The sequence below is a fragment of the Apus apus genome, chromosome 1 (assembly GCF_020740795.1).
Source record: "Apus apus isolate bApuApu2 chromosome 1, bApuApu2.pri.cur, whole genome shotgun sequence".
In the NCBI taxonomy this organism is placed as follows: domain Eukaryota; kingdom Metazoa; phylum Chordata; class Aves; order Apodiformes; family Apodidae; genus Apus; species Apus apus.
The window spans coordinates 110,378,894-110,505,894 of record NC_067282.1 but is presented as its reverse complement, the minus strand read 5'-3'; the positions used below and the strand labels follow the sequence as shown (position 1 = coordinate 110,505,894).

At 39.4% G+C, this 127,001-nt stretch overlaps 2 protein-coding genes across 9 annotated transcripts; both read right to left on the bottom strand.

Moving 5' to 3' along the window:
* Positions 1-717: 717 nt before the first annotated feature.
* Positions 718-29,619, bottom strand: BCLAF3 (BCLAF1 and THRAP3 family member 3). Of its 4 annotated transcripts, none has more exons than XM_051621986.1 (12): positions 29,460-29,619; positions 20,277-20,350; positions 17,670-18,248; positions 16,661-17,326; positions 14,131-14,309; positions 13,346-13,460; positions 13,083-13,146; positions 12,120-12,238; positions 10,080-10,194; positions 4,755-4,850; positions 2,825-2,980; positions 718-1,019 (listed from the first exon to the last, which is right to left on the bottom strand). In XM_051621986.1, exons 2-12 carry the CDS (start codon positions 20,318-20,320, stop codon positions 990-992), a joined length of 2,163 nt encoding a protein of 720 aa, XP_051477946.1. In that variant the 5' UTR covers positions 20,321-20,350; positions 29,460-29,619; the 3' UTR covers positions 718-989. The 4 variants fall into 4 exon arrangements, with proteins under 4 accessions (XP_051477946.1, XP_051477955.1, XP_051477942.1 ...); XM_051621995.1 differs by having other exon boundaries at positions 29,472-29,619; XM_051621982.1 differs by having other exon boundaries at positions 29,484-29,619.
* Positions 29,620-36,859: 7,240 nt separating this feature from the next.
* Positions 36,860-120,329, bottom strand: MAP7D2 (MAP7 domain containing 2). 5 transcript variants are annotated; one of them, XM_051626839.1, is made up of 18 exons: positions 120,081-120,329; positions 74,863-74,940; positions 71,451-71,614; positions 62,476-62,590; positions 61,453-61,551; positions 59,413-59,523; positions 57,987-58,109; positions 54,766-54,914; positions 53,573-53,700; positions 46,211-46,443; positions 45,712-45,838; positions 44,231-44,435; positions 43,975-44,079; positions 42,662-42,715; positions 41,922-42,000; positions 41,005-41,191; positions 39,083-39,356; positions 36,860-38,496 (listed from the first exon to the last, which is right to left on the bottom strand). In XM_051626839.1, the coding sequence occupies exons 1-17, from the start codon at positions 120,121-120,123 to the stop codon at positions 39,107-39,109; spliced, it is 2,250 nt and encodes a 749-aa protein (XP_051482799.1). In that variant the 5' UTR covers positions 120,124-120,329; the 3' UTR covers positions 36,860-38,496; positions 39,083-39,106. The 5 variants fall into 5 exon arrangements, with proteins under 5 accessions (XP_051482799.1, XP_051482817.1, XP_051482809.1 ...); XM_051626857.1 differs by lacking the exon at positions 57,987-58,109 and having other exon boundaries at positions 54,766-54,890; XM_051626849.1 differs by lacking the exon at positions 61,453-61,551.
* Positions 120,330-127,001: the final 6,672 nt, after the last annotated feature.

Genomic DNA, 127,001 nt, shown 5'->3' with positions numbered 1-127,001 from the left:
ATTTTAATTTTGCACACAACATAACAATATTGCAGTAAACTTCAGAGAATTACTGCAATTTTAAACAAAATTACAAGCTATCTGCATTTAAAGCAGTTTCATTTGTGAACAGTTTTGTTATAAGGCACACTAATAAAAACTTACTTTTTTTGTTTTTCTTGTAAGTAAGTACTTCAGGCCCAATTTCAGAATCCAGGAAATCACTAAGTCATTTATGATGAAAAAGATTAGAAAACATGTTGCTTGGTCAAGAGTGTCACACACCAAAAAATATGAGACAGAATAATTCTGAATACAGACCAACTAATCCTCTAACAAACCCAAGCATGCTTTCAGTGCAGTTATAAGCTACTGCTACAGTACATTACATACCTGCCTGTTACCATTCATTTTCATCATGTACTGAAAGTTGTCCCAACATTCTAACAATTTACAAATGTATATACACATCACAACTGTATTATTAAAGTAATAAAAAATACTGTTTTACAGAAATGACTGAACAGAGGTGTAAAATCTATTGCGCAACCTAAAAGGTCATTACTTGTAAAATCCTGAGCTAATGTGCTATTACCAAACAATTCAGGCACTTTTTTTTTTTTTTACTTTTTTTTATTACATAAGCAATAAACTTTCAACATATAAACTTCTGGGCATAACAACTCAAGTTCCATCTGTAACATCATGCTTAGAGAAAAAGTATTCAATAAATAAGACTCCCTTCAATTACTTCTTTACTTGAGACAGGTATGCAGAAGGAACTAAAGGTACATACTACAATGTTTAAATTGAATACTGTACTTTAAAAGCAATTATTAAAACTGTAAAAAAGTTCTGCAGCATTCCACTACTGAAAAATAAAGTTATTTTTAATCAAGAAAGTTACAGGGTTAGTTCCATTATTTTTAGGCTTGACAAAGTTGTCAAAAATTAACAGATGCTCCCTTTGCTGTGTTATCTCTGCTTCAACTTCAGGATCACAGCTCAGTTCAGGTTTCTGCTGCAATACTTAAATTTCCCTACAGAGAGAAAAAAAAAAAAGTTGTTACTGGAAAGAAAATAGCCTCCCAACTTTCCTAAGTACTGTACTATTATAACAAGTAACATACAATATTCTTTCAATTATGGATTGAAACTGCATGATTGTAGAGATGACACCATAATGGATGCATATGCATAATTATTTCAAAAAGGGTGAAATAAAAGATATTCAGACCACCTTAAAAAATCTCAATGACAAGTTTAATCACTAAAAGAGGCAAAATATGGAAAATACTAGAATCTGAGGAATAGTTTTGGTTTTTAAGAATTAGCCAACCAGCAATCAGTATGCTGACGAGAAAATGGCTATCATATTTATTCTTCAGGATTTATTCTACTTTAACTCAAAGATACTCAAGTTCCTAATCATAACAAAAAAAAAATAAATTAAAATAAATATGCAGACCTTATTGTGCTTCTCTAATTCAAAGAATAATTTCCAGCAGGCAGATTGGGTTATTCATGTTTTGTAGGTTCCAGACAAGAATATTGATATTTACTTATAGAAAAGCATTGAGAATTATTGGGGAAAAGCTCACTACAACAAAAATAGGGCACATTTATGCCCATTGTAGAAGGTCTTAATTTTTGGTAAAACTCCCTCACCATCTATTTTCTACTAATTTTCATTCAATTTAGCCTTCAGAGGTCATACTTCTCAGAGTCTATGCAAATGTTAAGGCATCCACCAGTATACTTCAATGACAAGTGACCAGTTTACCTTCTATAAAGTGTTTTGTTTTGGTTTTTGTTGGTGTTTGTTTTGTTTGGGTTGGGGGTTTTTTTGTGGTTTATTTATTTGTTTGTTTTGCATTTTTGGTGGTGGTTTTTGTGTGTTTCCTTTTTTTCCCCCCACTGGGCCTTTTTGGAAAACAGCCTTAAGAACCTAGGCTTCTGTGCTCTAAGAACCAAATTCTAATTCAACTACAAATACTTACACAAGTGTATTTATTTGTAGCTAGGTGGACACAATTACTAAGCAAACAAGAATTCACATAGGAATGCAGAACTGAAAGGGACTGTGTAGGTCATCTAATCCAATTCTCTGATGTCAGGAGTAACCTCATACTACTTTGATCATACTTGATCAATTCTAATAGAGGATTTAGAATGTTTTAACTACTGATCCTCATAAAAGCTGTAACATTTTGTATGGCTGACAAGTTGTTCTGCAGTTCTGAATTATCATCCCATACACACTGCAAATCAAAAGGTGTCATAAAACAGATGTGCCTAATTATTTCAGCTTGTGCTTATCAAGCCATTTTGCACAGACATTATAGTGTAGGATGCTTTACTCAGAACAGCACTTCAGTGTGTACTTTAAAGCACATGATTAATTAAGGTAACATAATGAACAGGAGAAACACAGAAAGGTAGTAAAAAAAAAAAATATATATATATATATTAATACCCTTCATGTTGATTTAAAACCATAGGCTAAGAGGACATCATATTTTTACAGAGAGGGCCACTTTCTTTTCCTATCATTAGGAAAAGATATAAACTGATCTCTAGGAGAGAACACCAAAACAGAGGTAACTGCCAGACCTCAGAGGCCACCTCTGATTTGAAATTACTCAAGAGGTTTCAGTAAGTTTCCATTAAATAAACATGGAGGAAAGAGGAGTGCAGGATCAAGTTTGCCAGTAAAGTACGAAGAACCAATAGTCCAGAAAATCCCATCCAAGTTATCCCATGGGGATTTAAAAAATTGGAATAGATCTTACAAATATTCGTATTTCATAAATGGCTTAGTAAAAAATAAGTTAAGCCAACTTACCTTTTCTTTTCTCAAAAATCCATCTCTGAATTTATTAGTGGTAAATCCCCTTACACCAACAGAACGTAACCGCTGGTACTTAGCCTGAATATATAAACCCTTCTGTACTAAGCCTGATATATAATGGGATTGCAAACGGCCATCTGCAAAGTTGCTCTGTATGGGTGGGGAAGGGAGAAAAACAAAAGCACAAAATGAGGGCACCAAAACTCAGTAGTTTATATTTACAGTTATACACATGTAAAACATACAGTACAGAACAACAGAAGTGTGCATTTCCAAGTGTAGAACCTCTTCCTTCATTTGCCATTTAATATTCCTAAGACCCCTAGCTACCAAGTGGCCCAAAGAACTGCTGTCTTGTGCTCACTGTTTAAAACATCTGAAGATCTTCTGCACAGAACAAAAGTAAGTGTATTGTGCAACAAAGATTTTTTTCAAGCTTTATTGAAAGTAAACCAGCATCAATCAAAAAGTTTAAGACAACACTTCACTATTGCTAAAAAATTCGGTGATGTCAAGCCTGCCGTCGGTGCACACAGTGAGCATAATAAGAGCTGTATTAAAAAGAAGTCAGTATTTGTATTTTTCCTATAGTGTTAAGATCTTATATTCTGAACATACATTCATTGCTCTATGCCTTTGACACCTTCAGACTGCAATGCTGTAAACTATCCTAGTGTAGGACCAGGAGCAGAGGCCACAGAGGTAACAAGATGAATAGCATTATAAATACACAGAAAGGATATAGCAAGCTCAACACTGACCACAGCTGTTAGAAGTTATAAAAAGGTTTTCATTCTTAAGCACTCAGACCTCCTGCAAAAATAGCAATAAAAATCTTCAGAGTAAGAAAACCCCCATTTATCATAATTGCTCATAGTTTCCTAGTACTGCCATTTTAATTTTTCCAACATGGTCCTGACAGAAAGCATTCCTGTATATATTACTCCTTTAAAAATAAAGGTTACCTCTCCTTGAAATTTAAACAATGGCTTTCCAGCTAAAGAAAAACAAACAAACAAACACAAAAAAACCACATCCTAACCACATACAATTCTTGTCATCTTTTTCAAACACCTTTAAAGGGTAGGAGAGAACATATATCATAGAAATAGACCTTTTTGAGCATGACCCAATTACTTTGGGGAAACCAGTCTCCTTTTGACAAAGTACCACTTCAAGAAAAATCACATGCTCTGCAGTTGCAGTAACTTTGGTATCGCTTTTTGCACTGTTATTTTCCACTCTGTGGCTGGTGAGCAGCTAAGAAAAGACTGTACAGAATAGAGGTTCCTTTATGCAAATGCAGAGTTTTTGTTATTTCCCAAGCCATTTCACCCACCTAGTATGTAGAAGATAACTCAGAAGCTGCCCCATAAGTCCTCCAGGGTTACTCTTATGGTGCTTGTATGCAGAAGACACATACAGAAAGCTATTAAATGCTAACCCTTTTATTGAAAAGCATCAGAGTCCAGGCACAATACAACTGTGAGTAAACTCTTTAAGCAGGTATATGCCTACCACAGGGAAAACAGAAGAAGAATACAATTCACATCTCTCAGTACAGGCTGGGAAACAGTACAGGCTTCCACATGCATCAGGTGAAGGAAAGAAAGTTGACCAGCTTGTTATTTGGATAGATGAGCTTTCCAGTCATTGTCTAACTTCTGTAATTCTCATTCTCACTTTGCAGTTAACTTGCTTATTTCAACTGCATAGATACAATACTGGACAACCCTGCTCAATTCACTGCCAGCACTTTTACCTACTAAAAGCTAAGCCTCCCATTACTTCAGTGGAAACAATGAAGCTATGATGACACTATTTTTCATGGCACTTAATACCTTAATAAATGTCTCCTGTTACAGAACTCAACAGGATCAAAACACTATTTTATGTAACACATCTGATAAAAACTGATCTGTACCTTAAAGTGTCTTCTGATGGGTCCTGCATTTTCAAGGTGTCCTCTAATGCATCTGTGAGGGTAAGTATTGCTTGATTTTGAAGAATAGTAAGAATTCTAGTAGGAAAACAGTGTTATTAGCTTAAGGGTACTAAACTGTTCAATAAAACACATAAAATTTCCAGGATATACTAATATTGCAGCTCTTTCAATCTTAGAGCATTTGACACAATGACACTGTTTGAATGAATAAGAGTAAAGGGAGCATAGGGCTCGGAGTCCAGCTGACTAAAGTGAAGGCAGAGCTCACAGAACCAGAAGAGAATACAGACCATCCCTACTGGAATATCACAAACTTGGAGATACTTAAGCAGGTAACAACCCAATTAAATTTCTCCACTGCTGCCCCCCCGGAACAGATGCCTCAATTTGCACACAAGTGTAATAGACAGGCTGCTGTAGGAGTCATCCCTTGAGTAAGGGCAACAAGATCAGACTCTGGACATCCCTGGGTAGCATATGGTCATCATAGGTTAGCATATTTTAGAGGAGACACATGCACTGTTACTGTACAGACCACCACAGCAACTAGACAACAAATGCATAGAACATTACATTAGTCCTTAGAAGATTCTACTTTTAACTCTGTATTATGGAGAGCATTTTGAAGATTAGTTGCCTGCCACAGAAACACATCTTATTTCAAAAGCAAGTGAAAGCCCTGGTTGCTTAAAATAGAGCACTCACTCTAGCCACTGTCCTACCTGTGTATTTTTGCCCCTTTTCAACTTTTTATGTGATAGCTACCTTGAGAGGATGTACACAGCTAGAATGTAATTCTTTTCCATCATTGCATACCATTATAAATATACACCAAAGCATATACTACATCATCAGAATGGACTTGATAACAAACTATTGACAATCAAATTATTTTTTTATCAGTCCATTCTTGAATAATTACAGAAGATTTACTGTTGAACTCTTTTTTTTAAAAGGAAATTTCACCAGCTTCAAATACATTTTCAAAAGAGCTGGAGAACTCTTATTAAATATTTCATAAATACTAGTATAATAATAAATGCAAATGCATGCTTTGCTGTTTACAGAATTTCTGTTCTCTAACAAGGTAACAAACCTTTCTAGTGGCATAAACACTTTATGATATGCTTTCTAACATTGGTACTAATGGGGGTAGACAGGATATAAACAGAATTATCTCAGTTAACTTTTAACTGGGATTTAAGCTAGCTAGCTTGTTTAATTATTATTATTCCCTAAAAGTCAACTATTTAGCTTCTTAAAATGCCTTGAGAAGAGGGGATTCAGCAGTGAACAAAAAGAGAGAAAGAATTTATGAAGCAAGATCAAAGTAACCAAAATGGCTTTTCCTAGAAGAAAAGGTATAAAAAATAAGTACAGAGCAGAAAAAGCATGTCAGGAACTTCCCAGCTCCCTTCTTAATTTACAAATATGAAGATACTCCATGAAATCAAATTAACTTTCTCCATACAACAGATACATCAATCAGGAACCTCCCTGTTGAAGTACACTCCTCCTGAAAGCTGAAAAAAAAAAACCCCACAATTTCCCATTACAGTTAAAAATAAACCTTTGGGAATCAAAATAAAGTTTGTCTCAACTCACTTTGGATACCCTCCTCACCATCCCCACCTCCCTTGAGATTCAAGCACATTAATGGAAACAGAAACATTAGAACTACTTAATGAAAAGATACAACAATCTAATCTTCAGGAATTTCATAAACAGTACTTATTTTAAAAAAAGGGGAAGTACAAATAGATGCTTCTTCTCATCTTCTACTCTTTATTTGTCAATAGAGTACAGGCTAGAAGGACATTTCTTACAACCAAAGCTAGATAAACGCTTGAACCTTCAAGGCACAAGTTCTTCTCAAGTTTAAGCTCAAGCTTCAGTTACCAAATATTAATATAAGAAACACCTCCCCATTTCAGTGGCCTGTTTTAAAAGGTGCTCATACCTTGCACCAAGAAGTTCATATTGGCTAATCATGGGATACCAGAAGTATGCCAACCAAGTCAAAGCCATTTCCGTGTTTAATTTTAACCCAAACGACTAATATCTTCCATTTAGCAAGAGAAAAAAAAAGTGGTATTGATATCACTTTTTGATAGTTTACTATAAGGACATTTTAAAATGACCAACACATTATCTCTTCTCACATTAGGCAACATCCTAGCATCAGATGCAGTCTACTGGTCAGACTTCCAGTTTTCAAGCAGCTACCTTTTACCAATGCTGATATACACAGCTCCTTAAGTGGCAGTCATAAAATCCACAATGAAATGTCACTAACAAAGACTAAAATGTGCTAATATTTACACAATACATTAATTTTTTTAAATCCTGTGTTATAATTTAAGATGCTGCTGTTTTACTGTCAAATACTGTTTTTAAAAGTTATTTTTGCTGTATTTTCCAAGTCTTGGCACTGTTATGCTTGTCATTTGAAACCTGGCTCTCTGATGTACTTTTTTCTCACTATTTACCTGTAAATAAGAGCAAACAAACCTGAGGAGTGTTGAAGGTTACAGGTTTTGTTTTGGATTTCCAAGGGTTTGCTTTTAAGATTACAGGTGGAACCTCTCCTCAATAGAAGTAATAATAGGTATCCGTTGCATACGTCTCCATGTGTTTAATACAATATGCTATTGCTACATCTCTTCTGCAGCATAAAACAGAACTGGAGAGCTCTTAAAAGGTGTGGTTGACCCAGCACCAACGCTCTGGTCCACCCATCAAACCACTTTTCAAATCCAATGCATTGTTCTCCAAACGCTGTGTTTTAGTCATAGTCCTTTATACTTTTCAAGGTGCCCAGCAGTGTTCACACCTGAATCAGACTATTCTGATACAAGTCTCTGAATGGCAAATTCCAAACATTTGTCCTCCCGCAGAAAGCAGCTACAAATGGCCTCTAACTTCATTAATTTTGTTTTCCCCTAAAGCTCCTTTCAACTCTACTAAAACCACATTTCCAAACAAAGTAGTAGTAAATATAGTCACACAGCCCTGAATTTATTACAGAAAACTTAATCAACACAGTAATTGTACATGTGGCTGAAATTACAGTTGGTTGCTTGGATGCCACTTCACTTTACCCTCACGACAAATACTAAAGCAGTGCTAGCAGCTTATATGTATGCTGATCAAGCCTGAGCTAACACCCACCAGGATAAGCTTCCCAATCACACCCAGTCCTGAGGAACTCCTTCAAGGAAAGGCATTTGAGCACTATACATTCTTACACAATACATCTATATGTCAAGGGAAGTGCCACACTGCTGGAGCTAACTTATTTGTACTGCCTCAGATAGGAGTTAGCTATATTAGTGATCTCTTTGCAGGAAAGATAACACTCTTTCTGAATTACTTTACCTGTTCAGCATTAGACATACTAGATAAACAGGAGCCTTAGACATACTAGATACACAGGAAACCAGACAAGGGGAGCAGAATAAGAATCAAAAGGCAAGAACAGAAACACAAAAACAGAAGAGATCCAATTAAGAAGTGCCAATTAACGTACTGCAGACAGATTTGTAAAATGTCTGCAAGCCCACTTAGCCAGCTGGCAAGCATCAATTCATTCTATTTTTACTGACAAATGTGGATGGCAAACTAAAGTATTTTATCTTCCCACTTGTCTGCAAACTGCTTCTGCGTGGCTGAGTTAATGAAGAGTCATTCTTTCTCTGCCTTGCATTTGTGACACCCATGCTTCCATAGCTACTGTTGTTCTGAATGGGTAACTCCTCACTACAGTGCAGCATCTTCTCAATACTGTATGTTTGTAATTCACTATTAGATACCAAAATGCAGTCTTCCTGAATCTTTAGCACATCTAACAACAACACAGTTTATTTCAAACTAACTCCCTTTTTTATTTGCAATGCCTATATTACTTAATGAGCAATTTCTACTCCTTTTTGGGGAGTTTAATCTTAGTCTTAAGTAATATTTTTCACCATTAAAAACTTGTGTTGTTTAACACTGAAAGATGCACTATTATGTATCTGCAAGGTGGCTACATTTCGGTGATGATCAGAACTTTGACTAATTAAAAGATACTTTTGATGGTCAGAAGTTTCACAGTCTGTTGAAACTCCATCCATAGGATATTAGTTACAATGTATAAAAAGTGACAATTTACATTAGTCTCCTCTTCATTTTGCACCCACCAGGAGGAAGAAAAAAAAGTATGTTTTAGAATTACACTGCACACACTATTAAAGCTTTTCTGGTGTCACCAGTTCGTCAAGTTAAACAAGCAGAAACATTTGGAAACAAGACTACATTTATTAAGAAAGCATTTTCAAAAGTGACAAATTTATTTCTACTGAGTCTAATGTAACTGTCTTTTGCATTTCACTATTAAAGTATATCACAGAAAGATAGCCTAAAGAAGAATAAGTGCCCAAACTAGCTTTGATAAGTGCCATATCAACACAGATAAGGTATTCCATTGTACAATATTCCATTCTCAGGAACATTCTTTCAAACATCTCTATTTCTGTGATTTGTTGCTCATTTTTAAAATAAGAGCATCCCAGAACTTTAACCATAATGAGGTAAAACACTTTCAGTAAAAATATCATTTTTTTTCTTAAGCTGTTCCACATTACCTCAGGTTACCTGCTCAATAACAAGGCTTTCTAATTTATAGTTCAGGTGGAACATAACTGAGTGGAAGAAATGCAGTATTATTTACAAATTTCTTTCACTGAGCTACAAGCAAGATAAGTTTTTATGTCATAAAGCCCTTTAATAAATTAATTTCAGTAAGTAATTTTGAACCTAAAATTTAGTTCAAAAGTCTAGTTTGACCTGTTCCTGCTATTCAGTAAGAGATCTAAAGTTGACCACCTTTTTTCAAAACTAGCTGAAAAAATGCTTTGATTTTATCCAAAATACCTACCTAAACTGGCTTTCTGAAACAACAAAGTCCTGGCCAGCTTGCTACAAAGTTATAAAAAACAGTAGCAAAGTTGATATGGAGTACTGCACAGGTGTGCAAAAGATTTTTTTTTGTATCAGCATTTGGCCATAAAAGTGGTTTTGGGTCACTTGCATGAATCTATGTGTCAACAAATATCTGAGAAAACATTCTTGCACTAGAACTGTGAATTTGAGTAGTTTTATTGTTGAGCAAAGTTGAAGATAATGAAGTTTCACTTGAAATGTAAAAGGCCAAGACATCACAGATGGTTAAGTTTACATCAGCACAGACAATGCAGCAAAAAAATAATTATAAATTTAATAACAACAAATAGCAGAAGCTACTAATTCTACATTTAGGCTTACCAGGTGAGGTTTCCCAATAAATTTCCTGAAAGGTGGCTTAAAGAACCTCATAGGCTTTTGGAAGCCATCAAGTTGAGAGTTTCGTACTTTTGAAAGACTGCAGCTTTGCTGGTTCCTGATGTGTATGTGTGAAAGAGAGAGAGCACACAATCAAAATCTAAAGCCATAGTATATATAAAGACCTTTGTTTAGCATCTGTATCACTTAGAAGGGCAAAGTGACGTTTATAAACTATTTTTTTCCTAGGACATTCAACAAAATACTAGTTCTCTGACTAAACTGAGGCCCAGGTTGCACAGAATTATACGGCAAGGTGTATTCTCTTATGCAGTATCTAATTCACAGAGATACTGAAATCCTTGCTATGCAGATCCTGTTTCCCTGGCTCACTCTCCCATGCCTGCACGGCTGGTCATTGCTGCCCTCCGCTGGTTGAAATGCTTTCTGCATTTCAGTAGCTGTTTTACAATCTTTAAAATTGTGCAGAACTTCCCATTTCATGAAATCCTAAATCCGACAGAAGTTCAGACAAATACCTAGGTGCTCCAGTTTAATTCTCAGCAAGCAGGGTGCTCTAGCTTTGTGCTTTTCTTGCTTGGTTTTTTGTCATTTTTTTTTTTTTCATTGTTGTTTTTAGTTTGGTTCGGGGTAGTGTGTTTTAGTTTGTTTGGTTTTGGTGTTTTGGTTTTTTACTGACCACATTGGTCATACAGATGTGCCAGTAAACCTCCAAGTAAAACATACACCATGAAAAGTCACCACCAGAAGTCAAAATTCATAGTTCACCAAACAAACAGAAACCACTTTCATATCTGCAAAATAAATTAGTAAGGTAAAAACAGAGAAACACTGGACTAGCTCTTAAGTATTGCCAGCATCCCAAATGTGAACTATGAAAAAACCCAATTTTGGGAAAATTCTACCAATTTTCTATACCATTACTGCCCTCAGCTCACGTTACATTGTCCACCAACTCTTACAGTGTAACCTCTCCTCACATCGAACTCCAGCACAGCTACACTTTCTAGAGAAGCTTTAGCTTCATGCTTTAAGCATCACACACAAAAGATAAGCAAGACAGTAACTGTGGAAGTGGCAAATACAAGCCTTCTCAGATTCATCAGGCCAAACATAGACTGAAGACATAGCCCCAGGTACATAAAAGGCTGTATGCAACAGTCTTGATATTTTTTAAATTTGTGTGTTTTTTTTTTCCAGTTGATAACTTTTTTTTTCTGTTTAAAGAATCTCAAATATAAGAAATATTTTTTTCTGCAGCTTCACAAGTCAGTTTTTCCAAGCATGTGTGCACAGCCATCATTTGCCATTATACACTGCTTTTAAAATGAACAAATAGCAGCATATTAAGAGCCATGTGCAACTCATGACTATAGTGTAGATCAACTTCATTACACTCTGGCAATTCTTTAATCAACGTTTCTTCTAACACCAATAAGTCCAGTCATCTCTCTTATCAACCAACCTCACAACATCAAAAGTAAAACAGGATGACTGAGGTTAGCAAACACCTCTGGGCCAAACACCTTTAACAAATGTGTTGGCAGAGTTCATAGCAGTAAAAAGCTATTACAAAAATCCCCAAGAACCAGAAAAAATCCCATTCTTTGTTGATATTCCACATATCATTACAAAACAATCAGGGAAAACCAACAATGTATTCATCCTAGAATGCTTTTATGAAATTACAAAATACCAAAAGAATGTTGTTATAGGGCACATCAAGGAGCTTAAAAACAGCTAAGCATCTTCGAATTAATTCTTCCCCTCTTCTCATTCAATGCTACAGTGAGCTTGCTTTTAATTTTTTCCCCACCACTGCTTAACCTCTTTCAAGGTTAGCACTCCATTCCAGAGTACTTTGCAATGTATGTCAGATGAATTTTAGTCCAAGTCAAACTTCCAAGGACAAACCATGGAAAAGAATCACAACAAATGTGAACATAACTGTAGAAGAGTCAAAAAATACGTGCATAAAACAACTACAGGCTTGGGCCAAAAATACTGCTACCTGCCAATTACCTTGGCATTACACCATCTACATGAAACACTCTCTCATCTTCATTCTTCAGTCTCTCTTTTCTTCTCCTTTCTATATCATGTCGTAGATCGTTTGGATCTTCCAACGCTCTCATAATGTTCTAGTTAAGAGGAAAGGTTAAAGTTAGCTAGTAATAACTGAACACTGACGTGATTCTGTCCTTCCAGGGCTGCACTGGGTATATAACCTTGTTAACATAGGTCAACTATCTGCACGTGGGACAGATGCACATCAACCCGAGGATCCAAAGTCCCAAACAGCAACAAAAGTAGTCCTAAGCAATTACCCCTTCTTGCACCATCTGCCTTTTTACAAGTTTCCAAATAACAGTGAACAGAGCACTGGAATTCTGCATGGAGTTACCAAGGCAAACACATTCACATATATTCCAGAAAATCTTAAAATGTTCTACTGTTCTTAAGTTGAACCTCCACATACCTGTACTAGAGAAAAAAAAAGGTAACTTAATCACAGTAAGCATAGCTTGAAAGGGGAAGACAGAAAATCTTTTGTCCCTGGATGAAAGCACAGGATGAAATAGCATACTGAGGAATTATGTAAATGTCAGGACATTATAAAATTGGGGTAGGAAAAAACATTAAGGCTTCTTCTAATCTCAGAGGGACAGTAAGTGCCATATGTCAGTCATCTAATTAGTATTTACATTATTTAAAAACAGATAGGGACATACAGATTCAAGCAGCAGGAATAACCACACTCCAGCAACTCTGGAGAACACACCTGTATTTACCTATCAGTGAACACAGTACACTTGTACTTGGGGTATCTATAAAAATGCTCAAGTGTGCATTTCTTTCAAAACAGTCAGAATAACTGATTGTCTTCAAAGCGTATAAAAATTACTTATAGCCAGGGGGAAATATTGTTTACATCCATATCATTTTAACTTACTGTTTGCCAAATAAATTAAGTAATCAAAATACCTGGGGAGATTCAGATGGCACAGTCCGTTTGTTCTGAAGTTCTGCTAGAGACATGTCAATCCTCCTGGAACACAAAATTCCGTAAACACAAGTGTCATCACTATGAAGAGCAAAAGTGTTACTGTTACTGATCAACTACATAATTCTTTACAGAGAATGGAAAGGCAGTTCAGAGCCAGTGAAAAAACACTGTGCATTGTATAGTCTACAGAAGATTAACAACCTTAATGAAAATAAATTAAGGCACAAAGCCTGTCAACTACCTGTGAATTTCTGGATCCAAGCGTATTTTAACTTCATTCATATTTGCAATCGGTTTGTCTTGAATTTTCGAGAACCGCTCATGTAGAGTTATGTCAGAAGATGTAAAATAATTTGCTGTGAACAGATATTAAATACAAGACTGTTTATTTGCAGTGACTGAAATGCAGTGGGAAATTGTATCTTTTAAATTACTAACACTTAAGGATACCAAGACAACTTCCAAGATTAATTTTCAAACTATTTCCACTTGCAGTTTAACATTCACAAATGAAAGATTAGGCCAGCCCAACTTAAACATCCTTCTTATTTAATAATATTAAGTTGAACAGAAAGTTAATTATTTGTTATCTCTATCATGGTACTACTCAAATGACTAGAACTTATAAATAAAGTTCAACACTGACAATGATGCACCAGTCTAAATAGTAATCTGAAAAGTTTAAATGAACTGTACATAACTAGGAAGTTGTGACTGCAGCAAAGCTCCTTTTTTCTTCTGTTTCCTAAAGAAGCAGGTTAGCCTTAAACACTAGCATTAAGTCCTTTCGACCTTTACACTCCACAATAATGCCTCTATTACAGACCGAGACCTTCTTACCATCATTCTCCAACCCACTATTTTAAATCCTCAACCTGCATTTTCCTTAAAACAAGACAAAATGAAGCCAAAGAACAAATGAACGCAAACACCTGAGACTTACAAGGAGAGCATATCTACTTAAGTAGATTTGGTTTTAATAATAACTACATAAACAAATACATATACTCCAAATACTACAGCCACCTTTAACTTGATGAATAATTGTGATTATTTCCTGAGTAAATTCTCTTGATGGGTCATTTTCAACATTTTGTGTTACAGATTCCATGTGCTCAAACACCGGATGAAAGTTTTCAGTTTTCCTGCCAACAGCAACGAGATCATGGGACATCTGTCTCTCTGTAGTATGACTAGAAGCAGTCCTAGAATAAAAAGTTGCAGATACTCACTTAAAAAAATTTCACTATATCCAAGAACTTCAAACAGACAAGTACAAAAAAAATAAATTAAGAAGCTCATTTTAGGAATAAATGTGTTTAAATGGAATCTCATTATGCTCTTTTTTTTTTTTTTTAACATAAAAAAAAACCTTGTAAGGCCCTAAGGAAGAAAAGCTAAAATAAAATACAGAGATATTACTACACTTTCAGAAATCCTTGTTTTGGTGAAATATGTAATATAAAGTTTGGGAATTTTAAACTTAATTTGTCCAGATTATCAAGTAATGGCAAATGAAGATCCTGATATACTTACATATTATAACTCAGGACAGCAATTACGTGTGTGTCTTTGTTTATAAAGAGCCCCCTGACAATTTTCAATAACAGTTTGCAGATGTCAAAATCTCACAGCATCTTTGGGAACTGAATCATCACTAGAGCCTAGTGAAACGGCTTTCCAGTGGCAGTGGCAGTGTGTGAACTTAAGAATGTGTTTAACATCTTTTTGTCAAATTTCACTCATTCTAAGTAAGCTGACACCCCAAATGATTGCATTGCTGCTTAAGAATTACTTTGACAAGGAAGCCAACACTTCAAAAATCCTGCTGGTCTTGTTGCAAGAAAAATGCAAACTGAGGACCTCAAGAGCCCATGTAAAAGCTTTTGGGATAAAACCTGCTACAGTGCGTTCTGCAAAGTGATTAAGAGCTTGCCAATCCTGAATTTAAAACATGCAAGACTGGAATTTCATATAAAATTTGTGTCAGAAATAGCCTCTAGCAGGCGCCAGAAGTCATCTATTTGTCCCGAGCAAACTGGAAATAAACCCATGCAAGCGGGAAACCAAACAATCTCCATTGTAGAGGATTTTAAGCTGCTACCAGGTTTATGAAGAAAGAAATTACTCTGCTGAGAAGAATACAAGTCAGGTGTGTTTGTTAAATGCCTAAAGAAGGCAGCACAAATATTCCCAGTCATCAGCTTCCACAAAATTAGTGTTCTCATCTTTAAAGAAAATAAAAGATTTACCACTTTTGGCTGCAGAAGCAAACCTTCCACACATGAAATTAGCTGTAATCAAGGCAGTAGTTTCTTCAGTCTGCAAATAATTACCACGTCCATTGTGCATGACTTTCAAAAACAGCAGTAAGAGGATACCAGATACAGGAATTATCCTGTGGGCTTGCAATAAAACCTAACAGTAAGTTATTTTCCTTACAGTATCCTTCAGGAAGAGGGGCCTGGGAGTGGACACAGATGCACAACTCCCCTTTTCTTTCCTCAATCTTTAATACTAGCCCCTTATGTACACACAGTAACTTATCTTTGTAACTCTCCACTGTATTACATGTTTCTGAAATACTGGAAAAAGAAAAAAAATATACAGATGTATACAAGAGGCAGAATACCTTTAAAATGAAGACTGATCACTTTGGAAAGGAAGGTAATCCCTTCAAAAAGGGATTACTGCCTTTATATTACACCCTTGCTCACAACAGCAAGGCAATAGTCCAGAAAAGTCTGCAAAAATATCTATACAAACCACGCTGCTTACTCTCTACCATGATGTATCCATCATCTAGATTTTCTACCACTTTTTTCCAATTCAGCCAGCATTGGAAATGCTAAAGGCAACCACAAATATTACACAAAAGATAGAAGCAGACTCCACTCCTTTTCAGTTCTGATACATCAACAGATTGCCATTTTACTTGTTACAACAAATAACATAACCCAGGGGTCTTTAATTTTTGACTGCTTTATTTAACTTGAATCCTTGAACATCTGAATGTGTGCCTGAGATTTATGTAATTTAAAGGTTATGTAGTTTTTAGCAGAAATGAGGGATGACTCAGTAAAAAAAATGCCATAATATTCCAGAAGAAAGCATAGGACTAGGCTTTTCTGGTTTTGTTTCTTTGCTCTGGAATAAAAGCAATACACTTACTTAAAAGCAACTTTAAATTACAGCTTCATATCAGGCCTGTCTGCTCTTTCGACTTCTTACTACATCTCCATGAAATAGACTAGGGGGCTTTTTTGTGGTTTTGTTTTGTTGGGGTTTTTTTCTGGTTTTTTGTTTGGTTTTGTTTTTGTTTTTTTGTTTTGTTTTTTGTGTGTGTGTGGGTTTTTTTGTGTAGTTTTTGTTTGTTTGTTTGTTTAATATAGGTAGGCTGTAAGTTTCTGGTCTGGGCAAATTAACCTTTTAAATTAAAATGAAAAGGTACAACCTTCATTTGTCACAGTTACCTCTTAAAGAAACTGTGCTTTCCTCCAATATTCATAAACTGTAAAGAGACAGGAAAAAAGAAAAGGTAATGGGAAACCAGTACCTGTACTTGGCCACCATTTTCTTCATATCCACTTTGATTGTGAGACACTCCCTCCTACAGTTGACATCTGACATTTTCCCATCTGAAACAGTATGACTTGAATCATGCTGACTATCGGAGGAATCTACTTTTTTCCCGATTTCCCCTTCTTTCCTTACTCTTTCCTGTAGTTTGTTTTTAAAAGCTCTCAGATCAACATCCATTTCAGAAGAGTTAACACAAGCATTGCAGCCCTTCTTTGAACTATATTTAACAGGTACTTCAACGTGCCCTTCTTCACTCCGTCTCGCTCTTCCACTCCTAAAGTAATCTAACTCTTTGCTATTCCAGGCACCCTTAGAAGAACAGTATTTCTGGTCTTCCTGCTTCACGTACTTCTGAGCTCTATCGTCTGGAAAAGGCTTTTCCCCGACCGGATGCCTGCGCCGTTTGTGACTATACTCATAGGCTATCTTTGCGACAGAACCCTCCGAGTACTCCCTTTCAGCCGATCGGTGGGACTGGGCATCCAGATTTCTTTGCTCCTCCTTTTCTTGGTAGGGTGGAAAAAAACGTTCTTGCTTCCACTTGGAATTTCTTGCTACTTCTCCACCATCATACCTCTCCATTTCTTTAGCCCTTTCAGACGTGTGCCCATATTCTCTGTAATCGTGATCTTCAGGATACCTGTGTTGACATAAAGCAATTTACACTTGCACTAGAGAAGAAAGTGAGAACTTATATGTGCAGAATGTTGAACAGCAGAATGCGTGGCAAGTTAACCCACAATCCCTCACGCCAAGGTACAGATGTGCAGGGGCTCTTAAGAGGGACACATTATCCTTTCATACTCTAGCCATCAATACGATTTACTTAAAAGACAATTACTTCACTACTACCAGTCGCCCATAATTAAACTACAAAGTGGCCAACGTGTTTCAAGGTGGGTATCTTCAACTATAATGAAAACAGACTTTCACTTGAGGCTTTACACCACAATACCCAGGTTTTAATTATTTTATTCCTATACCTCTTCTGTAAAGAGCTCCTTGCCGTAAATTCATCAGAAACTCTTCTGGGTGACTGACCATACTTCTCTTCATGTAATCTCTGGTGCCTCAAGTCATCTTCGTGCCATTTTCTTTCAAGTTTACAAGAAGCCCCTAATGGTCTATGAAAAGGTTTCATTCCTTTTTCATTTCCAGTGACTTTGTAATGCTCAAACATGTATCTGTCTTCCATTTTGTGTTGATAAAATGGACGATCATGCTCTTCATATGGTGTTTCCGAGTATTTTGGTGGTAACTGGCATCTCCTATTGTTTTCAGTTCTTTCAGATGTGTATGTTCTGTAGGGCTTATGACTGTAAATATCTTCCATAGGAATTCTCTTCAGGTTTGGTGAAGGCGATCTACGTTCATACACTCTCTGGTGGTTATTTCCATGCGGTGCAAACCTGGAATTGCTTTGTCCGTATTTTTCATCATCTGTTCTCCAAGGCACAGGCTTCTTTGGGTCCTTACGGAAGTTTTTATATTCACAGTCATAATTAATATGAGTATACCTTTGCCTGTGGTGCTCTGGACTCCTAAATGCTGGAGATAAGGACCTAAGGCAAAAATAAAATCCACTTTGAGTAGTCCCATAAAATTGAATCAACCACTTAATAAGAGCATCTACTCCCCAAGGAAGAACTGTTCAGAACACAATTCAAATCTACTGGTAAAAAAACATTAAAGATGAGATACTTAAGGTGTTAACTGCCTGGCTAGAGTACCACACTTACTTTTACTCTATTGAAAGTTTTCACAGTAAAAATACCCACTTGAAGTATTAGTAAGTCAATAATTCTTCTCTTTGCATTTTGAACTAATTTCATATATATGAGGTATTCACATCTTTGAAAACAACTGTTATACACATTTTCACAATCCTCAAGCATTCCCTAACTTTTTCAGTGCCAAAAGAAAAAAGGGGAAGTAAAAAAAAAAAGCATATAAACCAAAGCAAAACAAACAAACAAACAAAACAAAAAAAAACCCACCAAAAACTTTTCAGGTCTTCTTTGCATGCCAAAACAACCCCAAAACTGATTGAAAACCTTCTAAAATAGACTATATAAAATGGAAAACAAGTAGGCTTTTTCCTACTGAAAAGAAGAAGTTTCAGAAGGATGTTTTGGTCTTTTTGTATGATTATGCATAAATGCACATACATGTATACACATGCATACATATGCACTTCCACACTTCCTACAGCTTTTGCAATTAAAGCTTCAATTGATAAGATCCATTCAATTGCATCACTCAGCTTTGCATTTCCACCTATAGTTACAAAAATAAAAGCAACCTGTTAAAGAGTTCTTAGCCAAAATCTCCTTAAATTAAGAAAAAATAGCACAAGGCACTAGCCAGAACTTGAAAGTAGTCTCGGACACTTCCACTTGCATTAAAGTATTCTCTCAATATATTCTTCATTAAAAACAGCAAAGGAATAAGAGTTGAAAAAATTAAGGAAATCACTTCCTTTGTACACATATTGCAAATGTATGTTTTGGCATAACTATTTTCTCCCTTTCCGCAAAGAAGTTCAGACTCAGGACTACAGATTTTCATGAAACCATAATAGCTAACTTCCAACAGCACCTGCACTGCTGCTGCTGCTGCTGCTGCCGCCCCATATTGTTCTGGTTAAGGCTTGCATTTTAATGAGAACTGGGGCATTCCTCCCTGCCCTTCACCCAAAGGATGTTCACAACTATCAATCTGGTATAGAAGTAGATAAGATTTCTCTTTTTAAAAACAAACAAAAACCCCCACACTTTTTTTTTTGATCTAACAAACTCTCTGGGTCATCACAACTTAATTAGTCTTTTTAGAAAAGCAACCCAAAAGCATTTAAAAAGTAGTTTCATATTACACACTAATAGCCCTTGAGAACTTAGAATTCTAACCTCCTAGTTATAACACCTCAAGTTGGCACTGCAAGTCCTAAAAATTATGCAGCTAACTAACAAACTAAGAGCATGAAGCGACCTCCATGTTATTCTGGTGACATACATCAATGACACATGCTGCTAGGCTAGTGTCCAAAAAGAAGGTCACTGACTCCCATGTTTTCAGTTCACTTTATGCTACAAGGCATATCTAACTGTGCTAAAGATCCATTTGCAGATCAGCCCCAAAGGCTCAGAAAGCCTGAGATGTTCGAACTTAGCAGTATTTTTTTTAACAGTTGATCTGGCCCTCCCTGAAGACCAAGAAGCAAAAACAGTTACAGACATTCAGTGTACCAGGTGGTGCTTAAGTAAAAATAGCCTTAACTAGTTTGCTGCTTGACTTTTGTGTTTAAGGTAGCTCCAAGTCCCAAAACACGCAAGTGGAACAAGCTTCTTAGCAGACATCAAAACTTTAACATGTCCAGTTTAAAAGAAAAAAAAAATTGTAATAAAATTCCAAATTGGGAAAAAAAAATACCACAGGTGTTCAGTTTGGAAACCAAATTATAATTAATAACATGCACTTTACAAATTGTAATTGTGGATGCAGTTTATTTTATACAAGTTTTAAGTTCTAATTATAAATCCTCATATAGAGCTACATTTCACAACACAGGTATTCAGAACACAAACATTTACCTTGGTTTCCATCGTGGTGATCTTGATCTAGATCTTGTCATCATCTCTCAGGTGTTTATAATAGTTTCTTGAAGCTGTAAAAATGAAACAATTTACTAGTCTGATAACAGAATTGCATTACAAATTGCAACAGGGACAGTTGTTTTTAACAAGTGTAGTATCAGATGCTTCAAGGTTGATGTGAGGCATGTTTTTAGGCTATTTTACCTCTAATTCCCATTTTAAAGCCAGCAAATTTTTTTCCTAATTGCTGATCTTGGAACGCAGCTTATTTTCTTTATAAAGATTTAAATAATTGACCATTGCTCCCTTTTTCTGTCTATTTTGTAATGCTGTCTAATCATTCTATTTTTTAAATGTTAATCTCACAAACAAGCTGCAGCAACTGAAGAAAATGCAGTAATTCTCAGTATGTACCAAATGCTATAGATGATAGGGAGGGGAGAGAGAGCTCTAAAATCCAGTTTACAAAGAAAAATGTTTTTGAATTGAATTATATTCTGGACTTCACATATTCTGAACTTCAAATTTGTAATATACGCTGATATTTTTACACGGTTACAGACCTCCTGTAAGGTTAACTGGCTCCATCAAGTCTTAATTGCTTTATCACCACACACTTCATCCAAATAAAACCATCTACAAAAGATCGCTTTTCATTTTTATACTTAACTTGTTAATAAACTACTACCTAGACACACATTTAAATGTACAATGGATGCACTATGACAGGAAGCAGCTGTGGCCATCCCTTCTCACAAAAAGCTATGGAAGAATGAGAGAAATACCAGTGGAATCTCCCCTTCTTGTTCTCTTTGAGAAAAAGAAAACAAAAAAAAGAAAAAAAAACAACAACTAGAAACTTGGAAATCAAGTGAATAAAGGATATAAAAATTCACCAGTAATGTGACTAGTGAATAAGAATGGAATGATTATTCATTACTTAGGAAACATAAGGATTAAAGCCAAGTAAAATCAGGTAACTAGTTAAAAGTTCAAATTTGGACCACATACCCATGCCTACAGCTCCTAATTACCACAAGATGCTGTAAAGGCCAGAAATATAAATAGATAAAAAAAACAGATACATCAACAGCTCTGAAATTAATGAACAACCAGTCACTTCAACCTGGAAAAATACACCCAGGTCAATGTCACTCTAGACGTGCTCTGGTATTTTCTCTAATTATTTGCTCACAGACATTCATGGAGACATAAAACTAGTCTGGACTGGCCAAGTATGGCCTTTTTTACACTCCCAGTGCTCAAATAATTTTTTTAAGTAAATCTTTTATTTGTCCAACTAAAACTGAAAAGGGGAGAAAAAACAGCAAGCTGAAATGCACCTGGAAAAGTAGCTGTGAATCCACAAGCCTGATTCAGTGCTTCCTCCCCTCTCCCAATCACACTAATTGATCAAATAAAATATTAATCCTTGTTATATCTGATTTTTTGTATGATTAGCTCTTGGCTAAAACAGCAGTATTTTAGAGGAGAACGTACAACCAGTACATTCTGATGCCTACCACCACAGGTGGACGTTAGACATACCATCCACTACATTTCAGAGCAATTTTGGAAATGTTCACATCCTTCTCATTAAGCCGTTCCATAAGATAATCAGAGAACTGTCTGCAAGACATAGCCATAGCTTAGTCCTGGAGAAAAACTTCTTGAATTTATTTATTACTCTCATGGCAAACAGGAGATATTTGAGATTTATTTGCTCTGCAATGCATCTTTCCATGTAACAAGGCATGACATTTTAAGTGTTGCAAGGAACAGGGAAGCTAAGAAAAAAAAAGAAAAAAGAAAAGAAAAAAGAAAAAAGAAAAAAAGCCAAAACCAACTCCAAAGTATCCCAAAGATGACATATAGTATTTGTTCCCTGAACTTTGAAATCCAAAGGTAGCATTGCCTCTTAGATCCTAAAGGCATTTTTCTGAGGACTTGCATAGCATGAATTAACTTCAGGACCTTTGATTACTTGAAGATCACACTAGCCAAGTTAAATACAATGCTCCAATGCCAGTACTTATTATATTATCTCTTACAGAAAAGTAATATAGTGACCAAAGTATTTTCCTATTTCTCTCCTTTAACAACACACCTTACCAAACTGAACAGTATTCCGGAAACAAAAAAAACTACATCCCTGGCTAACACACTTCAAAAACAGGTACATGTTTCACAAATTTCCAATATTCACTACTACCGTCACTTCTCGTAAACTTAAAAAAAAAATTACAGTTTTATATGCCATTCAAATTCTTTCCATCATCCCTTCAGTTCTAACTTTATCTTTCATGTTCAAGAGAGTATGTAAACACGAAAAAGACAAAAGTACCATTGAAGCCCACCCAACCATCACACAGAACCTGATCTGCCGGGATCTCCCACCACAGACCGATCAAGCTAGAAACTGAACATACATAACTAGAGATTCCTTATTCTTTTGAGACTGGCTAAACAATCGTACTAAAAGCGTGAGAAAGACTGTGACAGCATGTTCTAGATCTTGCCTTAGGATAAAGAGGACTACTGTAATTTCCACTGAGGACACTCCTTTTGTTTAGTGGAAAGAAAGTGTTCATTTGTTTCAGTGCGCCTCCTGAACAGCAACCCACGCAATGTGATTTCCTCACAGGGAGATTCAAGATGCAATACACACTGTACAAAGGCAGCAGACACTTAAGCTCCATGAAGACCCACACTTGTAACACCAGAATCACAAGTAATCTATACTGAATTTGTAAGCACATCACTGGATTAAGGTTTAAATCATCTTACCTAGACCAGTAATACTGTTCTACACCAAAAGCAAGCTTTTCACAGGATGGTCCCAGGTAGCAACACTGTCTGTAGCAGAATTACCTGAATCAAGTGAAGGCCCTATGGTTCCCAAATTAGTCATCCAGATGCTTCTGAAAGACCAGGTGTGGGAAATGGTTCTTCTTCTTCCCCGCATAAGTCTCTGTGATGGATTCAGCTCGCAACACCAGGTCATGTTGGAGCAAGTGCCAGGACCTGCTATGCTCTGGGTTCTGAATTTCGCCAAGTCTTCCTGCTGTACTTTATGGGATACTTTCACTACGAAAACATTAAGAACTATTTTTTAAACTGGGAACATAACTAGGTTAATAGAATCTTAGAATCATAGTGGTTGGAAGGGATCTCTGAAGATCATTGAGTCCAACCCCCCTGCTGCAGCAGGAACACCCAGAGCAGATCAGACAGAAACCAGACATGTCTTGAAAGTTTCCAGAGAAGGAGACTCCACAACCACTCTGGGCAGCTTGTTCCAGTGCTCTGTCACTCTCACAGTAAAGAAGTTTTTCCTCATGTTGTGGTGGAACTTCCTGTGTTGTAACTTGGTGCCATTATCCCTCATCCTATCACAGGGCACCACTGAAAAGAGACCAGCCCATTCTTGAGATCTACCCTTCAGATATTTATAGACATTAATAAGGTCCCCTCTCAGTCTTCTTTCCTCAAGACTAAACAGCCCCAGGTTTCTTAGCCTTTCCTCATATGACAGATGTTCCAGTCCCTTAATCATCCTTGTAGTGCTCAGTTGGACTATTTCCAGTATATCCCTGTCCCTCTTGAACTGGGGAGGCCAGAACTGAACACAGTAGTCCAGATGTGGTCTTACTAGGGCAGAATAGAGGGGGAGGAGAACCTCCCCTGACCTGCTGGCCACACTGTTCTTAATGCATCCCAGGATACTTTTGGGTCTCTTGGCTGCTTGTGACACAACAATAAGTGACTCATTGGAGGAGTTGTCAGTAATTGTACTTAGTTCTTAAAGATTAATGACAACCCCACCTTTTCTTTTTCTTTACTTTTGGAATTGAAATCAGACAACTTCCCTCTCAGAAAAAATGGCCTCAAGCCTGCTGCCAGCGCTCCTTTGATTCCACCTTCAAGAGATCAGTGCTTTGACAAGTACAAAATTCTCACAGTATCTATCTACTACACACCTGAAAGTAGTATCTTGAGGCAAGTAACTATAAAATGACCAGAAATTGTACAGTTATATGCCAGCCTCAACACACGTCTTTCAGGAAAGCTCTAAATTTTTAACTGGTCTCCTAAACAGAGCAATCTTCAACCTTCTGTATTTTCCCCACAAGAAATCACAAATGACTGCTGTCATCTAGCTGAATGGAGGGGAACTGGAGCTCTTCTTAATGCAAACAGCCCCACATCATAAGCCCCAAACAAGTAAGACCTTGCTGACAGAGCAGAAGTAGTTAACTCTCCTGTAAACAGATCGTAAATAGGTGGACTGCTTTACATGCCTTTTGGGTGCCTTCTAGCATCTACAAAAAAGATGATGGAAGAAACCCTATGCAGAAAAGGCAAAGGTAGTGCTGCTTTTCAAGAAGGTGACAGGACATGTCATTCTGCATGCCTTTTAAGGGATTGCCCCAACTCTCAAGGGAAGTGCTAAGCAAGTTTTTCATATGTTGGGTCACACAGCAGACAGGAAGATTGACACTGCAAAATCTACCCAGCTCACTACTCTCTCACTCTGTCCAAGATGATAAGGAGCAGTTGCGAGCTTTTCTTTGTCTGTCTTCTAGATGAGGATCAACCAGAGGCTGCAAGAGGCATGCCAGAGCATGTATTGGTGCAGTATCTGCCAAGAAATCAGGATTTGAGTCTCAACATCAAAACAGTCAAGTATTGACAGAAATACAATCAAATTAAAAGCTCAGCTGCAGTCCCAACTCAAAAAACAAAAGTAAAGATCTTGAAGCCTGCAATACCGAAAGTAATTTATCCTACCCTTAAATGAAAAGTATAGAACTGGCAAGTTTTCTAGTAGGTAAGTTAAGATAGCTGATTCAAAGGCTGTCCCATACAGCTCTCACCCCAGCTATTGCCCAAGCAGGACACAAGCCTGGCATGTTCTTGCTCATTCAGCTTCCAGGCAAATCTTATCACCTCCAACACAAAATGCCCAGGGAAAAGCAAAAGAACAGAGAAAGCCCCAGCAAACCAGCCTGAATACTTCTTAACTGCACCAGGACGTCACATCTCCATTAGCCAATGCTTCCCAGACTGGCTTGGGTACCATCACCACAGGTAGAGGTTCTCATTATTGCACTAGGCCACATACATGCTCATTTCTCTCTGATTTTTCTACTAAAAATCTTCAACCTCAAAACCACAGCTCCCAATTGGCACGTTCACCCATGTCTATGTTTAGGTAGTCGTTCTACCACCAAATGGCCCTTCCCCACCCGAGAAGGGGAATCAGGAAAAGAACGGAGACCGTTAGGTTGAAATTAAAATAGATTAAATAAAACAATAAAGAACTACTATTAATCCAAATACCATCAGGAAATACAAAGTTATATGCAGCCCATATAATGTTTGCGAGCTGTGTGCCAGATGTTGAGCGCTGAGCAGCACAGCTCCAGCAAGAGCGCGATGGTCACAGCAAATAGGAGAGTAGGCCTCAGGGCCAGAATGACAGATGAGACCCTTCAGACACGGCAGCCATTGAGGAAGAGCCCCACCACCAGCAAACTTCCCAACTTATAGTGAGAGTGATGTTTATAGTATGGAATACTTCTGTTGGCAGCTTGGGTCAGCTGCCCTGGGGTTTCATTGCTCCCAGCCCTAGCACCTGGCTAGCTCAAAACTGCTGCAGACCTTGATCGCTATGGAAACCCACATACCATGGCTGGCCACAAACTAAAACAAAGTGTCTTATCAACTTTGTTCTCACAGAATTGAGCACTGCAGTCTTCTCAAAATTGCAGCTTCCCTGAACAGAAAATTGATTCTATAATTCTATCCCAGTGAAACCAGGACAATCCACCACCCTCAACCCTGCAGGGGCTGGGGGAAGGATGTCACAAAGTGTGTGCAGGGCAGCCCTGCCCCATGCTCCAGTGCTGCTATCCCAGCACCAGAGACGTGCCTGGAACTGACTTACAGCTGGGAGGTGACTCCCAGCTCAAGGCATACTACTGCAGGGCAGGACACGTGACAATTTTGAAAACTATGAGCTGGAACAGATATTTAACTCAAGGACACGTACCTTCTGGCTGAGGCAATTGAAACTCAGCTGAGGGATTTCTAAACCTAGACACCATAGCAGGTAACAGATCAATGCAAGTGACCAAGATCCAAATTTCCATCCTCATTTTCCTCAGTGTGCTTCAACATTCCACGAGCGCTTTGATTACAGACCCTGTCTCCTGGGCTTTTGTCACTCTCAGGGGACCTTCCACATCTTCCACCAAGGTCATGCTTTGAATCTCCAAAGTATTTTTAGCAGACCTGGTGGCCTCCCGAGACCACTGCAGCTCCAGTTGCTCTTCAGTTGCTCCAGTTCTCTCTCTTTTTATCCCATGTTATGTTTACCAAACCTCCTGATCTGGTCAGCAGCATCTCCCCAAGCAGCTGTGGCAGAACGACTAGGAACAGTGGGTAGCAACAGCAGGACACAGTACCACAGGCCTGCACTCCTGCCAGATAAGCCATACTCAGAGAAAAGTGAGCTCTGATGCTCCAGAGTGCATGCTGAGAAATAAGGTCTCCTTGGCATCAGAAGCACGCCTCTGGCCCACCCAAAGTGCAGCCACTGCAGCTTTAGAGACCTTTTTGTCCTTAGCTTTAACCTTTTTCCTCGGCACCAGCTGGGGAAGGTGGGCTTTACACAGGTTGTATCTCAATACCAAGGATCATTAACAGGCCTCTTGCTAACAAGGTAACCATTCCATGCAGGGTCAGCACACAGGCATCTCTCCCCTCTGCTTTTCATGCAGAGTATCTATCGTGTCTACATATATATCTGAATAAATAAGAAGTGTCCTTCCCCCCTACACTCCCAGTAGGATGAAGACCTATGACAGAAAGTACAGGCCTAGCTGAAGCATACAACACTTCTTAATGGACCACTACACAGTTTTCAAGCAATTCCTTGGGACATGTGGAAAGTATTCCCCTGTCCCTGCGTATTTGAGCAAAAGAATAAAAATAACTGAGTAGATCTACTGAGAGCGTAACTTAGGCTCAGTGTGCTCTCATTTAAAACTAACCCATTTAATGACACTAATTAGCAGGCGATGCCTCGCCGTTGCAGAAAAACAGATTACAATGCCAACTTGAAAAGACTGAGCACAATAAATCTGCATCACATTACAATTTAAGAGTTCCACTCCCAAATACTTTCTTTTTTTTTTTTTTTACACAAAGCAAGCACAACCTATAAATGTACTGGTGAGACATTTCCGTAATGTGTTGAATTAGAGGCCTTTAACACATCTGTTACAGAGCTTTAAATGTCACAGCACCAACCCCAGCCATTTCTGCCTTTCTGTTAAACCTGCTTCTGTCATAATCCTAGAGACAAATCATGATAACTTCCTGCCTACTGAAAGCTCTCCAACGTGTACAACCCCTATTGGAAGCCTTTGCTTTCTCACCTTAAGTCACAAAACCACCAAAAAAACCAAAAAGGAAACCCATCTTTATTCAGAAAGGGTAATGTCACACAACAACGATGCCAGGAAGCTGGGAAGTCTGGGCTGCCTTCCCCAGCCACGCCAGAGAAATGAGCCCTTGCTGGAAGACTCCCTGCACATTTCCTCCCTTCCCCACACACAGAAAGCCTGCTGCCACCTGAGAGGAAAAGCAGTGTGTGCAACCACACTGATCGCCAGCCTGCTGAAACACCAACGCAATCTACTTTACCTCCTGACACGTGAACACCCACGAGGCAAGGCTGCACCAAAATCAAGCCCATCTCATCATGGAGCAGGGGGAAGGAGAGGTGGTTTGATCACTCTTACAAAAGTGGTAGCAGAAATACCAGTTATGTAGAGGAGTGCACGGACACTCATTAAGACAGACAGCTGTTTATCAGGATACCAGGGTGTGCCTCTAAAGGAAGTTAATTAATTTCAGCTCACCTCATCTACACCAATATTAAAAAAAAAAAACCAACCTCGTCGCTTCTGATTAGCCCTTCAGTGTGCAAAGATGAAAACAAGGGGAAAGATTTAGTCATTCATGTTCTCTGCCCCTCTCTGTCTCTCACAGCCTGCCACAACCTGGCTTCCGTCACCAGAGAACCTTCCATACCTTTCGCATATTTCTTCCCCTCCCTTCCTGACATCCTCTTCCATGCCCTTCCTCCAGCTGTCCACACCCAGCAAAACTTTCACAGAAGATTCACTTCTCCTTGAGGCCCACAAACACACAAGGTAAGCAGGTAATTAAAATCTCCCAGCAATTGGAGTAGCCTTTGTTTTAAAGCCTTGTAACTCGGGAACCTAAACTATATTTACAAGTGACTTGGGGCAATTAAAATTGCACTAAAAATTAGGTGCTGTTGCTCTGGATGAAGCTGAGCCAAACGAGGAGACTGCTATCACTGACTCCTCCTGAGACAGGAGGAATGCCTCCTCAGATGTATATGAATAATTGTGCCTAATCAACTAAACCAACCAAAGAAGTATCAAAAAACGCAGACTTCGTCAAATCGGCACCAACTCACCCTGCTTCGGTTTGACTCAGTCCTTCGAAATAAATTAAGCTCAACAAAAAGACACGCTAAAACTACACGACTACTCTACACAACCTGTACTGCTTTAAGCTACTATAAACACGCTAACTAGCGTGAGTCCGCAGGTGACACACAGACACACACACAGACACACACACAGACAGACACACGCACACGCAGAGCGGGGCGCACACGCGGGGAGCGGCCCCGGCCAGCGAGACACACGCAGATCCGAGGCGGCTTCAGGGGACTCCTCTCTGACCTCCTGCCCCGCAGCCCAACCCCTCCCGGGTCAGGGCGGGGAGCGGAACCGGCCAGCCCCCCTCACACACACCCCCACCGTCTCCCCGCCGGGCCGGGCCGGGCCGGCAGACCCTCCAGCGGGCGCAAACGAGGGCAGGGAAGCTCCGTGCACCCCACCGCGGCGGAGCCCCCGGGGCCCGGCGCAGCCCGCTCCTTGCCCAGCTGCCGGGGCCGGGGATGGGCCCGTCGGGCGCCGGCGGAGCTGACAGGGACACTGCCCCGCACGGACACTGCCCCGCACCGGCCCCGGGCCCGCCTGACGCCGGCACCAGCCAGACGCCCACCCCGCCGCTCCCCCGCGCCGGGCCTGACCAGGCCCTGCCGAGCCCAGGCAGCTGCCGCGGGCTCACCCCCGCGCTCACCCCCGCGCTCACCGCCGGCGGGGCCGCCGCCTCCCAGCGCTGCTCCCGCGGCCGCCGCTCCCTCCGCTCCGCTCCGCCCCGAGCAGGTGCCGGGCGAGGAGGCGGGGCGGGTCCCGGGGCAGCCCGGCCGCAGCTGCTCCCGCGGGCGCGGCGGAGGGAAAGGGCGGGCGCGGTGCCCCGGAAGGGGAGGGGAGGGAGGCCCGGGCGGGGCCGGCAGCAGCTGCCGCGCCCTCTCGCCCTCCTCCTCCTCCTCCTCCTCCTCCTCCTCCGGCGGCGGCTCCGCGGCCGCCTGCCCCGGGGCGGGCGCCGGGCTCTCTTCAGGTTCCCGGAGCGCCCGTCCGAGGGTTGTACCGCAGCTCCCTCCTTCCCTGGGAGGCAGGGTCGATCCCCGCCGTGTGAGCTTTCTTGGTTGTCGGTCCTGACATGAGGCCCCCTCGCCCGCTTTGGCCTTCGAGTGAGTGTTTTCCTCGGGAGCTGGAAGCAGCAGGAGCACACACCGACACAGGGTGAAGCCCTTTCCAAATCCAGTGTCTTTTTATGGGAGAAACCCACTGAGAGAACAGGTTTAAAAATCACGGAAAGGGAGACACGCTAACTCGGTGACGTTGCCACCTGAGGCTGTTGGTCAAGGACCGTGGATGCCTCGTTTGGCGCCTCGTCAGGTCAACTCATCAGTATAAAGATGATTCGGATCAGACGCAGGCACTGGCTTTTGGTGTAGCCCAAGGACAGAAGGGATGTTGGGTTCGTAGTTTTACAGTAGCTGCAGGAAGGTGGGTGATACCTGACCCGACATCACTACAGCAGCACAGGCAGATGATACCTGACCTGGTGTAAAGCCTGCCAAAACCAAGTTAGCTTGTCAACGTTTTTTTAAATAAATTAAGGCTAAAAAAGAGGCAGTCAGCACTTGACTTTTCTGATCCATCTCTGAATCACAGTGCTGCATTTGCTCTGTCATCAAACCATGGCCTAACAGGGTGAAGTTAGACATAAGCACTGGATAAAGAGTGGAGAGAAAGGGTCACTTCCTGTTGTCCCCTTAGTTAATGTACTTCAAATAGGTGGTTTTAGTTTCCTTACACCCCCAATAGCAGTGTGGGCTGCTGACTTGGGCTATCCTTTGGGATTTAAGCTGCTGACATCTTCCTGCCCTCTTTTTATAGGACTGATCTTTTAGCAGAACATTACCTTCAGTTCTCCATCTTCCAGCCTTGCAGAGTTGCTGTCAGTGGGACTGAGGATCCCTCTTCACAGCCATAAATCTGGGTGCTATCTTTGAGTGTCTGCAGCATCCTGCTCAGTTCTTTCTAGATTAGCTCAAACATGAGGAACCCCTCACAATTGCCGTACCAAGTTTCCTGCATTCACAAGCCTGCTTTGAAATTCTCATAAGCATGAAGAAGTGTAAGTTTATTTTTAAACTTAGTGTCTTCCCAATTCAAAAAGACTGCAAAAGATTTCCTGAACTATGGAACAGCATGGAATGCAGTGGCAAGCTGCACCACACCAATGCTTGCTTCCATTTCACCATGTTGATGTTTTTGCTAATAGGTGCTCAGGGTGAGAACTGAGCAGACTGAGCTTTAGATCAAGCGCGACTGAGGCAGGCAGATGCCGCTGATCTGCACTTTCCCCAGAAAACCTGGGCCAGCTGGGAAGGGGCTCAACCAGATACTGTGCAGTGCCAGTTTGGCATACCTCAAAACACATGGGATAATCACTATATAAGCAGTTACGGCTTCGTGCTCAAAGATGAGGAAAGTAGAACTAATAGAAAAAAATATTTGGTTTTATTCCCTCCTTCAGCTGGTGTCGTGGTTTGCCTGTTTTAGTGCTGCCCTGAAACTTAAAAGAAAGCAGACATCTCAGTTGAAGCAAAAATTAGTCCAAAGCACTAAGTACAGTTAACCCACCTCTATGTGCATATAATAAACTTCTACATTACATCAACTAAATTATTAAGCTTCATTATTAACCTATTTACTTGGATTCACCTCAGATGGTCTTGATTCTAACACATTTATCCTGATGGATAGCAGGACGAATACTATACTGATGGATAGTGAGTACACAAGGGTCTCAATTGTTGGGACTGTGTGGTCTAAGAACACAAAAACTTAATCACACTTCACAAATTAGATTAATATTCAAAGCAGTGTCTATTAGTAGTTCCACAGCACCATTATTCTCCATTTTTAAATGGTGAAGGCTATTCTATTGCACTACTGCACAAGACTTGGTAATTATTGCTTATTAAGACTACTTATTTCAATCTATTTCAATGTTTTTTTTTTCTAATTAAGTATCGTTAGAAGAGAGAATATCTTTCATATTCCTTTCAAGTTTAATTTAGTGAACATTCCTTTTGGGAAGAGCATGGCACTGGTTTGCATACTACTTGGAAACGACAAATGGAAGTCACCTAGAATTCTAAGGCAGAAACTAGCCCTTGATAAGGCAGACAAGATACTGCATAACTCTTCTTTCAAGGAGACATTTCCTTTTCCACAAAAAAACCCCACGTTACTATTGGCACTGAACTTTGCTGAACTGTATTATGTTAATATTTTTTGCCTTGATCCCTGGCAAGGTCAGGCACAGAAGCAGGCAAAGCAAAGCAGCCTGAGCCCTGCTGAGCAGCAGTGTCTGGGCTTTCCCACACTGCCAGGCTCACCACCACAGCAGCTGCTGCTGATTGCCTGTTCTCCACTGAGGTGGGCCAGATAAACAACATTAAAAGCTTTGTAGGGAGTGGGTTAGCTTGGTTGTCCTACACCATTTGTTTTGGTGTCTGCAGGCAGAGCCCATAGATGGTAGAAGCACCTCTGAGTGGTGAGGGAGAGTCTGGTGGAGTCAACATCTGCAAAGGTAAGATCCACCATTGAGAACTGCTGCCCAAGGGTATTAAGGGTTTCACCAGCCAACCTCTCAGACTATCTAGAGGGAAACACTTTGTTTGTACATCACTATCTTATTACACCTCCTGATAAGACTTGCATGGTTTCATTAACTTTCATCTCTTCTTTTGGAGGAGTTTCACATTTATGCTTTCTTCTTCCACTTCTCACCTACCCCTGTTCCTTAGCACAGCCAGGCATTGTTTTTTTCCTTTGAGTTTTAACAAAACACTGTTGCCAAACCACAAAGCACATCTCCTGTCTTGAAATTGCTGGCAGGCTACTTGTTTGCTTCTTCTAATTAAAAAAAAAAAAAAGAAAGGTATTTCTATCGTTCAGAAAATTAGCTAAGCCTCTAAGCCCCCAGCACAGGAGTGTCAGCTCTTGCTCTTTATAGAAACTGAGATACTTGTGCTTAGGTCAACTCCTGAGGTTACTTGTCAAAAGAACTCCAAACCTGTAACATCTCATCCAGACAAGGAAACAATTTGGTCCAGAATAAAGCAAAATAAAAAAACACAACCAATTTTGGTTGTAAGGACTGTCTTCAGCAACTTTCTGTGGAACTGTGGTGTTTTCTTTTAGTCTAGGTTCAGAGCAACAGATAACGATTCCCTCCTTACTTGAGGAATGAAGTCCTACATTATTTAGCTTTGAAATTTAAGGAAAGCTGTAAAGTAATCATTTAATTAAAAGCTGAAGGAGTGTGACAGGATGACTGACTGCATGACTTGGCTCTGATAGTATCACCAAATTAAAGAGAGAGCCTTTAGCTAGGCTGGGCTCTCATGATGTCATTGTGCTCATATGTTTTATTTATGAGGTTATCATGACTTTCTTGTAACAACGTGTGAAAGCTCCACTGTTGCCGCTAGGCATACAGCCCGGATAAACTCGGTAGGATTTTGGCAATATACCAGTGAAAACAATCTCAGTGTACGAATTAACACCAATGTGTGGCATAAATACATTAACAGGATTTTAAAAGCAAAGTCTTTGAACCTGGCTTATCACCCAAAAGGCCACAGCAGATTAATTTGAGGAGAAAGCAGACACAGAGAGGGTGTACTTCTTCATCTGTGCAAGAGCTAGATCTTGGAAAGGTGGCAGAAGGAAAAATTGCAGTGAAACAACAGGATAAGAAGTCACAAGGAGAGATTAAGTTTCAGAATGTCCAGCTTGACAGGATGTTGTAGGCATGACTGAAACTAGCATGTCTTAGGAATTTTAATAGGAAGGCAGTAAATACGTACAAAGCATCTTAGTATCTTCAGCAACTGTTACCTTCTATCATCCATCTGCTTCTCCTCCCTCATTCCATCAACTCCCTTATTTGCTAAATCCACCCGCAGTTTTATTTGCTACATGATGCTTTTTGCCCTAACAAAAAATGGCACTGACCCAAGAACATCAGCATAAATTAACTTGTAAGGTTAGAAAGGCAAACATTTCTTGCCAAAAGTAAAGACATTCTGACCTGGTCTTCACCTGGGGAAGTTTTAGCCATTTCTGACCAGGACTATATTCACTGCTCGTGCCAGCGGTGTCTCCTGGCTGTCCCTGACACACTACTGCAGATACTCGGTCTCCAAAAGACTGCTTGGACTTCCTGTCTCTCTGCCAGCTGTGATGTGGACAGTCTTGGCCCAGGAACTGAAAGAACAAAGTCATTCCAGCAGGCAACCACCAGAATTTGTATTCTCTTGAATTTCTGCATTTGAACTGGTAAGAGGCTTAAGAAAACAAAAAGAAGAAGAAGAGTGAAAACTGTTCTTGAGATCACACACCAGGGACAATAGGAATAACTCCACAGAATTTCTTGGCATAAAGCCCCCATAGCTCTGCATATATAAGGAGCTAATAGTGGTATTTCAGACAGTGTTGTCACTTGTATTTTAAAATAGAGAAGTTATTCTCTAAAGGGATGTGTCAACATAATGTTAACATGGTGTTAAAGCTGTTGACCTAATCCTGCATACTACATACTGCTGATGTACTGAACTTGGTGAGTGTGGCCAGTATTGCTAGAAAAAAAAAAAAAAAGAGGAAATACTGTCAGAGTAATTTCTCTGTGAACATTTCTCACACCTACTAATGTTTTTCTCAGGCTATGTTATTTTAGGTCCTTGGGTCTACTCCTGTACAATGTCAATAGTCTACAACTGCCATTGTCTTCCAAGTTATTCCTTTTAGACACAGCAAGAAGATACAGGTGATTAAGCACAGCTTCTGGTTTGAGTTATTCATGCAACCGTTTTAAAAACTTGCTCTTAGAGCAAGGACTTCCTAGATCACTCAGCATACTGCTCACCATTTCCTTCTATTCATTGAATCTCTCCTGCATCATAGTTGTTTTTTTTTCTTGGAAGTGATTAAGGCTTGATTTCAGCAGGGATACACATCTAAATTTGTAAAGCTCCAAAGGAAACATCACACACTAGTTTCCAGAGCGTGGACTTCAATCCTGAAAATTGCAGGCCTCAGGTAACCATTGAGCCCACTAGTTTGAAAGCATTACTACCTCAGTCTTGAATCATTAGAGAGACAATAAAACCTATTATTACACTTCACTACTACTAAGATGGAGAACAAACAAGGCAACTGAGAAGAAAACAAGCGTGAAAAATAATTGTGGTGGTCAAGAAACCGTTTTCTTATACTTCACATAATTACTTTAAAAGCTTAAACAACCTTTCTCTTAGTGTTTCTGCCTGCAATTTTAAGGTCTTTTACACTTAACATGTTGCTTCAACAGACAAGTTAAATCGGCCAGCTGAGTAAATAGCATCATCTACTCTTCAGATGCAGGAGATTACAAGGGTAAGATAAATGATGGGACAAAAACAAGTGTGGGGGAGAAGAACATTGTGGCTCACGGTGTTCTGGACTGGTATTATGGCCACTAAGAAGCGATAACAAAAATGCATCCGAGTATCTTAAGTTTTCTATTGTTTTTTAAGCATACGTATTCTGGAGAGATTGAACTAATTGGAAACCTGTTATTCTTAAGATAAAAATAAAATCCAGAAAAAAACTGCATTCAGTCCTGGTACACATTATATTTTCCAGACTTTAGCAGAGTGGCCCAACCAAATTTTTCAGAATTCAATATCCATCCTCAAAACCCAACATCCCCAGATGTCAGGTAACAGCCATTGGTGTATATTTGTGTGCACACACACACAGAGGCAGCACAAGTGAACAACCACTCCCTGTTGTTTTTGGAGGCAACCAACAGCTTGAATAACATGGTTCTAAAATGAGAGCAAACAAAGAGAGTTTTTCAGTCCCTAAATGGTTATTGCACTGGGAGGGAGAGGGGAGGAGCAAGGAAGAAGTCTCATTCTTCTTGGTGTGTACAATGCTGTTTTGCAGATCACTTTATAAGTGGTAAAAAAATTAATCTGTTCACCTATTTATAAATCCTTTCATAAAAATCCATTCAAGGATCACTGCTCTACTTTTTTTTCCTGCTTCTCCTCACTGCTTGATTCTCAAGTGCTTTACAGCAGCAGAACTCTACGTATGTGAAACACTAGTGTTCCTCCACCAGTTTCAAGACCACGGACCAATTAAAAATAAAGCTTATTACCAACAGAGCAGCAAACACTGATGTTGGTATAAAGAAGTTTCATCATTAAAAGCAAAATGTAGATGCAATTTAACCCTTCAACTAACACAACCTGCTCCAGATACTCAGCAAAATGTTTAAGGTGACATCTGAAAGCAAATATAAAGGAAAACAGGCAAGATCTTTCTTCATGAATGCTCACTTTTCATGCTTCCTTTAATCTTGGTAAATAATTGAGTGGACAAATCACCTGAATGGTTCAAAAGTTAATAAGAATGAAATGAACTGTTGCCATGGAAAGTATTAATACACTTCATAGTAAAAGCAGATTCTCTCAAATTTAATTTTGACTGAAGTTACGATTTTAAAAAAATAAACAATAGAATTTTTGCCCCTCAGCTTTTCACTAGAAAACTAATAGCAGCTCCAGGCTGGCCCCTTTCTAAGCAGCAGGACATGCATGAAGCTTGAAGAGAACTTCAGCATTTATGTTACAGGTGCCCTTACAGAACAGCTCTTGCACACTCAACAGAACACTGTCCATCAGCCACAACTCCCAAGTTTTCTCTTCCTTTTTTTCTTTTCCAAGAAATACCCCAGGAAGCAGAAGCTGGGGCTGCAAACTAGCTTATATACTGTCACCAGCACCCTGGATGCCACAGTTCAGAAGCCCTCACCTTAAGCCTCTTCTACCACCAGTCTGCATTTCTTCTGTGTATTGGCAAGATCTCAGAGAGCAAAACAGTACATGGCAAAGGAAATAATGGTGAAATATTTTGAGGCTCCGACAACCACTCCTCCAATTTCGCATTACACTGTCCTTCAGAAAAAACCTTGGAACATAACATTAACATACATGTATTTTTTAATTAGTCATATTTTTGATGGGAGTAAAAAAAGCTAAGAAACAAGTTAGATTCATAAATGAAAATGTATTTCACCTTTATACATGCTATACAGGTCATGCAAATACAGAAATCTACAGGTAATACAATGACACCATAATAAAATATAATGTGACATTTGTCAAACACAAGGTTATCACAGCAAAACAAATTTATTTTGTTTGTTTATTATTTAGGAAATAGATGGACTAATTTGGAAGACACAGTACCATGCTACAGCTCACTGCACAGTCCAAAGAAAGTATTTCTCTGAAGTACACTAACATAAATAGAGCTGGATTGTTGTAGGTATGATTTCTTTACACATCACACATAATGTCATTGGTTACTTTCCCGTTGCTGGCTTTAAAAAGCACAAGCACAGGGCTACAACTGAGCTCAAGCTACACTGTGAACTCCCTTAACATATGAAAAAAAACCCACCACAACCAAACAAAAAATGCAAAAAACCACTGCCCCTCCCCCCCCGTTTCCACTTCTTTTGTGTTAGTGTTCAAAGTGTTTATAATTTATTCTTACAAGGAACCTGGACAAAAGTGTCCTCAAAGCAGCACATGATCTAGCATAAAGTTATCATAGTTCACCAACAGAAAGAAAGTTAACACTGCATGGCACATAATGTCTAGATATTATAAATCTCAATGTGAATTCTTCCATACAGATGGTTACAGAATGTCACGGGGGTAGCAGCGTTCCCCAAGTCTCAGCCTTTGTATTTCTGCTGCAACATTTGCATATTGTTTTGCTGCTGACTGAATCTTGTTTTGTTGAGCCTATAGGAAGCCAAAATACTTCTCCACATGATAGAAACCCTGCTAGTATTAATCAAGTGTCTGCATCTTCAAAGATGAACATGTTACCTCACCCTCCCGACCACTCAACTTGTATCTACGACAGCTATACTATATATATTAAGGGATTATACTAGGCATTTTGCCTGCTTTGTTTGCAAGTGTTACACAAGTATGTATTTAAACACATAGTTGATAGTTGCTCCCGGACTAATTTATATTAACCAGTAAGTGCCACTAGTGACTACAAGTGTCAACATAACCGTAATGGGGTAACTCCCACACTCCACAGTCAGTGAGAAGGCTCTTTTGAGTCCAGCAGCTGGATATTTTTCAAGCCTCTTCAGCTATAGTTTTGAATTATACACCTGCATAAAAGTTGCCAGTAACTCCTTATTAAAGACAAAAAAAGATAGGCACAAAACTGAAGTACAGAGTATTATTTCATTTCAATGCACTGTGGGCGAATCTCAATTATTTACAAGAAAAAGATGTCTAAGTAGAGGTATGATAAAGCTTAAGGAAGAATCATTTCAAAATAAAATGCACAGGAAAAAATCACAGTGAAGTGCTGAGATGAATTTTAAATTAACAGAAAAAAAAAGTGCTTTATTAGCAGCTAAAGCTCAAATTCTAATGCACACTCAGTCTTCCCTGAAACCACTGAGGCTTGAGATCACTGGTTTCTGCCAAAAGCAGCTAGTTATTAAACATATTCCCTGGGAAGACAAAGTTATATTAAGCTCTGATGAGTTGAAATCCAGTGTTCAAGGACTGTAGAAGCTTTTTCAAGTGACAAGCTCATATTTTACTGTCAGTAGCATCACAAGGATACACATCTTCCACAGATTGCTACCTCTGTCAATTAAAAAAAGAGAGAGAAGAATATTAAGTCAGCTATGCAAGGTAAGTGACCTCAGTTTTGTAATTTAAAATACACTTTTTCAGGAAAATTGACCATGGCATTGTACCTTGAAACTGCCACTAAAGCCTATTATGATTTTTTCATATTGTTTGCAGGCTTCCTAGGACAAGTGACCCTACGCTGTGCTGAAAGTATTTACAGCAGCAGCAAAGGACAAGCAGCAACAATACCTACTATTTTCTAGGCTGGTCCGACTTTTACCTGCTTACTTCATCCAAACAGGCTCCAAAGACTTACAGGAGAAGTACTGTATTAAACATGACATATTCTGAACAGATAAAGGAAATGTTTCCATTTATCTGATACTATAGGTTGCTATGATAGGCTCAGTTTGCATGATGCCAATTTACAAAGAGCTCCAAATATGAAAGATTATGCTGAATGTAAATATTCAGGACATCAGATTTCTTCCTCTCTCCACATATGCTGTTTAAAATTGTTGCATTTTTCTGGGAAGCTCAAAAGTAATCACAGCAATTTATCATATCTAAGATCTTTATCACAATACTGTACCTTTACCTGTTCTGCTGAAAAGTGAGGTTGTCAACAGATAGAATTAAGTGTATTTTCCTGTCCTGGACTGTTAAATCCCTCAATCAAGTTTTTGTTACAGTCATCTAGGCTAATGGTGTCACTGGACATCTTGGAGTATGTAGCTTGGCCTGTGAAGTCCAAGAGATCTTCAAGAGCCTTGGCATTACTTGTCCCATTTTGGTCCAAAGAAACACCAGGCATGAGTTCATTCATGGGTGAATATTCAGGGATAGAGATAAGTTCTTCTTTTGAAACTGGGCTATACAAAAGATAAACAAAAGAAAGATGCAGAATAAGAGGTGTGTAGTTTTTCACTAAGTAATAAACAAATTAATATTCTGTTGTTCCAAAAACTACTACTTAAGGCCAGCTGAAGCAAGCTTTTACCTAGAGTATGTCCCAATCCAAACCAAAAGAGGTTGCTCTGATCAGGATGAAAGGTCATACCTCATCCATATTCCTTAAGGATTAAGGTTTGCAGTAGGCGTGTGATTTGAACACTCATCTCCTAAAAACACACTTCCGGTAGTTGACTCCCCCCACTCATTGTTTCAGTCCCTGCACCATTTTGTTACTTAAATGTTTATTTCATCTTGCAAATTTTTGTACTGACCCAGCAAACATTTACCTACAGCACTCAAACTTTACAACTTAAACAAAAAGTTATTTCTTAGGACCTTATGATGTATCTCAGACATTAAAAATCCTAGAATTTAATTTAAGAAATGCTGCTATCACCTAATGCTTTGCTGAGACTAATAAGGCTACTGCATTTCAGTCTGGAGAAGAAAATGGCAGAGGAAGGACTTCACTAAGATTTCTAAAACCACAAAGGAGTGGTGGAAGAGTTGAGGGCAAAACTACTGTGCATCAAATCCTGCAACAAGAAACCTAGAGGGTGCCCAATGACACTAGTAAGAGACTAGGTTTAACACGTATCAAATAATGCAGTTTACCTAGTGACGCTGTACTGTGTGTGGAACTTGCTGCCAGGTGAGGTCCTGGATGCAAACATGATCAGCAGGTTGAAAAAGTAGTTAGACAAACTCATGGGCACCAGGTCCATCAGTGGGTATTTCAAAGGGTAAGGCAGAGTTGTGCCCTCTAACATCCCTAGCATGACACTTCGGTGTGGTCTTGGATTGTAGAAAGTGGTGGGCTCAGTCGCCCCCCCTAACTAGTTTTTCTTATGGATACTCTGCAACCAAATAATGAGCTAGATGGACTTCTGGTCTGTCCTAGTAGGGCATTTCTTACATGTTTATGCAGATTTACTGGAAATACTGAACAGTATGAGAGGATAAGTTGGCATGCTGATTAAGGAAGCACAGTATAAAAATTTCATGTTTGAAATTCAGAGCTAGCTTTCTCATAGCAGCTTCAGATTACCAGCTTCCTTCTTTCCTGAAAGTCTTTCCATCAAAATCCAACAGTATTTAATACAAAGTTATTTACTGAGTTCCACAAATTTGTTCCAGTTAAGTACTTAAATTCTAAATTATTTTTTTTCTTTATTCTGTTTGTATGGAGGGAGAAAAGCTCAGGCATCATAGCTATGCAGTCTTGACACAAATTAAAAAGTTGACATCTGGCAACATATACAGTAGTTTCTTTCACAGAACAAGCTGAAAGGTTGGCAAACTTGTATGGACTCCATAAGTAAAGACTGTAGAAGGATCTCAGAGCCTTCCCTCCCCAACAAATATGTGAGAGTGAGATGAAGTTTTGTTGACTCTTGGCTGAAACAACCAATTTGCATCTTGACAGGAGAGGAGTACACCAAGCAGAGACCTGAGTGCCACGTTGTGGGGCAGGTGAGAAGTAAGGCAGTGAAGTATCATCAAATGAAACAGAAAATGTTGTGTCTCTCTAATATGAATTCCACAATTTCTAGATATGGTCTGTACCTCACATCCATGGACTGAACCTCATCTGTTGAATCTTCCATGCTGTTAGATTTCCCATCAACAGCTTCCAGCTGAATAAGTCCTGGAACTGACTTTAGTCCATTAGCAACTACAGCTTGGGAAGGGATTACAGAGGCAGCATTTTCTAAACTTTTATTTTTCAGGCAGGTTGCCAATCCATTGATCTCTATAAAAGAAGGTTAGAAATTATGACAGTAGCAACTTCTTTATTTAATATAGTTAAAAAAACCCCAAAACAATCCACAAATGCTATTAAGTTACAGATTGAGTAGAAAGGAAGACTGACAATGCAGTAGGACTTGGTTTCATCTATGACTCATCATACTATACTCCCAATTCCCTTTTCCACTCTAAAATTGCTCTTTATGCTACATTTTTTTAATTTGAAGGAACAGGAAGGTAATTTTTTATCTTTTATGTCATGTCCTAAAAGCCTTAGCCTGGGAAAGTAAACAAAATACAGAAAAATTTCAGATATGTATATTTTATGTAATAATTCTTTAAATACATGTTTTCCTCATCAAGTCAAATTAAACTTAAGATACACATCAATGCATAAAAAACCTGAAAGCTTGCTTGCATGAAAAAGTTTTCTACCTACAAAATTTGAATGCTGATTGCAGCAACCAAACCTCATGGCAGACTGGAACTTCTCATTTACAGAAATGCTACGTCAGGAACTAAAATGGAGGAGAAACTTTCTTCTGCTTCTGCTTACATGGCAAAACAAAGCTAAGTCTCCAGTTTCTCACATTTATTGCTGACACAGATGTAGCTGTTCTTTTTGAGATTAAACCAAAGAACCTCTGAGAACACACAATGCTCTGCCTGAGATTAAAAAACTCTGGAAATAACTAACTGTGGAAACAGGTGTAGAAAAATATGGCAATTTTTACCTGGCTGGTTGAGAACAAGGGTCTTTGGTTGCTTTTCCACATTCAGAGTTGATGGTACCTCCAGTTTTGGCTCTTCCTTCTGTAATCAAGAGATGAGTCAACTGTATTAGATGAAAGACTGTTACCTTCATGGACCTGATTGAACTTGTAATCTGTGAGACTGCCCTGGGCCACAGGGTGGTCAAATGTCATAGACAGAAGAGGGGATTTTCTTCCCCTTTTTAATTAAGCATAGGATTTATTTTCTTTTTCAAGTACAAAACCAACAAAAAAACATTATCTGAAAGTAACTGAAGAAACAGTTTACTTAGTAGAAAACTTAGAATTGAAAACTTGACTCTCTGTCACTTCCTAGTGGACACAAGGGCCTTGTTCTCAATCCCACATTCCTGGCAGGCTTAACAGAGAGCTCAGTAACTAATTCACCGGCTGGTACAAAGCAGAAGATACATCCCAGCAGCAAACATTACAGCTCCAGTATCCAGGCATGTGCTGTTGCCACCTTGCTAGATAGCAAGGCAGGTAAGTCTACAACAGTCACATAAATCTGCCTCTCTGTAGCAGTGGCACAACAACTGTGACACAGTAACAGTCATTCTCAGTTCAAAATACAATGCAAATGTGTATATAGAGTGTACCTAAGTATACCTACTAGCATGGAAATAATCTAGAGTTTAATTTTTACACATGGGTTATAAAACAAAACAAAAAAACCCTTGCAACCATGCACCGTTTCATACCTTTATTTCTGGTGTTTCACTCCTCCTTGTTCTCTTCATTATTTCCTCTATTCTCTAGAAATCAAAATAAATTGGAGGATGAGAAGGCAGACAGAATATTTAACACAAGGGAATGGTAAAGAGGAAAAAAAAGACAAAAAGAACAGCTTTACTGCCATGACCTCATCCCTGCGTGTCTTGAAAATGGGAGAATAAATAATAAAAATAATTTTAAAAAAATAATTAAAAAAAAGAGAAAACACCTGGGAGCTGGCTTTCATGTATCAGATCTCACAGAACATTACTTTTGCAGTAGATGCAATTTAGAGACAAACATTTTAATATCAGGTGTTTACAGTTATGTGTTCTGCTCAGGACTGGAACAAGATGTTTATTTAAAACCAACAGCAATTTTCATCTTTTTGCTTTTCCAGTTATTGCCAAATGGTCCCTTTAAAAATAGTTGAGCTTTTTGGAATGGAAGAGTAAAATTAAATATCTGAAGTTATTCTTCCCGAAAATGTGTAAGGCATTACCCTAAAACACTTTTTTTTTTTCCCCTTTCTTTGTTCATTCAAAAAAAAAAATTAAATCTCCCAATCAACTTTGTCTCTTTGCACTACTGTGAAAGGAAACTTTCAGATTTAAAGACACTTTGGGTTGGTATTTTAATCTGCAAATTCTGGCTCAGTGGTAAACAGTTAACACCATCATATTGGAATAAAATATATGTAAAGATAACCTTTTATAACCAGACAGAGGTTGTGCAGCTCTGCCGTTGTTCTCTTTTCCCTGCCACAGACCTAGAGATGAAGCTGAGTTATGCAGCTCCCGCCTTTTCCTTGTGTGGTAGTGGCCAGACAGCCCTGCAGCCTCTGCATAATGCAACCAGAGACAAGCCAGGTGGGATAAAACCTGTTTGTTAATCATATTCACTTTCTCAATTAATGACATGGAGCTTTTGTTGAGTAAGTTTGAAAACAAAGTCACTCATTTTCCTCAATAGTCTGTGATGTCCTGGGTTGGGCAGCAATCAATGTTTGCCTTGGCATGCTATCCCTTGTTTGTCTCAGGCATGTACCTTTGTGGGCAGAGGCTAATTCTGTGTTTGTTCAGTACCCAGTAGAAAGTTGTTTGCCTTAGGCAATTCCACTTTGTTACAAATTTTGATGTCCACATTCCCCTACCGTGCAAGTAGCAAATACTAAATTAGGCATAAATATCAATCTGTAATCCATCCAGATTATTATTTCTACATACTACTGGGTACTTCCTGGGTTGTGTATTTTAACAAGAAATGAAATAATTCTCTTAAATGAGATGTAAATATCTACCTTCTTCCGCTCCAGTCTTTCTTGCTCAATTTGCTGCATGATTTGTTCCCTTTCAAGACGAAGTTGTTCGGCTGCCTCACGGGCTTTCGTTTCTGCTTCTTCCCTCTAATCAAAATGTGTAAAACAAGATAGGGCCATTATTTATTTCAAGCAGATTACCAGATACTAGAAAGCATTTATTCGTATGTATGTATATATAAATATATGTATACAGATATATGCATATGAAGTTTCACACTTGTGTTTGAGATTGTACCTGTTTCTCAAGTTTGGCTTGGAGCTCTTTTTCTTGCTTTTCTTTTAGCATTTGTTCTTCCTCAGCTCTTCTTCTGGCTTCATCTTCTGCCTTTTTTCTAGCTGCTTCTTCTTCATGTTTTCTCTCCTCCTCCTTCTTACGAGCTTCTTCCTCTAGACGAAGTCTTTCTTCTTCTGCCTTTCTTTTCTGTTCCTCTCTTTCAAGCCTGCCAAAAACGTAACACTGTTTAAAAGGTTCACTTTGTTTAGCATGAATCCTATTGCATGCATGGCATGCACCAGCAGTAACTGACACTGGCTGCATCAGTGCACATTTTAATGAAATATGCCAAGATACAGCAAAGAGGTTGAGCACATGTCTGGAATCCAGGTTGCTATCAAAGTTTTATTCCCATCTTACTTTTGCTGCCTAACATATCTCCTAGAAATTATTATTATTTCCCTTGGCAAAAAAAGGTGTCAAATAAAAGAAAACATTTCAATTCTAATTTCAATTAGAACTAGAACAATAAAAGCAGCCCTTTTCTCCTGTACTTGACACCCAGAATGCTGGTATCTACTAACAAGCAAGTACTGTTTTTCCTTCATTTCAGCCAAAGACAAGCAGATTGGATGAGTAGCAGCAAAGCTCACAGAACACAGTGGTACACTAGGAAGAGTGACTTTAAATTGTACCTGTGTGGTTCCCTGAACCACTCAGGGACATCACACTCCTTTGTCACCACATTCAGAAGCTGCTTTGACAACTGATCAGTCTTATCCTTGCACATCACAGATTCAAGAAATATTTCTAAATTTCCCCTCCCTGCCATATTTTTGATAAGAACAAACAAACTTGAATTCAGACATGCAGTTTTAGTGAATTACTATTTAGGGGCTTGAAAGAAGGGCATAATTTGCTGACATTTGCAACCAGCATCCAATGTAGAGAAAAACCTAAAAGCTTGCTCCCAGATCAGAGCCAGCATTTCAGTGCTTAGACACACAGCAAGCTTCCTTGTGCCCACACTCTTAAAGCCCTCGACTGCTTGCAACAGAGCAGGACAAGGAGATAAGCTTCAGGTTAATTTGTTGAAAGATACAAGCCTTATCATTTAAGGTATATACTACTCTACTGCAAGACTTTCTTCTGCATGAACTAGCCCACTTAAAACTGCCTCAAATGTGTTGTGTTTTTGGTTTTGGTTTTTTTTTAGAAAATAAATTATTTCAGGTATTTCCACACTGCACTGTGGAAAAAACCTGAAGTATTTGGATGAGTAATAAGTTTCTTCAGGCTTCTTAAAGAGGCCAAATTATTATTTTCTACCTTCACTAGTTATAGAGACTGCAAAAGGCACTAATGGATTATGGGTCCAAACTGAAATAAATCAACACTTACATGTAAGCTCCCACCTTGATTCTAAAACTACCACAGTTTCAAGGATTTTCAATGATACAGGTTAAATTATTAGGTAATATTTTTCAGAAATGAACAGGTACCTCTCCCGTTCTTCTTTTTCCTGTCTCTCCCTTTCCTCTTGTTCTTTTTGCAGGCGGGCCTGTCGTCTTTTTTCAGCTAGAATTTTTGAGGCTTCTTCTGCATCAGTTGTTCCTGCTGTGATCTTCCCTAGAAGATTATCAAGGATAGAAAGTTAGGCAGGGAACTGAGAGTGCTCAGCATTTCCACACTCACACAGAGGCTAAAATGGGCCTGGTGCATGCTGACATGACACCTTTGCTTTCAAAAACATACCTCAGCATTTTCAGCTGATAGAATACGGAAGAGGTAAGGGCTTCTCATCCATGGATAACCCCAGTGAAAACTATCTATCTGTTGGTTCCAATACGTATCTTTACACATTCTAAAAAGCCCATGACTGAGCAGCTTCACAAAAAAAAACCCACAAAAAAACAAACAATACCCTAGAATAGTTCATCACTGTTTAGAAGTCTCAGGAACGCCCAATAACTTGCCATTTATTCTTGCAGTGAGCCTCACCTTCGCTATTTTCGGTTTTCCCTGCAGTAGGCACATGCTTCTCAGAAGCCACCTGGCCCACCTCCTCGGTACGTGCTCCTGGGGATTTTTGCTGGCTGACATTCTCTTTCTCCTTGTCTGCTTTCTTTTTAGGAGTTTCCTGATTGAGATTGGAAGTAGCACGATGTTTCACAGGAGAAGCAGGATATTGTTTGGCATTTTTAGGAGACTGAGGATAAGTCTTTGTGACTGTCCTGATGAGGTAAAACAAAAACACATAACAGGCCATACATTATGCATCTTAGAATCAAACTCTTTCTTTACCTACATTGTTCTTCTTTCTTTTCTCTGGCTACATATGGGTATCAGTTGTTTTGCACAATACTGCATAGAAACCACCTAGATGCAAGCAATCAGAACTGGGAACTGGCATGCAAGTACAAACGATTACAGAAAAATCTCATTTTAAAAGACCAATAATAACGTTGAAGTTATAGGAAAGAGATGTGAGGAGATATGGACTACCTAAACCCAATTATTTTAGTAATGGCCATTTCATAACAAATTTGTCAGCATTACTGTGTTCAGTAGCTCTTCTCAGCATTTAAAGCAGAGCTATGGCTGCTTTCTGTCTGCAGCAATTATAATGAGTTGCAGTGTGCTGCTTTCATGTGGATACCGCCTTCTCAAACATGGCGATTTTCTAGTAGTACCAGATTTTCTAAAATAGCACCAAATATTACTATATACCAAGGCAAAGCTGAGAACTGACCAAAAGAGAGAACTGATCAAACCACCGTACCATCAACTCCTTTGTTTCACTTAGAGCTTTCATCAGCACCAACACAACAGACTCAACGCTCAAAACTCAGCCTGTACCACCTTTTATACAGCTGTACTTGTGGTGATGGTGACACAGAGCAGCAACGCAGCCAATAGGTCATTTGGCTGTTGCATGTTTTAGGTGAAATGATAACCTTGAAGTCAGTTCTGGGAAAGTGGAAGGGAATAAGGTATTTGATATTCACTGAAAGTAAGTGCACAATAAAGAGAAGAGATTATGAGGAAACATTAAACTACACACAAACATCACTCATTAGTTACGTAACACCAGTAACTAGCACTGAATACTTTTAACATCAAGAAAGGCTGGGCTGTGTGACTAAGTGCTATGGGAAGTAAAGAGATTACAATCTTAAAATAATGATTTATGTGAGTCCCATTAGAAGAAATAAGCCTACATTAAAGTAAACATTACACATACAGCTTTACCCTTCCTTATGGTCCTACAATTATCATATAAATGTATTAACCCTAATCACTTTTTCCATCTACACAGTATAGAGTTTCATATACTATAACATGCTTTCTGGACTAAACACTCATTCTAGAAGACCACAAGCATGAAAAACAGGGGTGATGGTTGAAAATTAATGGACTGGAGTGGAAAGGTTTTTATAGATCTAGCAATAGTATTGTATGGCCAGAGATTATTATAACTGAAACAGCATACACATTACAGGGCAGACAATAAAAATTAAGTCATTCAACTCCCCTCCCAATTCAAGAATTCAGGAGAAAAAAGGGTACTTTCCCACCATATTATGCTGCATTTGGAAGACTGAGACACCAGAATACAGGGAGGACAAAAAGACTGCACAGTACTGCACCACCCATACTCTCTTGTTCCTATTAAAAAGCCATCACAGACTCCAAAAGCCCTTGAGCTGGTGAAATAGTAGCACCCAGCCAAATCTGAAGTTCAGCTCAGGTACCCTCTGCCTGTAGGCCCAGGAGCTCCCTGTCAGCTCAGATCCTTGCCCTTGGTCCTTGCCTAAGCTAAGCTGTATGTATCCCTGTACCTGGCCTCCTGACCTGCTCATTCGGACTGGATGTCCTGGCTTGTCTTTGGACCAGCCTCCTTAAGGCCTTTGCTGGCCATTACTGGACTCTTGGTTGACCTTGGTCACTACCATCACTTCTTTTGTCTGCTGTGGAATGGAGTCCTGCAGGTTAAGTCCCTGTCCTTGTCTGCCCTGCTGCCATCCACAACTCCTGACTCACCCTGCCTTGCAGGGCAACCATCTCCTGCTACTCCCTGACAGAAACAGGCTTTGGAAGATGCAGACAGATAATTCTGTTTCCAGCTCTTGTAAAAAACAATGAGAGAAGGCAATGAGATCAAATGATGTTGACCAAATCTGTTCTTAGCACTGTCTTTAGTTTTTCCTTTCGAATACAGAAGGATTCCCAGGTACTCCTAAAGACAAAGGCAGAGATTTCAAGACTTCACCTACATACTTATATCTTGTATGTGCCTCATCATTACGGTAATTTCCAACTGCATTTCATAAAAATATAATGTAAATAAAAAAGAAACAACATTTCTTATGCTTCTCTGCAGCACAGAGGATGTTTTTGCAAATCAGGCACTTCTTCAAAGCACAGTCCCTTCCTTTTCTTTGGTCTACATTTCCAACTTTACCACACATCTGCTGCAATGCTTTTTATTTAACTTGTGACAGCAGGAGCAAAATAGTCACATAACTAACCTTGAGTCATTTTCAGTATGACCACAAAAGTAATTGTTCTCTAATAAAGACATGACAATCAAATGAAAGAGGTAGGAAGGAGTCTAGTCATGAGAGGTACGTATCAAGCACTGCATAAGAATTAGAGCAGACTGGCTGTACAACTTACCTGTTGGACTAGAAACATGCGCTGAATCTATTATTTAAGTAATGTGTCTTTGAACCTTTAGACCTACACAATTTTTTCCTATAGCTCTTTAGCCAGAACACAAAACAAGCAGAGCTTAGCTTGGTTTAAAGTAACTAAAAAGGAGAAGCCTTTATAAAACAGATTATTGCAAGGACAACAACAGTGCAGTGTGAGGAGTGAAAAGCTGAGAATGCTCATCAGGAATAATATTTTTTTTTCCACAAATTTTAAATAATTTACTGGATGCCAGTAGAAAGTATTAAATGAACACTGATTTCCCCCTTGTATTTAAAATGTATTGTCAACTTAGCATTTTCAGCATTCCTAAACACTTGCAAAATTGTTATTGGAAAAAAAAAACAGCCCTTCTGATAGTATTTTAAATGATGCTGCTTTTCACCAGGAAGGGCCAAACTTGATTGTGAAGATGGGATGATTAAGGGAGAATGTATAAACACCTGCACAGGGATCTGCTTAGGTTTAAAAATATTTTGGTTTTACTTTGGGAGGAAAGAAAAGGGATCTATTGAAACTCTGGTAAGAATGTGGAAACACAGAGGTGTGCCTGATGAGGATCACAGAATTAAGATGACAGCTCCCTGAAAGCCAAGAAGTGGCATGTCAGTTGTCTGAAAGCTGGCTCATCTCGGTTACTAGATTTTACAGGATAATACAGAAGTACAGGAAGCATCTTCCTCTCTCCAGGAGGCCTTAGTTTTCCCACCTAACCACCCTGTGTTGACATGGAGGCAGCAGCTTGTAAGAAGCCATTCTCATCATGGTCCCTACATGCACTGCAAGAGCCTCTGTCAGGTCTGAGGATCCACTGGTCCTTTAATTACAATGGCTTCTATTTAATTGAAAGAGCACCCACACAGCAGAAAAATATCTCAGGAAGAGCCCAAGAGGGGTTCTGAGCTTATTTTTGGAAGCATAGAAAATAAAGTACATGGAGCACACGAGTCAGAGGTCACATCCAATTTTATCCATAAACAGCAAGGGAGAGAACAGCTTGAAAAGCTTTCTTGAAAAGTCAGGTACGTGACAGGTCATTGGTTACAGCAGTTCAGAAGGCTCACTTTCAATGAGAAATCTGCAGCAATACCAGACCTGCATTACTTTTTTTCCTATCTCCCTATTATTTCAACAAAAGCCCTGCTGAAATCACACCAAAGACTTGCATGTTCTCAAGCCTGCTTTCTGGGATTGTTCTGATTACAAGCTGTTCCCAGGTTCTGACATTTTTGCCCTGTTCTCTGTGATATTTTCCAAAAAAAGCGGTCTTCTTTAAGTCTTGGTTTTGATCTTTTCTAGCCAGGAACCGATTAATTTATTCTTTACATTTCTTAAAAGAGGACAAACTCAGCAGGGGTCTACAGAATTAATATTTTGATAGCTGCTTTCTTACAGATGTTTTCAAAATCTTGAATTGGCCCATTCTCTACCTACCTGCTGAAAAAAAACCCACCCTCAAAGTAGTCTTGATTCAACATTCTAATTATTGTTTTTATCTTTCCAAGGCAAAACAAACATTAAGAGTAGTAAATGTAGAACATACCAAATAAAATCTAAGACCAGGTCACCGAAGGACACAGAAGCTACTTCTGTGAGGAATTCACTGCATGTAGATGCCTTTCTAATAGATCATTTCTAAAACTTTTCAACTTTTTTTGTACTACTCTACCTTATATTTCATCAGTATTCTGTAATTTGATTGAGCATACGCATTTCTGATGCCAAAGTCTGTCCCAGTGGCTGTAGTGAGATGTTGCCCAGAAGAACCACCAAGTTACATGTTCGGTTAGTAAAACTGAGCAAAGGACAGTGACACAGACTGGGAACTAGAAATGAACCAGGAATCACCCAAGAGCAGTGCTGCAGTCCCTATTCCCTCCCCCATGTCCCCTTCTCCTACTCTTATGAGGTAATGCTTTGGCAAAATAATGTAACACTGAGACTTGTCAGAGCTTTCAATTTTTATTCACTAACTTATACTATCTGCGTTGATATGCTTACCTGAAGGTACTTAAAAATAACTCCTACTTCCTTGATTCAGTCAGGTCCCATTGATTTCAAAAGGACTATTTACCCAAAGACATGTGAAGGACACAGGCTTTATTGCTTTGCCAATCTATAAGATAGGACATTTAACTACTCTCTGAGGGATACTGCAAGAATAAAACCATTAATGTATAGATCTTTGAAGACAAAGCATTACAAAAAAAAAAAAATCACAAAAAATCCTGGTATTATTGATCTTGTGAAAGCCTTGAAGAACAGCAGCACTTTACACAATCAGTATCCAATAGCAATTGTAAAAATAAAAGATAATTTCTCAATTATCCCACCTCTCTAATTCGTTACCTTTCATCTTTGTGAACTGATCCACACTGCATTCAAAGCAATAGTTTCAGATTTCTTTGTTGTGCAATGTTTCATGATATAGTTATTTTTTCAAATAATCTTCAAGCTTTGAATTCCTTTCTTGCTTTTCATTTTTGTTCAATGTATTTCAATTTTTCCCCCTTTTCTCCTTTTCAGATCTATATTTGTTCACTGATTTTGTCTTGGATGTTATATTTTGGGCTGCTTTTTTTTGTCTCTCTCAGGAGAATGTGCACATTCAAACATTGGTATTATTCTTATGTAATTACTGCAAATCTAATCTGCCATTAATCACTGTCTCTCTTGAGGTTGGATTTTCATTGTCTTCTTTGAGACTATTTCAGTTACTTTACCCTAATAAAAAGAGCTATTTAATTAACAAATAATGCAATAACATATAAAGAAGAAAAGCAGCTACCACTACCAAGATGATGGCTGAAGAACTGGTAACTAGAACAATACCAAGAAAACTTGAATTTCAAGTCAGATACTTTAAAGAAGAAAAATGCATACAGCTAATTATGATCTAAATCACTGACCATACTTGATTCTTTCCTTAACAGCTTCCCAAGTTAACATGCTATGCAGGATCACTAAGTACTAATGCTGTACAATAGGCATTCTTATTTTTTCCAGGTATTTTTTTGGCCATATGGTGTGCTGGAAGGAGAAAGATTAAATGTGTAGAACATTGCCAGGTTTGCAATAAGAATGAATATTTGTCTACATATTTAGACCCATTACAATTATACCTAAGTTTCACAGTTAACTTTACATGAAAAGATAAGACTATACAGTCTAAAGGAAGGATCCAAAAGCCTGACTGCCTATAGTTAAAACCACTGACCAGCCAGATCATTCTGGCATTTGAGTTGTATGAAGAAATGTGAACCTTTATATAATAATAATATGGTGATCAGAATGCCTTTTAAAATTTTATCAGCATTTATCAGCATTAAAAATATCAGCATTTGCAGAATAATATTCACTTATATAGCTCAAACTTTTCTCTCTAAATTTTGGAGTGGCACTAAACAACAACCTGCTTAAAACTGTAATGAAAAAAGCTAATTGTCATTAACATTTTGTATCATTCCATTAGTCAAAAAATTTACATATTTCAGAATCTGACAACATTTATATATAAATGCTGAAAGTTAGAGCATTTGTGGCCCTATAATATGAACCAAGAATGGCAATTTCCCAGTAGTACACAAGGCCAGGTCTAAACAGAAAAAATGCCCAGAGTCAGAGGGTTGCCTGTATTCTGTCTAACACCACATTCACATACAAAATCATCCTCTGCTAAAGGTCTATGCACTCAGAGTTGAAACAGAAAAGAAACACCAGCTAGTTTTCAAAGTGGAAGAAATTTGTCAGAAAGGGGATCATCAAGATTGGTCTGGAATATGGCCAGGTCCCGATTTAAAAACCAAAACCAAAATCAGACAAAAGGAGATGATTTTCAGGACAGAAGTGAGACTCAAGAATAGGGTCTAAGGGAAAAAAAAACAAACCACACAACACAAACCAACCAAACAAAAAATAATTATCAGAGAACTACTGCAGACCATGACTACTGTACTTCTGCAATACTGCAGAGAATTCTGCCAGACTTAATGTCCTGTTCTAAGGAAGCTAAAGACACATTTGCTTAGACTTGAGAGTCACAAGCTGTGGTACACAGTTTTGAGTGTCTGCAAAATACAACTAAGAGCAACACAACTGTCAATAAGCCACGATATGTTATAGGTCCACAACTCAGCATGAAACATAACATCAAAACCCAAAAGCAACCAACCCACAGAGGTCTGCAAATAAGCAAAGATCAAAACCAATGGTTTAGATGACACATACTTAAGTATATTTATAGAACCAGATAGTCATGCCAGCAATAGTTAATGCATATTTTAAATGCTGGAATTTCTAGTTAGTATTCATGTTCTGTGCATTTCTTCACATTAGGCAGAAATTCTTCAAAACCAAATAAAACAAAAGCCTGTTTAAAAAAAGTTTTATTAAACTTCATGTGAATTATGAAATGCACTGTGATAATTTCAAGACTGAGAAAAGGCAGAAAAGTGTCTCTAGTGACCACTAACACAATTTTCCATATAATATATCTGTTCATATACATCTCTCTCTACATGTATATGTGCATATGTATAACTAAAATTAACTAGATTTTACACAACAGTTCAAAGGCAGTTTCTCAAGAACCTTTGTCTTTTTTATAGGTAATAAGAAGCATTTAGACCACTAATAAGAAAAGCATACTTAGGTGTCGCAGGTGACGCAGATCTTCTGGACGTGGCAGCAGGAGAATCAGACCTTCTTAGAGGAGATCCCATACCAGATGATGAACCAGGGGTTGTTGGTCGCTTCTCTTTCTTTATCTTCTCCGTCTAGGAAGCACAATTAATTTTAGTTTCCATAGTTAGGAAAAATATATTTGATAGTTTTATTAACTAGAAGGCATATAAACAGACTTGTATGACATACATTTAAGATAAAAGGTTTTTAAACACCAGCTTGCAACTGAAGTGCAATAGTTTTTACCTGTCACAGAAATAATTCCCCTTCCCCTTGTCTTGCAAGGACATAGTATATAAGTAGCAAGTAAGTAACACCACTTCAGAGCCTGTCCAAGAGTTTTTGGGAGGGGTGGGAGCACTGGGTGGAGTTTTCAAAGTCATCTAAATGCTCCTGCAACAGCTCTTAGACATGGTCAGCAGCGCACTCAGGCATCTTGCAAAAATGCTGCTGGATGTAACGCCGGGAATCACACCTAAGACAGATACTACACAAATCTTCAGCTCTCAGCTCAGGTCCTCTCACTTGCACCTTATTTTGATGGCATGAATCTTCCTACTATTAACTATTACAAGACACAGGACCTTATGTGAATTTTACAGCTCCAGACAAAAATGTGTAAAACATGCTCTGCACTGAGTGGACTCAGGGAAGGCTGCCTTTGCTTTTCTGGAAACTAGAGAGGATCAATAATGCAACTTTTAAGCAAACAGCATAAAAGATGTCCACAGAAAGATTTATGCGACTGGTATAAAACAAGAGGCAATGTCAATACACTTGGCAAGTTTCCAAAATACATGAAGCTTGCTAATTTACCATCAAGACTGGATTGACTTATAGTCATCCTTAGTAGAGAGATTCTATTTGCAATCCTCGTTCCCAGAAGTTACGGACAAGTCCAGAAACATTTTAGTGCCAGAAAAAACTGTTGCTGCTCCAAATACCCGCACTCAACATTGATTCCCAGAAGGAGGAAGATACAAAAATGTTGCTAATCAGTAACACAAAAGCAACAGATGCATGCGAAGTTTACTTTCTTGCTGCTGTTTCTCACAACAGGGGTACTGTTTTGTTTTTATGAATGTGAAGGGAAAGATACAAACCAGAAAGCCATATCAGTTTACCCAGAGGTGAAATCAAAACTGCTGCAAACCCACCTGAGTAACTTCAGCTACAGCCGCTCCTTTCATGGCATCGGAAGTGGAGGGTGAAGTTGCCTTCTTTCTGTCGGTGCTTCGGGTGGGGGAAGGCTTGTAGGGAGATTTAAGAGGACTAGCTGGTGCTACACGAGGACAGATATGGAATACTAAAGAGTTACAGTACAATAGCAAGAGCAAAAGGGAGCACAGACAGAGGAAGTAAAGGAGAGGAGAAAACAGCATACTTTTATGTTATAACGTTCACAGGTTTCTATAAGAGTGTTTCAAAAGATGGCATTATATAACACATTCAGCATGGTCCCATGTTTACTAAAAAATGCTTCAACTGAAAGGAACATTTTATAGGATTTTTAATTTTATTTTTTTTAATGATCTCTAAAATACCACTCTCTTACTCATACACATTTTGAAACATCTGACTATGGCTGTGATTCTGTTCACTTCTGAAAAGTCCAGCTTCCTTTGCATATAATAAAAAGAGTAATCAAACTATTCCAGTTGGGTGACTTTAGAACAAATATTGCAAAAGGTGGCTGAAACCAAGGAAATTAAAATATGTATATTTTTTAAAAGCCTAAACATGGAAAAGAATCCTAAATATGTTAAATGCTTTTTACAATAATACTTAAAATTAAAAAAACCCCAAACAAAACACAAAAACAACAAACAAACCACAAACAAAAATCTAAACTAAATGCTGCTGTAGGTATTTCAGTTATTGCTATCTGTGGTAGACATCACTGAGTGCAACACATGCATTATACATTTGAGACGGCAACTCTTTCTGGTTATTTTTTCTTTATCTGCAATACGAAAAGGATTTTTAAAAAATTGGTATTTTACTCCTGTTTTTGTTCATATGTCTTCTAAGATGAAACTTTAACATACATACAGAAAACTAACAGAGTATATGCCTTATTAGTAAGACAGATACTAATTGTAATCATGTGACAGTCTGTTTCTTTCCTTATTCAACTTAAGTCAGGAAGGATATTGACTTTGCAAAAGCAGTAATCATGTTCAAATGTAAAGGAATTCTTTTTTTTTTTTTTTTTTTTTTTTTTTTTTAATTGGGGCAGTCCTATAAAATTTCTCCAGAAGCATTTTTGTATGCTTTTAAGTTCAACTGGACCTGTGTATTCTTTGACTGACCTTCCAGCTAGTTGGGAAAAGTTCAGTGAATATTAAGAAAAATGTTCAGAAACTTCAATGCTGCTTAAGATAAGTATTACTTTAATTGGAAAAAAATAATTTAAAAAAAGTGTCAAATGGCAACTGTTTGCCTCAATATCTTAACTGAGAGTGACATTAATATTACATTCTGCTAGTGAAAGTCTTAAATTGAGACTCCTCATTTCTAAGCTTACAGAAAATGCAATGTTGACCCGAACACAATGACATGAGGCATAGTATGAGCTCTGGAAAAGGAAGAACTATCCTCCTTGTTCAGGAATTTACTTCTACAGAGAAGTAGGCCACAAATAGGAGATATGACCCTCAACCCTTTTGCTGGCAATTACTGCCAAAAGCATCAATGGCCACTCTGCGTATTGATGCTGTTTGGAATCTGTGCTACAGCCTGATTGCCCCTGTGGGGAAAAGACAAAAGGATGTTGGTTCAGAGAGCTGTTCCCAGAATCAGCACTCCTGGTTCAGCTGAGGGGATAAAGCAATCTGTAGACCAAATTACAGCCTTATCAGACATGCCAGCATGCTACTTTAAAGATCCTGCAAGGAATAGAGACATAAAGCTGCAAGTTTACAAACAAAATGAGTGGGGAAACGCAAAGTCCCTCTTGATTCCTTCAGTATCAAATACAACACAGAAAACAACATCTGTAGGTGGTCCCAGCAATTTACCTCAAAATTTTAAGCAGAACATACTGATCTAATTTCAAGTTGGCTTTTGTTCAGTCTTAGAAGTAGTTCATCCCTGAGCAGTTAAAGCAAACTGGAAATTTTCTCATGGGTCAGGTGCTGGATGGCACCATTTCTGCTTCCAACAGATGCTGCTTATACTGTAGAAACAAGGGAAGTCATTTCAGAGCCATTCACTACCAATGTCCCTATGCCCTGCAACAAAGTAGTACTGCACAAAGGAAAGCAGGCTTACTTTGTAATTAATGTTTGCATAGCTTTGTATTAAAAACACAGATGCAGGACTCAAGCCTATTTCAACCATGCCATATGAAAATACCAATCACAAGATGGTCAGTCCTACAGTGTCTAACCAGTTTTATCAAGAAAAAAAATGCTTGCTTCCTTCTGTAGACAGGCATTTCAGAGCAGGGTTTTGGTCTTGGTTTTTTTTGTCTTTTTCTTTGCTTTGTTTTTGCTTAGTGTTGTTTTTTTGTCATTTTGTTTTGGGGTATTTTTGTTTGTTTCTTTTCTTCTTTTTCTTTTTTTAAATAGAAGTTTTAAAAAGCTGTTCAACTTTAGTCCTTGTTTCTGCAAACACTCTGAATAGGTATAGGTTTATAAGGAGGAACTACTGTGGAAGTCAGACACTTGCCTAAGCATAAGCAGGACTGAAAACACTAGTTTTGTAGATGTTTGCTAAATAAGGGTTTAATAGAGTGCCATCTACAGATAGGAATTGTAACTATCACCCCCAATTTTTAGTTTCTTAAGGATCAATGATTTCTGGAACTGACATCTTTCTACCAGTGTTTCTGTTTTTTCCTCTAAGTATCAGATTATATGTGTGTACCCACACACACAAAAATACACATACAGTCACACAGTTAAAGGCAAAAAGTAATTTAACTGCAAAGAACTGGAACCCTAGTAAAAATAATTAAGGCTCAAATGATGCACTGGGATTTTTTTTCTACATACTATTTTGGTATGAAAGGGGATTACATTATTATATCAAAGAAAGCCGCTGAGAGGTGTCACACACTGGCCTAAAAACTGTTCCTTAAGTGAAAATGAATGATTTTCTTAAATTAATTTTTGTTGTTGTTGTTTTTTTTTTAAACCATGTTCTTTTTAGAAGGACATTTAGAACAAGACAGGTGACATAATGTGACTTTTCAAGCTTTTAAATATATTATTTAAATATACGATACTACTATCACGTACAAAGTTCACTGTAGATTTTGCACTACCATGTAAATTGTAATTTGGTTTACAGTTCTCCATTTCTTTAACCAACTACTCAAATGCAACCAAAAACATACCTTGATGATTTCAAAGTGAGTAATTCACATTTTTACCTGGATTACTGTACTGCTCAGAAAGCATTAATGTACTTCTGCTTCTGGCTAAAGATGACTGTGTGGGAGTCAGCAGTCGAGAAACAATAAAGTTTTCCATTGGACTAAGATGCATGCGGTGAGCTGAAGGATGGGAGCAAATAAAATCAAATTTAAAATGCAAAGAAATAAAATGTTACAGTAACTGAAACAAAATGATGGAATGATAAAATGAAAAAAAAATCTTGGTATGTTTAAGATGTAAATATTTAAAGATAATTTTCATTCCTTGTGAAAAAAAAGTTTCTAGTTTCTCAATAACTTTAAACTATTTTCCTATCTGTACAATAAATATAGTAAGGTTAAGACCGTGTTGCATTTTGTTCTTACACAGAATCATGTTACATTATGCAAAATGTTTGCTTTCTTGACTCAGCCTGAAAAAGGTTTATGTTTTTCCCCAGTAGAAAAGGTGAAACATTTAGTATAACAGCACAGCTACTCACTAGTATGACAACCATTCTGGGACTGCATTTAAATTATGCAGTCTCACTGCATTATATAAGTCTTATTTATACAATATGCCTGCATTACTTCCCAATCCATAAATACAAGCGTCAACTACATAAGAAAGGTATTTATAGATGCTTCTATTACATGCATATATATATATATCTTCCCATATCATAATAATCTCAAAGCTACTGATGAGTTTTCATGACGCAATCTAGAAACTATAGTAAATTTACCTTCTCCATTCCAGAAATAAGCCTTCATTATAACTTATTTCAGTTAATTATTTTCATGTTAGAGTTCAAAAAAAGGCAGGGGGTGGTGGGTGGGATGAAATAAAGACATGAAAAACAAACAAAAAAAATTCCAAAGAGTTCACAGTGGGGTAAACCTTCCAGTCCTCTCTGTAGTGTTTAGTAACCACTAATCCCACAGGATCATCATCTTTGGCTGAGCCTCTGATGGATCAGGGTTTCAAATTTAAGGGCTCTACAACTCTGGTCACCAGATTGAAGTTTCCCAGGTGGTTCGCTAGATGTACTTGTGCCCACAGTACATCCCACGTCTATTGTCAAGCCACATGTTTGGTTTGCTTGTTTTTCATTATTTGGCTAGAAGAGCACAAGCTGTAATAGTTACAGAAAATTGCTGCAGTTGCCACATGTACTCAAAACCCCATTTGTTGGAGTATCAAAAACTGAAAAAGACTCAGTAAAAAAAACCCACAGTGTTTGTCACTGGCCTAGGCTCTCCAGTACGGCAGCAAGGTCTTGGGACAGGCTATAGAACTATCTTCTTCCATTAACTTACACCCCCCCAAATGTTTGGGTTCTTTGGAATAATAGATATAAGGAAGTTACACAGCTCTATGGACAAGAAGTGCTTTAAGCAGAAGGAGAGTTTATGCTGGTAAGAGACCACCATATACACTTGCCTCTGTCAGGGGAATGTGTTATTGCCGCTGTGGAGGAGGAGAGGCGCTTACTGATGGGTGATTCCATTTGCTTTGGCAGATTCATTGTAGAAGCTGAAAGTTTGTCACATGCTGCAGAGAGACGCATTGAAGATATTTGTATTCACATCACACTGTCAATCAACTCCCCAAAACTAACCTTGCATTTGTACACTCCTGGCCCTTGCCACTGATCATACTACTGGATAAGGCATGAGGTAAGCTCTTGCTGACAGCTGGAGGACCAGCACTTTACAAAACATGCCTTGGGATGCAACTTTTCTGCTTGTGAATTTAATATTCCAGTTTTACGACAGCCTATCTTTGAACTGCCACAGGCAAGTACTTATATATCAGGTCTAAACGAGTGAAGCCACTGTGATACAAGATATTCAATATCAGCACAAGCAGAAAGTTAGCTAAAGAAAATAAACTGCACACATGACAACTCTGAACTCCTCATCTCCATTCCTCTGTCCCTTTACTTTCAGTCTGGAAAAGCTGCGGTACACCTCAGGTATTATTCTACTACAAAAATAACTAAAATTCATGTGTTCACACAATGAAAACTCACTGTATTAATGACTGACCTGGCACCAGCCATTAGGCTTTATCTTCTTCTGCTTGAGAATTAAAAAAATATATTTAAGGGAAAAAAAAAACCCAACAACAAAAAACCCCGCCTTCTTGGTACTACCCCAAGTGCTTTTATTTTTCCTCTGAAATGCTGTTTGACAAAGTTTGACACAATACCTATTTCCTACTTTGCCCTTTATTCAACTGAATTACAAAAAAAATGTTATCATAGTATTTCTACAGTGTCCTGTATACAATGATCACCACAGGATGCTCAGAAGCTAAAAGCATAGATACTTAAATTTGACTTTTATTTCTTTCAAAAACAAAAATCTTTCCAGCTAGAGACAGATATGTGGCCCTAATTCTGCAGTCCCTTACTACTGCATTCCTTACTATATCGATCAAAATGTTGTCTCAGTGGGGTCTGTAAGATTGGCCTCCATCTACTAAACAATTAAATTACCTACATTTCCTTTTTCAAAAAAACAGGTACAATGCCAGTATGCTGCAACACATTTTGTGTTACATGAGCAGCAATTAGTACAAGAATTTGAATCTGTTTGCACAGAAATAATAGCTCTGTGAGACTGTGGGCAGAACAACATTTATAGTACATTCTGCAGGAGTAATCTGCAAGCCTAGCTCTTCCTTTAGGGGGTGAGAAGGAAGGCAGTTCTTAAAAGCACAGGCTGTGTTACATTTTCAAAATGCCAAGTACATTTGCAATCAAAATTTGAAAACCTATACATAATTAATTCTTAATTTTGAAGGACTCATCTACTTCACAGCCTATTATTGAAATATTAAAAACAAAAAAAAATATAAGTGAACAATATAAAAGAACACAAAACACGACTGCCTAAACAAAGTCAACCACTTGAGTTTGTTAGACACAGCAGCTGGGCCAAAATCCACTCCAGGAGGCTGAAAACATAGCATGGCTCTCTACACCAAATTTGCTTGTGCTTAAAATATGAAAAAAAAGGCCCTTGAGATTGAAACGAGGATTGTTTTGATGAAACACCATCTCCATAACACATCTTCTCTTACTGTGCAACTGCATTTTTTTTAAACAGCACCTGCACCTGTGCACGTCCATTAGAACTGTCAAATATAAGTTTAATTATATTTACACACACAAAAACATAGAGTGCCCACAGACTTAACAGAGATGACAATCTGAGTGGTAAAAGTCTACAGTTGGTGAGAAAACCATGAAATGCCTCTACTGTGCTAGAATGTGAGGCATGCACTGCTCCACCATGGCAAAAGTAAAAGGAAATTAAAAAGACACTTGGTCCACATCACTAAGGGTAATGCTGTAGAGTACCAGACTGAAATAATAAGAAAACAGTGGTTAGGAAGGATGAGATCAGTGGATGGACTATAGCGATTAGAACAGTTATAAACAAGACACAATGGTACTGTGATTCTCTGAAATACCATTGAAGGAATCAGCAGGAGCAGTAGAGGTCACAGGGTCTGGAGGAAGGGTGTTGGCAGCTAAACCTAGAACAGGGGGTGGGGTATTTTCTGATTCACCTACACAGCAGAGAAATCAGAGCAAAAAGAGGTGAAAGAAATCACTGAGTAAATTGGGGGAGGTGGAATTAAGCATAAACTCCTTCACAAAGACAAACTAGTTTCTTTCTCAAAGTATGAAAGACTTATTTTATTATCATATATATTTAATTTCCTGGGTTTTTTGATGGCAAACCATGAAAACTATGATGAGAAACAGAGTTTGCCTTTTAGGAGTTAAGTATATTTACACACTTCTTAAAAGAATATAACTATGATATTTCATCATCACCCAAACATGGATATTTTTCCCTGTAACAACAGTTTCAAACCTGACAAATTTAAACAAATTATATTATTTAAAACAGAAAACGTTTTTTGAAATATAAAAGCAGCACATGACTGATAATGCAATAAAAAAGAATTTGTTTTGAAGCCAAATAAAAAAGAGCAGCAACAAAAAGTATGTGTGGGGAAAAAACCCTAACTATTTTAAACTGCACATGCTGCATAGTCATCTAGAAATTCTTGTCAGGTTTTTAGAAGTACCAGTCAAAAACTAATAATCTTTTACAAGGCTTAGAAAGCACTCAGTCCTTTGGTGAATATTATATTTGCTAACTGTGTGCATGGGAAGACAATGTGGGGGAAGAGAATCAGGGACAGAGAGCATACATTTTAATTTTAGTATTTCGCATCCTCCAAAGAGATTCTGGTTACTCTATTAAAATTATTTGCATTCCTAAAGTTAGGAGTGATCTTTCTTCCCCAGAGGGTAATAGAGAAAGGAAGCCTGGCAAGCAGTTACAAAGCATTTATTCACAGCCCAAGACAGTAGCCCCTACAGTCCCACCCTAACTATAAAATGCATCATCTTCATCATCTCCACAACCTCATGCATTTTGCACTTCAAGATCTGCAATGCAGGCAGCCTGTTTCACTTACCATCTCTCCCTCCTGAGCCTGCAGCCAGTGCTCCTCCCCACGACCATCGCTTCTGCTTCTGTTCCAGCTGCTGGCTGCGTTCAAGGGATCGCCGCATCATGGCTTCTAAACGTTCCTGGTTTTATTGGTACAAAACCAGAAACCAAACCTGAATCAGTTCTTTGGAGACTCTTTTTCCCTCCTCCTGAAACCATGCTAAAAATACAGTTCCACTGTTGCTCCACGCAAAGTGATTACAGGAGCTTTTTTGCAATAAAAGAAAAAGGACTGAATAAAGAAGGTATCAGCATGCCACTTACCTCCAGAGATGAGTATCCTTTGTCTGCAAGCCACTGAGGTCACTACAGAGGCCTAAGTAAATAACACAGGTTGCATCACTGCCTAGCATCTGCTCCTGCTGGTGAGACTGCTGCTGTGCTCTGGACTTAATTTGTATAAGAATAATGCTCGACAAGCATTAACTCCTTCTTGCCTATGCAGACCTCAGGATTTTCCTCCATCCCTTTCTGAGCACTGCTAAATTGCTGCAATGCCAGTGGCTCCTCCTAGCCACATAGATAAATGATCACTTCAAACCCAAAGTAGGTTACTTTGCAGGATGTCTAATTTATTTATTTATTTACTTCAAACACTCCCTCCTTTCTTCCACTATGTTCTTTACAGTCTAGACATTTAAGAGCTTCTGTTTTTTTTCCCTTCCCTCTGTGTATTTTTTTAGTGCATACCCAGATCATGCTGTTCTGAGATTCTTTTTTTTTTCCATCCACCCCCATGTTCTTCTACATGGCTTGATGAATTAGGAATTTCAAATGCAGAAAAAAAAGAGAGATTTCTTTACCTCCCCACAACATGTTCTATCTTTAACATACATCTGCATATGGTCACCTTGTTCCCTCTCCATCACTTCCCACCTCTCACTCGAGGACCTTCAGTCAGTTTTGTTCCCACCTACTCCCTCTGCTAGTTTCTCGCTGATGTATTGTTGTGGCAATGATCTCTGCACCTTTTATTTTTCTCCTTTCCAGCAGATAAAGCCTGGTTCTTCCCTACCCTACACCCTTATCCCTTCCTCCTCCGGGTATCTCATTCAGATCTGGCAATCTCTCTACCCTCACATTTCAGCAGTCCAACCCCTACTGTGAAAGGTGTCTACTCATCTTGCCTCCAACTCCTGCCCCAATGGTTTTTAGCCCTTTAATTCTGTAACTATTTTTGGTCCTATTGCTTACTACCATTCCCTATGTCCTTCTGGTCTAGCATAAAACTCCTACTCTATCCATTTCAATTTCTTGATCCTGCAGGTTTCTGTGATTACATCACATCCCCTTCAATTTCTGTCAATCCCCTGCTCTGTATCCAATATCTTTTGGTAGCTCAGAACAACTGTGCAAAAAACCACTCCTGAATCTCTTGGCCAGACTGCCTCCTCTCACTGATTCATGACTTTAGTCTAGGTTTCCTACTCTCCTCCCACAGCATTTCAGTCTTTGTTCGAGCACATCTCCTTCAGTCTCTGCAATGCTGTTGAGCCTGTTGTCTTTGATCGCGCTTCTTCAGCAGATCAGGACCTAACATCAGGCACCTCCAATAACTACCATGCCTGGAACTTCCATGCACATACCTGTAAACTGTATGTTACCTTCCTGGGGCTATGCCTACAGTCATTGGCTTTCTACAACTTCAGTTGCCCTCTCACCATGTTCTGGTTACCTGCAATATACTTTTGTCTTCCACATCTTTGAAGAATCTCTTCTCTATCATGACTTCCAGTAATAACTTTCTGATCTCATGTTTTCCACCTCATCCAACTCTGCTACCAATTACCCATCAATTTCAACAGCAAGCCACTATCTTCTGTCGTTATGCTCTCTTCCCTTAATCTTATTACAAATCACTTATATCATAAAGAATTCCATTATATTACCCTCTATGCAAAGAGTGAAAAAAGACAGTTCTCACATACGCTTCTATCATTATCACCTCTCCTGTCCCTGTTACCTTTCAGCCAGGTGACCCACCCTGCTGTTAGAAAGAATTAGAATTTTTCTTACTAAAAGATTGGTTGGACAGTGGAACAGGCTGCCCAGGGAGGTGGTGGTGTCACCATCCCTAGAAGTATTTAAAAGAAATGTAGATACAGTGCTTAGCGACATAATTTAAGCACTGAACAGGTAAATTAGGTTATGGTAGGGGGATTTAGGTTATGGTTGGACTTGATGATCTTCAAGGTCCCTTCCAACCAGAATGATTCTATGATTTTATGATTCTGTTAAAATTTTTGTCATCTCTTGGAAGACGATCTTTCGGTCATATGTTTTGAGCTCCCACTTCAGTTTTGCCTGTGTCTTTAGCTCACAGTCTATCAGGTAACATCATTCAAAGACCACTGAAAACAGACAGCTGCTCCCCCATTCCTCTCCACCTCCCCCTTCTGTCCAGGCAGGCATGCAAGTCCAGTCCCTCAAGCACAGCCTCTTCTGCAACAGCACAGAACCCACCCCCCCAGTTTTGAATACCATATCACTTCTTGTTCATACTTTGGGCATGAAAAGAAAGTAACCTTCCACTTTCTGAAATGCAGTTACTCCCCTCTATTTATGTTGCTACAGCCCTTTTTCCTCTTACTACTTGATGATGTAATTTTCATGTTTAAAACCTGTTTTGCAAGTTCACACTTTTTTTGTCTTTAACTTCCAACCTATCAACATTTAATTCTGTTTGAGTCCCTTTTCTGTACTTACTCTTTCCAAACCTCACTTCCTATTTCATCACTAGTTCTTCTCTGCAATCTGCTTCTTTCATTACTTTCTTCTCCTACATGTTTTGCCCCAGTACACTTTTCTACCCACACTTTTTACAAAGGAAAATGATCCTCCTATTTCTTTTTCACTAAAGCATACACATACGCAATCTTTCTTTCCATATCTAATTAATATTATTATACATTAATTTAAAAAGATAAGATGAAAGCAGTCAAGTTTAAATTATCTGGGTGATTTATGTTTGGATTGTTTTTTGTTGTTTTTTTTAATGCTGCTTGGAGCAAGGACCAGCAACATTCTGTAGTTTGCAAACCACAGAACACACTTATGCCACCTACTATAGAAGCACTGTCCTATGAATAAAATGCATGATGAAACAGATTAAAGAAATTACATTATTTTTCATACATATTTGAAAGCCTGTATTACCTACAATCTGAGGCTGGAATCTTCAATTACATGATGTGGAGAGGATAATTCATTTTCATTTGCAAAGAGCCTTTCATTTAAGCACATTACAGAACATAATTAGTAAACCTCATGAAACCCTGCAGATATAACTTAGATAAGGAACAATATGAAGGCCATTTTTTTACAAAGAAAGGTTAGTTATTTTAAAAAACTTTTTAAGTTAGCACAAAAGTAAAAAGCCAAAGCAAACAATACAACACATGGAAGTACAACATAAATGATTCACACATTAATAATTTGGTCTGTGAAAAAAACTTAACAAGACAAAGCATCCCTTCATCAACAAACAACTTGCAAAACTCTTCCTGTCTATGTTATAGATGAAGTACCTTCTTAAAAACATATCAAACTACCCATGTGATCTTCATTTGGGAACTCTTAACTTCTGTAGGTAGAGGAAACAATCTCTGCACTAAAGATACAGTGAGCTTCTACAAAAAAAACCTATCAAGTACAAGGTTTGCATGCAGGTTAAGTTAAAAATGAGTTAAACCATAAAAAGAGAGCCATCTACTGCCAGTATCTAAAATATTCATGTTACTTTCCAAAATCCATAGCTATTCATCCAGGTTTTGATCATACTAGAGCAACAGATAGATATTACACCGCCTGAATTAAAAAAAAAAGCAACAAACCCCATAAACAACCAAAACCAAACCAACCCAAAAACCAACAGGGAGAATACAAGTAATTTGACAGAAATATTTTCCTTTTCTCTATGTAAAACGCGGCACAGCTGTGAAAAAAACAAAACAAAATCCCCTACATTTTACAAATATTTTGACTTAGAATAATTTGTGCAAATAATTCTAAAGCAATCTATCTTTTACCTACAATACAATCATTTAAAAGAGCCCAAAAAACCTCCTCTTTACGTACTGACCTGCACTGCAAGTAGCTCACTGTTTCATTATATTATCAGTTGGCTTCATCTTTCGAGTGGCTTTTCCACATAGCAACAAAAGAGCTCTGTTATTTTCTATTTAAAGAATGTATTAAAAAACAATATAGGATTTTAAAATTTAACTACGCTTCTGAACAGAATTTATTTCTACTCTCAACCAATTACAACTATATGTGTGTAGAAAGATAAAATGTATTAAGAGTGTGCATATTAAAAAACAGCATGGGACAAAGGAAGGCTCTGAGCTAAAGTACATAGGGAGCTACAGTAGCAAGTGATGGTGGGGAGCAGAGGACGGTCCGTGTTGTAATGAGGACTAAACTCTCCTCATGTCCACCACACACCAAACTGATAGACTGCTTGTATAGCAATATAAAAGAGCTTGCAGCAAAACTTTTGTATTACATGTGCAACTAAATTCCACTCAGTATGTGAACTGCCAAAATGTTTGGAAAGAGGTTATTATTTTATATATCTTAAACCAAACAGTCATTAACTTTTAATTATAATATAGTAAGTAATTAATGCTATAAGATGTTGAGAGTTTTTCACTCTCTTGTGTTTAAGTGCATACTTTTTACAAATGTAACAAATAGCACATGTGCATCAAAACCACCTCTTCAATGGGGCAGGATATTCTTTTCCATTGAGCAGCTGTTACATCAGTCTTTCAAGTCTGAGTGCTGAATTAGATTTGATGCTGTCTATCAACAGAAGTTCATTTAAACTTTAGTATACTGGTAGGATCAGTACTAATTTTATAAATTTCCTTTATAACAAAATCTGATGAGTTTATTACAAAGGGATGTTACTGCTCTTATTCACACTATCATCCTTGATATGGCCTGTACAAGCAATGTTCATGTTGCCTTATTGAATACAAGAGCAGTAGAAAAACACAGGTTCTACAGAGACTTCCTCATACCCCATGCACACCTATACATTTATTTGCAAGGTATTTCCAACTCATATGGAAGTTCAGGATAGGAAAAGGAAAAAAAAATATTTTAAATCACCAAGCACTAGCTTTGCTTTTATTCAGTCCCAAAGCCACTGGCTACTTAATGTTAAAAGCAACTCTTTAATAGCTTCTGTTGAACAACAACATGCTTCTTCCCTCAAGGTTCAGGAGCTGTTTTTACTAAAGGAAGTAGGCAGTTTTAAAAGTAATACGGAAGGAAGGGCAGTACTACTGAAGACCTCTACAGATAAGAAAGGTGCAATCAATGCAGACAGGACAATTTTCAGACATATTTATTTGGTTTCTGTCTGAGGAACTGAACACGCTTTCACTGTGCTCTGCAACAAGCTCCAGATGCCCCAGAAGAGAACTCTGCCAGGACACCTCCCTTCCTATGAACAGACTTTGAAATCACCATTCTCTCACCATACCTAGCACTGTAGAAGAGAAAAAGTAAGAAAAACAAATAAAACTTTAGCCTAATGCTCTTTGAGAAGGCCACTGTATGCAAAACAGCCAAGCAGAGGATGCTCTGACGTAGAAAGCCAAAAAGCCCCCAGAGTTTGTTTAGAGCCAATCATCTCTCCAAATCTTACAAACGCAACAATATTTTCAAGAGAAATGTTTATATAACCTGTTCCTACCAAATATGCACTGCCTTCTGCTGTGTTAAAAGGCAAGGAAAAAAGACATAAGGAAGATACATAGGACAAGCAACAAGAGAACAAGGGAGAAAATCTCTGTACTTGACAACTTCAGACACCTGATGAGTAGGTAAAGCAGGTGATCCAGTTTCCACCCAGTGTAAACCAGTATTAAAAGGAGAAACACTGAGGACATGCTGCAGTATAATCGCTCACTGGCCATGGCATAACCCTTTCTCCCCACCCCCAGGTGTGGGAAATATAGGTTCAAAGCTTTTTCAGTAAAGTAGGCCTCAAATTACCTGGACTTTAGGTTAGGTTGACACTGTTTCCCACAGCCTTCTTCTGGATAAACTGGCTGCTTCTGACTTACAGACAGTTTTTTACCCAGCAAAGAGTAAACTGGTCTATGACTGGGCCCAGAGAGTTGTGGTGAATGGAGTTACATCCAGCTGGCAGCCAGTCACAAGTGGTGTTCCCCAGGGCTGTTCTCTTTATGAATTATCTGGATGAGCAGATTGAGTGCATCCTCAGTAAGTTTGCAGATGACACCAAGTTGGGTGGGAGTGTTGATCTGCCTGAGGGTAGGAATGCTCTACAGAGAGACCTGGACAGACTGGATCAATGGGCCGTGGTCAATTGTATGAGGTTCAACAAGGCCAAATTCCATGTCCTGCACTTGGGCCATAACAACCCCAGGCAATGCTACAGGCTTGGGGAAGAGTGGCTGCAAAGCTGCCTGGTGGAAAAGGACTCAGGGGTCCTGGTTGACAGCTGGCTGAGTATGAGCCAGCAGAGTGCCCATGTGGCCAATAAGACCAACAGCATCCTGGCTTGTATCAGGAACAGCATGGCCAGCAGGACTAGGGAAGTGATTGTTCCCTGGTACTTAGCACTGGTGAGGATGCACCTTGAGTACTGTGCTCGGTTTTGGGCCCCCCACTACAAGAAAGACACCAAGGTGCTGGAATGTGTTCAGAGAAGGGCAATGAAGCTGGTGAAACGTCTGGAGAACAAGGAGCAGCTGAGGGAATTTGGGTTATTTAGCCTGGACAAAAAGGAGGCTGAGGGGAGACCTTACTGCTCTCTACAGCTACCTGAAAGGAGGCTGTAGCAAGGTGGGGGTTGGTCTCTTCTCCCATGTAACAAGACAAGAGGAAATGGGCTCAAGTTGTGCCAGGGGAGGTTTAGATTGGATATTGAAGAAACTTCTTCACTAAAAGGGTGAAACATTAATGAGATCCTCCTTCAGCCTCCTTTTCTCTAAGCCAAACAGACCCAGCTCTCTCAGCCTTATCTCATCTGGTAGATGATCCAGCTCCTTAATCATCTTAGTGGCCCTGTGAGGGACTCTCTTCAGTAGTTCCTTGTCCTTCTTGAACTGGGTAGCCCAGAACTTCAGAGAGTACTCCAGGTGAGACCTCACCAGGGCAGAGTAGATGGGGAGGGTGACCTACCAGCCACACTCTTCTTCATGCCAAGAGGACCAATGTCATTCTGTGGTGCATGGTCTTTTTCCCCAAAGCTGCTTTCCAGCAGGTCAGCCCCTAACTTATACTGGTAGATGGGGAAAAGAACAGATAGGAGAGGGAAAGGAGCCAGGCTTGGGCTTGCCCTGGCTCCCAAAAAGCTTTGGGCAGTTTAAGATTGAAGGAACAGCTCAGTGAGCAGAGCTAGCGGTGGTATTCATACTACAACCAAATACTTGGAAGCAGACTTTCTCTCCTCAATAGAGAAGCTTCCCATCACATGCATGGGGCACTGGCAAGCTGTAACAGGCTTACTGATGCTTGGGAGAAACATCACTGTGTGCTCAGCCTCTTAGGAACCATCTCTGGGCAACTGCATGAGGCCACTATAGGAAACCATGTCCCCACTGAACAGACCCTTTGTGTCTGACCTGGCAGAATCTCTCTTCCATCTGACAACTCTCCTCTCATTTCTCCAGCACAAGCAAACCATGCAGGCAGGGAAAGGACACACTTGCTCACTCTTCCTACACCTTTCCCCCTCCAGTGCAAGTTTTAAGGATATGGTTTTGAAAGCTTTTGTACTTGTCACTTTCCCTTACAACCCTCATCAAGGGGATCAATTTTGCTTAGCTGCAAAAGGTTATCACAGCAGGAAACAGTGGGGAAGGAGCATGCCAGGTCAACGATGTTACCACAGAAGGACAGACCTCCTACCATTGCTTCTGGTTTTTGCCATTTTTCTTACCAAAATCTAAAACGAGCCACATGACAAAATATTTTAAAATTAATTCTCAGCCATTACGCAGAAGCCACAATCAGTATGTTACAGCTGAAAGGGGAGTGGCAGGATATAATCTTATCTTCACATTATAGTGAAAAATCAAACAATAGAAAAATTTAAATGGACAGCAGTAGGTTATTCTGATTCTGTGCAGAAGTGTTTTGATCCAAAAAAAGATATTTTGATCAAAAGATAGGGTGCAGAAAAAAAAAAGGTTAATAACTGTGGATTTCTAGGGCCTTTTTATCTAGGAACTGGGGAAATAGGTTCTTTTTACTTTTTTTTTTTTAAACCAGTGCTCCCTTTTCCAAAACTCATTAATTCTTTATCAGTTGCAGTAGCCAGCAGTGCTACTGTTTTCTACAGAATGACGTGCAGAGAGATATACACACACACACACTGCATTCAGAGATCTACATCAGAAATTGGACTCATTAGAGCAAAAAAGAACCTTGAATGATCTCAGCATGAAGAGTAGAAGAAGGGAAGGCTGTGAAGATGCTTCAAAAGATATACGATTAATCCTTTTCTATGCTAGAATTTTAAGCCAGTCTGGATTCTTCACTGCTTTAAGTAAGAATTTGTGATTTTAAGTCACTGAGGAAAAACAAAACAACGTATTTTCATAAGCATTATTTGAGCTAAGAAAAAGATTTTCCTTTTATGGAAACAATCATCTTTAAAAACTACTTTCTGGAAAGCTGGTGCTTTACTGTCTGACAGTCAGAGTCCCAGATATGTCAGCATAAAGTATATGACTGTTCTGTGACATGAGATAAAAAAGCTTTGGAAAGTGTTTTTGATGTACAGGCAGTAGTAGAGTGGTGACATGGGTTTCCAGTTCCCAAAGTAATGCCCAAATGTCTCTGGGCCAAAGAAAAAAGAAATCAACATTAAATGCATGTTGATATTCCAGTATTTAGCTTGTTTAATGCTACCATACAGAGTTGCTCTGCTGTCCATCTCCCATTGGTCCTTACCTCCTCCTCTTTAAGCTTTTGTCTCCTTTTTTCTTCAACAGCTGCTCTCTTCTGCTCCTCTCTCTGCCTCTGTTCCTCCAGTCTTCTCCATCGCTCCTCTATTTGCTTTTCATATTGAAGTTTTGCTCTTCTCTCTTTCTCCAGTATCTGCTGCTCCCTAGCAGCTGAAACAGATTAAAAGGTGCATTTCACTTTATGCAAATTTTCTTCTGCTTTAAAATTGCTAACTCAAAGCAATAATGTAAACTAACAAATACAAGTACACATGGTTTTAGTCCATTAAGATTAAAAATATAGTGGACAGAAGTGCTGGAATGATTAATAAATCTAAGTGTTTTGCTCAATAAATAAATAGGGAAGTGCTTTGTACATAAGGTCACAACTCTTTTTTATGTTACAAATCCTTCTATAGCTTAAAGTCAAATTCATTTTTTAGACATATCAAATGTTCTCAGTAGGTTTTAAAATCAGTTACATATGTTCAAGCAAATGCCCTTGAAATTTATTTAAAACTGTATTTCTCATTATGGGGCTACCTTAAAGATAAATATATTAAAACAACGTACACTAGATTCTCTATGAAGCTTTGAATATACACCATTCTATTGAAACTCTTCTGCTACATCACTATCCACTTGTGCCTCTTTGCATGAAAAAAAATACTTCTGTTATTGAGGGTTTGCCTAGTTGTTTATTCCAACTGGATTCAGTCTTCTTGAGACATTAGGTTGTTATTACGGAACTTCATACTGCAACATTACATACAGGACTGATGCTTCAGGTTTACATAGGAGAACAAGTAGCAGAAGTGACAAACCATGGTGAAAAATCCACTTCTCATGCAAGTGTATTCCATAAAAAGGCAGGGAAGAGGAATGCAGTAAGCATGCCTACAAGCCTGTAATGTCACATACCAACACACACACACACAGCTGATATCAAAGAAGGAATATTCTCACAGTTGCCAGGCTAAGAACTTGAAAGTTAGGGAGAGCCAGACTCAGCACTATTTATACAAGAGCTAATCCTTCATCCTGCTCACCTTATTCACCCTCAGTCTGCTTTTTCAGTTCCTCTTTCCCTGTACAGCAAATTTTCGCACTCTTAACTCCGTCTCAGTATCTTCCCATTTGTCCTAGGTTCATGCCCAACCATCTCAATTCCTTCTTCTCAGATCAGCCTTTTTCCCCTCAGCTCCTTCCCCCAGGCTCTTCAACCACAGCTGTGACCTTCAGTCCCTCAGCCCCATTCCACCCTCAAAGCTTTCATTTAAAGCCAGAGACTCTGCAACACCAGATACTTTTCCAACAATTGTATTTCTTTCCCTGAATACTGGATCCTCTTAAAATACTTCTTCCTCATATCCAACCTGCTTTACAAAACACCTTCTGTCTACCTTATTCCTGTTACAAATACAGTTCATGTTGTCTTCCCCTTTTGTTTTAAGATAATTCAGTATTCCTCACCCCCCAGCACAACACAGTAGAAGAGGGGCGTCAGTGCTGCAGAAGAGCCTGGACTTGTACACATGAAGAATCACACTATCCAACAAATAAAGAGTTACCTCAGAGACAGTGGAAGACAAGTGACTAGTCACTAATTGCTAACAAGTACCAGTCATGTCAGGTGGAGCAGGTGAAAACGGCATGCTGGAGTTGATAAAAACCAAAAATAAAAGTGAGGTGTCCAGAGTTTGTGCTAACATTACCTTCTAAGTAAGCAGATGAAACCTGGGACTGATTCTGGATAGAGAAGCAAACCATTCTGTCACCATGATCATACATACAATTCTTATTTCTTAATTAAGGGATTCTATACCACTGATCAATCAGTTTTGGCTTTGGTGAAAAGGTTATTCCATATTGCTGCAAAGTACCTGCTGGCTGCACAAAGATCTGTCCTGGGGAACTCACAGCTTTTTTCTGATCTTCTAAAAAGAAACTGGCCACAGAGAAACTGTGACCAAACCCCAGAGCTCCACATTCTAGAAATGGTCTTAACTCTAAAAAAAGTATGTTTCCAGAAGGTACATATGATGTCTGGAGACAAGAACTGCAGCCAACATCTTCCAAATCCCCTAGGCCAACCACTCCCTGCTTTTCCAGCTTTCCGTTTCCCTCTCATCTCCTCTTCTGCTTTTTAATCCAAGTCCTTTCCAATCTATTCATCATGTCACTTTCTCAGGAACCAGCAAAGAAGTTATAATCAAAAGACAGAAGAGTTAGTTTGGACTGAGTATACCTGGAAGAGATGTAAACTACAACTCAGGCTGGTGCATGTCCGATACAGACAGATCCTCTGGGGAGATTAAGTACTATACACCAGCAGATTTTCACATGAACTACCAAAAGGAATCGTGCTCACCAAGCCCACAGTATTAAAAAATGTAAATTCACTGGTCTCAAGCCTCAGTTTTTTTCAAGAAATGGTCACCAGTTTGTGTGTTTGTTTACTGCAAGAAAAACAGTATTTTCCTATGATCCTTTTCAAAAGTGTCCAGACTGTTTTAGTTGACATTTCATCAAAATTAACACCTAGCTTAAATTAAAAAAAAACCCAACAACATATAATACTGACAATTCCTTCTGGTATTGTCAGACAACCTTAAGGAACAGTGCTACTGGCCTTTCTTGTTAATACAATGAGGAAAAGTGAAGTTAACTGTTCAACAGTTTATATACATATATATACATATAATTTAATACATATATAAAGCCCAAACCAATGTTGAGCAGTTAACTTCATTCATATATATATGAGGTATTAACTGTGTATACACACACTCCAAAAATATGTGTGTGTGTGTATATATATATATATGTAAATTCTTAACATTTCCGTGGAGGTATTAACAGATTAAAAGCATATGACTTTTTAAAAATAATTCTGAAATAAATGTTTAGGTTATTCAGGAAATTAATTAATATTTTTTCGCATTCTCTTGAAAGACTGAGCATTTTAAAACTTATGGAAAAGTATCTGATTTATGCTGTACTTAACAAGTCCATGTTATGTTTTAATATGGCTTACATTTATTAGACTAAAATTGAGGCTGTTTCACCAAATCATCTTACATATTATTCTGAGTATTATTCAAGGCTTATTTGGTATTTTTACAAATCAGAACCCTAACATTCAGTATCTTGCATATAAACCTATATTCAAAAATATATAAATCAAAGAAGTCAACTTGTAACACCAGAATATTATATACTCAACTGGACATCAAAGAAGACAGATTATTTTTTATAGTTTATGTCACATTTTGACTATATTACTATTGAAAATAGTAACATAAGTGATAAAGACTGAATCACAACACTTAACATTCTGAACAGAAAAAAACATCATGTTAGTTACTTAAGCCTATTAACACAAACATATATAATACATACACCTCCTGCCATCTTACCAAGGTATTTCTCCCTTTCTTCTCTTCTCTCTTTTGCGAGTCTTTGTCTTTCATCGGTTTTTAGAAATCCATCGATGGCTAAAGACAGAGAGAGAGGGGAATAAAAAGTGTTTAAAAAGTGTTACTAAAACCAAAGCAGCACCCAAAAGAACAAAAAAAAAATCCACCAATAATCAATTTATCTACTAAATTTAACAACTCCAACAACAAAAACAATTTTGCACTCATGCGGGCAGGTTAACCACCTGCAATTTGTATTTATCTTGTGCACAGTCTCCTACCTACTGCTGAACTCCAAGCACAGTTCTTCTATGTAAATGCCTGGCTCCTCTTCTCAGAGCAAACAAGCATGGTGTTAGTACTTGTTTTAAAACTTTCTTCGAAAAACCATAAGGATGAAATTAACACTTATCCATCTTTGTTAATAACCTCATTTTAAATTTTTTGGCTAAAAAAGAAAAAGGTAGTTCAGGAAAGCAGCAAAAGTAGTATGCAGTTCTCTTATAGTCTAATGCTATGTAGAGTCCCAGCCTTCATAGGGCTTAACACAGCCCCACAGCTTCCTTGCCCATAGGAAACCACTAGCACCAGCTCATTACAACAACCAGCAATTAGTGCTAGATGAAGCTACTAAGGCAGCAGCCCTCCTGCCCTCTTTTCCAGGTAGGAAACACTTTGTTTCCTCCTCCAGCTGGCTGGCAGGTTACTGATTTGGGAGGAGGTTGCCTAAGGATGTTTTGGACCTGGATCCAGACACCTCAGTTCTTTGCACAGCATGAGCCACTGAAAAGCCCAAGTTTAGAAGGCAGGCATGCAGAGTGTGACACACCAGGTGCCTCAGGGTCACCTGTCTGTCTGTGGAACAAGCAGCCAGATGGACCTTAGATGGACCTTTGGCAATACCACGGGTAAGTTTAACTGCTAGTGACTTGATAGACCAGCTAGAGGATAGTACCCTTTTAAAACAGCTCAGAGGGCCTCCAGTGCCTTCCCTTTTTGCTTCGTTTTCAAGCTCTCCTGGGGTCTTAGCAGGGCTGCAGTGCAAACAGGCACAGTGTCTCACAGCAGTTTACATCCTTTGCAATCATTATTTGCACTCCCCACCAAGTTACTGACTTATAATTAAGTCCCCTTCCCTTTTGCTCCAAGAACTGCAGAATGTTACCAGATAAATACAAAGATATTTAGACTGTAACTGTTGACTCTCTTCCAGAGAAGTCACACTGGCCCCTATCCAAGGACATCCTGTCCATGGGAGCAAAGATGATGCATAGAAAGTGGCTTTCCATAAAATGCACTGCTCAGTAGGAAGGCTGAAAACCAGCCCTGGTGGTCCCTTGTGACTGGTGAAAAACGTGGGTCTCAGCTGTCCCCCATTAGAATAACAGCTTGCTTTTTCCCCAAGCAGCACCTTCAAACACCATCTCTAATCCTCCCCTGCACACACAGATGGCAACTACCTGATAGCAGGCAGGCCTCTGCAAAATTGTGATCATAGCTTCCAGGCTGCTTCATTACAAAAATTGTGGATCAAATAAATATCTGTTTATTACTGAAGACTCAACCTACAGTTCCATACTAGTCCACTCGTTTGTTCACTTGGCTGCCATTTATTGTTAGATTTCACAAAGAGGGAGAGAAGAGGAGGAAGCTCAGTAAAGCAACTACGGGGAAGGTTTGCAACTACTTTCAGGGGGCCTGCAGTAAGTAGCCAAGAAGGGGAATCTGGCCATCAGCACAGTTAAATTACAGCTGTAATAGAAAGTTTTTCCATGATCTGAAAGTCAAAACAGCTTGAAACCTACAGTTCAGGCTAGAAGCAACAGAGTAGGCGAAATCAAGACTGGATGAAGAGCCCAAAGAGGGAAGACTGAGCTTGAGAGCAAGTGGAGGCTGGAGAAAAGGAAAGAGGCAAGCAGAAGTATGAGCTAAGATCTTCTGTGGCAATGGATTTAACTCAAATGGGGAAGTGAAACCTGAAGTTTGGAAACCAGGATGGGGATGAGCTGAAGGGATGGGGAGAGGAACAGCAAGACAGTGCATGCCCATGAATTATGTTCACAAAATCCTGCACTGACCCTCATCACTCTCCTGTAAACAACTACCTATGAAACCTACTGGCAAAAATATGTCCCATTATGCTTGTCATACTACAGCATACTTATCTCTACTTTGATTGCTTCATGAACACAAGTAATAGAAGTGGATCTAAAAGCTCTGGCCTTGCTCACAACTGCCAGAGTTATCCAATGTCAATGCACAATTTTTCAGGTTGGCTTTCTCAAGGGCTTGGATGTCTCAACCCCACCCAGGTAATACTGAAAGAAGATCAAGGCTGTAAGGCCAGATATTTAGGAAATGAGGATGTATCAGAATTGAAGCAGTCTGTACAATCCTTATATTTCCTCCTTTTACACATATATTATGCATTTTTTTCCTTTTAAGTCCCTTCTTGCTTCACTTGTTTCTGAAATTGTAAAGTAGACAGAACTACAATGAGAGGCCTGTCTTGGAGAACAGCACTCCAGCCTTGACTATGTCACAGCTTAAACAACAAATACATGGGACTGCTGCTTATTACATGTGCAACATACCAATGTGCAAAACACCGCGTAGAGGAAAAGAGTATGCAATCTAATAAGTACAGGCATCAAATGCACAGGCACGCAGCTAGGGTAGCATTAAATTAGTACAGGCATCCTCAGTGCTAGCATTTCTTAACTCAAGTACTTGACTTCATGAATCAGCATGCCTGCTGAAAAATCAGAAGTCTGCTTGCCTTCAGAAAGTAAATATACCTTTGAAGGACAGAATAACTATTCCCTGGGTAATAACTTAAACCTTGGGCTGATTTTCTAAGGCCAAAATTAGTGGTTTTACTACAAATCTTCCTATAATATACACTACAAATGTAATAGGCACAAGCAGCTCCCGGTGGCGAGAAATTTGGTTAATGGCAGGAATTCAAATTCTGTTGGGTAAAGCAGACTGCAAAGAGCAAGCTAGCACAGGCAACTCTGCCATGACATGAACGTCACGCCGTCTTCGCTTCGTAAAACCAGCTGCCAGCAGAGGGCAGAAAAAGCAAGGTTTGAATGGAAAAGAAAAGCCCACAGCAAAATAGCTTTCACTGTGGTAAGTGACCTCAGGTTAATAGTCTGTATACTCAGCTTTATCCTGAGCCTTCTTGATGTTTACAGCTAAGCCCCTGATCCCTCAGTTAGAAAGGCGTGTAGCAGCAGATGACAAGTTTAAGAGTCAGGACATAAATGCTGGCTGTTTGTGCCTTGTGCCAACCAGAGTTCTGCAAAGAGACATGGGCGGAAAAGTCTCTAATAACCCTCTACTCCCAGACACACAGAAAAATAAGGGAACTGCCCAAGTAGCAACGTTGAAGTTTTTACCATAAGGAAGCATGCACACACACACACAAATTGCCGCTACACCTACTCCACCTCTCAGACCTCCAAAAAGTACCTCTTCCAAAGAGTCCTACTCTCAAAGCCACATGGCTAACTGCTGGGCTCATTCCTTGAGATTATGCCTTACTTTTTGACCAAAGAGGGACAGCTACTCCTCTGGGACTTTGTTACAACAAGCTTTTTACAGAAAAGTACCGTAACTTAAAACCAGTTAAAATGTCAGCAGGATTCCTGTAGCAGTCATATACCAGCTAATGCTGCAGAATTATTTCAACACTTGAATGTTACTTCAAAATAAACATTTACAGAAGTAAAACCTGACATGTCAAGTGCTGATTCAATCCTTTTTGATGGGCAAGGCAAACCTATTCAGACTGATGAAATAGTGCCAGAACATGTCCACACACACTCTGCTCTACTCCACGTACTGCTTGCATAAGCCTCTTGGTGGTTGCTCAAGACAAGGAGGAAGGTTGTCGTGTTCCGATGAAACACAAGGCAAGTTCTGTCTTTTGAAATCCATAGGCTGTTTCTGGTTGAGAAAACAAGTACTTGAGCAGGACAATCAGGTTATGGAAGCTGAGAGTACATTTCAGAAGGACCAACCTGCTGCCTAAACACCTCCTCTCCTGATATTTACACCTGAGAAACTGCCAGCAGGTAGAGACTTTATTTATTTTAATTTTTTTCCTACTTTGTTTTTGAATCCATATACGCTTTAGTCGTCTATAATATCCCATGGCACTTGCTTTCACAATGTATTTATATATAGCAAATATCAAAGCCCTTGATTGCAGGCATCCCAATGTAGAAGGAAAGTTGGCAGGGAACCTGAGGCCAGCTCTATGATACAGTATTCAACATACCTAGACCTTTGGCCACCCTACATGACTGCATTCAACACCTTTAGACCTTCACCCACCCTACATGACACCATCCAACATTTTCAGACCTTTGACACAATGTATGTCATCTACACTGACGTTGCCGTGTTGGTGAAATTCCCAGTATGGCTGCCATTCTGCCAATGGGTGGCCTTTCCAGGGATATGGCAAGGTGGTCCCTATAGCAGACCAGACCAGCTCAAGATGCCACTTGCACTCACATCCAATGTTCTGCTGGTAAATTCCACTGTTTCAAGTGATACTTTTCCCTAAAAAACCTGCTTTCTCTCCTGTGAGACTGTGCTTTGAGATAGTAAAGAACAGACTTTTTCACCTGCCACTGCTTCCCTCTGGATACTATCAAATGCAGAAATGTGACATTCAAGTTTTCAGTAATTTACTATGCTCTGAGGGGGGAAAAAAGGTATAAAACTGCATGTGACTGTACCTCAATGACACTTTCTATTGGCAGAAGGTGCTTTCTCTAAATTTTTATTGTGGTATGTCACTAAGAGGCTTTCAGATAGAGTCACAGCACAAACAACAAGGGTTTTTGCAGGTAAGTTTAATAAGATTTAGTAGATTGTCCTCTTATTTCACAACTGTATTTTTTTAAGCTTTATTTTAAAAAGCTGTTCATTGTATTGCACTCAAAAATCTAAATACAAGGAATCAGAATTTTTCCAGTTTCAGCTACTTAATTTGATTTTTGTTTGCCAAGTTAGATTTTAAATTTAAAAGAACAAAGGAACATTTTCTATTATTTCTAATTAAAATACCAGGATGGGTATATCTGTTTTTATAAAGATGTTAAGTAGATGAAGTCATTAAAGGCAGACTCAGTTGCCAAATGCAGTGACATTTCAGACACCTCAGGCTAATTGTCTGAGTGGTGGCCTGGCAGATACGACAGAGCAGCTGTCAGGGACCTTCATGCTCTGGTTAAACAGTTAGGACACCAAGTGTCACTAAGTACCTGCCTTATGTTCCTGATCCCCACTCTGAATTTTCAAATTAATTGCTTGAATCAAGAACTTCAGCTGTACGCCATACTTAGACCAAGATTACAGTAGCAAAATATATCCTACTGGTACATTTATTTAAGTTTAAAGTGAAATCATTCCAAGATACTGGCCAAATAATATTAAAATTATACATAAAGTACATATAGGTCAGTTGGTGATCACATATAGTAACAAGTATCTTAATGTATGGGAGGGAAAAACTTGCTACAATAAAAAACTCAGATATTTTCAGTTCTGTGTGATTCCACAGACAACTAATCAGCTCCCTGGGAGTAAGTGCTTTATGTACAGTGAGTGCAGCCAGTCTCCCACGGAGACTCCAGCACCATGCAGACACAACAGATGCATCTCAAGAACACTTGGAGAAGGGCTAAGATACGTTAGCAGAATGTACTTTTTTTTACTAAAGAAAACAGTAGATAAATAACAACACTATATTAACAATTTAGTTGACTAAGCAGGTCCTTACCAGACAGCCCACAACATGGTAAACACACACAAAGCAGCAGCACTCTGTCAGCTTGTGTTCTACACTGCCGTTTTATTCATAGGCTTCTGTAATCTCACGCAGAAAGCAGCCTGAGGGCTTAACCAGAATTTGCCAGTCTCTTACTCCCAGATTTAACACACACATTTATAGTTTTATTTTTCAAATGACCCCAGACCCATCAGAAATCTGTAGCTAGGATTTTCCTCCCCTTCTAGCCTGGCCCTTCAGATTGTCACTGCAGGTGATCACAAAAAACTGCACAAAGAGGAAAGTGAATTGTGCAGATTGAGCTGTAATTAAACCATATGGGATATTTTTTACTTCAGTTGCTTCAGAATAAACCCTGCATCTTTCATGTTAATGAAGAAAGTTAAATATATAATTTCTAAGTTCAGTGGTTCCTTTAAAAACCTCTGTATTCCTACCCTTGTCAACACAGATTCCAATTAATCCTTTCACCCTTACTACAATTGAAGAATTTTGTCTTCAAAAGAAGTCTGAATATATGTGAATGCATATGATGCATGCAAATAACTTTGATTCAAGTAGATTTAAACTTTTTCATCTTAATCTTGAGTTCTGTAATCTTTTACTATTCATGAATAGTCATTTTAGTAGCAGATGCTAACATACCTGCACAAACATATTCCTTTTAATTCATATTTTTGTATTTATTATATGACTGCAGCTAACTTGAAAACACATTCAGTAACTTCACAGGAAGTTTAAATGAAAACCTTTTCTCATACACCATGTACCATTCGTATGAAAAGTCCATCTTTGTAGCATACATGCAAACACGTGCTAAGTTAACTATTATTAAATAGTAGACACGTGTGTCAGATTTTGTATGATGTAGAATAAGCCTGCTCAAAGACACTTTACAGATAGTAAACAAGGAAAACTGACAGACTTGCCTCTCCATCCTATTCTGTTTCAAGGGAGGATATTATACTTCCTTTCTCTACACTAATGACAGCTTCCAAGACTCTTTATTCACAAGTGGGAGGGAGAAAGGAGAGAAGAAAGAAGGGGAGTTCCTTTTGCTTATACACATTTTTCATCCAGCAATTAGTTACCAATGGGATTACTCCTCTGCTAGAAGACAGACAGGCAACTATTGTTAATAGCCTCATATAAAATAGTATTAGAAAATAAAATAGACATACATGTAAACATTATATCCAGAGCCTTAGCTAACAGTTCTTGAGGGCTCTGATGCTATCTTCAAATTAGCTACTGCTCCAGTAACCATCCACTGAAGTAGGCACAACTCTACCACCGGGACCAAAGCAACCTGACAGGTAGGGACCCAAGTAGATATTCATACCACTCCTGCTCTAATGCAAGTCTCAATAATTTTATCTTTCACAGAATATCAGCAGAAGTAGAATTTAGCATAAATATTTTTCCACCAAAAAATAAATAAAAATTCAGTTGACTAGAAATTCTGAAATCAAATAAAAGAAGAAAAATAGCTAAAAATAAAATAAAATAGAGGCTTGAAGAATTTAATTTATTTATAATTGTTGCTACCAAAATGTCTAGTCACTTTTCCTAATTACAGCTGATTTGTGTTACACATCTGCAATACAATCTAAGTTTATAGACAACTACCAAAGCTGTTTTATTTTAAAAAGGACATTGCACAACATCAGAATCACAACTATGAATTATTTGTAAGACTTATCCTTTAAAACAGTCCAAGCAGAATTTTTGGGGTGACTTGGTTTCGGTTTTTTTAGTTTTTCTAGTGGGGGTTGAGAAGGTTTGGGAATGGCTGGGGTTTGGGGGTTTTCTTTTGGTTAAGGTTTTTATTACTGTTATGTAGGCTTTTGTCCTCCCACAACTTGCTTAATTTTATTTTTTTTTCTAGTACATGTAGAAATTCTCAGTATAAAAGATAATCAAATTTGAAGATGCAGTCAAGATGCAGGAGAAGTAGTTTTTTTTAAATTAATGTAGTCGCAACTTTAATTATGTTATCAGAAAAAGCCGTCAAGAATACTTACAAAAAATAACAACAGTCCTTTGCCCCTTTGGATACTTAACTACACAAGGTTTATAATGGGGAACAAGAGAAGAGTGTAATTCAAAAGGAATTCATGCATTTATTACACTGTCTTGATAATGGATTCATCCTACACACACACACTGTGTACAAGGAAAGCCATCCTTTTCAAACCTACTTCCTGGGCAAGTAAATAATACTAAAATTCTGTGCACAACCACAAGCTACTTTTGGCGGGGGGATGAAACAGGTATCAATTCAGCAACTTTCTGGAAGGAAAGACCATGCATTCTGTAATGGATAAAAAAAAGGAAATAAACAAAAGTCTGCTTCCAACTCAGAGATAACACTTTGAAACTAAATGTAAGTAGGATTCACCTAGGAATAATTGCTGTCAGTATCTGGAAACTATACACTGAGGCAAGGAAACCCCAAAGTTATCAATATTACAAATTTAACAAATTTTTTCCACTAGAAAAATTTTTTCTTCTTTCATTCACTCACTCCATATCTTCTGAACTAGCAATTGTCCCAACATGTATTTAGAATGTATGCATTTATGAACTTGCACAGACTACCTTCACAGACTTCAGCTTCAACTAGTTTGTTAGAAAAGACAAATACCTCACCCAAGTCTGAAAAGAGGTCCTATCGCTCAGATGCTATCGTAACAAATGGAAAATACATTTGTTGGATGAAGGATATCTACGAATACTGTAAACACTAGGTCACCTTACTATCTTATCAAGAAAAAGCCTCACTGTAAGACATTAAGCCTCAAATCATAGCTATTTTGCAGAAATTATCTAAGGGAGTGTTTTAGGGTTATATAACATCTGTTTCTCCATCTCAATTAAGTCAGCCTGAACAATCTCACTTTAGGAATATACACATCAAAATGGAAACAAATTGAAAGAAATAATTTCAAACAACTTTTGCCACCAAAATTGAACTAGAAACAAATGCTTTATGTCTATAGTGTAGTCTAGCACACTTCAATTGCTCATTCAAAACGTTTCTGGAATTGCAATACATATTTATGTATCAATATCTGCTGCTGTTACCTATTTATTATATAGGTATTAGATAACCAGCTCAGTGAAAACTGGCATTTCACTGAGAGATTCAGGTATTTTTAGCATCAGCAAACCAGATGGAAATTGTAATTATCCATTTCTGCCAGGTACAGCTAGCTTGTAATCCCCAAATGCCATTTCCTCATCCAGTTAATAGGCTTTGCTGGTTTATGGCACTGAGTAGTGATCTTACACTTTGGTGGTTTTACAATTTTCACTGCTATGTTGAACTATCAAATGGTAACTGAAGTGCATGAAGACAGCAAAAGTGAAGGGAGAGCACAGAACTGCTTTTCCAGGAGCAAGAGCTTTTGTGGAAGCTTCTGCAGCCACTGCAGTCTTGCACAGCCCCCCCGTGGGCAAGGAGATGACCTGCAGGTGAGGTGTACCACTCCTTTTATTGCCATTTTATTCTCAGTGACAGTGATGAAGACTTTTCAAACCTTCACAGGAACGTCCTATGCTGTAATTTAAAATAAAGGGGTGCAGGAGACAGTATTTACAAAGATGAAGGAAACCAGCTGCTTGCCCGATGGGAGCATTCAGGAAAGTCAGAGGGCACTGGACAGAGCTCCTGTTTGCATGCTCAGGCTCCTCAGTGCCACTGGCCTTGTGACCCAAGTAATATTCCCCTCAGCAGCAGGACTCTACCCACAGGCCAGACACCCCAGCAGTCCCACCACACCAGCAGCCTGGGCCCCTGTTAAAATTCTCCTTCGTGGTTAAGAGGAAAGTTGGGATTTTCACTGTGGTAGTAGTCTGGAGTGTATCAGGCTGCCCAGCTCAAAGCACTGGAGCGTGGTGCTGAAGGCCATTATTCTGCTGCCAGAGGTCCTTTTAACCAAAAAGAAATTTTCACAGCACTGGTACAGAGTGGCTGTAAATCTCTTAAATTTCAGGTAACTTGGAGGTTGCAGGATAGTTCTAGGGGAATCCCCATCAGTCTTTGTACAACCTGTCTTCCTCTTCTGTGGTCTCTGCCTGCAGGACCGTGGGCCTCTGCAGGAAAGCAACTGCTAGCAGATGGGCCAATTGGTAGAGATGAAAAAAAAGTCCTACTATTAAACTCTTAATTAACTTGTACATCAAAGAAACTGTACAAAAGCACAATATGGCAAAACTACATATAACAACTAAACAAACTCCAGCCAGAATTTGCTATTCTGCAGCCTCTTCTTGGAGGCTTGACGAATAAGGGTTTCAGATGTGGCAGTCTCCGCAGTTTAGCATCGACCTTAACCAGTCCCCTGCACACGTACGTACACAGACAGCTCTGCCAAGTCCTGTTACTAACTTTTTTTTATTTCAAGCCTAACTTAATAGAAACTGCAAGAGAGACATCTGTGCTTTGGGATGTGCGCTGTGAGTTGCATTAAAGGCAGATCTAGAGACTCAAGAAAACATGCTTGGCTTCTAGCAATGTTTACAGAGACACAGTGTTGCCAGTATGCCCTTTATTTCCACAATAAGCCTACTTCTTTATTTTTTTTTCCCTAGACAGTAAAACTAATTTTTAATACTAACCTTTATTTCTCACTATACCCCAACCGCCCTCATTAAGTCAGTGATGACTGAAGAACTGGGGAAGGCTCTGGGGTGTTTCTCTTTTGTTCTTTGTGCTGAGTAAAGTGAATATAGAGTATTTAACAAAGGAAGAATCCATTTGCAATTTTCCATTTCTGTATCTTTCCATTAAAAACGTAAAGCGTTAATGACTTACTAGCATGGCATGCACCTATCAAGGACTAATCTAAATAACCTCCAATTTGCTCTGTCCCTACCTGGTGCATTGCTGAAGTAGCATATAATTCCACATAGAGGCAGCTACCAGGTATCTGATGCAGAAAGCACATATTCCCTGTGATTTGTTGAAAGCTTCAAAACAGAAGCAAAGCTGATTAATCCAGAGTGGACACGATCAAGTGAATTTCATCCTTTGTGGACTTGACTGTGATTAGGGGAGTTAATATTTAGCTTTTACTGTCCTTCACATTATTTCCCATGGATTTACTCCAGGCAGAAGAGTAACATCCATTGATTATCAAAGCCAAAACAATTTATTCTAGGAATATGCACAGTAAATCCTCATAGGGAGGAACAGCTTTCACAGTTAACTGTATTTAACCTTTTTCCTTGCATTTTAGTAGGTGTACCATGCCAATTTATTTCATTTTAAAAGCATTATGTACAGACATACAGTTTTAACTATGTTTCTGATCAGCTTATCAAAGTGTATTCCATACAGCTCCTGGTTTTGGATGCCCCAGTGTTGGCCCATAGATATAACTCTTAATCAATCATATAGATTAGTGTGGGGATATGAATGTTTGTCCTTTTAAAAGCAGAACAAGAACTTTTCCTGCTGGCACTCATGTAGTTATTTTATCTTGTGTGAGAATCCAATCTTTCTAGGTCTTCCATCAAGAGCCTAATGATTCGTTAGTAAATTCAATAGAAATATAGCCTAATAAAAGTTTACTAAGATAATGAATTTGCTGTACTAGGGTTGCTTTTAAAATAAGGTGCTTTGTGAAACTATCAGTCAACTATGCCAAGCATCCTGTAGGTTGTGATAACATTAAGTCTTCTAAGACCCTGTGGTGCCTACAGACAACATTTATGTGGTCTCTGACCCACCGGGGCAATCTACCAGCGGGAGACTGGAGACAGGACCAGGATGAGAGACCAGGACAAAGACGACAAAGGACTAGAATCAACAAAGACCCCCACAGGAGACCCTCAAGCATGCATAATTACAAAGATAGTCATTTTATTTCCTGGAATTGGCTATGTAAAAGAATTCTGGGAACTCATTGACATGGAACTGAATATGCATGTTTTTGCTGTATATTAGTTGGGGTGTTTCACTGACTCGTTGGAGCACTCATGGTGGAGAATCCCCAGTGCTGCAATAAAGAATGCCTGCTCAATAACAGCTTGTTTGTTGTTATTTGGTCTTGACCTCGGAATCCTTACCCAGCCGCGCCTAGCACCTAGCCTCCCACTTCGGTGAGGAGTGTTAGAAAGCAAGGGGGTTTGGAAGCTCCGAAATTTTGTTTCAGTCCAAAATTACAAGCCTCTATTAAAAGGCTTGTACAGATCTTCCATCACAGTATTAGAAAAGCTACCTGTTAGGTTCAAAGGCAAAATTTGTGAATTATTTTAGTCCTTATGCCTTTCTACACAATTCCGGGAATGCAACATGAACACTGCTAGTCCTTGCATCTGAATTTGTAACACTTTGCACAAGTTTCTATTCTCACTCATACGCAAGGGCAGAGCTGGAAACTTGGCCCACAGAATCTTATTCTTCTAGTAATTCAAACAAGTAACTTGGAGAAAACCGCTATGGGCCACTAAAAAGGCTCATTTCCTATGAGGCAGTGCCTAGACACGAGATTGTCTTCTGTCTGTGTCTAGACAGAAGTTTCTATTGAAGTATTCTCAGGGGTCAGGCATTCAGGATTAACCCTCTCCTGAGGGGCATGTAATATGGGATGAGCTTTCAATGCACTCTGTGACATCACCTGTTTTTACCACCTTTGCTGGAATATATCACACCCTTTCAACTGTAACTTCTTTCATGTTTGGTTGAAGTTGGCTAATGGCTTCAATAGCTAATTGCTGGTGAGAAAAAAGAAGGATGGATGGACAGACAGATAGATATGGTCCTCTATGCTTCATCCCTTTTTTGAAGAAATACAGACAACTGAATTCTTGAAATTGTAGCCACATACTTAAAACCTACATTAAAGTTCTTATTTATTTGTACACCTTGAGAGATACATCATATTCAGTGTGTGATGATCCTACAGCACTAAGGGTTTTCTGCCTCCAAGGCCCCAGCCTTGAGGGTGATGATGGCCTTAGGAAAGGATGATGGCCTTAGGAAAAAAGAAAACTCCTAACAACTTAGGAAAAAAATACCAAAAAATATGGAAGTTGCTAAGAACAACAAATAAAGAAATCTGCATGATGTATTTTTTTAATAACCTAAAGGTTCAGAGAAAAATCCATACCTCTTCTGCACATTATTTTCTGAATAGCTCATACAGAATAAAGGCAATAAAAAAATGAGAGGAGATAAGATTAGCCAAAACACATGCATTTAAACACACAGTTTTATGAAACAACCATATGATGCTATGCTGTACTGATTTCAAGAGCATCTAGTTAATTGCCTGACATTTAAACTGACAGGCTTAAAAAGAAAGGCAGAGACAACATATTAAATGAGCACTAAGAGAAGCTTAATCCAGTGTCATGACATTAAAATGCCAAGATAAACTGACCAACAATAATGGAAGAGTAATTATCAGTGGCAATTTCTTTTGGGTTATTTATAAAAATCAGAATGAGAAACTGATTGCTTGCAGTTTATCCAACAACACTTCAGCTAAAAAGCTGGTGATAACAGATGAGCTTTAAGAAATTATTTGCACAGAACATAATAAGCTCTGAAAGAAAACAAAGTAATTATCTGCACCTGTGACCAGTAGCATAAATGTACCAAGGCTGATGTTGGCTGCAGAATTCACAGAGTCTTCTATGGGAGACCCCACACTGAATACATCAATGCTAATTATGTAACCTTTTTGGGGTTTTTGGCATTTTTGGCATATTGATTTATTTGAACCTATGACACAGTCTTGTAACACGTGGTATGGATGTGTACAATGAGATAAAAAGAAAGCTCTTCCACAGAGATAAATGCATGGTGAATGTGAGAAATTGAAGGTCACGTATGCTTGGCAGGAGATACTTTGTTCTAGTTGATTTTGAAAACACTTCAATGACATGATTTCACAATTAAATTATCTACCTAAAACACAATATAATTGTATATTTTGGAAGATGAAGGCCAGTTAGCTTAATTTATTCTAATATGTCTTTAGACTTCGTAAGCCTACAATTAGCCTGGTTATCTTCTATTTAAGATTTACTTTTTAATTCTCTCTTGTTCTTTGTTCCTCCCCTCTCCCCCTTTTCTGATGTGTTGCAACTGTGGTTTTAATAAACAACTATTTATTGGCAGGAAATTTAACCTGATTGATTCTCTAAATAAAACAAGTGAAGCTTTATTTGGCATAGCTGTTAACAGTCAAAATCTCATAATGTAGCATCCACTTTGCACTGAAAAAGATAGCAAAATAATCCAGTTTGAATTATTATAAAAACTTACATCTCATCATCTTTCCTTGAGCCAATGTAAATACTAAATCAATACTATGTTCTTTCCTACTTGATTATTTTTCTTTTCATGCCACAAAGCAATAAAACAGGAAGTTTTCATTTTATACAGGACTTCAGGTATTGTGACATTTGTACCAATAAAACTTGCTGTACAAGTCATTCCATAGCTGATTATCTTTTTACAATTCATTCCTTATCTTTGCCCTTAATATCTCTCTGGGGTCTCTACTGAGACAACCAGACTGTGGACCTTGCACAAGCTGCCAGAACTTACATTACAGCTACAGAGCAGACTATACTGTAGGTGTAAATGGACACAATTATGCAACACAATTGTAGAAATATCATAAAAATTGATTTTTTTTGTTCCAGCAACATACCAATTTAATTAAAAAATTAATAAATTGCTAGATTCAAGTTAGACTATCTTTTAATCACATTTCTTTTGGTTTGCAATATAGTTAGTTAGGATCTACCATGTATACAAACACATCCTATTGCTATCATAGGAAAAAGACAAGCAGCTATTTTCTACCTCAAAAGTGACTGTAGTGTAGCTGTAGATGAGTTTCACATGATTAACTAATTTCCCATGAATTATGCAATATAAAACTAATTTACAAGCAATGAGTTATTGAACATTACTTGGCAAACCCTTAATTAAGAATTCATCCTTTTCACAAACTGAACAGACACAGGACAAAATAAAGGGTTAATCCAAAAGAATTTACAAGCAAAAACCAAAACACACTACTTGAAGTCCTCTGTAGTCCCCACAGATGCCAAGGTCCAAGCACCCTGATCACCCACATAGTAACAGGTCTACTGGACAGCACAAGAGTTCTAGATAAACACTGAAACTGCCCCTTGCACCAATCTGTCCTTTCCATTCCATCAGTCAACTTTTTTATGAAGAGATGTTTTATGCAGGTCACTGCCCCCTTGAAGACACCTCTGACACAGAGAGGGGATCAATGCCATACGGATGCATCCCAACTGAGGTTGCAGACTGGCTGAAGGCCACCTCTGGACTATGCTATGTCTCAGATAGCCTCATCTCCAGTCCAACTCCTGTTCTTAGCTGGGAGCCCTGGGCCCAAATGATGACCCAGCCAGCATGGGACCATCACTGGCCCCCACTTGCAGCATCTTGCTGTGCCCACCCTGCCTGAGCCCTGCAGGACATCATTGTGGGAAGGGGGCACAGCAATGTACCGCACCAGTTCCAAAATGAAACACCGAGTTACTCCTTTGTTTCATGTGGGAGAACCAGAGTGCTCAACTTGACATCTCCAGCTACCTGCTGCCCAGGAGGCAGCACTGTATATATATATATAGAGGGCACAGGCACCACACTAGAGCTGAAGAGCCCTGTAAAGGCAGAGGACCCATAAGTTCAGCCCTTCTCCCAGGATTCTTTTTATTTCTCATACCGCTTACTGCAACAAAACCCTGCACCCTCTTTTCCACTATTGCTTCCAGGAAGCACTAACTGACATAAAACAAGATGATTTTTCACCATATAAAACAAAAAACCATTCCAGAAATAGGGTATTATTCTGCTAGTTCATCCACTAGATGACAACTGAGTAAAATAGCTATGTCAAAAGCAAGTAGCATACCAGGTTTTAGACATTTTTAAAGACAGATGTCTTCCCAAGTCCAACTTTTATGTGAATCAGGTTACAGCAAAAACACACTTTATAGTGTTTTTTTTGGTTGTTTTGTTTTGTTTTGAATAGAGACTATAAAGTGTGAAGTACTTTTGACAAAAATGGAAGTGTTCAAAACTGGTATTACTGCATTCTCTATTTCTATCTTAATAAGCCATAGAGGCCCACTACCCAGGGCTATGATCATACTGAGCCAAATACTTTATACACAAAAGATGGTAATAAATAAACAATGTGGTTAACACGCAGGAACGGCTGCTGGTGCACAACTAACCAGAAGCCAGCAAATCATCCATTTGCTCACTGCACAGGGTCCACCAGCAGGTAATAGAAGGGAAGAAAAGCCGTTAACACTCTACAATGCACATCCCAAAAAACCCAGCAGCGTCTCCTGCATAATGAGATGTGATCAGATAAAGATGAGTTCAGGGAAAACATTAGATACCTAATACAGCAGTGTTTTGGGTTCCCCCCCACCTTGTATTAACCCCGCTGTTTCTTCCTAAGTTTTACTGCTCATGACATTTTCCCAGACTAAGGGCTGGAGTGTCAACAATAATCACCAGGTTTGGAGTACTGAAATAGAAGTCTTTTTATTTTGCCACCTTAAAAAGCAAGAGGAAGGGTGTCTCAAACACACACTTGCTGAGGGCAGATTCCTATCTTGTATTATCCATCAGGGCAGTTTAGCTAAAAGATCAGAGCTACTTCCCTATTAAAACCTGCATCTCAGAAAGTCCAAGGCGATGTGTATATCAAAGCCTAGTCAAAGAAAGCCCACATATTAACAAAAAAAATAAAAAAATCAAAACAAGACCACCCCATACATACATACAACACAACTACAGCAAGTTCTGAAACTGATAAAGGTAGACTGAGGAGAAAATTTCAGAAGCTTCAGTTTGAAACCAGAATGTATTTAGATGAAAATGAAAACAGCCTGCTTTGCAAACAACTCTGATTATTAATACCATGTAGATCTAGCCACATGGGAGACAATATCCTGCACAGTGCAACTGAGAAAAACAACAGCAGGGAAATAAAATAATTCTTCTTTTCAACCTTAGTACCACAGCTAGTGTTAAAAGTTATTTTCAGAAAACATTCTGGAGGGTTGTTTTCTTTTTATTAAAAAGTAAAGCTTCCTAATCAGTCTTGCTCATAACAGTCACTGCAGCGGACTGAAGCCAACACAGAGAAGAGTAATTGTGAAGAGGAGCTCTAAACGATGTATTTGACCACCACTTAAGTAGATATCATTATAATCTCAAATACAATATTCCTAAACACTATTTGAAGATATATCTGTTTAACATCTCTCAGAAATACAAGAAGTGTATATAGGACACTCAGTTCCACTCTCAAAAAGCACTTCTGACAAAGTCACCTCCAGTTAGTGATGTTGGCAACCGAGATTCCTTTCTCTCACTGGAAACAAATGGAGGCTTTTTCTAAGCACTTTCCATCTTTTAAACTCCTGAAAAAATTAATAGGTCATTTACAATGATTCATACAAAGCTAACTTCTACAGAAGAATCAGCGAGTAGCACTCTGTAAATATTGTCTTTCTAGGCAAGATTACATACTTCACAGTGAGCACATAATTATTTCAATATTACTTTTCCTTCTGGCGAAGAGTTTAATTGGAAGAATTGCCTGTTACATAAAGAGCCAAAGACTGGATTAGCTCCCTAATTTTTTTTCCTCTCTCAGCCATTTTAGATTGATTTACAGGATTAAGAGTTAACATTAAGATTTAGAAAAATAATTTATTAACGCATGTGTAGATAGATCTATTATCCCCACATACCTATGCATAGAAGGTGGGGGGACAGAAATTGAAAAGTGAAACATAGAAATGTGTTTTAGTTCTCACAAGAAGTGAGGAACAGTAGTGCTGTATAAACATTTATCTTTTAAAATGCCTTGTGTTTGTTTATTCACTGAAGATCCCATGGCAGGCTTATTTAACTTTCCTGCCTTTAACTTGGTATCCAAGCTAGGACGCTCACCAATGTACAAGGTTATCTGAAAAATCAACAGAAAACTCATTGCCACAACCTCCACCACATGCAAGGCAGACCAGGAATGACCACCCCCAAATCTCCTTCCTGAGCACAGCAGTGCCCCAGCAGCTCTGCCCACAGGACTGGGATTTGCCCAGATGGACAGCACTGAGCATGTTATAGCCATGTTGAGGATTGTGTGGTGTAAAGAGCAATAACCATATGTTATGCTTCAGTGGTGGATTATGTTATTTAGTGCTTATTTTTAGATTTTATTTTGTTAAGAAAACAAGTTGTGTTTATATACACCTGAGAAATACAGGTATATATGCAATGCTGCTGAGATGACTCTTCAGTGTGATTAGGATCATTCCCTGTTCCTACCTTAGTGGAATTTGGCTCTGGAGAGTGCCAGCGCTCTGCTGTTTCTCCTAATTTTATGCAGTTTTCCTCATTTTTATTAAAAAGACAAGAAATGGAGTTATCTTTTCGCTGCCTGCCTTGAAATAATTTAAGTTCCACCTAAAACAGCACCCTGCCTTTGGGCCCTGCCTATGAACACATGCCAGTTCTCTAATATGCCCTATATCTTCCCACACCCCAGCACAAATACACGAGCTCTTCCCTCAAAACCTAACATCCCAAACAAACCACATGTGACATCTTCATTCCTGCACCCTGTGGCTTCCAGCACAACTGCCCCGCATCCCACTGTCACATCTTCTCCTCTGGATTGCAAACTGCCCCAGGGAGCTCCCAAGGCACTGTGAGGACTCAACTTCCCTGGCAGGGCGAGTGCCACCAGCCCCTCTCTCTCTGACTGTCAGAGGCAGCTGCCACGCTGCAGAGCACTAGCTGCAAGCAAAACTCAGGTGCCCCCCACACACTCTTACTGCTTTGAGGAGCTTGAGAAGTCCTCTCAGACAGAAAATGCGCATTATTCCTCAGGACTATGAAGTGAAGTCTCTCCCTAGCACCCAGCCACCCCATTCAGCAGGGAAGGTGATTTGGACATTTCCATGGGCTCTGCCAGCTGCAGCAATCTCTCACCCCAGCCTGCTCCAGCAGGTCCAGCCCACACTGCCAGCCACACTGCAGGCATGCCCAGCCCTGAGCAGCTCCAGGCCACACAAGAGAAACTAAGTATGGGCTTTCCTTACAAAAATCACACATTAGATCTTATTCCAAAACTTCAGTTTTGGTACTGCGAGTATGTGATTTTCTTGTTACTTTCAAAATTTTGTCCTCTTAAGATGAGAGTGGGGTTGCAGGTTCATAGAACCACAGCACAGCCTAAGCTGAAAAGGATCTTGTAAACATCATCTGGTCCAACGTCCAGTGATGGAGGCCACCATATCCCTTGGGTGGCTGTTCCAGTGACTATTGTTCTGGCTGCAAAAAAATTCCTTTTTGAAGACGAAACCTCTGCAGGTACAACTTGTACCTGTTACCGTTTGCTTTCTCCATGTGGTTCCTTGTGAAGAAAGAGCTTCCATCCTCTTTGTAACCACCCTTTAAGTGCTGGAATACAGTTACTTCTCAAGGTAAAATGCCTGGTCTCCAAAAGAAAGGACAAAAATAAACACCAGTGTCTTCTGCTGCTGCTGCATGACCCCAAAGATTGATTCTTCCCAGCGGGGCAGAGGAAAGAGGCGAGGAAAGGGCCATGCTCCAGCACTGATGAAAGGGACAAAAAGGAAAGGTGGATGTTGTTCTGCTCCTGAAGTTACAGGCACAGACCTGCACCGGAATCCTCAAATATTGCAAGCATGAGAGCGCAGCCTAGCCAAGCACACTGAAATAATCTAAGGCAATTCTGCAAATTATAAGAAGTCCAAACATCTCATATTTTGACACAGTCGTAGTACAACTGAAAAACACACTGTTCAATTTCTTTTAAAATCATTATTAAGGCAGGACAGACTTAAATATCACAGCAGAAAAGCACCCTTGTTTCCTTACACTAGCTGACTAGACTAGTACTTTCATCTTTTTTTCTTTTTTTTTTTTTTTTTTTTAAAAAGAGTTGCAAGGTTATAAAGCAAAATTTTCTACAGGAATAGTCCCTTCAATTTCTATTAGAAGAAAAGAGAGAATCAATGCAAACAAATGAATTGTATACTATTAAAATATGAATATTTCAAAGCTCGTATTTTATAGAACGTTAGGTGCTCTATGACAAGAATCTATGACAAGCAGATTTTGTACTTGATTCACTGGGAAAATAGACCTATTCTTCTTTTTGAAGCAAGTTGGTTCAGAAATATTTAATGAAAAAATTATACAACCATTCTTAATCAGTATAAAGATGTCAATATCCAGCTTTCCATACTACTTTAATAGTAAAACATTCAATAAAAATAGCCTAAATTTAGAGATGGGATATAAATTCTCTAGTGACAACCTGTTCCTCTCACCGTAAGTTTAAAGAAAGCTTTCCATTTGCTTTCCTCTGATTTTTTTTAAACTACACATCTGTCTCCTGCATCATTATTAGTCTTCTCTACGTTACCATTCCATGTTCTTCCCTATCATTCACACTTCACTGACTGACTATCAGATATAAAGTTAAAACTCAAGCTGATCTTAAATCATACAGAGCTTTTAGAAACATTCTGGTGAATTTTATACCCTAAAATTCTTGACAACATTATTTCCTATACAAAAGCTATACAACAGTATTTCAATATCACACTGCCACAAAATTATATTTTATTCTAAAATACATGTATGCTTCAATTTTTAAACTTTCAACTTCTGTCTTAATCAAAATGCATACCAGAAGGTACTTAAAAGACATTGAGTTGATATGACAAGTTGATTACTCTTCAATAAACAATTCTCTTTTAAAGATAAGAGCTAAAGCTATTAAGAGAGAGCATTAATTCAATCTCTGAAAGATCAGTTGAAATAATTTGGCAAAAGGGAATGTGGCAATCAGAAGAACAAGTGATATTTAACCTTAAGTGGTCCTGCAAGCCTTGTCTTACACTTCAGATATATATATAAGCATCGGTATTTGACCACTTAGGGCTCAAGAAATGCATAAAAATGAAGTTAAAAAAAATTAAACCAATGTCAGTACAGCAAAACTGCCTTAAAGCAGAGTCTGAATGTTGGTTTTTGCAAAGTACTTCTGATTATTTTTTAAACTTAACACAGACACACGCCTAACATGAAATAGAGTATTTGGCAAATGTGAATATCCTTCCACTGACCTGACCCAAATTTAACAACATCTGTAGGTTTTTATCTCAAAAGCTTCAAGGATGCAAGTATGTGTTTAAGTCCTTCCACAATGGCGTGTCTGATATACACAGATGATGTACTGGGCATCTGTTTTGTTATGACTAAGGCTGGCTTAACTTGTGGCACTACTCAGAATTCTAACTCCACCTGTTTTTTTTATTTTCCATGAGGTAGAAAGGCACAGATGACAGACTTTTTTTAAGTGCAATAACTATAACCTCATCTTCAATTGGATCCTTCCAAGTTTGCTCACCGCCTCCACTGACAGAAGACGTCTCAGCTTGTTTCTACTTACAAAATCAGCAATTCAATGCATATTTTTTCTGAAGTCTTCAGTGCATTTCCTTTAATAGAAAAATACCTGATAACTATTTCTAGTGTAAATGGAGAATATGACATCATTCAGAAACTCAAAAATAAAAAACCAGTGAGTTTGTAACTAAGAAATACTGGAAAATCAACTCCCTTTCTCATCCTTGACTAGAGCTGTTTTGGCCTAACAGTCTCTGAACCTCCTTTAAGGAACATTTCTTGCCTTTTTCACCCCACACATACTTGTCTGCAAAGACATGATTCTGTAAAGCTACCATTTCTGAGTCCTTGGACAACTTTCTGTTTTAAAGCTTTAAAGACTTATTTGCCACCTTTTAAACAATAACTTCATGTCATATCACACAGATAGAAGAACTACAGTTCCTGTTTGACACGTCACTTTTTCAAGCAACTCTTTGGGTTCCACATCCACTTCAATGCAATGCTCAAAAACTGCGGGTGACAGGCTTACATGAGCACAAAAGCTTTGTAAAAGCTCCAATAAAACTTCCTACTGATAAATGGGAGCAGGAGAGGGGAATGGCTTGGGGTCCTCCCAGGCAGGCTGCAGGCACTGCAGGCTCTCTTGTCAGCTGCAAGAACTGAGCTAGGAGAACAATTTAGGAAGCTTATTACTGGTTCAGTGAGCAAAAGGAGTTAACACACTCATAGCAGAGTCCGAGATTACATGCCGATTAAAAGCACAAGCTCCCTGAAAGCAATAGGAAGGAACACGTCAACTTTGCAGATCTGCCCCCTCTTTATCAATAAGACCAGACCAAAATTAAGAAAAAAACCCAAACAAATCACAACAGAATCCATACTGTCACTAGTCTTGCAGCCATCACTTCCACACTTCCTGAACACAAAACATACACTTGGTTATCTTAATGTAGCTAATTTGGGGTGAGCCTGTATAGTCCTGTAAAAAGAAAATCACCTATTTGCTAAGAAGTGCCTTCATAGCACTAAGTAGCCAATTTCTGAATAAATTTCCTCTTGCAGTGAGCAGTCCTAGCCTCTCATCTATTATACATAATTGTAGTAGCATCCAAATGATCTCCTCTGCTGCTTCTACTCTAAAATAGCTCCAAGTTCAGTACAAAAATAACAGTCTAACATACTCAGGGCATTATTTTCCTATGGTCACAAGGCAATCAAACCCATGCACATTTAAGTAGTGATAAGTCAGCATAGCTACATATCTGGTTAGAACCACAGCAGGGTTAGAAGTAACTGTATTGCTTTCATTTCAAGCCGGGGGGAGAGGAACTGGGCCAGCTTATAGCAGCTGAGCAAGATGGTATTTTTGATAACTGCCTTCTGGTGCTCAGAAACTAATTTCTGTACAAAAATACACATTTTTTTGCAAATGTAAGGGATCTTCATAACTCTCTATATATGCCTCAGTCAGTAGGATTGAAGAAACGCAGGTCATTCCTATTTGTTTCACAAGGTGTGGGATACTGATTTGGGCAACAGAGGCTTGCCTCAGACTTAATAATTATTAAAATCTATTACAAGGTTGGTCAAATTATGCAATTTAAAAAACCCCCACAAAATATCAACAACAAAAACACCATGAAGTGTCCTCCAATTCTTCCATTATTCATTAAATCAGAAATAAGCAGCTTGACATAAGGCATACAAGCTGTTATGAAATTCATTTATTTAGAAATGACAAATGACACTCCTACTCAGTATAAAAGCTTTTCCTGGGGAGTAAATTAATTTAAAAGTAATTATAATTTAAAAGACATTATAATACTACGATATAATTATGGGATTCTATCTGCAACCTGAAGTATCACAGTTGTTTTTAGACTTCGATAGCAAAAAACCCATAATAATGGCTACATTGCAGACTCTCCCAGATTTGCTTCTGGGAATGAGGGGGAGGGGTCCTATATATCACATAGCTATATGTTTTAAACCTGCAATGGATCAAGGCACATAGTTATCCCCAGCATGGTCAGGAAGGCTTTGTGCAGGTGCACATTCATGGCCACCTGCAAGGCTATGATGCAAAGAGGACTGGCTTGCTGCCTGTGACAGCCTGAAATACTTCTAGACTGCTGCAGCAATGCTCACATTAAGAGTGCCCTTGTGAAATGCATTTAGAAGAATTTACCTGTTCCGTATAGTCTATCAGCAGTACGCAGCTACACTGCAAGACTGCTTGGCACCCCAGAAGTAAAGAACAGAACAAAAGAGACATCACAGTCTCTACAGACAAAGTCCACGTATCTAAAAGCCCTGATTTAGTATTTCATTATCAAGGTGATGAGGGTTCTATAGATATCTGATGTAGATTACCCACCCAGCAAGCCTGTCACACACTCAGCGTGTTATCTGAGAATTCTGGATTTTTTTTCTACTTACTTTTTAAGACTTACCAAGAAAAATTTCATCCTACACACTACACCAAAATAGCTTGAAGTAGAAATATTTGGCCTCGTGAAAAGAATTACTAAATCATGTGTGTGGATTGGTAGACACAATCCAGGAACTCCAGAGTACAGCTAACCAAAACAGCTCAAACCTACAAGCAGCAGATCTTTTTTGGGGATTTCTGTTTTACACTTGCACACAGACACAGCAGATCACTCGCCTTCTCTGCCTACCCTGCAAAGGCAACCGTACACTGGCTTGGCAAGGCAGAGAGGAGCAGGAGGGCCACCCCATGCAGTTGGAGTAGAAGCAAAGTGAAGAAATGCTTCAGAGGGAGGACAGCCTGAGCAGCACACCCAGCCCCACAGCACTTCTGCACCATTGCTCTCCCATGCCATGACTGGCAAATCTAATGTAGGGGTTTGACAGATAACAGCTGAGGCAGGCAGCTGTGTCTGATACGTGGGAGGGAGGTGACAGCATAGCTCTTCAAAGATAAAAGGAGGGTGTTGAGTTGCTAAATTAGGGAATTCCACACCTAAGCCACACAGCTTGATGGGCCTGGTTTAGGATTTTAATACTTGAACTTGTTGAAAATGCAATATTATGCCTGAGCATGACAATGAGCTTCTTTCAAATTATTAAAATCTGTTGTGGTATTTCAGCTTTACCAACCTAAATGTTTACACTTGCCTAAGAATATAATTGGGTTAACAAAGACCAAGGACTCAGATGGATCTACAAGGCAGTGAGGAGAGGCTTTTGATTGAGGCAATGGAGATGCAATTTATTTTATACATTGAACTTATTTGTAAAGATAATGTTAGTGATGCAATGTTTGAGAACACTGAAAACCACAACAGCAAAGCATACAGCAGCATCCTCTATGGTCTGCATACAAAAAAACCAGACCAAGCTAAATATTTTGGCATACAGAACCTAGAGAAGAAAGAACATCACTTTGATAGTCTCCAGAGGCAAAATAAGCTTTTAAAAAGAAAAACAGAAGCAAATAGCGTATGTGGGAAGACAAAGTTAAGGCATTATGAAGATTTAACTACATGCTCTTAAGATTCCAGTTTCTATTCTCTGCAATTGCTCAAGCCCTAGTTCAGAACATCTTACAAAGCCAGTCAATCTTACGGAGTAATACAGTGAAAAATCCCTTAATGTGCACATCCCAGAGCCCTAGAGGGGTTCAGAGCACTGTGCCCCTTCTTAAAGGATAAAAACTTCAGTTCTCGGATATTGCTGTATTTTTATGTCTGTTAACAGTAATTCTTTGGTACATCAAAAAAGAAAAGCTCAAGATATAGTCTACAGCATCATAAAATAAACCAGATTTTTAACAGACAGAGCAGACTGTACAGCTCTAGACTAAGGTTAGTCAAAACAAGTATAAGCTTGGGAAAAAGCCAAGCTCAAGAAACCAGGGCTAAGCATAAGGCTTTCTCAGGGTTGTGTAGCAAGACAAATGGGATACATCACAAGGAGAGTGTGAAGTGCCATTGTCTGGAATTTGTCAAAGCAGGGAAAGGATTCCCCTTTCTACTTGTCTTGCCTGAAGGAGCAGCATTCACAAAAGCAGCAAAAAAATGCACTCAGGGATGTCAGCATTTTAGACTGTTTTCCAATGCCATGTAACTGACAAAGAGGCTAACTTCCGTACATCATGAGGATGCTTGAAGAAAAAACAAGATGTCCAAAGGAAAAACAAGATGTCCATCTAACAGGCACACAAGAATGAGATTTCACTAAGAAATTGCTTCACCAAACACGGTTCAGAATTTTAAGAGAGCGAATAGATTTTGCACAACAACATGCTTTGATTTGAACTTGAAACCAACAGAGCCAAGTGTGGATGAGACAAGCATGGACTGCCTTCCTTTGCAGAGACCAGTTCTGGACTGTTATGACATAGCACAACAGCACAGAGAGGAGATAAAGATGTGGTTATTTTGAAGGTGAAAAAACAGCAAATACAACATTGATTGCAATCCTGAAGGTGACAACTTATGAACCTAGAGATAGAAAAAGCATCCTGGGCCATATATGTAAATTCACATGCAGGAAACAGATGTGGGGGAAAAAAAAAAATCAGGAATACAAAATGAAAATATTTGATAGTGTTAAGTCTTTAATACACTAGCTCCACTTACCCTGGAACTTGGCAAGAACTGGCCCATTTACAGTAAAAACCATTATCCTTGAACCCCATCAGAAACACAGTTTGCCTTGATTTATAAAGCAAACAGTACGAATAAACAGCTTTCTAAACAAAAAAACAGATGCCAAGAACTCTGACTTGTCTTTAGAGAGAAGTGTAGTGGTATGAACACAACAAAACTCAACTGCATGCAACAAGGCTAACTGACAATTACATGCTTCTCTGCTCAAGAGAGTCAGACAACTTATGTTTTAAAAACAGCATTACTATAGATGGTTTGAGAGAGACAATGTCCTAGCTTCCAGAAGAAATGAAGTTGTTTATATTCTTATCTTGATTAAACTTCAGAAGTCCCTTTGAACCCATATGAAAGAAATTATTTTGCTATGGAGGATTACAATTATATCTGATTAAAACAGAAAATACTGAATAAGGAAAAAGAACAGTCTCTATATAATTACATCTTCATTCTCAAAAATTACTCCTAGCTTTAAGAGAGAATCGCAAAATCTCTGCAAGTCTACACTATGGTTATATACTTATGAAACAGGATGATTACTTGACACTAGGAAAAAAGCACAAAATGCACAGTAGATGTAGATTTTGCAACAGACAGTAGGCTTGACAAAGTTTGCTGCATATATTCTGCAGAAAGCTACATTCAGCAACTGCCACAAAGTCTGGCAGTGTCTGCATGAAGGGGTGGTGTGTTCACTGTTCTTTCTATACTTTTAGCAGTTTGCTCCTCAAAAATATTTGCCTTTTAATGTTATTTAATATTTAACTTTCCATAGATTATGCTCTCTTCTGTATTTTCATTGGATAGATTTGTCCCTTATCCTTTTTTTTCCAATATCCTCCTTCACTCTGCTGTTTGTTTCCTGGGTTCAAATAAAGTACTATTTTGATAGATTTTTTTCTTCTCCTTCCAAAGAAAAAAAAACAACTCTTTTCTATTGTAGAAAAAAAACTGTACAAAGTCTCCAACAACTGGGCTCAGATTTGCACTGTGCATCTGAAGCATGAAATAAAAAGTAGTGCCTCTCCCACAGGTATTATAGTTACAGTAAGTAATAAGGAATTTAAAAGTAACATAAGCTGGCCACAGCAAGAAAACTCAAAGATTACATACTACTTGTATTTGGCAAAGGATACAGAAAAAGGTTTCATTTATCCAAGAACAGTTTTAGTGTCAGTACGGCAAACTACAGCTCCTCATGAAAGCAGGATGCAGAAGGGGTGCAATGACATCTAAACCACTATCTGCACTGTTGTGCTTATGCAAAGGCTTCTTGAAGCTGAAATCTCTGTCTTACAAGGGGCGAGAACAGTTACTGAAACCAAAGCAGGGTCTGTACAGCTGCAGAACGGTTACATGCAGAGAGCTTCCTCCGCAGCACTGAAGGGGTCTGGCTTCACAGACCTCATGTTGAAAGAAATTATTAGTTATCTGAAAGCCTTCACCCATTGCTCCTTCCTATCTCAGACCCTACCCAGTGTCCCCTTTCATCTTCACTCTCTTTCACAATGAGAAATCTACTCCCTACTTTTTCAGTTATGGCTTCATCTCCAAAGCAGGAGGCTCCACAGACTGCTAAGTATGTGGCCATCTAGTTATAACTGGAAATAAGCTTATGTTACTAGTATGCACATACTAAGCAATGGAAACCCAAGCCCCGTAAGTAGAATCAATACAGCAGGTTAAGTTTCAGTCTTCATTAAATATACCTGTTTCATCTACTAATCCAGCAACATATTCTCATATTCTTTTCTCCAAACTCTTCTCATCACTAGCTGCAATTTAGCACTAAAAAATACCCTACATGGATCAAGTTATATAATCAAAACAAAATTAAAATCAAAAGCCTGAAACTTGATGATTTTTAGAATTTTTGTTTTGTTTTGTTTTTCAAACCTAGTCTCAAATGTTTTGCTGAATGACAAGCTTCACAGGAATCCATGTGTACGTGTTTACCTCACACAGACACGTCTAAAACTGGGATGGGCAACTCTCATGATAGCGCCCATCCTACACTTCCAATTACTATATTGCCAAAAGCTAGAACACCACAAACACTATTTGCTTAAGTAGCACGTGTTGTAACCACAGCAGTCAAAGGTTATAATGACGTACAGTATATATGGAGCAGTAATACTTTTATGATTAAAACAAGTGTCTATTTCAGAACCAGAAAAGCAACTAACAAATGTCATAAGTTTTTTCAGGACATATCAATACATGTGTTAAAAGCATCCCATGAAAGTTTGCCTGCCTTCTTAAATAAAGTTATTGAAATTGAATGATTGCCAGCAAGCAACAGACTGGTGCCAAACCAACAGCCTCCTGGCCATATGCTGCCCCATCACACCAGTCAGAAGCAGCTTTCCCTTGCCTAGATGGGGCACCTCAAGTCACACACCAGGGAAAGCCATCAGCATACTCAGAAAGACAGCAGATCAGAACAAGCTGCCGCCATTGGAGAAGTCTCATTGATGACATTTTTGTGAGTTAGTGAAAGGTTTCAAAGAAAGACCACGGCCGAGTTGAGGCTCCCTTAATTACTAGCCAGTAGCAGCTCCTACAAAGGGGAAAAATGTCAGAGCAGATTGACAATTAACCTTTGCAACATGAATTACAAACCTGACTTGCAAACAGCACCCAGTTTCCTGCCCACGGGCACTTTGGCAGCAGGTTCAACCCAGTGTATGTGAAGGGCCCTAACCAGCCCTCCTGCACCTCTTGAGCACGCCCGAAAGCCTGACCAGCAAGGATTCAAGCGACAGCTACAGCTGTCAGCATCTCATGGTGGTGGCTCACAAATTGTTTTCTCAAAGAGCACTGCATTAGGACAGCTATAGTATCTCCAAGGTACCAAGGAGGGCAAGATTCATCCAAACTTCAGCTGCCTGAGTAAACAGTCAGACACCTCTGAGCTAGAAGCTCTCAGCTTCCTTCTCACCTGCTTTCTGAATACTTCTCAGCAGGTGGGTACTTCTGTGACCCATCACCTCCTGAGGGAGGAGTTTAGAACTGCCTATTCCACTCCTCCTGAAGCGAGCCCAAGACAATCAGTGCAGACAGATGTCAGACAAATTCCTGCAGAGCGCCTAATTGTGCACCATAATGCAATTTGTGCACTCCCCTGCCAGAGTGGCATAAGCATGCATACAGGCAAAGGGGAGGATTTCCCACAGGTATTTTCAAAATAACACGTCTTCAATTGCCTACTTCCTAACAGCTGAAAAATGAAAACTTTTTTTTTTTTTTTGAAAAAAAAATAATTAAAAAATTTTCAAAACTCTACATTTTTATTGATGGCAAAGGAAGAACATTAGGCAGCAGAACATAGATGCCTCCAGGGAAGGGACATTTAAAGATGAGTTTCCAGCTAAAGATCAAAGGCTTCTAAAAGAACACACTAAAATCAGGCTAACAGATTAGACTAACCTAAAGCTCCTATTTTTCAGTGCCATTATAAATTATATATCCTGCATCATCAGCCTCTCAGTTCCAAAGGCAGCACTCCTTCACTGCCAGAAGAATGGACCTTGAGGGAATTAAAAGACACAACAGCAAGGCTTTGAGAAGAGCTGAAGTACCACCAGCTAAAAGGCACCTTAGCAAAGGAAATAAAATAAAATATTAGGCACTTAATTTCATAATTATCTCCTTTGACTGCTAAAGAGATGAAACACAGCCTCAAAACCCATTTCATCAAAACTGAAATTTAAGCAGGATGCCTAAAATAGATTAAGAAAACCTAGTTTCTAATATAACACTGAAAAATCTGCACTTGACAACACCATCATCTTCACCTGTGACAAACCAGATCACTAGCAGATGCCATTTCCCAGAAAAGTCTACATGCAACACATTAACATAGTAGTAGTACCAGCTTTCCAATATGTATTTTCAGGCTCAGCACTTGCTCAAGCTGAATGCTCAAAGCACCATGAAATAGACAGCCCTCACGCCCTGTTAACCTCAGGGATAAGAGATAAATGCAAGGAGAGCTCAGAGTTTTCATAGTTTAATGAAAGCACAGCAAGAGCAATGCCTGAAAAAGGTCACTAGGAAACAACAGCAGTGCAGTAATGCTAACGTAAAATGCTCATCCTTTATTTTATCTTAATCCCATTATCCTTCTTCCCATCACAACGATACATCCCACTGAACCAAAGGGACGTATGCAATTTTCTTCCTGTGACTAGGTGTAAAAGAATTCTATGGAAAATACAAGTAAATACAGGACACTTCCAAAGAATTCTTTTATGTATACATATGCACAAAAACTGTGTATATTAAATTTACTACCAGAGGATGAAAAATAACAAACAGTAAGAAGAAACAACCTTATTGAGTTGCATTTTTCTTCCTGTTTACATGCAGGATGAAATATTTTTAAATCAACACATCTAGTAGATGTTCTAATATACAGCCTCATTGATTTTATTTTTTTTCCCCAGGATCTTCGAACAGGAGCAGGATGCTCCTTTTAAAAAAATATTTCATAAAAGCAGAGATTTGACTAAAGATAAAAATCATTATGCAAAAAACTTATGTTTACATATTCGTAATTATGTAATACAGCTATGAGGAAAATCAATGAGTTGCTCTCAATTTCATTTCTTCACAGAATAAGAATATATATAGACCCCTTTTATTCTTTAATTAATGTATGTCGTTCTTTATTAAGTATGGTTTTGCCTAGTTTTAGCCAAGTGTCTGGAATACAAAATCCCCCTCTGTAAAATAAATATTGACAGTAATATCTTTTGATGAGTAACTCATCAGAAATGGCAGACACAGCTGGAGAAAAAAAAGCAATTTCAGAGGGAGAGAATTCCCACCTTCTGCGCTATTCAGAGTTAAATATGTCCACACCCAGATGCTTCTAGTATTGTTTTCTCCACTCTATGTAGACACCTGCACACAGTCTTCATATAAATTCAAACAGTAGGAAGCAAGATCTATTAAAAGCAAAAGAACCTGCAAAAACTATAGCTGAGAGTGGATTCTGCACCAGGTGTTTTGTCACTCATGGATATTAAAAACAGGGAACAGGAAGCCCTCTTCTCATCATCTTGTCTTTGGCCTTTACTTTACACTTGTCAAGTAAAGTAAAAAGTATTGATGAAAAATAATTTCCTCAAGATTTTTCCCATGCAATCTACAGCTATTGATAATAGAAAAATTCAGTCCTTCTGACTACAGAAGCAAGAAATGTCTGAGGAAAGAAAACAAATCTATTTATCTCTCCAAATGACCAACATATACCTGTTTTATTCAATACATTTTATCAGCCTTTTAAAAGCATTTAAGAATGTCAATACCAAAAGGAAAATCTGGTTTTGCAGCAGTTGATGAAATGAGAGAGAATTGATACAGAAATGACACAGAAGTGAGATTAAATTTGAGAAATTCAAGTTGTAGTTCCATGCTTCACCCGTAAGATCACACTATCTTAACTCACACACACATATATACTCTTAATCCTGTTGCAAGAAACATGCTAGATAATGCACTACAAAATGTTAACAGATTCACTGCTTGTTTATTCCTTCATAATTTTTCAAAGCTTTGACACTAAAATGATAAGTCTCATTATGGCTTTTAAGTCACCATCTCCAAAACAAAACCAAAACAACACACACATCTGCTTTCCAGTGTCTTCTCCCCCCACCACTTCTTTTTCTTTTTTTTTTTTTTTCCCCAAGCAATTTGAAAAGCTCTATATCCTTCTAGGGGATCAAGTCACGGTCACTGATCAGCAAATAAATCTTCCTTGCAAAACTCAAACCTCACCAAGTAAGCTAAGTAGAAAGGGGAACATCAGAACAAATGTCATGAGTTAGTGACTTCAACTAATAATGTTTTTTTTTTTTTTACAGTAGAGTACTCAACCTAAGGAAAAAAAAGATAAAAATCAATGCATCATGAGAAGGCTTAAGGAAAACAATACCATCTGCTCATTACTGGTAACATACACATAACTACAGTCATGTCTTGGTAACATTAACTGCACAAAAGTACATGCTACGTGTAAATAAGTATTCCTATTTCTGTAGCTCCCCCACAAGAAAAGGTAGGTCAGCTCCCTAACATTTTCTCCACTCTCACACTTGTTCAGAGAACAGGCAGCTGCACAGAAGAATCACTGAATAACTTGCCAGAACTTGCTCATGTATATTTGAAGCAGCGATTTTGTTGGCTTGTTTTCAGAAGAAAGCTCCTACAGAAACATGAAGAGCAAATAGATTCCTTCCTTACCGACTGGCATCAAAGCTGTCAACATTGTGCATGAGACCTCAACCACGGTTCATGCTGGTCATCGTTTAAGACCTCCCATAGAATAGTGTTAAGACAGGCATAAAAAGATGACGACTAATATTTTGCACAAAATATGTCAAATACAGAAGCTTTTGAAATGGAAAGCCTTCCATGTTTGCAACAAGTTGAGGTTAACCACACACTGCTTCACAGCTGTTTATACTGCCTCCCCAACATAAGGCCCATCTGCAACACATGTGGATGGCTCCATATCCTGGCTTTGAACTGTGGACACCCACCTCCTCACCTCCCTGAAATCAAGATGTGCACTTGCTGTGGTTAAAGTTTCTTCCCTGATCACCTTCCCATAGCAATAAGGACCCCAAGGGAGGCCACCACCTTCAGTTTTATGTTCCTTCTCAAGATTCTCAAAAAATGTACCATTTCATATCCCTTACTTCCCACTCTTCCTAAAATAAAGTGGACTGTTAGCACTACCCCTGCCTTTGTGTAGGCTACCCCCTGCCTCCACACACACAAGGACACACCTTAAAATGCTTTTGCAAACCTCTCCTCCCCACACACATTGTCTACTACTTTGACTCTCTCAAAAAAACTACTACACAACTTTTAGCTACCTATATTTTAAAAGGTGAGACATGAAAGTAGTATGGGAAACCTCCACCTTTCTCAATAGCTTACCATATCCATTTGGAATAACTTTCCATCTCCTACACGTGTACACAAAAACCCTCACTCCTTCTGTCTACAATTTGCTGTTCTGCCAACCATTTAAAAAAGGACATGGCCTAATGCTACAAGAAAAATGTTAGAAGAGCTGCTACTTCTCTGTATTTTGCTGGCAATCCATGCAGAAGATGAAAATATATACTATTTGCAAAGGCAAAAATCTTTTAAGGATATTTCCCACCCTCCCACCCCCCCTTTATTTCCACTGCCCTGAACTTTTTGTCAAGGAGAATAAATCAAGGCTAAATATCAAGAACAGTTTTATAATGATTTTGAAAGCTCTTTAATCTGAAACTAAGCAGTTTTAAGTGGCCTCATATTCTCGCGTCTTCAAATGCGCTGAAAAAAATTTGCCCTTGGGCATGTAAGGCTTCTACCGTGGGTTCCAGTTAAGACTCCTGATAAGAAGCACAGATCAGTAAAGTAAGAGGAAAGGGTGTTTTTCCAGATAACTACTGCATATCCCTAACTATCTTAATAACTTGAAACCTGAAACACTGAAGGACAGCACATATGTACTAGGAAGAGATCTGATATTTGGTGATGATGTAGGTGGTGGCATCAGGATCTCTTCTACTCTCTTCTAACCCTAAAACACTTCCTAAAAAACATACAGAAAAACAGCAAAGCTGCTACTGCTTTAATGATACATTTGACACTGTTAAATTCCTTTCTACTAAAGAAACGGTAGAAGTCCTACACTAGCAGAGTCCCTAGGTGCATAGCCCATGCAGGAAGACCCACAGGAGCATGCTTGCCTACTGCAGTTTAGCTCCAGATGTGCCCACAGTCTGGTGCCATAAATCCCACCACGTTCAGAACAAAAAAATCCAACGCTTGCTAACAGCTTTATGCTGACATTTTTACTTCTTCCAGGCAGCCAGTAAGCTCACATCTGACATTCTTCCTTGACAAAGGAAGCTCTCCAAGCAAGGAAAGTGGAGACTGTATCACTTTTGTCATGGAAGCTAACCAGTAGTGTCATTTATCTCTTCATTCACGATACAACACAAATAGGTGAAAAACCTAGGTAACAAATCAACTATAGTAAATAAAACAAGCCCCTTGTCTACTTAAGTGTACTTACTTGATTTATAAATTGATGCATAATTAGCAATTACTGCAAGAAAGTGTATTTAAAAAATATGCTAGCTGCAGCATTGACAACAAGAAATCTGAAAACTGCATACAACAATGCTATACATCAGTGACCCTCTCTTGGTTTAGTTACTTTTAAAAATCAGGAAAACATGCATTCTGGCAATACACTGGCAAGAAAGGCATGTCAAAAAAGTGATTGATTTTTAAATTTATTTATTTTTTAACAACAGTTTTGTTCTCCTTTGCTAACCTGGAATCCCACACTATAACTTTTGATAATAAGACTATTCAGGGCCACACTGGGGGAAAAGTGAACAAAAACTGCAGCGGTTTTGGACATGAGCACAAACGCCATCAATGGTAATACCAGAACAGCAGCAGTTGCTTATTCCACACTTTGTTCTATGTCCCAAGAGATCTGTCTTAACTTCATCTAGTCAACATGTCTGTAAATATAATAGCAACATTCACCCTGCAAATCCAGAAACCATACTGGAATGTTTTTCAAGGTCAATTAGACATCTGAACTTTTATTCCCTCCCTCTTGACTAAGGCTTATCTAGAATCCACACTGATAGAACAGAACCATCCTGAGCAGTGGCTGCCATACTGCAGCACACCTATAGCAAAGTAAAACACCACAGGTGCTGTATGTCCCTGTGTGACAACATCCCATGCCTCTGTAAGAAGCATGAACTCACTGCTGCCAAGGGAGCCTCAAGGTTCCTGCATCCACTTCTTGTGTTCTGTTCTCCTCTCCACCTTCCATGTGTCATGAACCAGGATGTAGTTGTTCCTTCTCCAGATTGATGGGCAAGTAAGCTTGCTTGTTTGGACTGTAATTGGTTGATCTAATAAAGAGGTCGTGTGTCCACAAACCGTGCCTCACTGGAAAGCTACATTCATCAGATGTAGAATTCTTAGCAGAAGGCAGCAAGTACGGAGCTCTTTGCCAGGACTGATAAGACAAACTAACTGTGGTCTGATCAAAGTTCAGGACACACCTGCACAAGAAAAGGTTTTTGTTTGATAGTGGCAACAAAAAGTAGTTCTGCTGAATGCAGAACCCCAAATCACCACAAACCCAGGCTGAAAGTCAGCACTTGCACAGAAATCCTGCACTATTCCAGAATTTTATCTCGCACATAAATACAAATCAAAAGATAAAGAGTCAGGGCTCAAAAAACCTGTCTACCTACAGCAAATGAAAGGTTGAGTTGGCTTAAGTAACAGAAGCCAGTAAATATTTTGGAAGGAAAAAAGAGGAGTCAGAGTTGCAGTAAAAGTCACAGCCTCTCCTGTGCATGAAAAGGAAAGCTTGGGAAAATAAAGAGCAGGTCTATGCATAAACAAGCACAGGATGGCCTTCCTCTATGCCTGAATTGATAGCAGCAAGAGGAATGGATTCACCCAGGGTAGCAGACAATGGGACAAAGAGCTAACTATAGCACCTTCTGTACCTCACAAAGAAGGGTTAATGCTATCAACAACAAGAAACCCAATTTATCACTAGCAAATTCAGCATCCAAACTTCTTACATGAGAACAAAAATCGCATTTGAAATTAATTTCACCCAAACAAGCCAGCAAACATTTTTGTATTGCTTCTGTCCATAGGCAAGAGAGAAATATTTTTGTCTTTGCTTTTAGTACCTTTTCACTGATGCACTGAACACTTCTGAACCAAAAGGAGAGAGTCAGCTACCACCAGATGAAGAGATTCTTGTGCCTGATGAAACATTTGAAGACTCCGAGGAAGATTACTTCACTGTAGCGTGCTTGGGCTAAAGCCAGAACCAGGAGCCAAATTCTGCACCACCTTATTAAAGTAGTGCTAGCTGATGCATACTAAAAAAGGTTTTCTCTATTCAAACCTGACACCATCAGCCCTTAAAAGTTTGTGTAAACCACACCAAACTAAAATCCCTAAGACCCCAAACTGTATACTTAATGGTTGTCACTCAAGCTCTACCTACAAATAAATATTTTTTTATTATTATTTTGCATCTGCCAGACAATGCTGAAACCACCTTTTTACTGAATGACACTTGAGAAAACAAATTGGATTTTCTCTAGCAAGGCATGAAGTGATGGACTAGACTGTATAGCTGGAAACAAAAAGGGGGAGTTGGGCTCAATGCATTCAAATCTAGATGGAGTTAAAGCCAGCTTTGAGCTTCTGAACAGTTATTCCATATTACTTTTACCTGTTTTCCTTCTTAGGACTTTTCAGCTGTCCAATTTTATGAAGGACTTCACAATATAATAATCCTAAAATGCTTCTTCTCAGAATCAGCTCCAGCAGCTCTCAGCCATTGGGACTCAAGGTCAGAATATAAAAATTATATTTTCCAAGCACTACCTTATATCACAAGACTTTTGACCAGAGTTTCCCAAGACGTGCATCGCTAGGAGTTATCTGGATTCATTTCAGTGCAAAACAGCCATTAGAAAATGATCTTCAGGACTTCTGCCCAACTGCTTCTCTGAGTCTATAACTTAAGGAAGTATAACCTGCAACACATGTTAACCAATTGCTGCTGTGAAGATTAGGAAAATGTTTCTCAGCCTGTTTGTTTTTTTGTTACCTTTGATTTTCAAAGAGCTCTTTGATATGGTGATTCTCCATTTCTGAACAGCAACACCTGAAGCAGAGGTTAAGTAGCATGGAATGTATTTTCATCTCCTTTCCACCTTTTCCCTTTTCCCCATCTCCTTGCCTCCCCTGCAGCTGCAAGAACATTAAGAACTACTTCAGCCCTCTGGGCTACCACTGCCGAAGACAGGTGGGATGGTGAGAGGTCAATTCCTGACAGAGCCCATCTGATGGGTGCAGCCTCCTCCTTGGCCTCATACTTTTCTCACCCTCCACTCCCAAGGCCGGGGGAGCAGGGTGAACTCTGCTGGAGCACAAGAATGAATTACTGCATTTAGTGCAATTGTGAAGCTGCAAGAAGCAGGCTGGAGCCAGGGTGTATACGTATACATGATGGAAGATGCATCCAAGTCTTCTGGATACATCTCTATCTCCTGGAACTGTAATTTGTGGGACACTAGGAAGCATATTGTGATCTTATACCCTACCCTCAATGCCTTCTTCCAGCCACCAGGGAAGACAGAGCAGTGAAGGACATATTGTTACTCTGACCAAAGTGGCCATCCTTATGACCTGGTTGGCAGAGAAAGAAGAAAACACCACTAGAAAGAAAAATAAAAAGCCATCCTAAAAAAATTCAAAAGTTAACCTAGTAGGATGTCAGTTTATCAATAGCACACGTGTATTATCAGCAGCAAGGAAGCAACAGAAGATCTATTAATTGCCAGGGTTCTGCCTCAATAGAGAACTCACTAGTCTTCCAGGAGATTACTGTGTTATTTTAAAAACCTTTTGAGTTGTTACATTGCCTGTGAGCTTGTCGGTATGCTTTAAGGGAGCATTCATAACACGGAACCTTGGTTGCATGAAGACTTCCTTTATGGTCTTCAGTTTGTCTTCCGCATTACAAACAGACCAGTCATGACAAAAATTGGACTTGAAAGTAGATGTGCTTCTACTGTGTAACATGAATTTCCATTCCATTTATACATCACTTGGGCAACTTCATCACAGATATATTAAGATTCAAAGACAGGCTACCTTTTTTTTTTTTTTTAAGACACCCTTTGGCAGTATGAGTCTTAAAGGAAGACTGGATACACTCTTTGACTGGGGTATAAGAACAGAGATTACAACCTCAGAGGAAAAAAAAACAAAACAAAGCAACAAACCCAAAACAGGGAAGACATACTTCAAGGGTGGGGGGAATATGCAAAACTACCCTTAGACTATAAAAAAAACAAACTGCCTCAAATAACCTGTGAAGTTATTTCTGCTTCAGATTTTTGTTCTGTAACTTGATAATTCCACAAAAATCCAACTTTTCTGCAGAATAATTTATCTTGACTTCTCCCCTATGCATCACTCAAACATTTTCATTCAGTGCCACAACCCAGCCTAAAAGAGCCATGAAACATCCTGGAGCACAGCCCTGCAATCCAGCATCCTTATGCAGAACCTCATCAAAAAGACATTTATGCCAAAGGAAGGTCACCCATTTATTTCATTGCACCATTAAACCACTTCCTACATTGAAAATTGCCTTGTTTACTTAGAAGCACAGCACTTAGCACTAGTAAACTCGGGAAACATCATGGAAATACCTACATCTATTAATAGACCATTAAGCACGTAGAGAAAAGATGCCCTGTGGCTGAAGTGCAGTACTGAAATTTAAGAAACTAAGGATAAATGTAAAGCCATACCCCCTCCTCCCTTTAGGACAAGGGGAAGGAGATCCAGCCCATCCGTAATGTATTTTGGAAGCCATAATTGGCTTACCTTTTATTAGCATTTTAAGAGCCCCAACAACATTCTTCCAGTCCTCTCCTTGATTCAGAGTGGGTCTGTACACACACGCAGATGCCACATTCAACATAAATGAGGGAATGAAAACAACTGGCAAGAGCAGGTGAGACACCAGCAACAGAAAGACAGTGCTTCCCAAGGCAGATCCAACACCAATGACAGAAGTTTATGTTCAGCTGGCAAGAAGCACACTCTATCAGGCTATCCCATTGCAAGCACCTCATCCCACATCACCACAGCAAGTCCGTCTGCACCGCTGATCTAGATTAGTTGATACCATCCCTCCGAGGGGAGATAAATTAGAAACCCTGATTTAAAAAATATAAAAAAATCACAGTAACAATGTGTGGATAAACACTGCAGCATTGTCTTCTTTTCCCTTCTGCAGTTTGCCACATGGCCACCTTAGCAGCATGAGAAAGTACTTTTGCTTCATATGACTGGAGTTTTTCAAAATGCAGTTTATTTTAATTACACTATAATTACACATTTGAGGTTTATTCTAACTAAATAATAAAGGCTGGTTTATTCAGATTGGAGTATTCTTCAAACTATCACTGATTAACTGCTTAGGTAAAAAAGCAGCAGTGCTCTCCCAGGCTGGGCAGGGGAAGACCCCTTCTGCACTCCCGATATAGTTAACAAATTCAGGCATGCCACACCGCCTCAGGAACATGTAGTATCTTTCTTTTTTGATGAAAGCCACATTAAGAATTTCAGTAATCCACCACACCTACAACCAAAATTAATTGCAAGGTAGAAATATTTGCATGGATGTTTTGCTGAAATAAAGAAGAGCTCTGCTAGCTTATGCTTGGCATGAGACAAGTAATTCATATGGATTGAACCAAGAAAGGCATACTTCCAGATCTTACCTAACGCATTCTCCAGCATCCGGCATTACATAAGGCAAAACAACCAGATAAACTAGTGTTACTACTATTTTCTTAAAGATTTTTTGAGATGCTTTTACAGTGGCATCCACAAACTGACACAGTATCACATATTTTTATCCAATGCATCCTTTTCAACTCTATCAAAACCTCAGGTAGAAGTGATAAATTCTAAAGCCTCATTTATTTATTGAAATCACTACTAGGAAAAAGGAATATCTAAGTGAAATTATTCAATAAACAAAGAAAAGCAGATTTACGAAGCTTCATACAGTCTCTTCCAACATGGTTGTTTAATGTCGGGTCCGTCATGGAGTTAAGGATACATGGCATAAAATCCATTTCTCTTTTTGTGCAAGTAGATGCCTTAATGTGCATGTGGAGCCAATGGGCAGCTGGCTCTGGCATGAAGGACCAACTCAAAAGGTACCCTAAACTAAAACAACCATTTTATCAATCCAACTTGATATGTATTAAGTAGATTGGACCTCTTAGAAGGCAAATGCAAGCACACAGGAATGATTTTGCAAAATAATAGATATAATTATCAGTGAAGGGTCGATTTCAAAAGCTTGAACAGTTTAATCAATTTCTCTACTCAAAGTACAGAAAAAGGAGTTTCCAGATTTTTCCCACACCAGAAAAAGGATCTGAATGCCCAAGACCACACCAAACATATATTTACTCTTGTAATGTAAAAAAGAAAGAGCAAAACAAGCTAAATATGTGATGCACAGGAAACAACCTCTTCTGGTTAATTGCTACAAGAAATTCAGATCAACACTACATTTTTCAAATTACCACAACTGATAAAGGCAGGTTTGCATAATACTGGAAAAGAAAAAGTTGCACTTTCCATATCATCAAGGAATTAATTTAATGAAAGTGAAACATTATTAAGAGACATTTGCCAAGAAAAGTAACATGAATCCACATTGAAAGAAGAAAATTTGGCACACTGAGAAACAAACAGTTTAAAGCAAAATTACATCTAAGCAAACAGATACCACAATGCAACTGTGCGAACACTGCACATCAGGAATGCTTCTAGTCATCACTGCTTTGGGCATTCTCACTGAAAAGCTGCTAAAAAACCAAGAGGAGCCTACTTGCTACATAACTGAAGTTTATGCAAAGATCATAGAAAGACTTTATCAATCTCAGCAGAGCAGACATTTGTCTGCTGCACCTTAGGACCTCAAGAATGACTGGCTTCCTCTTGATCAAAGGAAAACAGATACTAACACATTAAAGCAGTAGCAAAAGCCTACAGATATTCAAGTGCAAGAGAGAAACTGATGCCCCAGAATTTAGGGAGAAACATTTCCACAGTTTGAACAAAAAATGACATGCACATATAATACAGTAAATGAAAACAATGACATACTTCACAACACTTCACATCAAAGACGAGATTTTAATACCTATTGACATAGATATTGAATAGTTAAGAAAAAGTGTATCTACTGTGGATAATTAATTTAAGACTTACAGGAAGAAAAGAAAGAAGAAAAAGAAAACTACGATGTGAGCAACAGGCATTTTAATATATTAATTCATTTCATCTGCAGAAAAAGCCTGAAATGTATATGCATTATGTACATATAGAGAACACAAAATTCAAAAGCAGAATTAATTCTATATTAACATTTTTATTACTATTTAACTGCAAGAAGAGACACTTTGCTAAGATCCTTGTAACATTCAAACCTGCAGAAAGTGCTGGGTGCTCGTGTTGTAGATTCTTGGCAGTTTCATGATAGAAATTAAAACACAAAAAATGTGCATTATTTGAATGACAGACACAAACATGTTACTGTATTTTAAATAGCATAATAATATTTAGTTGCTTTATTTTTTTCCCATTTTAATTGTTAGATAGATTTATACTATCTCACTTTCCTCTTATCTTTACACCCTCACATATCACCATCATTCATCATTTTGGAGATAAAACACAGTGAAAAGTATTTCTAAACACCCTATCTAAAGTCAGCCCAGGGTAATATGATGCTGTAAAATATCTCTGTGATTAGCAAAGTTTTGAAGTGACCTTTTTTCATCAATTAGATAGGCTGATCATTAAACTATTTAAGTGGCACTAATTCACTGGGTGGGCTGCTCGAACACAAGTATATTGGGAAAATTAACAAATACCATGTTCTTAAACACACTATTCCAACTGCAGAAAATACACAGGTAACACATCAAGCTGTGATGGAAATAGCAAACACAAATCAATCACAGCAAAATAAATCAGAAATAAACCAGACATAAACTAGAAATTATCTAAATGTCATAAATCATGCAGGTTACAAAAAAAAAAAAAAATCTGTTGCAGCACTGAAAGAATTTTGCTTTTGATCACTCCAATAACCTTCGTTGAGTTACAGCACTGCTAGTCCTTTCATTATTTAATTGTATTATACAGATTTTCCCTCTCAGCCAGTAGGAGAGATTCACAGGAAAGCTAAATTTGGGGGTGTAACGCAAGTGCATTTAACATTCTTACTGACCCGAGTGACTGTACCACAGTACACTGAGAGCTGAGTATAACCCATCACACATCACCTGAAAGGTAACTATATCGAACAGGACCTAGAAGACACACAAACCTCACAAAATCTGAAAGTTATCAGGCTGAGAAAAACTGTGAGAGCCAATTAAAGAGAAAGATGGAAACAGGGTGGAAAAAACTGGAGCTGGTTGTTACTCAATGCAGTTAGCATTCCCATAATATGCCTTTGCCTCCTGATCAGCTGTATTTCTCCCCAACTTCTATGGTCCAGTTATTTATAAAAATTCTATGCAAACAAGACTTTAAAAAACAAAACAACACACAAGTGGATACAGCACTTAAACTGAGAATAACTGCTTCCAGGATCTGCTCAATAGCTTGAGCCTGTTGCAACTGAAGGGCTGAAAACTGAACTGCCCTGTCAGAGAATTGGGGCACAAACCAGATTTCAAGAGGAGTGGCCAAGAAAAGCATAACAGGAAAGCCAAAGAAGCTACTCAGCAATACTGACACTGGGACCTCCTGGCAGAGCTGAAACACACAAGATTTTTCAGATGTTTGCCTTCCCTAACATGTACATTTCAAGAGATGCACCTTCCTTTTATTTCTGCAATCTTGGATTTCAAAGCCAAGATTGCACTTTTCTCCACTGCAATTTAATAGAACTTAGTTGCAAAGGAATCTGACTTTTTTTTTTTTTAAAGGACAAATTCTATCAGTGTTACAGTATTTTAAACAGTAAAACAATAACCTTGAGAGGATGTAGTGTATCAAACTGCTCTGAACTAAAACCAATAACATCACATGAAAAGCAGCACATCAATTAACCTTGGGGATTAACAGCCTTGAATGTCCATACACGAGATAATTTAATATGGTACAAAAAAGTGTAAATATACTTCCTTTAAATTATTTTGGCTGGTAAAAAATCAGTTGGAAAAGCACTGCTATCCAAAAAGAAAGAAAAAAAACCCCTGCATCCAGTATTTCTAAGGAAATACATTAATTCCTTTGACAAACCATTTGTGATATACAGTCTAACCTGGCAAAACACGTAATTTATTCTTAAAATTCTTACAGAAAGTTGGTCAATCCTAAAAGAAAAAAAAAAAAAGTATTTAGTTCTGAAAATCAAAGTGCTCAGTATTTCAACTCTCAGAACATCCGGTAAGCAATTTTCCCCGGGCAGCAAATGAGAAGACAAGAGGTTCAATACTGAGCAGCTTGTCCTTCAAATGCTATTTAGTCATTAATGCTACTAGGGATGGCAGCAGCAAAAACGCCTACATTTTGGTCACCTAACACTCTCCCTGACAAAAAGATTCCTGCAATGTCTTCTCAGGCTGTAGCATCCCTATTGTTTGACACATACCTTTGATTTTTGGCAAAGGGATACACTTGAGCTCTGCAAGTATTATGTGTCTGTGCCACAGAATTTTGCTCCTTTCTGCAGAATTACAAACCATTGAACAGTAGTCTCTTCCCTAGTAGCCAGGAGATGCAAATACCTATCCTTACTGCAGGCTTGTTCGCTACTGCTTGACCTGGGCAGATGGTCTGAAGTGACAGACACACTAAATCTGGTACCTCACTTTCACTGCCATCCTAGCAATACCCTCAGCATTGGAGGACTCTAGAGATCAAACCTTAGATGCTGCCAGAGAACTACAAAGTTTGGGAAGGGGGACAGCGGTTGCAGCTTTTCACTGGAGCAGCATCTCTTCTGGTGACAACACTGCACTTTGGAACACGAAGGTAAGATTCTTCCTGTTTCTATGAACAGGATGAGGACTTCAGGACCAAAACGTACATACAGACCCATTAATTAAGAGAGCATCATTTCCACAGCCATGTTAATGATTTGCTTTAGTAGTAGTTGTGATTACTAAAAATTTGGTAAGTGGGGTCCCAGGAAAAAAAAAAAAAAAAATCTCATTCTTTGCTGCAAGAGATCCAAATCCCATCCTCACTGCTGTCCGTAAAACACACTACACACAGACAATCTTTTATAGTAGATTGTCTTCTAGCAGCCAACTGAAATAAAACAAACAGATTTGGCTGAGACCACTCTACACTGCTCCACTTGGGCATTAGCGTTCAAACGTCGATGACCAACCACAGACGATTACATCTGCAAAACATGAAAATAATGGAGACCCAAGACCTAGAGGTGCTTAACTGCTCAACCACAACAGCTCACAGCGGGAGCCGAGACTGCTGAGCTCAGGAGCAGGGCGAGGAACAGCAAACACAGGCGTTCCCACCTCCTTCCTTGGCTCCCCACACAGTGTTACCTCAAAGAAGTCAAAGACTTGGATTCATCCTCCCACCCCATAAATTTGGGGTAATAATACCTCCTTATCTCCCAAAGCAATTGTAAAGCTACTTTTAGAAACTACAGCGGCTTAGGACAAGAGGGAAATTAATTCCCTCTCACGCCCCAGGTTTTGATGGTTTGCCATCCACAAAGCAAAGGCATCGTATCAGATAAACAAGGTAAAAGTATAATGAGCAGCTGCCAAACTCCTTAATCATCTCATACGTAGAACCGGGGAGAGGTCACGCGAAGACAGCGCAGCCAGACCCACCCCAACACCCACACGTCAGGCCAAAAAGCCAAGGTCACGACCACCAGCTTTGGGCCCCCAACACCTCCTGGCGCTGGGGAACTAATCTCGTACAACTCCACACACCACGGCAGCCTCCGCCGCATCTCGCACACCCTTCCCGCCCGCAGAAAAGTTCCGTTCCCCGAACCACGAGGAGAAAGCTCAAGAGGAGTCGTGCCCACAGAAGGGCTCGGCGTGAGGAGTTCGCACCCCAGACCAGCTCAACCAGTTTGCCGCCCGGGCTGGCCAACGAGCGCAGACAGGCCCCGGCACCGCCGAAAATGAGGTTTATACATCGCTAGCCACCTCGGGACGAGACCCGGCTGCCGCCCTCCCCGCCGGCACCGCCGGCAGCCGAGGAAATCGCGGCGGCACACGCGGCTGCCGGGCCAGCCCGCCCCACCGCACAAAAGCCACCTCATGGCAAGCACCTCCCGCACCTCCGAGGCAGCGGCCGGGGGGGAAGGGGCACGCCGGGGGGCTCGGGCGAGACCCGCTCTGCCGCCCCCGCCGGGGATAACCCACCTCACCCCTCGCCGGGGCCGCCCTCCCCCCCGAGATGGCGGCCGGACCCGCAGCGCCGGCCGGCACCTGCCGGGCCGGAGGCCAGAAGCCCTTGCCTGCCGCCCCCTGAGGCCCCGGCAGCCCCGGGACGGGACGGGAAGGCGCAGCGCCGGGAGCAGCAGAGGCAGGGAGGGAGGGAGGGAGGGAGGGAGGGAGGGAGGGAGGCGGGCGAGCCGGCGTCCCCCGGCATCCCAGGCTGTGGCCCCTACCTGTCGCCCGCGGGTAGCTGCGCGCAGCCCCCGGCTCCGCCATCTTCCTCGGCCGGTGGCGATCGCCGCGACCCTCCCGCTCCGGCTCCCGGCGGGGCTCCGCGGCGCCCAGCGGCCGCCGCACAGGCGCACTGCCCGCCCCGCGGCACCTGACACCGGGCCGGGCGGAGCGGCGGGGCCGGGCAGAGCCGGGCAGGGCGGCCGAGGGCTGCCGGGTGATGCCGCTCGGCGGGTGCCGCCCCCGCCAGGTGCTGCCGCTGCCCCGCCCCGCGGCGCTGAGGGCGGGGGGACCCGCCGGTCGAGCCTCGCCCCGCCCCGCCCCGCCCGGGCCCAGCGGCAGCCCCGGCGGCAGCGGGAGGGCCGGCCCTGAGCCGCGGGGCTGCGGCCTGGCCCGGCGCCCGCCCGGCACCTGCTGCCCAGCTCCGTCCTGCCCGGCCGCGTTGCGTCGTCTTGTGTTGGGAGAGCCGAGCAGCGGGCCTCGGGTGCGCCCAGGGGGAGGCAGAAGGGTGTCCTGCTGCTCCGGGTGCTGCTGGCCGTGCCCGCACCCGGGCCTGCGGGTCGCCCCTCGGGCCAGGCTGGCCCTGCGGCAGCTGTGCCATGGGCTCTAGAAGAGGAGAAATAAAGAAACATCCTTTTATGATTATTTTTATTTATTTATTTATTTGTTTATTTTCCCTCTCCTAATTATTTATGTGCTAGCGGTGAAAGACACCCCAGAAGTTTAAGACACGGCTCAAGACGCAGGTGGTTTTGCTCCTGCCGTCCCGTTGTCGCTGCCCCTCGGCTTGCGGGGACCCTGCGGCGCGGCAGGAACACCCGGAGCCTCCGGGCCGGTGACCCCGGGGCAGCCGCGGCTCTGCTGCCTTGGAAGGCCACCCGGAGTGCTGCTAGACGCCTGCTTACCAAGAAATCTAAGACATAATTAATCTTCCAAATACAGACCAGTATTTCACAGGGTCACAGAATGGTTTTGGTTGGAAGGGACCTTAAAGATCATCTGGATCCAACCCCCCTGCCACGGGCAGGGGCACCTCCCACTAGACCAGGTTGCTCAAAGCCCCATCCAACCTGCCCTTGAACACTGCCAGGGAGGGGGTACCCACAGCTTCCCTGGGCAACCTGTGCCAGTGTCTCACCTCCCTCACAGTAAAGAATTTATTCCTCATATATCTAGTCTAAATTTACCCTCTTCCAGTTTTAAACTGTTACCCTCATCCTCTCGCTACATGCCCTTGTAAAAAGGGGCACATAAAGATTTTACTACCTTGTAAAAATCTGCTTTGGTATTTCTGATGTGTCTCGCAGTAAATGACTATTTATTATCAAATGCAGATTATTCTGTTGGGGCACTGGTCAACAATTTGTTTTCCATCTATACATTTGGTGGCCTTCTATGACAAGGCTACAGAGATGATGGGTAGTGGCAGAGCAACTGACATCATCTACCTGGATTTGTGCAAGGTGTTTGACACTGTCCCACATGACATCCTGGTCTCCAAACTGACAAGGCATGGATTTGACAGATGGACCACTCGGTGGATAAGAGATTGGCTGGATGGTTGCACCCAGAGAGTTGTGGTCAATGGTCCAGTGTCCAGGTGGAGATAAGTGATGAGTGGTGTTCCTTGGGGGTCAGTATTGAGACCAGTGCTGTTTCACATCTTTGTTGGAGACATGCACAGCGGGACCGACTGTGTCCTCATCATGTTTGCTGATGATACCAAGCTGTGTGGAGTGGCTGACACCCCAGAGGGAAGGGATGCCATCCAGAGGGACCTTGACAGGCTGGAGAGGTGGGCCAGTGCCAAACTCAGGAAGTTCAACAAGGCCAAGTGCAGGGTCCTGCAGCTGGTTCAGTACAACCCCAGGCACAAACACAGGCTGGGGGGAGAATGGCTGGAGAGCAGTCCTGAGGAGAAGGACTTGGGGGTGGTAGAGGATGAGAAGCGTGACAGGAGCAGCCAGTGTGCACTGGAGCCCAGAGAGCAACTGCAGCCTGGGCTGCATCAAAAGAAGTGTGGCCAGCAGGGCCAGGGAGATGGTTCTGCCCCCCTTGCTCTGCCCTGGTCAAACCCCACCTGGAATGCTGTGTACAGCTCTGGTGCCCCCAGCACAGCAAAGACATGGAGCAGTTGGAGAGGGTCCAGAGAAGGGCCACCAAGATGATCAAAGGCCTGGAGCACCTCTGCTATGAAGACGCGCTGAGGGAGTTGGGGATGTTCAGCCTGAAGAAGAGAAGGCTCTGGGGAGACCTTATAGCAGCATTCCAGTACCTGAAGGGGCTACAGGAAAGCTAGGGAGGGACTTTTCACCAGAGAGGGCAGTGATAGGACAAGGGGTAATGGTTTTAAACTGAAAGAGGAGAGATTTAGGTTAGACATCAGGAAGAAATTCTTCACCATGAGGGTAGTAAGGTGCTAGAACAGGTTGCCCAGGGAGGTTGTAGAAGCCCCCTCCCTGGAGGTGTTTGAGGCCAGGTCGGATGAGGCTTTGTGCAGCCTGGTCTAGTGTGAGGTGTCCCTATTCACAACAAGGAGGTTGGAAACTCACGATTTTTAAGGTCCTTTCCAACATTAACCATTCTATGATTCAGTTGGTGTCCTCATGTGTAGGTTCACACACCTCAACAGAAGTTTAACAAGAAAGATTTTGGTTTTGTTTTTGTGTATAGTGACAACTATTACTAATGTTGCCTTATCAGTGAGACTTCATTTTCATTGTTTATAAATCTGTCAAATTTAAAAAGTGTAAATTCATGTTTCGTTCCAGCTGTTTCTCAGGGTAAACTTCTGTCAAGGAGCTCCACTTAAAATTATTCTACCTGTCTAAAGATGAAAATCTACTGTTTTGCTCATGTTACAGAGGAAAAATCCTACCTGTCTTACTTCAGCTGTGACTCCTGATTTCCAAGGGCTCCCTTGGTAACAAAAGCAAAAGAAGGAAGACTCTCCTGTAATCTTAACAAATCTTTAGCTTATTTGTGCCTGATGAAGACATGAGAAGGAACAGCTGGCATCAGTGCAAGTTACATGGGCTTAATGCTAAGGGAAAGGAGACAGAGGATGAGTTTTCAGGACTGGGCATTAGGAAAGCAGGGAATGGATGTAGGGGATACAAAGGGTATGGCAGAGTATACCCAGAAGCTGGAGAAAGGGCTGTGAGGATATCTGCAGGGAGAGTATTCGGGCAGGAGCTGATGGCTGGGTGGAGAGGGATGGATAGGACCATAGGAGAATCTGCCTCAGAGAACATGAGCCTACTAGTGCTGCCTCTCAAGTGGCTGTAAAACCTGCAAGCACAGCGTGTCACATGGGGACATAAGTAGTCTCCTGTGACTGTAATTTCCTCTGATAGCTGCCTCCAGCCTCAACAAAATATAGACTGGGAGTCATGCAGTGAGAAGAAGATCTTAAAAAAACCTTAAAGAAACTGTATGGAAAGCATTAAAGCTCAAAAAACCTCCCCTATAGTATTTTATGTAGTATGTGATATGAATCAGTTTTTAAATTACCTTCATGGAGTGTTTTTTTCCGCAAGACTCCTGCCTCATTCAGTGCAAAGGATGCGTTTAATTAATGTATAATTCTTCAATGTTTCTCTTCATTTTCATCATGTAAAGTGGAATCTTTCATGTCATATTCACTGTACATTCTTCAAACACTGCCTTGAAGGCAGGTTAATTAATTTCTATGATGGCTTTCCTGTGGTACTCTCATAACTCCTTCAAGCATTAATAAATGTAACTTTATAATAGCCTTCTAAGTTGAAGTAGTGCTATTATCATATTTTACACACAGGGAAGAACTAACAGAAGACAATGTATCTGGAGTTGTACACAGCTATTCATTAATTCTTTTATGTTGTAGAGTTTGGCAGGTTGTTTTAAAGCAAGGAATAGTGGGTTTGATACAGTGTTTATCTACCAGAACGTAAGAAACAAGACCATAACTGTTCTTGCTCAGGTTTGACTTGAAATACGTTATGGATTTTTAAGCACCAGACATAGTGGGTTACTTAAAATCTACAAAGCTTTGGTATGCACTTAGAGCAAGAGGCAGGAGCTAGTTTCAGACGTATCTGTGTACCCTTCTTTATGACAGAGAAACTCTGGGGAATTTTTTAATCTTCAGCTTTTAAAAAGGAAATTATTAACTGCTCAATTTTGCCCACACTTCACAGAACAAGATTACTTTCTTGCCCATGGCACCCAAAGGGGCTCTTCCATCTGTGATGGGACTACAGCCACTGTCTGCATGCTCAGAGTTGGAGGTGTCACCATGTCTCTTTCTGACTCTCCACCCGCCACCTTCCTCTGATGTCCCTTCAGATCACAGTAAAGGAAACTGTCCTAGAGGCCGCATGTCACCAGGAGTAATGTGAGGCTCCACTTTTGAGTGACAGGTGAAGGAATATGTAACCTAGAGGTTTGGGAAGCTGGGGGATGGCACAAGGAAGTCTCCTCTCGCTCTCCAGGACCAGGAGTGTGAATTACCACAGTGCTGCCTATGAGGGCATGAAGAAGGGCAGGGAGAAGCTGTGTGTGTGCTGGGCTGAGGCCAGCCTCTTCCCATCCGTTCTCCAGCGCTAGTTATAAGGCAGAGAAGGAAATCTCCCAAGTGCAACTTTGTCTCTGAAAAGCACATCCTGGGGAGGGAGACCTCTGATTGGGAAGGTGTTTCACTGCAGACACTTTGGTTATTCTGCTTTTTTCCACCCAGCTTGCCCTTCTGTGAATGAAACTCTGGTAATTCTTGTTCCGGATTGTTGCATTGCAGAGTGTTTTTCTTTCTTTTATGGTGTGTTGTGCACTGTTAAAATCAACAACACTTTGTGTGTTTCTTTTGTGGAAACCATTTTTCATTTTTTACCACAAGTTTTCAGCAAGTGCTGTGTTGAAACAGGTCTGTGGAAATATTCATACATGAGCTACAATAGGTGTTGCTCAACCTAAGTCTGGGAAAATCTCAGAGGTAAATCTGCAGAGAGGTAAAGGAGAAGTCTCAAAGTTCGTTCAGGATGCAGGCAGAGAGAAGCTGGACGGACTGCTAACTTAGCCACCTTAGCAGACATTGAAGTAAGGATTGTCTAAAGTGTCAACTATTTTTTTAAATCTTGGCTTGTTTTTTCAGTGTTTTTTAAATCTTGTGGTTGTAGCTATGCAACCAAAGCCATCTATCCCCAGGAATGCTTCCAAGGGAAAAGAAGAACAGCAAGCTCTGAGCAAACTGGACAAATCAACGACATAACGAATCTGCAGTGGTGAGCACTTTCTTGTCTTTTTGGCCATTTTGAGTTGACAGCCAACAAGTTGAGAGCCCAAGAAAGTGAGGCAGACAGAATGGCTCTCTGTGGTATTTCAGTTAGAGAGACTGGCCCAGCATCATGCAAACACTGCATGTCAAACATGGGAAATCCAGTTCCCCCAGACAGTATTTGCCTGCTCTAACTTCAAAATCATCCTTCCTTTTCTGAAACTTTTGGAAGTCTGGTGACACATTTACCAGCTGTTATAACTTCTGAATGAAAGTGAGTGCTCACACTGAATTATTTTTACAGACAATACAGATTCATCCAAAGACAAATAGTCTTCTTCATGGGCTCAGTTCATGTCCTCTAAGAGAAACAGATGACTTTTAGGTTAAAAGGAGTTGCAACACATACATCAGAAACTGAAGAAACATGGTGGGTGTAACTAATAATAGTTATTCCTGATTGTTGAATTATTAATTTCCCACCTTTAGCATGCCTCTAAAATCAATTATGAATCACAATTGTACTCAGAGAGTTAGTGTGAAATTAGATTAGCAAATGGCAGAAATGCTTATGGACTTGTTGCCTGGTAAGAAGTCTTCCTCATGAGGCATCAGTCATACACAAAAAATTCCTGGGCATGGAACCAATAAACTGAGATGCAGTATGATAATTGAGAAAATGTTTTTTGTTTTGTTTTGTTTTGTTTTCCAGTTACCTGAAACTGTTCTGTGAAACACAGTGGTGGTGTCAGTCTCAAAGCCAGATACCAACAGCAAAATGGTGCTCTGTTTCAAGACCACAGTTTCAAAATCAAAAGTCACAGTGGTATTTCTAAGGGACTTCTACCTTTTAGTCATAAATGTTTTTATAAAATATAGATTAATTTGCCCTGGTGAAATGGCTTTGATTTCTGTTTGTCTCTCACTGTCTAAGAAGCCACAGGCAGAATATCTGCAGGAATTAAACTATCTTTTTAAGCTCCCTTGATTGAAGAGCAGGATCAATGTGCAGCTCAGTCTGGCAAAGTTTGAACTACATCTGTCTGCTTTATTTTTATGTACTTACATAGCTAAGAAATGTCATTCAGTGAATAATATCAGCCAAATGTTAAAATAACTTTTATGATGAATTAATGGATTGCTTTTGTATTTGTACCTGGGCATACAGAAAGTGTATTAGATCTCCTCCATGTGAAAACATATATTAAAAAATCCCCTACGTTATTAAATCACACATATTTTACCCCAATATGCTATGCCAAATATGTTGGTGTTTTTTTTTACTCCTAGAATGCCTTGAACAAGGGGCATATTCTCACTTGCTTCACATGTGTATTATGTTTTGAAGTTCAGCCAGAACGATTTGACTTGGAACAAGTTGACACTAATGGGGGTCAATCTTCACCAAAAAATAAGTGAAAACAGAGAAAGAGATTAACTTTCTCACCACCTCGTCCTTTATTATTTACTGACAGCACGGGCATTTTAAGTCATGTACAAACATAGTCCTGCCTACACACCCTGCTTTACTGAGCATGATAATGGGATAAAAAGTAGTGGAATGCAGCACAAACCTATTTCACACCTGATTTAAATTGAGTATTCTTTCATAAATTTTTCATTGAAAGGACGATACATTTTATTTCCCCAGTTCTCCCATTAATAAGGC

Excerpts from the sequence above, each read along its gene's own strand:
- BCLAF3 (XM_051621986.1), bottom strand. The coding sequence starts at position 20,320 with ATGATGACAAGATCTAGATCAAGATCACCACGATGGAAACCAAG. Across the intron at positions 13,461-14,130 it reads AATTATTCATCAAGTTAAAG|CAAATTATTTTACATCTTCT; the intron begins GTGGCTGTAGTA and ends ATCTGTTCACAG. Across the intron at positions 10,195-12,119 it reads GTAGATGGTGTAATGCCAAG|GAACCAGCAAAGCTGCAGTC; the intron begins GTAATTGGCAGG and ends CATACACATCAG.
- MAP7D2 (XM_051626839.1), bottom strand. The coding sequence starts at position 120,123 with ATGGCGGAGCCGGGGGCTGCGCGCAGCTACCCGCGGGCGACAG. Across the intron at positions 62,591-71,450 it reads AAAAGCTTAAAGAGGAGGAG|GAACGTTTAGAAGCCATGAT; the intron begins GTAAGGACCAAT and ends CAATAAAACCAG. Across the intron at positions 53,701-54,765 it reads CTGTAGCTGAAGTTACTCAG|ACGGAGAAGATAAAGAAAGA; the intron begins GTGGGTTTGCAG and ends TGTGCTTCCTAG.